General features: G+C 42.5%; 6 protein-coding genes across 7 annotated transcripts in view; 3 read left to right on the top strand and 3 right to left on the bottom strand.

The window, feature by feature from the left end:
• The window catches only part of rnf220b (ring finger protein 220b), a 29,731-nt gene extending 19,194 nt beyond the window's left edge, over window positions 1–10,537 (bottom strand). Inside the window, exons 1-2 of the mRNA XM_068707120.1 lie at window positions 10,244–10,537; window positions 8,397–9,008 (exon numbers count right to left, since the gene is read on the bottom strand). Coding sequence (XP_068563221.1) covers window positions 8,397–8,988 — 592 coding nt within the window. The 5' untranslated portion in view covers window positions 8,989–9,008; window positions 10,244–10,537. The remainder of the gene's footprint in view (window positions 1–8,396; window positions 9,009–10,243) is intronic.
• An 18,543-nt stretch (window positions 10,538–29,080) lies between these two features.
• Window positions 29,081–35,094, bottom strand: dmap1 (DNA methyltransferase 1 associated protein 1). 2 transcript variants are annotated; one of them, XM_068707376.1, is made up of 11 exons: window positions 34,691–35,094; window positions 34,395–34,486; window positions 33,868–34,063; window positions 33,551–33,709; window positions 33,274–33,441; window positions 32,849–33,034; window positions 32,387–32,458; window positions 31,664–31,736; window positions 30,609–30,961; window positions 29,756–29,862; window positions 29,081–29,203 (listed from the first exon to the last, which is right to left on the bottom strand). In XM_068707376.1, exons 1-10 carry the CDS (start codon window positions 34,784–34,786, stop codon window positions 29,803–29,805), a joined length of 1,455 nt encoding a protein of 484 aa, XP_068563477.1. In that variant the 5' UTR covers window positions 34,787–35,094; the 3' UTR covers window positions 29,081–29,203; window positions 29,756–29,802. The 2 variants fall into 2 exon arrangements, with proteins under 2 accessions (XP_068563477.1, XP_068563476.1); XM_068707375.1 differs by having other exon boundaries at window positions 29,081–29,862.
• A 1,821-nt stretch (window positions 35,095–36,915) lies between these two features.
• Window positions 36,916–44,734, top strand: hnrnpm (heterogeneous nuclear ribonucleoprotein M). Its single transcript, XM_068707374.1, has 16 exons — window positions 36,916–37,193; window positions 38,064–38,245; window positions 39,850–39,902; window positions 40,644–40,651; window positions 40,802–40,895; window positions 41,007–41,243; window positions 41,471–41,624; window positions 41,743–41,792; window positions 41,876–41,936; window positions 42,230–42,373; window positions 42,772–42,867; window positions 43,043–43,111; window positions 43,205–43,306; window positions 43,437–44,020; window positions 44,118–44,169; window positions 44,266–44,734. The coding sequence occupies exons 1-16, from the start codon at window positions 37,075–37,077 to the stop codon at window positions 44,427–44,429; spliced, it is 2,169 nt and encodes a 722-aa protein (XP_068563475.1). The 5' UTR covers window positions 36,916–37,074; the 3' UTR covers window positions 44,430–44,734.
• Window positions 44,735–45,001: 267 nt separating this feature from the next.
• timm44 (translocase of inner mitochondrial membrane 44 homolog (yeast)) lies at window positions 45,002–52,220 on the top strand. The gene is made up of 13 exons (XM_068707373.1): window positions 45,002–45,042; window positions 45,485–45,589; window positions 46,365–46,565; window positions 46,661–46,741; window positions 46,936–47,085; window positions 47,401–47,537; window positions 47,947–48,032; window positions 48,534–48,626; window positions 48,951–49,075; window positions 49,304–49,354; window positions 49,495–49,584; window positions 50,052–50,162; window positions 51,493–52,220. The coding sequence occupies exons 1-13, from the start codon at window positions 45,013–45,015 to the stop codon at window positions 51,610–51,612; spliced, it is 1,380 nt and encodes a 459-aa protein (XP_068563474.1). The 5' UTR covers window positions 45,002–45,012; the 3' UTR covers window positions 51,613–52,220.
• A 17,311-nt stretch (window positions 52,221–69,531) lies between these two features.
• On the top strand, window positions 69,532–83,448 carry LOC137870276 (cortexin-1). The gene is made up of 2 exons (XM_068707370.1): window positions 69,532–69,647; window positions 80,944–83,448. Exon 2 carries the CDS (start codon window positions 81,877–81,879, stop codon window positions 82,255–82,257), a length of 381 nt encoding a protein of 126 aa, XP_068563471.1. The 5' UTR covers window positions 69,532–69,647; window positions 80,944–81,876; the 3' UTR covers window positions 82,258–83,448.
• A 71-nt stretch (window positions 83,449–83,519) lies between these two features.
• On the bottom strand, window positions 83,520–143,379 carry fbn2b (fibrillin 2b). Its single transcript, XM_068707371.1, has 64 exons — window positions 143,194–143,379; window positions 135,848–135,930; window positions 135,568–135,669; window positions 129,844–129,939; window positions 129,198–129,293; window positions 119,892–120,089; window positions 116,572–116,697; window positions 112,639–112,764; window positions 107,363–107,515; window positions 106,062–106,286; window positions 105,811–105,954; window positions 105,476–105,595; window positions 105,196–105,321; window positions 104,988–105,110; window positions 103,979–104,254; window positions 103,812–103,865; window positions 103,592–103,717; window positions 103,232–103,357; window positions 102,909–103,028; window positions 101,684–101,821; window positions 101,213–101,263; window positions 100,897–101,022; window positions 100,527–100,754; window positions 100,176–100,301; window positions 99,942–100,070; window positions 99,609–99,734; window positions 99,195–99,320; window positions 98,972–99,094; window positions 98,651–98,776; window positions 98,333–98,458; window positions 97,861–97,983; window positions 97,567–97,689; window positions 97,329–97,454; window positions 97,104–97,226; window positions 96,602–96,724; window positions 96,347–96,508; window positions 96,123–96,191; window positions 95,826–95,951; window positions 95,594–95,719; window positions 95,303–95,452; window positions 95,122–95,193; window positions 94,909–95,034; window positions 94,099–94,224; window positions 93,326–93,451; window positions 93,108–93,224; window positions 92,664–92,792; window positions 92,431–92,550; window positions 92,121–92,246; window positions 91,821–91,973; window positions 91,646–91,711; window positions 91,413–91,538; window positions 90,948–91,067; window positions 90,744–90,866; window positions 90,460–90,591; window positions 90,242–90,367; window positions 89,901–90,107; window positions 89,530–89,655; window positions 89,291–89,413; window positions 88,425–88,541; window positions 88,177–88,305; window positions 87,876–87,995; window positions 87,028–87,259; window positions 86,654–86,807; window positions 83,520–86,496 (listed from the first exon to the last, which is right to left on the bottom strand). The coding sequence occupies exons 1-64, from the start codon at window positions 143,355–143,357 to the stop codon at window positions 86,119–86,121; spliced, it is 8,634 nt and encodes a 2,877-aa protein (XP_068563472.1). The 5' UTR covers window positions 143,358–143,379; the 3' UTR covers window positions 83,520–86,118.
• Between the last annotated feature and the right edge of the window lie 800 nt (window positions 143,380–144,179).

Genomic DNA, 144,179 nt, shown 5'->3' with positions numbered 1-144,179 from the left:
GTGTGTGTGTGTGTGTGTTGTGTGTGTGTGTGTGTGTAGATAGATTTGTCAAAGAGCAAGTGTGAAGTGAAACTAAGTGTGAACATGCACACATTGTATTGGTTTGTGTGTGTGTGAGAGAGAAATGTGTGCATGTGCTCATGTTTGTATCATTTACACACTTGGACTGTGCAGCCCCGGTGAGCGCAGCGCAGTGTGAGCCCCCGTCGATACGCCCCTCCGATCTCCCCTGTCAGCAAACACAGGAGAACAAAGAGGCCTGTGGCAGCGCCAGCGGGTATAGATCTTCTCTCCTGTGTTCTCGCTCAGCGGGGTCACACAGGAGCCGCTCACAGTTCAATCTCCTCTACTTGACTGATCAGGAGCTTTGAGACGCTGCTAATGAGACTGGACCCTCTCCAGTCTGCGGGACCCTGAACCAGCCCACCCAGAGCAAAACCACATAGAGTCCAGGAGTCCAGTCAGATACAAGCAGCTATTTCAAACTGTGATTCAGGTTGAAACTAATTAAAAGCAATAATTGGTTATACACAGTATGGGTTAAAGCCCCTTTTAGTCAAGATGTACTTAGTACAGAGATGCTGTTTCAGTGCGTGTGATATGGATTTTACACTAAAATATGTATCTCAAAGGAAAAAGAGCAGTACATTTAGACTACCCTAAAGTAAAATACCCTATCGTATTTATTTTCAATATTAAAACATATGTCGTTATATGAAAAATACTATGGATCACCACGATAGAATTAAAATACTGAACACAAACACGTTTTAAACAGGTTTGACTGAAATGTATTATTTTTTTATTTTTAAGAGCGTAATATGCGTATTTTCCAGGCGGGATTTAAGCTAATCATATTTTGGTTGGCTATCCGAAAGGAAAAAAAATTTGAAATTAAAAAAATATGGATTTGTAGAATGGACATGTTTCTGACAACAGTATATTTATACTTTACAAGACATTAAAGTTTCCTCTTAAACCCACATTATGCAAAAAAATCATAAAACATCATTATAATCAGTTCAGGTCAAAGGAAAATTATGGAAAAGATGCTACAAAAGGCAATTAGACACCTGTTTCCAATCCAAAACTTAAAAATTATATTGAAGTTTTAAAAACAGGTCACTGCACTGGGAACTTGTTAGATGATCCCACTGGTGACATTTCAGGTCGCTTACTGAAATGGATTATCATGGTGGATATGTTACAGTGTTGAAGCTGCTGTGTGACTTTTCTTTTGTGAAACTCTGCTACAGCAACATAGCAACTTGATGTGCTATAATGGTGTCATTTGCATTGAAACAATCCACAGCATGTATCCCATCATCATTCAGTGATTGATTTGTAATTGCACTAATAGGGTCACGACCGAGACAATAGGATGTGTGAGGCAGAGTCCCTGCTCTTACTCAGCTCAGCCTCACAGACTCGCAGCGGGCCTGCTGAGCGCTGCCTGTGTGGTCTGTGGGGACAATTAGCACAATCTCCATACTAATGGCAGCCTGTAATGGACACTGCTGAGTCTGCCAGCCACTGTGTGTGTGTGTGCGTGTGTGTGTGTGTGTGTGTGTGTGTGTTTGCATATTATGCATGTGTGTGTGAGGGAATGTTTGCATATGCGCATATCCTTCAGTGGGAGTGCCTTCCTGTGTGTAGTTGAGCGTCTGCCTGCCCTTTGGTGTGTGTGTACCTGTGTTAAGTGCACACCGAGTTCCTGTATTTATGTATTTATGTGTGTGTGTGTGTCTGCCTTACAAGTGAGTGTGTAAGTAGCCGGTAGCCTGAATTTTACTGAGGTGACCCCCCCCACCACCAGCACCCCCTTTGCTGGCGGCTCTAACCCTGATCCACGGCCACTCATTAGCACCATAATAAAGAGTTGAGACGACACGTAAAAGGTTATATACTGCTGGACTGCTGTTTTCCTATCAATTATCAGGCCTGTGATTTATGGCCCAGACTCAATGCTATTCTCTGAGGAGAATTGGGAGAGTGTTTACACCCCTGCACAGCGGGGTGAAGGGTCAATCCTGGAAAACTTTGACCTTTAAGGCAGCGGTGCACCGGCACTGATGGGAGTTTGTGAACAGCACTGGAAGTGACTAAATCGATAAGTGGATCTTTAAGGATGCATGTGTAAGTAATCTGTACTGTTTCCTGTGCTTTAACATGTTTGAACTGTCACATGCGCATACTATAAATAACTTTCTCTCTAAGAGTCTAAATGTGCTGCTATAAAGGAAACTATTGATTGTCAATTTTATAGGGAGAGGAGAAAATGAGTCCATACTCCAATATTTTCAGGCTTTCACCCAGAAACTCTGCAGTTCCATAAAGATGTCTTCCTTTTATTCAATTTCAAAAACTTTGCAAAAAAAAAAAAAATTGATAATCTACAATGGCTGCCAATCCTGCTTAAGAAGCAACTGAATAATGTCAGGACGTCATGTATTTGGGAAGTAAAGCTATCGCGCCTGGCATGCCTTTGACGTGCTTTTGTCAAGCTCCTCCACAGCTGGGAGACTTGCAGCAAGCACAAGTGACATGCTGTAATGAGGTCTGTGTGTGACACAAGGCACATATATATATATATATATATATATATACACATCTACATATATACATATATGTGTACGTAAGTGTACGATAGTTGTGGTCTTGCTGTCTGGGTGTGCTGCTCCTCAGCAGCATGTGTTTAACCCCAGCGTTTGGCCTCCCTGCCCTCTCTATCTGCCCGACTGATTTGTTAGACTCCGGGGACAGAACGGAGGCTGTGCGTGTTCGTGTGCGTGTACGTGTGCGTGTGCATGTGCGTGTGTCATTTCTGTGATTCACTCTACAGACATAACCCCTCTGCCATTACGCCAATCCTTTACTATACATATACACACACACACACACACACCCACACCCACACCCACACCAGGTCTTTGATGTGAGATCAGAGGCAGCTGTGATGCAAGTCGATCAGGTGCGTAGAGAGAAGTAGAAAGAGGGAAAACGGAACGAAGAGAAGAAGGAAAGATGGCCTCTGTTAAAACAAGGCTGTTGTTTTAACGACCCCTGGGCCCTGCACTCATTATGACCCTCTCTCTTTCTCTCTATCTGTCTGTCTGTCTGTCTTTGTCTTTCTCAGCACACTCAAGCCTCCCTCTCTCTCTCTTTACACACAGGCAGTGCTGTTCGATCACAGTAGGCGACGCAGCGACTACAAGATGTGCTGTGACTCATGTTTCGGCAGAACATTCTGTTGACCGTCAAACAGGTGCTGATGGTCACCACAAAAAAGACCCCCACTCACACACACCCACATACAGATTTCGCCACGCTACTGTAAAAGCCTACTGCCAGACTTGTAGAAATCCTGTCTGTCTCCGACAAGCCGTGTGGTCCACAGCCTGACACTCTGAAACATTTGAAGATCCTTTGGCCTGCATGGAGGCCATAACACGCACAGATACACACACTCCATCCGCAAATACACATGACGTATTAAGACAACACGTAAATCTAACAACATGGGGAAAAAAACGTACATGTTCCCTCTCTCCAGCACTTATAAGATGAAGGGAAGGAGGTAAAAAGCCAAGAAGAGTTTCCCCTCCCGCCAGGATGAAAGCCTCTTTTACTTGGTAGAACATTAGGAGAACAAACTACCATCACAACAGGAGGGGAAACAGTCAACCGCGGCGTACTCTCACATCAAACACAACCACCATTAATATTGTAATGTTTCCTCCCAGAGTGTTTGATATCAAGAACAAGACTACCAGTGTGGCCAGTACAATGTCACGTATTTGGGAAATTGTAGCTTTAAAAACAGAATGAACTCAGTATGCGATGACATCAGGTAACAATAAATGAGGAACCAAGAGTTTAGCATCTTGACTTTCACTGTTCTTTTATTGTCTTTTTTTAATGATCAAATGGTTTCTGGAAGGATTAATCAAAGCTGGTTTAAACTTGATTAAAGATGAAATACACTCAAATCAACTGTACTTTTTTATACAAAACAATATTGTAAGTTGTCATGATTTCATGAAATACTTTAGTATGAGTTCACTTTGGATGCTTGTTTGTTTCGTCTTTTTCCTTCTTTCTTTCTATCGGCCAACACCTTCTTATTACTACATTACTTCAGTTTTCTTTCTAAAGTTTGTTCGTGACAGATCACAACGACACAAAATCCCTAACAAAAGGAAAACAAAAAAACTAGGCATAAGCATATGGTGAGTGCGACTGTTGATGCATGGAGTGCACACGCAAGTCCGCCTGATAAGGAGTATACACCCTGGGAATAATAGCGGGCAGCGGATACTATATGTGTATTCATGAGCATCGAGTGGTTGCTATTGATCTCCTGTGGCCTGCCAGTGGGATGTAAACACTGTGTCTTTCAGCAGGAAGCTCCACTCAATACGAGCAGCCGTCAACGACTGCTACACAGAAAACACAGCGCACAGACGGCCTCCCTGTTATCAAATCAGCACACACAGCTAGAGTATATGGCCTGGTATGTGTGTGTCTGTGTGTGTGTATGTGAGGGAGAAACATGTCAATATACCGTACAAACCTATATGCACAAATAAGTGTATAAAAAGTATACAAACATGCACCGCTGGTGGGTGAAAACCGTGTAACAGCATAATTGTGATAATTTTACTGATTTAATGACAGAATGAAAACAAGCTCCTGACAGCAGTAATATACTAAGATCTAACTCACATCAATCTAAACGTGTGCCCGCATGCAAACACTGCGCACACAAAGCATGTAAGCTGTGTCTGGAACGAGCTCAAAGCCTTCAAACTTCACCACTGAGATAATCCATGTGCCAAATCTAAGATGAATCTATGTAATATTGATTCTGTTCGGGCGGCGCACTAGTCCGCTAACAACCCATGAATAACCGACCGCAGAGGACACTTACACTCTGAGCGCATCTGGTGGAGAATCCTCAATGTGTGTTACACTTACATGTTTCCCCCCTATTAACTTCCTGCAGGATTTCTTTACGCTCGGGTGAAGATTTGGCGAGTCTCTCAGCGCCTTCTCGTCCAAGCGTTAAATGTTAAATATCGGTAGTCACATTCATTACTGGTCTATTTAAGCTCTCATGTTTCGCTACTCCAAAGTGGACACACGCAGACTCACACAGCTGATACACACGTAAATGATACCACTCACATTAATTGTGCATGTACAGTATGCTTTACTGTTGATGAGAATGATGCTAAAAACAACAAGTCAGGAGACTGAATTTTAATTTGTGGCTGTGTGAATCTGTTTGTAATCTAGTTGTATGCTAGCTAATACAAATTGAGAACATGTCTGATCAAATGTTACAACTGACACTGTAAAGTTTTGCATTGGCGTGGTCAGCAGAGAGGCTTTTTCACCAAATTTGCAATAATAATTTCCTTTCTCGTTCATTTTGACATGTTTCACTAATCAAGAAAATCTGTATATTTGTGGCGACTCGTGCGTGAGCATGCAAGAGGCGTACAGGCTTTACTGCAATTTGCGGGCGACAAACATTTTTGAAACAGGATTTGCGATGTAAACAGTGTTCACAATTCCCTTCCACAAAACTGGCTCCTGCCCAGTCCAGTTATTTGTTACAGTAGAGAAAATATAAGTGAGAAGCCTGTACTAAATATGTGAATTCACTGATACAATAGGCAATACTGTCAGTTGGACAACAGTTGACTTTTTGTTTGGTAGTCTTTGCGGATCTCTTTGTCTACTTTGCAGGTGAAGGTTTTCACTTTTCTGACAGCCATAGGACTTTAGCATTTAACAAGTATCACAACACAGCAGCTCTCAAACATCTGGTTCCAGTTATCACAGTTCTAACTCAGCTTTGCCACCACTGTAAGATACAGACACACACACACACACACACACACACACACACACACACACACACACACACACACACACACACACACACACACACACACACACACACACACACACACCACTCCGTCAGCGTCTGGCCATGGTGTGTTTGCCACTGAACTCCTCTGGTTTCCCCAACTCCTGTTTATGGTAAAGGGCCATTTTAGTTCCAGCTCAGGCCTGCGGTGGAAAGCATCTCCCTGAGGAAAATAAGCATGATTCGCTCCAGTGAAGACATCTGCCCTTTGAAAGCGAGAGTAGCTGTTTGAACAGCTGTCAGAGCACACCGTGCGTCTCAGACATTCCCTGATAAAACAGAGGCAAGTCTGGGAGGGAAAATCGACAGAAGACAGACACTAAATGGACAGAAGGAGATGTCCACTGGCAGTGATGGGAGGAGGTGCCCTACCTGCATGTTGTGTTGAAAGGGAAACGTGAGAGCAACCACAGCACTTGGTCACCTGTGTTCAGTACTGGAGACTATGAGGCATGTCAGAGGGCAGCCGACATAAGCGTCAGCATTTCATTCCAGGGTCAAAAATACTGACACAAAGTGTAACTGACCAACTCCAGCTTTGAGGACAGTGCCTTGCTTAAAGGGCAGCGTCAGGCATATTCCTAACACCTGACATTGAGACTGAAGCACTTGGAGGAAGCCCATACAGACATGGGGAGAACACGTAACCCAACGCAGAAGGTCATTTCTATTATAAAGAAAACTTTAAAAGTATTAAAGTAGGTTTTTATGGTTTAGTTTGTACTTCAGTGAGTATTTCCATTGCCATCGCTGCAGCAGTATGCGAGCAGTAGACACACTCTCACTACCAGAGAAGATTTCAAGCTTAACAGTTAAGACTTTTGGTCCTGAAGTGACTGTCTGTTACCCAGTCAAGAGGAACAAGTGTATGTCAGACTTAGAAAAGTGCTGGGAGCTCAATTGCATTAAAGCTCTTAGTTTGCCTGAGCTCCAATCTAATTGGATAAAGCTGGAAAAGCAGCTTCCAATGTGCACGAATCCATTTTTTTTTCCAAACTCATTTTTTTGGAGGAGAGATGCTCCCCATGTTCTCTTCCTCCCCGTCTTTTGTCCTTGTCAACATTCCCCAAATGAGATTCCCAAAATCAGGAGGTGAGGGGAGCACGCATGCACGAGTGCACAGAGCAAACATTGTCAGACAGACACACCTCTCACGCCAGCATGCTGGCTGGCATCTCTTTCCTTTCCCGTCCTTATTAAAATTCCATATTGAGATTCCTTCCTGCCACTCCGCCTCCCTGGCCCTGTCACTCAGCCACCAACCAGCGACAAAATCAGCAAGTTTCAACAAAGACACACATATGCACACACGGCACACAATCCAAACTTTTCTTAAGACAACTCGTCCCTGCTCCCGCCCTTTATGTGTGGGATGAAAGTTTCCTTTAGGTGATATGTATGAAAGCGCGTATCAGCGTCGCCCCCTCCTGCCTTCGCCCCTCTCCATCTCTGCCCCCCCCCCCCCCCCTCACCCCCCACCCTTCTCATTGTCATTATTTTCAATGGTGTTCCCCTCTGATCTGCCGGGTGCTCTCTCTCCTCTCTCTGTCTTTCTCTGGTCCCTTTCATCTGTCAGGCGCTTCTCTTGGCGACCGCCACTGAGGGGGTTTGATTTCCCATCATGCCTAGCATTGCCTCCCTGACTCCGGCTCCCTCTCTCCCCACCCCCTCTCCCTCTGAGGCGAGTGTTGTGCCCCCGCGTCGTTGGGCAATTATCCCCGGGAGTAATGAGGAGCGGCTCTCCCTCCACGGCGCATTGACTGACACCTCTCCCACTCATTTGTCAACAAATCAGACGGCTGGTGTGGGCGGCCATATTGAGCTGAGGGTTGTCGTTGGGAAGCTGAGGCTGAGGCGCATCGCCGCATCTCTCTCTCTCTCTCTCTCTCTCTCTCTCTCTCTGTCTTTCTCTCCCTCTGTCTTTTTCTCTATCCTCCTCCATCCCTTCCCCTCTATCTCTGCCACCTCGTTATCTCTGACAGGGTGTCATTCGTTCCAACTCTCACTCCTCCTGTGTCAACCCTCCACACGCTCCGATGTATTTGTGTTTCTCAGCCGCCAAGAAAAGTCTGACTTCCAATAGGCCTAATGGTCATATGTGGCTAATGATCACTAAGCTGAATAAGTGACACTATTCAATTTATTTGTGTCAAAGTCAGTCACAGCCAGTCGCTGTAAACACTTTGTCCAACTACGATAAAGACTAGAGTGCAAAAGGGAAAATATTTTCAGATACGTCTTTACTCACAACGGCTCCTTTCAATTTGTCACCATTAGTCGATGCAGCTGTAGAGGGTATGTAAATCTCACCTGCCATGTCATGTCAGGGTGAGCAAGGTGTTTGATGTGCCAATTAAACTCGGTATGTTTCACTGCATTCTTTAAAGGTGTGAGATCAGTGACTGTGTGAGCTTTAGATGTGTACATAGATGTGTCTGTGAGTCGAGTGTGTACTCACAGTGCTCTTTGCGCTCCTCCGGGCTCGATGATGCCTCTCCATCAGACAGCAGGCCGGACATGGAGAACAGCTTCCTCCCCGAGTCCTCCCCAGCTTTGAGGGAGCCGCCCGGGGAGCCGAAGTCAAACTCCTTCCCCTCCACCTCCGGGAAGCAGCTTTTCAGCCTCTTGGCAGGGGTGAAAGCTGAATGGTAAAGCCCTGACTCCCGCTCCTCTTGCGGGCAGGAGAAGGGTCGGAAGGCGCCCACCCCGCTGTGGTTGAGCATGCTCAGGGTTGAGCAGTCCAGGTTTGGTGGTGTGAACTGTGGGTGCAGGTGGAGCAGGGAGGCTGGGAAGTCTCGGGAGGGAAAGGTGCCTGACATGGGGCCCTGGCGCTGATACATGGAGGTGAAGGTGTAAGAGGCCGAGGGGAAAGGGAGGTGGAGGTCCTTCTCCACGGAGGCTGGGACACCGAAGGGCCTGGGCGCCTGGCAGGGGACAGAGGCGTCTCGGCCGGCCTCGGCAGTGGAGGCGAGCACCATCAGGGCGGGGGAGGCCAGTGGAGCTGGCAGGTAAGAGGAGCTGTCCATCTTGAAGGGGCGGTGGAGGTCCATTCACCTCCCTGTTGGTGGTCCTGAGGAGAGGGAGAGGAGAGGACACAGAGTCAGAGAAGAGTGCTGAGGTGTAAAAAGCTGAGCTACAACACAAACACATACAAGAACACGAAAATAAATTATAAATCGTTAAATATTTAAATCCTTTTTTTCTTCCATACAAAAAGACATACAGAAAAAAATATTTTTTGTACCATTGCTGGATTGTAATAATTAATTTGACCTCTCTTGGAAGAAATCATTTTTACAAGTTCACAGGGAATTTCTTTATAATCCTCAATGCCAAAAAAACACACCCAGTTGCAACTCTAGAGGCATTTTTACAACTACAGTTTTGGACTAATTTCAACAGAAAAGTGTTGGAGGAGGCCTTCTGTGCCTGTAAATAATTACGATGGAATAAATTGACAATAAAACACACGTAACCAAAGCCTAAAAGCTCAATTTGATAGTAAGGTATAAGCAATTAAATTTGGGAAATCGTTCCAAAACGTAAAAAAACAAAACATTTTTTCTCTGTGTAATAAATGAATTGTCTTAGTAAATCAATACATTGTCTGTTTTTGTCCAATACAATAAATTGTGAGGTGGGACTTTTTAAGTAGAAAAAGCATCCCGGAATAGAAGTGTTTTAACATTTCTGTTCTAAAATGTGAACTGCACAATAACATCAAAGGATAAACAGAGTTGAATTAATTGCAGCCAATTCAAAATATTACGAAATAACAATATATTAAAGGCAGAAAAAAACAGCTTCATCAACTAATTAGCTCGTTCCCTGTTTCTTAAACTGGAATGTAATTAATATAATTACTTATTGGGAAAGGCCGAAATAAGAAAGTTAACTTAGAGCACTGATTCTCCTCAGTGAACTACTTTCTTTTTTAGTTAATGAATTGTTAAATTAACCAGAATGAGAATGAAAGTTTGCGCGCTTCAGTGACAGACTAAATCCACTCAAAACACTTTACCTGAACAATTTGAAAACAGTGACTTTTTACATAATCTAAAAGCGCAAAGGTCAAGTTTTGACCCTGTTTTATTCGAAGCATTCAAAAAGTCTTTACCTCGTTTCTAACCCGAGAACAGTTTTCCAGCCGAAGCGCACAAGTTCCCTCACTTCAAAAAAAATAAAAAACTACGACAAAGCTTCACAGCCGACAGAACACATGGCAATCAAAGAACCAATTAAACCAATTAAAGCAAACTAAGCTGTAATCACTTGCGTTATCGCGCAGCATCAGACGACACTTACCGCGTGGAGAGCGAGATTTATTTCGCCGTCAAGCAACTCTCCTTCTTTTCAACTTCTAAATTTCAAGAACGCTGCACTTTCTCTCCCGGTCGCGCAGAAAAGTGAGAAGAGAAGAGGGGAGAGGACAAAAAAAACGTGCAGCTGCGGGCAGCGTCGGCTTTTCCAGTCCTCCTCCAGATGTTGCGAGTGTTGAATAGTGAGTGGCCGCCGAGATGTGTGGAGTTTAGAGGGGTGTTAGTCGCTGCGTCTCTGGGCTGGATCAGAGCAATCAGTGAGTGGACTGGCTGCGGGTCTCTGTTGGTCTCTCCTTCATGCGCTCCGTGTGACAATCTCTCTCCCCCCTCTCCCTCTTCCCCTGCCCTCTTTCTCTGTAGTCCCCCGCCCCCCCTCACCGCTGCTCTCTCCCCCTCGATGGACACATTCAATTCCTTGCCCTCTTGTGTTAGAGTGAAATTGATTCAAAAGAAGAAAAAAAAAATACAGTATTCAGTTTGGCCAAAGAAAAGAGAAGACAACTTAGAGGTGCCAGAACATATACCTGCAAATATAGAAACAAATCTGGATTCTTCATACAAACATACATCCTTTCTTATAATGATCATTATCTTACTAGTTGACAATGATACTTGACTTTCATGGGAATTACACCTGAAAACACTTTCAAATCTGGGGATCACATACAACCAAACAAATCTATTAGAAAGGACATCAACTATCTGAAGACATTTCTCCATAAGACAAAGCTTAAAATCAGTGCATTAGGTATACAAGTTAACCCCCCCCCATGTCATCACTTTCCCTGTGTATGTGTGTGTGTGTGTGTGTGTGTGTGTGTGTGTGTGTGTGTGTGTGTGTGTGTGTGTGTGTGTGTGTGTGTGTGTGTGTGTGTGTGTGTGTGTCACTACTTTCTTGTGAATGGCATGTGATGGAGTTATCCTCTCCTCTGTGGCTCACTGAGCCTGTACAGTCTCCAGCATGTGTGATTGACACTCGGGAACATTCCCTTTTGATGAGACACAATGCAAACCAATGGTATTATTTGTCACAGATAATCTGCTTTCAACTACAACACATTAGACACAGCGTAATATCTGCATTATTCATATCTGATTTCCAGCACAATGTCAGAAAGCACAGCTCAGAGCGCCACAAATCAGCCCAAATCACTCTTAATTTGTTTTTATCGGTATTGGTATTGCTTAAAGACTTTTTGAAATAATGTAATTGAAATAATTCCTTATTCCCCGGAGCCAATCCAGAGGCTTTACACTGCTAATCTAATGTGACACGCAATTTCCGTCTCTCAGACGATTGCTTCCCCTCAGGTCCCTGTCTTTAATGAACAGCCATTTGGCTGTGAGCCTGTGTGCGTGCATATGTGTGTGTGTGTGTGTGTGTGTGTGTGTGTGTGTGTGTGTGTGTGTGTGTGTGTGTGTGTGTGTGTGCGCAATCAGAGAGCAAGAAAGAGTCCCGAGATAGGAAATGAGTGAATTGGGAATATCACAGCCAAGAAGAAGACACAAGGAGGAGGCTTGTAGCTGTAAATCAGTGGGGTTCAGCGCGCTAACTCAGCCTGAAAATAACTGGATAATTGGGATTTTAAAAAAACATAAAATATTGACTTTGTTGAAAGTCGTTGAGGAGAACCATGATATTGCACTTCATCTGCACCTTACATCCATATAGTGATCACTGAGATGAACTTCCCATGTGAGCTGCTTCCTCTCACACCTAAAGACAGCCGGTGGCGAGAAGGCGGAGGGCCAGACAGCAGATGCAGACCTTGGATATGGACACATAAACCAGAGTCCAGACGGTCTCTGTAACAGTCTTGCCCTCGGACCAATATGGGAGCACGTAACACATGTCTTCCTTGTGACAAGGCAAGGTCATTACTCCGCTTAGGGAGCCTCACACATTGTTTTGGGGTTAGACAACCACATGCCACCACACACACACTGTAAAACAGACAAACTCACAGTCCAGGGTTAGATGAGACTGAGACAACATGGGGGCTGAATTTCAAAATAAAGTCGGCTCAGGGCAAGGGTAACCTTTGTTTCCTTACAAATTAATAATCTGAGGTTTTCTAAGAAACTGGTATTGTAAAAATGCCAAAAATACCTTCATTTGCAAGTTGATCAGTAAACACACTCACCACAAGTGGCTCATTGACATTCTGATTATTATTTCCACCCTGTTCCCCCAATTTGGCCCATTGTGCTAGTGGCTGTGGGTGGTGTATAGTGGATGATGATGGGTGTGTGTCCTGCAGGCCCAGTGAAGTGTTAATGATGTCCCCGCTGCCTCAGCCAGGTTATGGCACAGGGGCCGTTAGCCGCCCAGGGTAAACTGCATGGCTCCCAGAATAAATTGCCACCCGGAGCCACGCAGGCTGGTCAGCCAGCCAATTACAGGCCTGCCCGCTCAGCTGAGGATGATGGGATACGATGTTAATTGTATGTCTTCATTTTCTGGCAGGAGGTGAGTCACTTGGCTTGTCTTCTTGACTGCCATACAGACACGCATGCACACACACAGAGCGTTACATCTTAATGTATGCTGTTTATGCTTCCATCTGGTCTCTTTAGGTGTCTTTGTTCTATTCATCAGCGTGGTCACATTCCTCTGTCCTGTCTCACAGATCTGAGTTTTGAATAATTTCCAAGCAATTTTAATATCATTTAAATTTTGCAGTTCAGTCTCTGTTGTCGTCATTGTAATCCCCAACAAGTAAGAGATGAGTTAAAGGCAAATTAAATCAACATGATGAGAGTTCTCCACTTCTTTTATTAAGATGCCAGGGGTCATCAGCAGAGTCTTTTAACTTTCACAATGCGTAATTGGAGTGGTGAACAGTAAATAATCATGTCTTCATTTTTTTTTTACTTTCCTCCTCTCATTCGCAGTTCTTGTTTTCGGGGCGTGGAGTAAACTAAGTTACTGCTGTAATCATTTCCACAGACCAATTAGTGATAATTACCTTTTGCTGTGAGACTCACAATCTTCAATTACAGCAGATTGCTTTCAAAATTCATACAATTTCCACTAATCAAAAGTAGAAGAGCATCAAAATGAAACAAAAAAAAAAAAGTGATTGTGCCTGCTGGAAAACCCGAAGAGAGATGTGGCAGACTTTAAAAAAAAAAAGTGTACAGGACAACAGAGTGCCCGAGCAGGAGCCTCGCAGTGGCAGCAGCAGTGGTAGAGATGAAGAGTGCTCAGTTGTCTGGAGTCGGTTGGGTAGTAGTTGTGCGGTGGAGTTCTGCACTCTCCTCAGTATATCAACATAGAGACTGTCTGGTAGCAGTGCTATGGAGAGAGAGGTTAGCTACTATATTAACATAGGGAGAGACAGCGCCAGAGCAGAGCAGTCTGCCAATGACTGAGCAGTGGAAGTGAGACAGAGAGAGAGGCCATCGACCAGACAGCTACAAGATGGAGTGGAAGGGAACGTGTGAGAGATGAGCTGTCGAACATGTGACAATGTGTGTGTGTATGAGGGAAAGTGGAAGTATGTGTGTGTGTGTGTGTGTGTGTGTGTGTGTGTGTGTGTGTGTGTGTGTGTGTGTGTGTGTGTGTGTGTGTGTGACAGCTCCCCAAAGCAGCCAGTGAGCGTGAATGTGAGGAGGAATACAGAGAGGTGCATTATGGTCTCAATCATTGATCGCTTCCTCCCAAGGGGGCTGGTGACTGCCCCTCACCAAACACACACACACACACACACACACACACACACACACACACACACACACACACACACACACACACACACACTAGTATCCTGTATGTTTACACATTCACAGCACACCCGTGTCGGCGGGCCGATATTGTTTGCATGTACTCAACTTAGTCTCTGTACCACTGAAGTTAAATTCCCTCAACTGAAGACAGTTTTATCAACACTGTGGAGTTAAGTCGTCATAAAAGAGGCAAAATATTCTACAGGGATGGAGAATAAGCACTGCATGCTGTGTCGCTTCAGAAAACATTCTGCTCAATTATATTGTGACTTAAAGGATACATTTTTGTCGCTGTCAACAAATCCCATGAAGAAACTACAACCACCAGTATGTTAGTCTTCCTGTCTGTAGCACTCAGCTATTTTTTCATACCGAAGATGTACATCTTTAAAGGCCGGTCATAAATGTAAAGTTAAAAAACTTTGACATTGCCTGAAAGACTCACTGAACACGGTCATTACAAATGTCCCTGTTGGTTTTCTGTGAGACGCAAGTGAATAATTTAGAAGGCATGTGGGCTTTCAGGTGACCCATGACTGACCAACGACATTAAAATAGAAGAGTCAGACAATTTGGACATTTAACAAAATGTTTAGTCTTCTTCTCCTGTGGATAAATGTCTGTGTAGGAGAAATTCGTTTTAGTAGTTCTTTGGATCCTTATGACCCTTGCCTCACAGATTACAGACTCAAACCAAAAAAATGTAGGTTGGTACAACATCACGTTATTTGTTGGAGAAAGTGAGTTCATTATTGGGTTCATTATTTACACCATGTTTGCTAGGCTAATCGCTTACTTGTGAGCATTGACATGCCCTCAGTGATGAGCAAAAAGTGACAGAGGCAATCTTCCACCGTGTCTTCACGTCACACAACCAGAAGAAAATAATACGTTTATCGGAGACTATATTCAGCTGTGGATTGAGACACATTTGATGTGCATGAGAATATTAACAGGCAATGAATGTGGAACTGATTGTATGAACGATTTGGGTGTTGTTCATGTTTTCCTCTCTCAACTTTAACTTTTTAATATATGTTAATTGTAACATTTTAGTTGCCTAAAAATGTTTTGTTCAGCGTTTGATTGGACTCAAGGCTTCAAAACATTAGTGCACAAACCAATGGGTGACATCCCGGTGACTACGTCTACTTCTTATATGCAGTCACACCATGTAGGTCTGTGACTGCAGGCTAAACAGACAATACTTGTCAGAGGGATACATGTATTGCCTTATACTTATACTTTAAGACAAATATTTTCAGGACAGAAACATGAGTGAAAAGTGGACACCAATTCCTTTTCTTCCACTCACCTTAATCTTTAGTCTCATGTAGCCACGAGGCGAAGAGTAAAGTGCAGTGACAGCCTGTGTCCTCAACCCACCACCACCACCACCACCACTACACACAAACACAACACTGCCCGCCACCAAACACCAAACATCACACCCTTTCCCCTCCCCTCCCTCTCCGCCTCACCCATCCAGCCAGTCGGGGCCCCCGTCCTCTCTCCTCTCTCACCGCCACGAGGCTGACACTAATGTGACACTCTGGAAAATAATTACCAACAAACGCACTGCTGACTGCAAACAGCTCGCTCCCCTCAGTGGACTGTCACTAGTCATTAGTCTGAACCCTGGGAGAGGACAGGACCACCGAGAGGGGGGTTAAGGGGTGTGGATGAGGAAGAGGAAGAGGGCCAAACCATGTGTTATGAGAAAATAAAGAGAAGGAAGGGAGATCTGACAGGTGAGATAGAAATAATCTGCTTTCCAGATGTAAAACATGTAAAACAATTTTGAGAGCTTACAAGTGTGGTGGAGCTGAGGTCGTATCTTCTGGCCTAGTCTTCATCATTGGCCCCCTCTGGTGGTTTACATTATATTAACTGTGACACGGTAGCAGAGAGCTGACACAGACTGTGTTAGCACTCTCAGTATATTGGTTCCTAGTGTGGGCAGTCTCTCTCTGATTTCCATCTGAAGCCGCTTGGTTTGAGGGATTTAAAAGGGGGGAAGCTGGAGTTAAAGAAAAAGTGAAATCCAACATTTGAGAGTGACAGAAAGCAGCAACAACCTATGGTTCAGGTAAGCAAAGACGTAAAATGAAAGAAAGGGCACTCAGCCTGAAAGCTGTTCAAGGTGGCAGCAATTCCAACACAATTATCCAAATGCCAAAGGGTACATCAATTCTTTGAACACCAACCCCCCTCCTAAAGACCATTATTTGAGTTGCCTTGGGGGGCAGCCGTGCCAGAGAGAGATTAAAATTTTTTAGAGCTCCCACAATGGCCAATATTAAAATGTCTCAATACATCTGCCTGGCTATTTTGATTGGTAACTTAACCCTTGACTCCTGAGCGAAAAAAGGCCCGTTCACCGCGCTATTGTCAGCCGGCTGGAGTCTAATTTTTGTATGATTCAGGCTAATGAGCCGGTAATAAGTCCTGTGTGTGTGTGTGTATGAGGGGGATATTACAGTGTAGCGGAGAGCGGAGGAGAAGGAGGAGGGCAGGGGTGGAAGACTCTCATTGTTCAATAATCGGAGGGTACAAGGTTTAATCTGTGAGAAAGAAACTGTTTCCTCTCTTTAAAATGCAGCAGGGGTTTTCATTGATAGTCAGTTTCCACACAAACAGACTTGATTGAAATAAGTGTTCACGCTTCTCATTCTGGAAGTCGAGACAGCAAGCGAGAGCGAGAGACAGGGTGTTGGAGAGAAAGTGAAATGTGTCTGTCTGTGTGTCATCCAGCCAATGGCTTTATCCAGCCTTATCCTGAACCATGAAACCATAGTGCATGACACCCCTCTATGCTCTGCACAGATATGGCTATTCACTGTTAGCACAGAGATTTGACAAGCCAGACTGCTCTCACTCAACAGCCTGGGTCAAATGGATGACTGTCACAATCTTTTTTTTATCTTTCTCCCTCTCTCTTTTCCTCTCTATTCCATGCTATGCACCCCCCTCCCGCCTCTTTGCTCCCCACTTGCCACCAATCTCCCAACTTTGCCTGTTCAAATTGACAAATTCAACCAGCTACAAAAGAATAAATGAAAGAGAGGGAAGATGCCTCTGAAGGGGATAATCTTTGCAGAGGGGAAGATCTGGTTGACTGGGAGACAGGAAGGTGAACGCATTGGTCTGTTATTCACAATGTAAACAGTCAGATGTAAAGGTTTCTCACTACTAAAATAGAGTTAAAGTCAAAGCATAGAGAAATTATTTAATACAATTTTTTTATTTAAAGATCTTGTTAAAAGTTTTACTGAAAAGTGTTGAGAATAACACATTATTTGATTAAGAACATTTGTCACCCAATACATGACCAAAGCTCGCAGCTGTGGTGATTACATCCAGCTTTTGGTTTCACACTGTTTCTCTCATCTACAGATGGTGGCAGTAACATGCAAAGAAGCATAGCGATGTGCCAACAAAGCCAGTGAAGAGGAAGAGTGCTAGCAAGCAAACACAAATACATCTAAAAAGAATCAGCTTTGCAAATGTTTTATGAGGAAGCAAATGCATTCAACATGTCAGCAGCAGTCAGATTAATTTATTTTCCTACCTTCCTGTGTTTTCCCGCAAGTTTTGCATGTCTGCCCCACGCTGATTAGTTTCACCTGTCCCTCGTTAGCCTTGCAGTCACCAGACCTCCTCACCTGTTCCCACTTCCTCATTAGTCTCCCTATTTATACCGGCCCAGTTCTTTTTTTCATTGTCGATTTGTTTTTGCTGCCTGTTACCTTTGATCCTGAACCTGTAAGATTTTCTTTCTGTATTAAAGTATCTTCATTGAATCTGCACTTTTCAGAGTCTGCATTCCTGTCTGGTTTTACAAACCATGACACATTTTACATAACTATACTGATGCATACAATGTGTACAAAACATTCTGCTGGTGAAGCTGGTCACTGTGAAGCTAATTTGAACTTTAACGATCCATTATCTTTCGTGAAGGCTTCATTTTGTCACATAAAATCTTCATCAGAAAAGTAAATAGTAACTATAACTCTGAAATGTGGAGTACTAAAATGTACTTGAATCCAGTACTTGAATAAATGTACTTTCCACCACTGGAAAATGTACGATTAATCATGTTTAACACATATGTCTGCCCTCTTTTTTTGCTGTGTGCATAATGTAGTGTCTTGAAAACCCACGTGGGTTTGTTTTATGACATTTGATTAAAATAATATAATTTTGCCACAGCATCATTCAAATCTCCACCTTGCAAACCCTTGTTTCTGCTGTTGTGTGTCACCTCTGTGTATGTCTATCTACCTCTAAGCCCCCGAGGCCCTTTCGTACAGCCTGTGGTTTTGTGTGTCAAAATCCTAATCGGCACACACTCACACACACACGGTCTATCGGTGTTCAGTCAGGTAAAGGTCTCTCAGTCGTGCTCTGTGAGTGGCCTCTGCTCAAACAGATCAATAGACGCTGGCACGTCCCTCCACCATCCAAGAGAAAACAATTAAAAGCCATCGATCCTGTGCCAGGCTTCGCCATGAATATGCATGTGTCCTTGACCTTCCCTTGGAGAGGAGAAGAGAGAGACAGACAGACAAATAGACTGACAGACAGGTGTAGGAGCGCTTTTCCGCCCCTCAGTTGTAATATTTGTGATCGTGTTTTGTGAAGCCCTGCTTTGCTCTTTTTTCTCTGAATCTGCACATTAAATTTCAAACATGCCTCGCGTGCTCACATGAGGCGAATCGTCGCATTAAAGCCTGTGAAACCAGTTGCTCTTTTGTAAGCTTGTTTTAGGCACAGACTGCTCTTTTCTGAGCCGTGTCGGGAACGGAGATCAAGTGGCTCCACGACAACTGTCCCCTCCAGCTCTCCCGTTGCCTGCCTCTTTTCTAATTACAGATGTGTGACATGCACATGGGGACGTCTCCATGTTAGCACATCACTGTTCCTGTCCTGACACATCCTGTGGTCACAACGGCAGGGGCTGCAGGGGACAGCACTGCCCTGTCCTCCGTCACTGGGGATTAGCATTAGCATGCTAACAGGACCCCCAGGGGAGTGCTGTGCTAAGGGTCACGCTGACAACTGTCAACAGCCTGCTTTAATTAGCTGAGCCCGGTCATCATGGAGCTATGCTAAGGCTTACTCTACATTCAAAGTCCTGTTTACACATTCTGCACAGTTAGAACAGTACCACATCGGCTTTAGATTGATGGTAACTGAAAGGATTCAAGCGTGACAGGTGTTGCAATTGTGTACAAAAATATGACTGTTACTCCTGTATCTCCTCTAATCCATCATTCGTCCTCAATCCCCATTCCCCCCGACCTGGCCTCCTTTTGCTTTAATATTGTACATCAGGAGTCAACAGTGTTGAGTGCTGACATGTCACAATGGCTGGCTCCTAACCTGACAGTATCAAGATGGCGTTGTCATAGGCCCGGAGACGAGGTGAGAAGCCGACTGTGTGAGAGGTAGAGTGTGTCGTCAGTCAGACAGTGCATTATCCAGCTGTTCTGTGGCTGTCTACCTTTTTCTGTGGTGGGGTAATGGGAGTGTCACACACTAGCAGACAGTTGGAGTCTCACTATTCAGCTGAGAGGCCACATCCATATACACTGCCTGCTAACTGACTGCCAACGCTGCCGAGGCTGTCCTGTCTGCCCCACAATGACTGTCAGTGGCAACCTGGGGGCTGGCTGGCGTGACTGTCAGCAACTGGTCACAAAGCATTTACCTGCTGACAGAATTGCAATTAGTCCAGGGAATGTTGTTACTGGGAGAAAGAAAAAGAGAGACAGAGGGAAGCCGGAGAGGGGGGGGGGCAAGAGGGACAGGTATAGGAAAGGAGGGAGGGGTAGGGGCGGATAGAGTGAAAGGGGATAGGAGAGTGAGAGGTGGGTAGATGGGGTGTTGGGGAAGAAATGTGGAGACAGCAGCAATGGAGAGTGAGGGGTGAGTAGATAGAGGAAGGTAAAAGAGGATTGTGAGGAGTGGACAGGTTTGATCTCTGGAGCAGCCTGTGTGTGTGTGTGTGTGTGTGTGTGTGTGTGTGTGTGTGTGTGTGTGTGTGTGTGTGTGTGTGTGAGGGCAGAAGATTGGTGCGTAGCAACATATCAGGGGAGTGTGTCTGTCTGTCAGTGGCCCAGGTCAACATACATTTACTTGGTGACACAATCCTAATGAATCTCCCCAGTCATATCACCACATCACACACAAAGAGACATCACCAGTGACCTCCTAGAATAACTGTGTCTGGATGAAAGGAAAGAAGGAAAGAAGGAAAGAAGCTTGTCTTTTAAAATGCAACCTCTTTTCAGCACCATGGACAGCTCTGTATGCGTTGTCTATCTGTCGATTGAACACATCCACATTTTCCCGGCACAAAGATTCTCACTGAATGAATCAACGTCGGCCAGTCCTCTGGTGTCACACGGCTACACAACACACTGCGACCTCGCACAAAGCCAGTGTGATTCTCCGCTTTGTCTCAAACTCTGGAACTCATCACCATCGACTAATGACCTCTCTCCCTTTCTCTGCAAGCTCCTAACACTCCTCTCCCGCCTTTCACTCCCCATCTCTCTCCATCCCACACACTCTTTGTGTGTGTGCTCTCTGCCTGATAAGAGAGTGGCAGGGGCTCCTCCTTGGCCCCTAAGGGAGAGACGGAGCGTGACCGAAACTGTAGTCCCAAACCAAACACAAGTGGAAATTGGTCTATGGGCCAGGATCAATAGTGAATTAGCCAGTACGCTGGTTCTATGGAGGGCTGATCAGCTCTGATCTGATGATCCATAGTAAAAAGGCCGTGAGTGGAGCCTTGAGACGAGCACAGACGCAAAGAGGACTTCAGGGCTGTAATGGTGGGATCCACTATCCAGTGGTGACCTACTCAAATTGAAGTGTCTCCTCAAGAAACTTTGTATGTAGAGCACTAAGACTGTCCTCCCAAGAGCATCGGCAGCAACAGTCATTCCAGCAAATCTAGACAAATGAGATATATTTACATTCAAGTGAAAGACCTCTAATGGGCACAGAAAGTATGACTATTGTCAATTGGAGGCATAGGGGGAAGTAATTTAGAGCCATGTAGGAAGAAGGTTGGGGTGGGTGGGTCAACAGTACGTTGAACTTTAGCACAGGAGAAAGCTCTTCATGTCCCATTTCTTACCAGACTACACCTAACAAAACCTTAACCAGAGCGTTGTCACATCAAAGAACAGAAGGCACTGACTGTCGATAGCAGCATCAGATCAGAAGAATCATGCTATTTCGGCATTTTATTTGGAGGATTTGTTGGAATCTGCTGGATGTAACAATTATGTTTAAGCAGTAAGAAAATAGCTTTTTTATGCAGCATGTAACCGTGGTTAAAGTCTGACAATGAATGTTTGATTTATCATCACACGTCCATAACATCGGGGCGATTGTGAGAGACATTAAACAAAGAACAATCAAAGCAGCAGAGGGTGAGATATTCTGACTTTTAGTCCCTGTTATAGGTCAAGCTCCAACAATGCTGGCTCCTACACTCCCCATAATGCAACAATTTCCTTAGAACATCCCTGCCTGCTCTTCCACACTCTATTCCCCGAGTTTGTATCGCAGGCTACTTCTTATGAGTTTTCCTTTCGAAAAAACATCGAAATAGAAGAAGAATAAAGCTTGATATTAAAACGGAAGAATCTAAGTAAAATCTACGAGGTGCAGCATTTTTTCTTGGCCTTCAGGAGGCCCTCTGAGGCCACATTCATTGTCCAGGGACGTGTCGTGTCGCCTAGGGCCGACATGCTCTTTGTGGTGCAGGTGTGAGTGCTCCACTAAACTAACTCTACTGTTCATCACTGCCTGCCTTGATCCCAACGGTGTGTGTGTGTGTGTGTGTGTGTGTGTGTGTGTGTGTCTGTGTGTGTGTGTGTGTGTGTGTGTGTGTGTGTGTGTCTCTCTGGTGATTAATGAGCGGCAGGGCCTGATGGATTGTCCTGATCACAGAAGGGACACCATGTTGAGGAGACACACACAAACTAAGTGGGGATATAGGCTGCTGTCCAACACACACACACACACACACACACACACACACACACACACACACACACACACACACACACTCACACATATGCAAATATATGCATGCACATGCAAGCATCCATTCACAGACATTTAAGCACATATACAGTGCATGCATCCACAGACATTTTCAACCTGGCTATACACATACACAGACGGTTAACCTCTATCAGTCCATTACATCAGGAAGAGTAATCTCAAGCACATCTTCCCATCTGCTGCCTCATGCACCTGCACACACACACACACACACACACACACACACACACACACACACACACACACACACACACACACACACACACACTCACACAACTCAACCTCCTGCACCTGGTCCATCTGACAGAGAGGAGTTTCCAGAGGTGAATATCTGACCCGAGTGGGCAGACACCATCATCATCTCATCTCTCTCTTGAAGCTTGTGATGTTGTGATGTGATCTAGAGATGAGAGGTATTTCTGCAGCTGTAGGAGAGATACACACACACACACACACACACACACACACACACACACACACATACACACACAGACACAAAATCAAGGTGGCTTCTTCCCTCAGGCCTCAGCAGGGAACACATGTAACAATGCGTCTCATGTTGCCCCGTTTTCATAGTTGTTTCTTTGCCTGGCAAAGTGGGTTATTGTGATCTGAATCCACTTTGCGATGCTTACCGTTTGACTGAGTTTTTAAGGTGATTTACATCGATAGAGTAGGGCTTTCTGCGGTCCAATGAATCGCATTTGGAATATCCCATTTTACAACACAAACACATGCAAAGGTATGGCCGCATACACACACATGCACATTCTCCCCCAAGCAGTCTGATAAGGTTGTCTTATCAGAAAAGAAAGGGGAGGGAGGTAGAGGGGGGTAGCTGTGTGATAATGGCTTTCACCAAATCCCTCCTCTGTCACAGATTAAAATGCCTGCTTGGAGAGCATTAGCAATCTTTCTTTTCATCTGTCTCCTCTTTTTTTCCCCTCTGTCGGCGAGTGCCATCGGATTTCTGGGCCAATCTATTGTCACAGGCCTGCCACACATACAAGGAGAAGTCAACCTCAATCTGATAGGCCATTGTCTTATTCTCCCCATCGCTGATTCCTGCTCATGGTATTGATCGCAACGCTGTCCCCCTCACATCTCATCACAGCGCTCTGTGTGAGCGAGTGTGTTTGTGCCTTTGTCAGTCCGTCTGATGGAAGATGTGGTCAGTGTCCCTGTGGAAGAATCTTGCGATCAGGGAGGAAAATGTCCAAATTACAACTATTTTCTGTAATGACACAGATCTATTGGTGGCTGGATCACACGCTGGACTTATGTAGCATTGAACCCAGTGGACTCCCACCTAATCCGGTCACTCCAGGTATCAAGAGATCACAGAAGTGGGGAGAAGAAGCCACTCGAAACTAACTGTGACACTGCTCAGCCACCTTCCCCCTCAACCTTCGCCTCCTCCTTCTCCTCACTCTCGCGCCTCCTCCACCATGCCTCACAGGCCCGTCTGTCACCCCTCTATAATTATGAGGAGTGAGAGTAATGTGTTGCAGTATGAATAGGATTGTCGGCCTGATTGTGATGTATAGGCTTTCATTACCATGTCCAGGCCTGTGCCCTTCGCCATGTAGGAAATCCTATTTAGGCCCTAATTTGGGAGGCTCCCCGACCGTCCCGCCTGATAGCAATCACACACAGTAATTGTGTGCTGGGGCAACTGACAAGAGTGGAGGTTCAGACATGGAGAGAGAGAGAAAGAAGGAAGGATTGGGGGAAGAGGAGGGAGGAGCTCCTGACAATGATATATCTGCATAGTTTGGTACATTATTCAAGTCATCCTCTGCAGAATATGTATGTTTTTGTGTATATCTACTTATTTTAAGGTGGTATGTTGGAAACATTTAGAGGCACTTACAGTAAGACCGGAGATATTCACATACAGGATTTGATGTGAATTTAAAATAAACAATTGGAGGGCTTCCCCTTCTCTCATTCTACATCAACAATGCTAGATAGCTAATTGGGAGGAGAGATCTTACTAACTCGATAATTATGATTTATGAGACAATCTCCAGTGGATATCTCCCCTGATTCGACGACAACATGTAACCACCCCTCTAGCAATCAATATTTGTACATTTTCCATGTCTAAGTTGTTACGTTTTTTTTTTATATTTCATTAGTTCCTTTTTAGAGGGGAGCAATTCTCTGCACCAGCATTAATGCCGATCTGACTCCACTTATAGGCTTGTAGATAATGAATGTCTAATTGATTCATTTAAATACTGTTTGCCTGCAGGAGGGCCTTTGCATTAAATGTTTGATTGCCCTCATATTAACTGTCATTAATCCCCTTTGCTCTTAATAAGGACTTTATGAGGCTTTCTTAAAACTTCTCGCCTACCTCACTATGCCCTTTGCATAATTAAGTAGAATATTCAAAAATATGGAAATGAAGGAGCTCTCAGGATTTGACTGATGGTCTTTGTGCCACAGAACTCTAATTACAGGCAAATCTTTGCATTTTCTGTTCTGCATTGGGCCATGGTTCATTAGCTGGGGTCAGTTTGGGTCGATACAGTTAACTCTTCTGTTTAATGTCCAACTCGAGCCACAATTTTTGGCGATTTTTTCACACCGCACACGGCATTTGATCAAACCGAAAGAAGTTCTTATACCTGTTGTGTTTGTCAACTGCGGTGTCCTTTAAAAGGAAGACGTACGACACGTAGGGAACTTTTGACAGCCATTACAAACTGTCACAGCGCCAGAGTGGGTGAGAGACACAAACTTGTCTGTGTTTATAGCTTAACTGATCCTCTTATTCCTGCTACTCCAGTCTCTCTGCTATGCCCTAATCTCTCCGGGGGTCTTACTGGCCCAGGATGACAAATGGGAAGGAGAGGCCAGCCAAGCGTGGGCTCTGTGGAGAGGCTCAGGCCGAGGGTCTCACTAAGCCCCCTCAGCTCCGCCCTGGATCATCTCTGACATGGCCTGCACTAACCCCAAGGATGGAGATGCCACACGCATCACACATAAACCCAGGTATGTACACAGGGACAGACAACCACAAATACATGTTTCCACACATGTAACCATACACACAGAGAAACACAAGAAGAGTTACTCTGATCAGTACACTGCACCTGATTGATTTGTCTCATTGACTCTTCTAGCTGCTACCTTATATCTCTCTCTCTCTCTCACAAACACACACACACACACACACACACACACACACACACACACACACACACACACACACACACACACACACATACACTACAACAACATCTCATACTTCTCAGTTGCACCAACAGTCCAACAATGTCAGCTATGAACGGGTGTCACCAGATAAAACCCAGCCAGCTCTATTTCAGTATACACAGTCCAGCTCAATAAGAGCATGTACTAAATGACTGCAATGTGATGAGTGGCTGTACTGTGACTCTGTGACAGCGCATGAGAATGTAATGTGTTGAAGCCTACTTCTCTTCCCCCCTTCGCTCTCTCTCTAGCTCCATGCTCCTCTGCGCCCCACTGCCTCTCAGCCACGGGATCAGCTGCAGGCGCTAATGAAACGTCAGTCAGGTAATTGAGGCTCTGGTGGTGGCGGGCCAGCCAGGCAAGCAGTCAGCCTGTGTGGGTGATGACACCGGGACGCTAGCAGCTACAGGATCTCAGCAACCCCCTATGAAGCATCACAGGAACTGCTCCAGGAACCAGCCGGCTGGAAAACATTGCATTTATGCTGACATTTCCCCCATGCCTTCCTGTTTGTGTTAGGGAGAAATATGAGCGACGAGTGGTAAGGTGTGTACCGGTAAGTTCAGTCGTCAACTCAACCAGAGATTGTTAACCAGCTCGGTGAAAGCTGCTGTTAGTTAGGATGATGTTCTGCCAGCAGCCCGAGTGAAAGAGTCAAGAGGTTAAAATCCTTTGTTATTGCACCCCAGAGTGATGTTACCATACCTGCCATCCGCTGACCTGCTCAGCACCCCCAGTGAGTTATGGGTAATGTTTAATTCCCCTGCCGTGACAGCTGCGGATCCACATGGTAAATTGGATTTTTTTTTTCTTTGTTAGAATTGTGCTTGTGCAGGTGAAGAGAGGGCCATTCGCTACACTGGTTTGCCGAGGTAACTCTGTCACATATTGTTCAGAGGCCTCTCTATCTCTCACCGACAAATCAAATCAAACTGGTTTGTTTCTGAGGGCTGAAGGTAGAACAGAGTGGAGCTGATCTGTCCAACCTGGTCTCGTTTATAGTCAGCATGCAATCACAGCTCTGACCTGAGCGGACCACACTCTGCTCACCCCTATGTGCCCCTCTTTCTTCATCAGGTTAGCTCAGATCAACAATGAAATAAAAGTCCAAATATATGGATACGCATACAAGCTGAGGACCAAAATATAACATGCAAACATGTGCTTAAAAATGCACAATTTTAAGGTTAATCTTTGTGTTCTCTGATTTAGAAATATTTCTTTATACATGTAAATGTGTGATAAACCCGGTTTGTCTTTTCCATACTTTTTTCTATTTCGCCACCATTCTACCCTGTTCCTTCTAGGAAGGACACCTTGAAAAACAACAACACCTGACCGGAGATGTTCTAAGAGAAGCACAGCACCGGGGAATAGGAAGTCTAGATTTAGTCCGCTCTACTCCACTCCACTCTCTTCTGCCTCCCCGGGGCTTTAATGTGGAGAGTGGACAGTGGGGTTAATGCCTCGCTGTAAGCACTGCTTAGTGCCAGTGATTGGGTTTGTGTTGCAGCAAGCCTCCCCCCCCCACCAGCAAAAAAAAATCCAGTGGAAATGACTTCCTCTGTCCAGCCCTGTGGGTGACTGTGATTCTCCAACCTGCGGTTTCAACTCCCCTCCCCTTTGTTGCAGCTCAGTGTCCCAGAAGGCACAGGTGAGTCTGATGTGGAACCATGATTAAAAGTTTTCTCCCTCAAGGTGACCTAAATAGGAGGAGGTGAAAGTCAAAGTGACAAACATGGAGATGAGAGAGGTGCATGGAGGCGAAAGTCTGTTTTGGACATTTGTTATGGCCCATATGGTAAGCGTTCAATCCTGAGTTTAGGAGGAGAATTATCAAGACCCTGTCCTTACACTCCTATTGCACCATTCCTGCCTCTTTCCCTTGTAGTAATCAGAGATTGTATGTGACATGATGGGTATAAAGCAGTGTGCCACGGCAAGGAGGCATCGACAATCTAATCATTGTCACATCAGGCGATTACCTCAAGGCGTGATGTATTTGAACAGCGTTCTATCACATCTGCTATTACCTGCCTCCTCCTGCCTTATGTCCCTCAGTACACATCTTTTCTCTTAACTGTGTGTTCAATCACCACCACCGGTGTCGCCCGCTGGTGCGGCCGAGCGACCCCTCGACAGTGACGTATGCCAGCGATTAGCCTGGATACAGTTCAATTATGATAAACAGCCAGTGCACCTCTTAGGCCGTGATTAAAGCCTCAGCCCGGCCTTGATAAAGAGATCCCATCTCAATGCCATCACAACCACATTATAAGACACTCCGCCGTGGTGTTCTGCCTCATGCTCTTCACATCAGTGTTGCAGAACGTACACTGTAGCCTGGATGGAGCTCATGGCAGATGGAGCAAGATGGGAGCTGCTGGGGGGGGGGGGGGGGGGTCTTTATCATTCACACATGGCTGGTGATGCATCCCTGCCCACCTATTTTCAATTTAGACTAGTATTTATTAATAACCTCCACTTTCTTGAAGCCTATCTTACAAGATACCTGCCATATAACTTAAGATGGGTTTAGATATTGAGAGATAGAGAGGGAGAGAGGAGCCCCAGTTTTGATAAATGGATGAGCAGTGATGAAAAGAAGATATCAGAGAAGCATGAAAGGAGAGCACGAAGAGAGCAGAGCATTAATCCAACACAAGGCTGGTAGAAAGAGGGAGCGAGAATGAGAGACAGAGAAAAAGGGGAGAGAGAGGGGAGGAGGAAGCAAAAGAAAGATAGCCTTTCGGCTGTGTTCTGTCAAGGGAGAAATTACACATTTACGGAGGTTTTTTCAAGCAACGACGGGTTCCATAGATCATACCCCTGGATTTATGAGCCAATTTTCAACATGAAATATAGACACAGAGAATCCATTTTACCCATGTTTACTTGCCTTCTCTCACTCTTTTCCTCTCTCTCACTCTCAATCAAACCTCCTCCAGTGTGTGGATGGGTTTACTCCTGTAACCTCAGAGAGCTTATTAAAGACACAAATGAAGAGGTTTTAATTGTGGTGGTGAAGGTGCAGCATTCAGTTGTTGTTGGAGTGTTTTCACCTGTGACAGTTAAGAAAGACGCTTTCTGAAGGGAACAAGAATGAATTATTACAAAGATAGGTTTTTAAAAGTGTATGCTATTTACCTTTGTCTTTTGAGTACTATTACTTCTTTTGCCAAATCAACAGAACTACACTTGTATTTTAAGTGAAGATAATCCCTTTAAACCTTCATTTGTAATCTTAAAACCATTGCGAGTGAACACTGAATGTCTTTTGGTTATAGAGATGCGGACCATGAAAAGACCCTGAAAAATGTCAGAGAGAAATTTGAAGTAAAGTTTGTATGCAGATTGCAGTACCTAAAATACTAGATTTTTTGCAAATTCTACATCTATATATACATATAAATACACACAGTAGGCCTAGATACTCCCCTCTTCTTGGCCAAATTTGCATAGAAATGAATGTCTAAGCAGGCTTAACGACATAATTGACACGCAATTAGTAATATTATGGGCAGAGAACCTAATGAAGTTTCAGTTGCTGTGCCAACCTAAGAATGATCACTGCTTAATTATCATATTAATGAAGTTATTACATGTCACTTAACTTAGATGACAGGTAAGGTAAGAATGTCATGATCCTACAATTTCCCCGGCAAATGTGTATTCAACACTAATTACCTCCACGTTAAAATATGATCTGAGAAGCAGCGACAGACACTTGAAATGTGAAAGGGACCAATGTGGCATAAACATGCATAATACGCAGAAGGAAAAAAACAATGAGGTTTATTGAATCATTGACTTAAGCATCTTCAAAGTCACCTGAGGACAAACAACACAAATCAGCCTCACTAGATCAACACAAACGACGGGCAGCAGATGGAACCAGCATCTATCAGAGAGAAAGAGATGCACTGTGGGTCAGGGGGAGCTACTAAAGGCTAACACAAAAACACATTTCCAGTAAACACTATGGCATGATTAGGCTACAAAAAAACCCCTCAAATGAGCTCTGAAACTTGAGGTCCTCCCACTCCCGAAGTCTCCTCTTCTTTCATTCCAATTCATTTCAATTACCCAGTCATTCCCACCTTCTTCCCCATGTCCCGATTAGCTCAGCCTGGCAATTTACAGTTGATCTTGCCTCATCTAAGGCTGAGCGATGGTGGAGGCCGGGAGACGAGCAGTAATGGAATGAAATGTCACTCAGTTGTTGCCTTTGTCACAAAGATGCTGGGCAGGCCAGATGGGGAGGGGGTTGGAGAGGTCTTGTTGGTGGGTGAAAAGTTGTGTGTGTGTGTGTGTGTGTGTGTGTGTGTGTGTGTGTGTGTGTGTAGTCAGTGGTGCTTCTACGTAAATGAACAGCGATGTGGTTTCCTGCTCCCCTGTGTCCCACTTGTCCAACCATAAAACGTGTGTCTTCACTGTGACCACAGTAACTTACACGGCCCCATGTCCTCCACCGTGTAACAGCTGGCGCTCTGGTCCTCATCAAGGCTTCTTCACCTTCTTCACTGAAGACGAGCTGGACGCCGACTCTCTCCGTTTGCGCTACAATGTGACACACAAAACAATCACTTAAGGATCTGGCAGGGTTTTTTCCTCTTTCACAGTTATGAGATTATTTTACCAGTTAACCAACGATGGCTATTTCTAAAACATGTTTGCCATAAATAGTGATGGCTGTGCATGACACTGCTGACTCCCATTGTTGGCCTAAGGGAATGTGAAAACACCAATACAACACAGATCGTTATTAAGGGGATGCAGTCGGAGCAGATTTTCGTATAAATGATCTCAATTGCTGAAAATATTGTTTTAAATGACTGAAAATGTACCTGAGTGCATTTAACTGCCTTTCAATTAGTCACAAGGCTGTTTGCCCCTCAATCTAAACTAATATTTGTAATACCAATTTAAGAGACTGATGCAAGCCATGCATTTGGGTAATTGGTTTTCTTGTACGCATTCAGCAGAGCTAGACAGTGCTCAACATTACACTGTAATAAATGTAACATATTAATATAACATAAAAATACAAATTAACATTGCCATACATTTTTATTGAAACTAATTCGTACAGAATAGTCATAAGTTATAAGTATTTGATGTGATTCTGGCAACTGTAATTTCCATAATACGCATTGATAGACAGGAAAAACTTGCTTTTTAACCTCTAAAGATTTTGAGATTTGACTTGGTCCAAAAGACTTAAGAACAGCTCTGGTTGAAAGATAACTTCAGCTCATTTTTGGTGACGGTTTGGAAAAGTTTGGGTCTATGTTGCGCAGCCTTACTGAGTTGGGGGTAAGTGGTGCTCCTACAACGTCAATGATTTGCTCCTTGGCTTCCACCTTGATGTCATCTGCACTGGGCCAGGATGGCGCTTCGCCCCCTGGGGTGGAAGCTGTGGTGCTGTTCGTGGCAATGAGTTCTCCACCCTGTGTTACAGCGGCTGGCCCGCCTCCTATAGGTCCACTCAACATGCCTCCGCTGCCAGCCTTCAGCAGGGCCTCGTAGCGATGACGCAGCATCTGTTGTTCGTATTCACAGTTGCTGTGGGCCTGCTTCAGCTCATACAGCAGCACCAGGTCGCTGCGCAGCTCATTGAACATCTGAACGATCTCCTCTGTGGGCATGGGGTTAAGATCTGGATCCACAGACAGACAAAAAGGCAAATATGAATGAAAATTGAGGAGCTTTTTTATCAAAACACCTCAAAACTTGTTTACAAAGGGTTAGGAGTTATTTGTGAGGCCATTATAGTAAGTAGAAGATGGTGGTGCTACTGATGAATGTATTGGAAATAGTGTAAGCTTACTGCTATTAAACCACTGTCCTGTTCTTCCATTTGTAACACATTTCACAGATGTCACAATATTCCTTTAAAACCCCTCAACAAACACAGTTTTTTTCAGCTATTCTGGCTAATTAGACCGTGGCTGAGGACTGTGGGGGCGTGTACGAACTAATTGAGTGACATCTTCTTGAGTCTCCTGTTAGCTTTGGGTGTTAGGGGTGGACAAATCACACCTTTATCATTCTTATTGGAAGATGAAGATTTGTGACATAATAAATTCCCATAAAATCTCCAGCCAGCCCACATTCAACCTGAGCAAAGGTCTAATCAGCCAGAATAACTGAAAACACAGATGTGGGTGTACAGAGGTTTTAGGTGGCTGTTATTCAAAATTAAAATTCTTAAATTGTTCCTGCCGTACTGAAAACACCAAACTAAGACCACTAAATAGCCAATTTAGGATTCATATATTTTACGGCTGTTGTAGAGGAGAGTTCAAAATGTAAAACTTTAAATGTCAAATGCAGATTGCTAGCGTTAATTCACACTTACCCACTCCTTGCTCCAGCAGAATCTGCTCAATGGCCTTGATCTTCTTCTGGCCTACCGAGCTCGGCAGTTTCATCTGAATCCCAAACAAACACACGGAGAGAAACACACACCACACACACACACACGGTTGTGATTTAAGGTGCTGGGAATATTAGGATGAACAGCTCCACCTCGGGGCTTTTAATTCGTATGAAATGCACTTCAGCGAGCCAGATCAAAATGTCTTTATCCACTGAACTCTGTCTGACTGATTAGCTGGAGGGATACTCCACTCCTTTAGCTGTGCTAATGCATTTCCCATAGAGAGGGGCAGCTCCTCATCAGTCTTGAAGATGAATAAGAGTCCCGTTTGCTAGGTCTTACAGATATTAGCAAGTCACTAACAGAATTAATCATCACAGTGCTAATGAGAGATAGCATGCTCAAGTCAGACATCCTGGTCTCTCGCATACATCAGCTGCAGGGTCCAGCTTTACTGAAATGGTTTTGATATTAATCGTGGTTTAAACAAAACTGAATTGATGAATAAATGTCAGCAGAAAAGAGAGAACTACAAGTTCTTAACACAGAGCTGTGGGATTATTTCTGACCGCTGTGGTTTTTGTTTCAGATTGCTCTTTTTACGTTCCTTCGTGGTATTTGAGAGCCACAGTGAAGTTGTATGTTGCAGATGCCCTTTGGAGTATTTTGTAATTTCAATACCTCAACATGAGCTGTACTCACCCTCTGACTGCGCAGTGTGACTCCAGCTGATTTGAAGTCTGGGAACTTAATGCCTGCTGTTTCTGGAACGGCCTAAAGAAAAATAAATAACTGATAAGAGACAAGATAATGGCAACCCTCTGAACTTTGGACAGACATGACATGTAAAAATATTCAATCAATTATTATGGGATAGATCAGGACTGAATTTCAGACTGCGACACAGCAGCCCCTTGAGTTTTTTGATGACACAGCTGTTCCATCCAAATAATATAAAATTATTAATACAAAATATTGGGACAGAGCTGAATCTTAATTCTTCAGTGATAAAGCACTATTATGGGGTTGACATCTCAATAATAAAAAACATTTAAGGTTGTTCCTTCTCTCTATTGATGCTTTAATAACTAGTAAATGTTTTTCCAGGTACAAATGGTTGGCTTGTGCGTTACTTCACTCATTCTGTACGAGTGCATATCGTACCGGTTTCTCCGTTTCTCTCTTTTGTGGGAGCTTCTTCTTGGAAACTCTCTTTTCCGCCCGTCTTAACTCTGTGGTTGTGTCAGCCGCTTTAATGAGTTTCTGCAGATCCTGGGCCTTCTTCTCACGCTCTCTCTTCCTAGTCTCAATCTTCCTTAGCTCCTGAATAAGATATTCCTCTTCTGCCACCTGCAGGAAAAACAAGAGAAGTGCAATGTAAATATTTAAAAAAGGCTGGAAATCATCTTACAAGGTTTGGCAATATTGTTGGATTTATTTCCCCACAAAAGACACAACTGCAGTAGAAACTGTAATTATAACTGGTTTGTCCTCTGCATGATGCTTCTTGCCTTGGCTGGGGCAATATCAAAGTTATGAAAGCCTAACAGCAAAAATAAGAATTCAAATCCAACTACAAAGTTACAAACTTGTTCAGGTGTGCGGTTAAAGAGCTTGTCCAGTTGCTCTTTACGGCGCCTTTCATGGCCGGCATCAAAGATGTAGATCTTGGGCTCTGTCCCTGAAGCTGCACGGACCTTGGTCAGCTTACCACAAATACTATAATACCGTTCTTTCAGGTCCTCTACAGAACGTTTCTGAAAAAGCAGAAATGGAAGAATGTCTCTACAAATATGGGCTTTAACTTAAAGCATTGAGATCTTTTGCAATATATCCTCAGTGAAAGGTGTGCGGCTGAGTGATTACTCTGTATTGCTGGTGGTCGTAGCGGTCGTGGACAACTACGAAGCGCAGGTCAAAGCGCTTGCACAGGTCAAACAGGTGGTCTGTCTCTGCTTTAGTCCAGCCATCGTCATGGAGATGCATCTGATATTCCTGCTCAGAGTACACTGGTACCTGCACCGTCTACAAAAGCAGACAGAAGAACAGAAAGGATACAGTGAAATGAATAAATGTACACATCTGAACAAGGAGGAGCTGACAGAAAATGGGTAGCAATAAAACTCATTGTGTTTGTACTGAATAAGTGGTGAGACTAACACGGACTCTTTAGTCATCCCTACCTTGTTGAAGCGGGCAAATGGGTAATCCTTGCCCTCCTCTGCCACGCGTCTCCAGTGGTGGAAAATAGCCCCATCCCTGCGAGCTGGATTGGTAAAGGGCATCCACTTCCAGGGACGCACCTTTTTACAGCCCAGCTTGGCTTTGACTGTCCTGTAGCCCTGAGTAGTATCACTAGGCAGCAAAGGGGGTGCATCTCTGGGGAGTATCAAGAAAAACAAGTCTTTGTTAAAGTAAGCCAAGAATAGTCAGCACATGCAGAGAAGGGACAAAAGAACATAATATACCAAACACCGTTGCAGTGTGTAACGTCAGAGAGACAAAAGGCGGGGATAAACAGTAAAGAGAAATGAATAATAATTTTCCACAGAAGTGAGAAAAACACAACCAATTTTATTTCTATACCTTCCTTGGACAACTTCATAGCTGGAACAATAAGTACAGTGGCTATAACACACGGGACTTGATTCATTAGCTGCAAGGTAATCCAGTACATTGACTTTAAGAAATACATAAATGGAGCCCATACTTTTTATCTGAATAGAGCAGAGCATAGACCTCCCGGTGCATTCCCTCGGGTCTCTTGAAGGTCAGCGTTTCCGTTGTTTTCTTGGATTTTTTCTGAGACAGATGATGGAAAAACGGTTATTTATCTCATGAAAACTGGTTATACTCAAGCACAGAATAACAACATAGTCTTCTTAAAATCCCTCTTTGTGGTTTTGAGTCTCATGCTCTGTATAACTCTGAATGTTAATTCAAATTGGGAGAAATTACATGGGGCAGGAATCGTTATGGATAACGCTATTTGTGATCATCTCTTACCTTGTCTGAGTTGATGAGATCTTTCTTGCTGATGGGACCGTCATTATCTCCTCCAGTCAACTCCAGAATATCCCTGACATCAGCACCAGTACCCATGACTTATGCTGTTGTTAATCAACACTTCTCACAACCAAACGTATATACTGTTTATTAATTCACTGGGGCTCACCCAGTTAAGCGGTACTGTTCAGCTCCTAGCTAAAGGCTAACGTTGGCATTTCCAAGCTACGTTTACTTCACACAGAGCCGCAAACAGCCAAGTAACTATTTTGTAAGATACGTTCTCGTAATATTACAGTGAACGTTTCTACTATGTATGAAAACTATAGATACAGTAAGAAAATATTCATAAGCTATTGTTAAGGCTAGGTGAGTAGCTAGCAACTAACGTTAAACCAACATTACTTCCGTCCCCGCTGATGTCGCTGTGACGATACTGGTCTACTCTATAATTGACTGTCGCCCTCGTGAGGTCTGGCGGCGCACTGCAGCGTCTTCTTTCTTTTTATTGAAAATAAACCTGAACCAACGTGACACTGAAAACACCTGCAGGGTTGATACAATAATACAATTCTAACAATAAGACAACAAACCTTTACAAGCTAAATCAAGTGTCGTTCCCAACCTCGTCTTCATTAGAGTATAATACAAGGAAGAGCGTACAGATAGATAGATAGATAGATAGATAGATAGATAGATAGATAGATAGATAGATAGATAGATAGATAGATAGATAGATAGATAGAAACTTTATTGATCCCGTGAGGGGAAATTATTTCGTTACAAGCAGCAATAGGTTCCAGAGCAGCAATAGGTTACAGGTATAAAAATCTTAATATTATATATAAAGAAAAAAGAAAAAGAAAAATACAAGAAAAATACACATGTCACAATACACAATATATACAATTATAATAGAGTAAAGATGTTATATAAAAAATGCACACTATATACACAGTGAATGGAATAACAACAACAGATAGATAGATAGATAGATAGATAGATAGATAGATAGATAGATAGATAGATAGATAGATAGATAGATAGATAGATAGATAGACAGATAGATAGATAGATACTTTATTTATCCCCAGGAGGAAATTTGTTTACAGATCTCATTCTTTAAAAAGAAAACAGTTTGAAAATGTATATCAATGAATGATGGAAACTAAATTGACAACATTTCTCAAATTATGCTTTAGCTGCAGAAACCAAGTAACACTTTTCATAAAACAATAGCAATATATAGCAATCATATAACAATTTAGCACAGTAGTATAGTATATGTCACACAATGAATGGTTTAATTATGTTAAAATGAAAAGAAAGAGACAAGGAGGGGTGAGGCATAGAGCACGTTTACAGAGGCTACGGTATGACATAGTCAACCACGTTCTTTCTTTATTTTTGTTTGTGATATTTTATTTGTTTTAGAGATTAAGAGACAAGCAGAATAATGTCAAGGTTTTTGTAGGACCTTTTCTACAGCCACCCACTATGATCATCACAGGTAAATAATCCTACCTTTTCTGAATCTTTACACTGACCGCTATAGCAGTGGCAGAGAGGGGACAGTAATCAGTAATTTAAAACACTGTACTCCAGAGAATGTAATTAGGCATTACATTGGTGCTAAACGTTTAGAATCAAAAGCCATTGTATGCTTTGATGACTTGGATTATGCATGGCCTACTTGTGGAAATAGATGTGTAAGCAATCTGATTCCTCACCAGATCAGCATCAACCTAAAAGGCACAGCATTAAAATGAAAACCTAACTTTTTTTTTGCCTAGACTTGTGAGCCATTAAGTCTGTATAATTCCTCAGGCCGAAGCCCATCTCTCCAGCACCACACATACTAAAGGTCACTGGGTCAAATTTGTCCCCACGTTGGATTTTTATTTTGGGCCATTTACCCAAACTTAAATATTGAGGTTTTGACTCAACAATTTCAAGTTTTACCCGAAAACTGTCACAAATTGGCGTAGACTCAAATTAATAAATTGTGAGTTACAACGGCGTGTTCTTAAAAAAACACACACTCAAACAAAATGCATTTCTATTTGACACAAGTTTGAATGTTTTTTGTCGGTTTATTTGTCTGCATTCCGGGCGCCGTTATTCTGAAAATCCCTATTGTGCGTTAATATGACCTTTACTTTGTAAAAAGTACACCGGATGTAGACTATTCTCTCCCTGGTTTAAAAATTCCCAGCATTCGTTGTTCCTGGTTAACTGCTCTCTCCGCCATTTTCGTTAGCTGGTGTCGCAGAGGTGGTTGGCGTAGTTATTTGTTGCATTACGTTCAGTTTAAAAAGGTGATTCGTGAATACCATCTTCGATAACACAGTTCAATTTAGCAAGACACTAAACTGCGCGATAAGATGTCGACCGAGCAGGATGAAAAGACTATCGTGACCGAACAAGTCGACGACGAGCAGCAGCAGCAACCGACGCCGCCGCCGCCGCCGCAGCAGCAGCAGCAGCAGCAGCAACAACCAGGGTAAGTCCATTCATCAAGGTTCCTTTGTTGGAGCTAGCTAGCTAGCCGTAATGATACAGATCCACGGAAATCTCGAGAAAGACTAGTCTTCAAAAAAAAAAAGTCCCCATAGTTGCATCCTTATGAGGCTATTATATAAGGCCTGCATTTTTTTTTAAAGTTTGATGTAATTAGTTTACCTGGTGTTAGGAGGGGTGTTGGGGACCCGTCTAATTACTAGTCAAATCCATTTTGCGTAACTTTAAGTAACGATAATATATTATCTGCTAATTACTTAGCTGGTTTACTTGTTAACGTAAATTATTTGGGCCCTTCCTCTTATTTTCGTTCGTTATTTGATCTAAGACGGTGAAATACTGAAGGGATAATTGAATAATCCGGTACAGGCCTACTAGCGTGATGTCTAAAGAGCGGCCTTGCCATGCGGCTGATGTGCATTTGTCTTCGGTTGCGGACTATTATTGCAGTTCAGACCATTGTAACGGTGTTTTTATTAATATTATCAAACGTACTTTAACCACTTAATCTATATATAATAAAATCTGCTTATGTTGAAGTGTGGTTTGCACGATCGGATTTAACAAATCCCTTTAGGTCCCCTTTTGGATTGAGTGAATTACGCTAATGGCCTCGTTTTGCAAAAGGTCAAAATGGTGCCGTGTTTGTTATGTTTTAATGTTTAGTTGTTAAGAATGTACCAGCTAATGTGTCTGCAGACAATTTATTTATCCTATGTGTCCCCACTAGCTGCCTTTTGGCTTTGAATTTACATTCCAGAATCTAAATCTGCTTAATTCTATACCTTTCTGGGCTCACTTGCACTTTTTTTTTTTTTTTTTAAACTCGCTATTTACTGATCTCTTTATACAGAGAAGTGAACGGGAAAGCCAAGCATGAGCTCAATTCAAGCAGGAAGGAGAGGCCCCAGAAGAGAGGTGGGGCCGGACGCTATGAACCCTATGGAAACGTCAACAAGAGATACCGCGTTTTTGTCAGCAACATCCCATACGATGTCAAATGGCAAGCCCTCAAAGACCTGATGAAAGAGAAAGGTAAGGTGTTTTGGATAAGGGATTGAGTCAGTCTGCTTTGGACGTGACTAAAAAAAAAGATGCATCCTCCCGGGTCATTTTGTTTGACCACTGCAGCTTTTGAAGGGCTCTTGGGGATTTGTGCTGAAACTTAAAGTTGTACAATGTTGCGTGAGATCTCCCGGGAGTTATCTGGAACAAAGGTTTTGGACGAGGTCCGTCAACTAAGGAGTCGCTGCAGACTTGTACAAGTGCAGTGAACCTGGGTGTTAGAATGAACATTTATTCTCCTTTAAACCGATTGTGGTTTTTGTGAAGTGGGATTTGTATACGTGTTAAGCCGGTACACTACTGTGAAAATCCAATGGCTTGGGATCATGAGCGGCATATTGAGATGCTTCTCCCCCAAGAAATCCATGAAAAACATTCATTACATTGCCATAACGTAATGATTTTTGCCTAGAAACGAGGGACAAAGTTGCTCAAAGTTGCAACATGAAATAAACATATAAAAGAGCTCTCATGATTTATAAATAAGTAAAACTTTTGGAGACCTATCAAACGAAATCATTTGAGATGCAGGGACTATCCTTAAATTCTCTTCAATGTACACTATGGATTTACATGTGCTCTTATGTAGTTATGGGGTATTGGAAAAGCTTAAGCTATATTATAAGTAATGCACTAAATTGGCATTTACTTGAAATTAAACCATGTGTTTAAGAGGTACAATCCTTTTTCAGAAGGAGTACCTGGTATTCGTTTAATGACTGACTGTGGAGTTAAATTGCATTTTCTCTTTTAGGTGTGACCTTGACGAGCAAATGTTTTCTCAGCAGATCTCCATGTTGTGCCAAACACGGCCATGCGTTGGAGTTTTCTTTGGGGTACAGGTCTACAAAATGAAGCAACTTCTTATGCACTGTCCTTGTCTCTAGAGGTTTGGTCACTGATGTCCATCCGTTGAACAGACGTGATCTGGTCGAATGCGAGGCTGTGGTCGCCACTGACTCAAAATTCTGATATTGTGCGTTTTTAAGGAACAGGTCCACTTTAAGAACATGTTTGCCAATAGAGAAGTTTCTATCCCCTAAGAGCTTGCCTTTTATTACGATTATGGTTAGTTTCAAGCTGTAGGTTTCTTCTCCGTTGATGGGCGAATGTATTGTTGCATTGGCCTGAGGTTATAAAATGGCGACATTTGACAAAGTATGCACAGGTTTGCAATGAAATGGAAAGAGGCATTGAACAGGTTTTGCCTACTTGAAATTATTGGGTCAATTATCGTCCGGTAGAAGGTGGTGTTCAAGGCATTATATCCAAATAGGCAGGCTGATGGCCATTTCAACAGTTGTTGTCCTCAGTCTATTGCTCTTGGTGCTTCGGGAGAATTCCAACAAGGACAGGCTAAGAGGTCTTGATTTTTTTTTTTTCCATAAAGACTCTAGCTTGCTTTTTGTAGACCTGTACCATATTGTGCTGCTGCTGAGGTGCTGGGGGAAGGCGCAGGACTGGCAGTCTGAGCTCACTGTCACCGGCCACCCTACTTGTGTCTGCTCTAAACCCCCATTGTTCTCTCGGCTTCTCTCCCTTGGTGTGTGTCGTCTCTGGAATCTGATTTGTAGTGGGTGAGGTAACGTACGTGGAACACTTAATGGACGCAGAAGGCAAATCGAGGGTAAGTGCAAATACATACAAATAAAACATGAATAATCCTAGACAAACCTGTGTTTGTCAGCTTTGGTGTCTTTATTTTCATTGTTGGACATTGTTCAGCTTCAGAAACCTGGTGGAGTGTGTGTGTGAGATGGTGACATGCTGGAGGCGTGTTTTATTCGGTGTCGTTTGTGGCACTGACTTGATGTCATCCTGAGGGTTGATGCTCTTATAAAAGGACTTCAGCTTTCTTTGTAGCCAATCCTGTGGGATTGCAGTCCGAGTGACAAAGTCCCTTCGGTTGCTGGATTCGCTCCTCATGAACTAAAGGGGTCTAGTTTGCAAGAGGTTGTTACAAGGCTGGTAGATGGTTGTTAAATATAACTCATTCCGTAGAACAGCTTTACTGGAAACGTTGCCTCCATTATCTTAGTCGTGGGGAATCCTATCTCACTGTGGATTTTCTGCCCTTTGGATGTTGGGACAAATACTCTTTAATATTCACCATTCTTGCCTGCATTGTGCTAGTGACTGGGAAAAGATCTTAGAATAGTAATGTTATGTGGAAGTACAGAGTTGTGGCCAAGGCTGTAGGCTTGTGTGATGAACTTGTGATTGTGCATGAAATTGTCTATTTTTGCTTACATTTTTTTTTTGTCAATTGAAACATCTATTTTAACAATCGCTTTTACTCATTTTAATTATTCTTTACTCCTTTTGGTGCGGCCTGTTCTGGTGTCTCCTTTTGTCTCCATCAATAAAGGGTTGTGCGTAAGTAGTTTATCCATTTATTAGCATTTGTTGTGTTGATGCCTTTCAGATTGACAAAATGGAAATGTTGCACCACACGTGTCTGTTATAAAACTCTTTTTGGAGAGGGTAGTGTTTCATCTCACAGGATGTACTGTATCTTCCTGTTAGTGTTGTTGAGTTTAGGACTGAAGAGCTAATGAAGAAAGCGGTGGAGAAGGTCAACAAGCACAACCTCAATGGACGACCCCTGAAAGTGAAAGAGGTAGGCCACAGCCCAAATAACCACGTAAAACAAAGTGCAGCAAATCGATCAAAATGTCGGTTGACTATTTCCCTCAGTCACATTTTCTTGCTTTTTTTTTGTTTTTGTTAGGACCCTGATGGTGTGATTGCTCAGAGAGAGATGAACAAGACTCAAGGCGGAGGACACCCAGGAGGCCATGGCGGAATGGGTGGAATGGATCGCATGAACATGGAGCGAATGGGCCCTGGACCAAATGGCTCCATGGTCAACATTCCTCCGAGCCTGATGAACAACCCCAACATCCCCAACGAGATCATACACGGGCTCCAGGCTGGCAGGATTGGCAGCACGGTCTTTGTGGCTAATGTAAGTCTTCAAGAGATGTCCTGAAAAAAAATTACATTTCAGCCAATAAATGATTAGTTATTGTATTTGATAAAATGATGTACAAATGGTTTCATCAATACATTTTAGTGCTGTTATTTTAATCTAAGATATGTTGATAAACCGTAGGTTAGTTTGACTTGTCTTTTTGGCCTTGCCTGTGTGAACAAGCAAGTGACCATCTCTAAAATTGTTCCTTGTGCCTGCAGCTGGACTACAAAGTGGGCTGGAAGAAGCTGAAGGAGGTGTTCAGCATGGCGGGCATGGTGGTGAGGGCTGACATTCTGGAGGACAAGGATGGGAAGAGCAGAGGCATGGGAACAGTAACATTCGATATGCCCATTGAAGCAGTCCAAGCTGTCTGTATCCTTTTTGAAAAAAATGTTGGATTTGGATCCCTTTTGTGTGCATAGAATGTTAATTCAATAGAATTGCATTGTTTCAGAATCTCTCTGGTACGCTTTCCTTAATGGTTTCACAGCTATGTTCAATGGGCAGCTGTTGTTCAACAGAGTCATGCACGTCAAACTGGTATGTTGCATGAACCTTGTGTACATCGGCTCACATTATACCTGAAGCACGTGGTCTGAATGCATTTACGTTTGCTTTCACAGGATGAGAAGTCTCTGCCCAAAGATTTTGGACCACCTGACAGAGCTGCTGCTGCTCTTCCCCGTAAGTATACATGTAGCTTTCTCCACTTTTATTAAAAACAACTTTAATTCATTATAACCACAGTATCCTTGCTAGTTCAATTTAGTTGTTTCAGTTTGGTTCAGAACTGCACTCGTGATACTTTTTAGAGTAAAAACAAGCAGGTAGCGTTAGTGACTCTATTAGCCACTTGAATATATCTCAAGATACACACTGGGTGGTCTGTGAAGCCTCTTTTTTTAGTCTAATCTATTTGTACAGACGCACAATTTTGTAGACCATGTCTTAATACTGAACCCATTTTCTCTTCCCAGGTGGCCTGAGTGGTATTGGTCTGGGCCTGGGACCTGGTGGCCAGCCCATTGATGCTACTCAGCTCAATAGAGGAGGTGGAGGAGGAGGAGGAGGTGGTGGCGGCGGCGGTGGTGGTGGAGGAATGGGCAACATGGGCCCCGGAGGTAACTAGCTCCAGTGTTTTTGTTAATCCCTTGAATAATCTCGGTTCATACAACGTTTCAAGTTTTACAAATTTGAATAAACTCCTTGAAAAATACTTGATTTTCAACATAGTATCTGGTTTGAGCTACACAATTACTTGCGTATACCAACAATCTTATTAGTATTTAAAATTGGTGATCTAATCATATTATATCATCATGATCAAAACAAATGATATACATTGATTGCTTTGGGTATAAAAGGATTCTCAAATGTATTCATTGCAATTTAATTTATAGTAACAATTAAAGTTGAGGTACCTTGAAAGAGACAGTCTTGTTTTTACTCTTACTGCTGTCAAATCCTTAATGAAATATAAGTAAAGTCAGGGGCTTATCATCACTCTTCTCACTTGCAGGAATGGATGGAATGGGCTTTGGTAACATGGGAGGTCGTATGGGAGGAGGTGGAGGAGGCGGCGGCAGCGGTGGAGGAGGAGGAGGAGGAGGAGGAGGTATGTACTGAAGATTTTCAAGTAGCTGGGCCTTAACTGTATTTACCTTCATGTTTCTAAGCACCTAGACTCTGCAAGAGTCTGTAACTATGACTTTATGATGTACCATACCAAGCCTGTCCACCGGTCTCTGGTTGTGTCCTCTGGTATAAGACTTTCTTCTCCTCTGTTCAAGGAATGGACAACTTTGGAGGAATGAACAACATGGAGCGTTTTGGTTCTTCAGGAATGGGCAGAATGAACGGTAAGGAGACGTGTTGAGCACCTCAAAGCAGGCGTGGAACACTTTTCACGTTTTGCTGGATGTGTCTAATGGTTTCATCTCTTGCGTTGTCAGAGATGGACCGTGGGATTGGTGGTGCTTTTGACAGGGAGTTTGGGCGAAATGAAATGGGCATGTCTCGCAATAATTTTGGTGACTCCTTTGAAAGAGGAATGGGTTAGTATTTTCAGGATTATGTTTAAATTTCCTCAGATAACTAATCTGATAAACCGGATCAGATTAAATTCTAACTTCAGCTTTGACAGTTGATGTGACCATTTTTTCTTTTGTTTACTCGCTCTTAAAGGAAACTCTCTGGGCATGGACCGCATGAGCTCTGGAATGGACCGCCTGGGAGCCAACATGGACCGCATGGCAGGGATGGATCGAATGGGCATGGACAGGATGGACCGCGGGTCTGACCTGGAAAGGCTGGGTTCTGGTTTTGACCGGATGGGCTCGGGGATGGAACGGCTGGGGCCCAGTATGGACAGGCTTGGACCCGGTCTGGACCGTATGAGCTCCAGCATGGACCGCCTCGGCCCAGCTGGTTTTGACCGCCTAGGCCCGTCTAGTTTGGATCGCATGGGATCTGGCCTAGACTTTGGCTCCCCGATGGGTATGGATCGCATGGGCAACACCGGGATCGACAGAATGGCCAGCGGATTCGACCGCATCGGCTCCACCGGAGGACTTGACCGCTTCCCCTCCGGTGGCATCGACCGCATGAGCTCTGGCATGGATCGGATGGGGTCCGGGGGTGTTGGTGGTCAGTTTGATCGCGCTGGTGAATTGGATCGTGGATTTGTCGGGAATTCCTTTGGAGGAGCCGGAGGGCCCGGAGCTGGAGGAAGCAATGTCAGGAAGGGATGCCAGATCTTTGTCAGAAATGTAAGTATTCATCTTAAAGGCAGTTAGGCTTTCTTTTTTAACTTCATTTGTTCTCTCGTATGATTTTAATTTATTTTAAACACTTTTTGTTTTCCAGCTGCCATTTGACTTCAACTGGAAGATGCTGAAGGATACCTTCAACACATGCGGTAAGAGAAGTCATAGTTTGCAAGTACTGGATAAAATCAATTACTGTCTGTTTTACATTAAGCTGAATAATTACATTGGTGTCCTTCCTTCTGCAGGCATGGTTCAGTATGCTGATATCAAGATGGAGAATGGCAAGTCCAAGGGCTGTGGTGTGGTTCGCTTCGACACCCCTGAAACTGCCGAGCGTGTCTGCCGAACCATGAATGGCTATCGGCTGAATGGAAGAGAAATCGATGTTAGGATTGATAGAAATGCATAAATTATTTGTCCATTACATCTGACATTTCATTTAGTTCCTAAAAGTCCAAGCGCTCTGTATCATCTAATTTGCCCATAGGATATTCATATTATATTCACTTGGTTTGTTAGATATTTGTAACAATGGAAATGTTATTTTAGTTGGTAATTTGTCACAGTGAATGTGTTTTTAGTTTTTGATTAAGTTTTACTTTTTCTTTTAGAGACCAAATTTTTAATTTTTTTTTTTTTGTTCTGTCCTGCTTCACCTGTCATTGCCTTTTTGTTCTGTAAGGTGTTTTGATAAATAAACCTCAGTATTTGAAATGTGTTGTCTTTAGTGTTTTTAATTGCATTACCCGCAAGTAATGGACTCTGGTGGTTGGGGTACTTATGCCAGACCACGTATTGATATTTGCTGAGAGTGGTACTTGTTTACGATAAGGACAATGCTAATGTGATGGTGCATGTAGTTAAATGATGCCAGTGTGAGCAACATATGGAGTTAAAGCGCGCGGGAGGATTTTACTCTGAACTCTCACGCGCCCCCCCTCGTGGATATAGTAGGTCATCGCCGGAAGAAGGTCACAGGCATTAAATTCAAGATGGCGAGCCCCTTGTGTCAGTGTTACCAGGTGAGTGCCTGGGACTTTGTGTCACATAAAATATCGACATTTAATTACCACCAAAAGTTAAAGAGACAACTCTAACTGTGTTTTTGAACTATCAGTTCTTCCAGTGGCTGGTAGCGTTGGACTGTTAGTTTGTTTTCCTGATGAGGCTGATAACGTAGCGTTAGCTAACTTGGCTAACTTAGCTCTTGGACTGTTCAGATGTCCAGCTGGTGTTTTAACTCAGAAGCGCGTGACATTCTTTTCCTAGTAAAATGTAAACGTGGGTACGTAGATGCATGTTCTGCCTTTCCACCGTGCCTTAAAATAAACAAAGTGTCTGTCAAACGAGATAACTTGTTTATTTTTGCGTTTTCGTCCAACACGTATAACGAGGCATTTGCTGCGTGGCTTTCGAGCAGTCTATTATTAAAGTTTGAGGGTGACGCCGTGTGTCTGTCTCCAGATATGTGTAAGAAGAGGCTCGGTGGCATTCCCTTCCTCTTACCTGCTACTTCACAACAGACCCAATGTCTACAGGATACGTGGGGTCCTCGCGTGTTCTCCACAGGTACGAACACGCTGACATGTTTCTGGGTATTCTGAAGCTGTGATGTCTTCCTCTGTAGAGATGTTTCCTGGTGTTTGGTTGGATTGTGCTCGAGGCCAACAAATCGCACTGCAATTAAGACTTATTGTTGCTTTTTTTGTTTTTGGATAGTATTGTTGTAACAGTACAAAATTAATACACGCTCAACTTCCAATATTGGGTACAACCTTTACGAAGTTCAGTCTCTGTTTTTGGAGAGGTGTCGATTTGACTTAACTAGTTTTGGGAGATGTGCTGTTGAGTTGACGCATTATGCGGAGAGGTGTTTCTATTACTAAGCTTACACTCGATATAAATGGGGTGAACACAATGATAGAAACACCTGCCAGCATAGTGCGCCAGTTAAACAGCACCCCAAGCGACTGCTTTCAAAATGACCATAAACCTTTAACTGAACATCATGACCTTCATAAATGCAGGACTGTCGTATGAGACTACATTCATTTGTAAAAAAAAGCAGGATCACTTAAAAATGACAGATATGCAAAAAAAATTAATGGAAGCACCCCTTTGCTAAAACATCTGCTCTTGGCATGAAGTCTACTACGGTGCATATCATATATCATAATGTGCTCCTGCTGTCTTTGTTAGTTATACTTGTTTCCTATCTAAAGTTTATCAAGACGTCTTGATCATTAGGCCACACCTGCAGGTCATGAATTTAAGTTTAATTGAATCGCACCATGACATGCTAGAAGTAATTCAATCCTACATGTGTCTTATTCATACCAACTAGGTGCCTCAGTCACGTCTTCTGCAGGTACGGTATTTGTCTGGCGAGAGGGGCGGCAGAAAAGGTTTCATCGGGGAATTGCTGGACAACATTAAGCAGGAGCTGAACAAGAACAAAGACATGAAAGACAACATCAAGAAGTTCCGGGAAGAGGCCAAAAAACTGGAGGAGTCGGATGCATTGAAACAAGCTCGAAGGAAATATGTTAGTATTTGGCCGCACACAGCATTATTCAATGTCTATTTTATTATGAAAAGCTAGTGTTAGGGTTTGCTAATGTCCCGCTGTCTGTTTCCCAGAAAACGATTGAGTCTGAAACCGTGAAGACCTCCGACGTTCTCAAGAAGAAGTTTGGAAACATCTCTGAGACAGTTAAAGAGGTAAATGTGATAAGTATCTCAATCTGCTTTTCTTTTGATTCTCATCTGATAGATACGATTTGCATCTATCCACCTTTACTGTGTGTGTGTGTGTGTGTGTGTGTGTGTGTGTGTGTGTGTGTGTGTGTGTGTGTGTGTGTGTGTGTGTGTGTGTGTGTGTGTGTGTGTGTGTGTGTGTGTGTGTGTGTGGACAGGGGCTAGAGGAGGTCGGTCGTACAGAAATTGGGAAGAAAATCAAGGATGGAATGGAGGAGGCAGCCAAGACAGCGAAGACCTCGGCAGAGTCCGTCTCTAAAGGTGGAGAGATGTTGGGGAAGAGCGGTGCGTTCAGAGCAATATCACAGGTATGGACTCACTGTGCACACTAGGATGCAGATATATTTCCTTGTTTACCAGAAGTTCAACAACATTTTTTGTTTCTCTTGAATAAACTAAAAATACTTCTCTCTCTGTTGCACTGTGAAGGAAATAATTTGTCAAATTCAGTTAATGGACACTGCTCATTGTTAAGGATAAAAGTAGGGAAATAACAATGTACTATTAAATTGTTAAATGATTGTGAAATGAATTAGGAATAAAGAGAACTTTGAGTCCTGTAAACGATATGCCTGGAACTTATGTGTTGTTCTCTCGTCTGCTCCCTGTTCATCCGTCTTCAGGGCATGGAGAGTGTGAAGCAGGAGATCGGTGATCTGGGTCACACCGGCCCTTATCGGCCGCCTGCCAGGCTCAGGAAGAGGAGTGAGTTCTCCTCCAAAGGGGCAGGAGACGACGGCAAGGTGTTCGAAGCCAACGAGTACGTGAGTGCCCTCTACTTTACCCCGATACTGGGAGGAAAACACCTCTCATGTTCAGAGATGGCTGATACCACTTAAATACCCTCATGCAGTTTAATCATTTAAAAAGAAAGGGAAATAAAACCAACTCAAGGCTGAAAAATAAGCAAATAAGAAAATCGTTGTTTTCCAGAAGAGACACTGGTGAGTATTCATTCTGTTTGGAATAAGAGTAACGGTTCTCAAAGCGGAACCTTGATAGTATTCCCAGTATTTCCTTCCGTTAATTGTTCTTGGTGTAACCAGTGCAGCGTTTTCCTTTCTGGGTTGATATGCTTAAGTGTGATTGTCAGCATGACCCAGCAAGTCAACAGCAACACCCGTTTCCCTCGGCCCGCCGCTTGAAGCATTACTTTGTGTGTACTTCAGGGAAGCGATGGGCGTGGTGCTCCACAAAGACTCCAAATGGTACCAGCAGTGGAAGGACTTCAAAGACAACAACATGGTCTTCAACCGTAAGGACTAACATTAAAAATGTTCATCACTGAGCTGATGTAGTTGTGCACATTATTTAGGGAAACGTTGATGATTGAATGGCCCGGGTTACAGTTGGGATATTGTGCAGAGTCAACAGATTTGCAGCTATATAGATTTTCATAGCTTCTGTTGCAGCATCAATGCCTTTTACCCTAAATACTGTGAAATACTGTGAACCAGTACATCACTTTTCAGTAAGAGGATACATCTACAGATGATTACAATCAGCAAAATTATTACCCCCCTGTAGCTCCGATGGAATTGGTAATATGGGAATTAATTCACTGTCCAACCACTTGATATTTTTGACAGGAACAACGATGTCTAGTTTCTGTAGATGAACTTACGATGACTACTGAAGGGTTTGTTGATCTGACAGAGAGCTTTATTTCCATCCTCTGTGTGTGTACACATGTGAAGGAGATAGAAGCCTCAGGTTTGATCTTAAGATCACGCTCTCATTCTTTCTTTCACTGCAGGGTTCTTTGAGATGAAGATGAAGTATGATGAGAGTGAGAACAGCCTCATCAGAGCATCTCGTGCCGTCACCGACCGGATGACTGACCTCATAGGTGAGAGACCTCTGGTTTGATGGTGTGCATTAATCACAGGCCGAGGTCAAATCACTCTTTAACAGAGAAGATACAAAGGATGTTACCCACAAGTACTTTTAGTCGTATATGTTATATTCTACTGCTTAGATATTTTTCATTTTTATTTAAAGGCAGATTTAGTTTACATCATAACTAGATTTAGAAGCAGGGTAAGGAAGCTAAAGTTAATATGAGCAACTTTTTTTTGTCACAGATGTTTGAACACATGTAACCACAGTCTGTTCTTCAGCTTCTTATGTGTTTGCTGAACGCCACGTGTTTCCTGTCCTCGTGTGTGTTTAGGTGGGCTGTTTTCTAAGACGGAGATGTCTGAAGTACTAACAGAGATTTTGAAGGCGGACCCATCCTTTGACAAAGATTCCTTCCTCAAACAGTGTGAACGAGATATCATCCCCAATATACTGGAGGTACTTTGGACCGCACACAACACGCCTACAGTACCAGTGTCTGTGTAATGGAATCATTTAATCCATTTGAGAATGTTTTGTGAATGAATATATCACGTTAGGACAAACGCCCGATGATGTTTACGACAAGGAATGTTTTATCTTTAAGCCACGTTGAATTACAGTACATATCTTTATTATGATTTTGTGAAGTTTTGTTAAGGTGACGTTTGCTCTGCCTCCATGCAGGCGATGATCCGAGGGGAGCTGGAAGTATTGAAGGACTGGTGTTATGAAGCGGTACGGCTTTTCTCACACTCAGATACCATAAGCTTCTTTTGTTACGGATATGTAAAGGATACAGTTAGACTGCCCTCAGAGAACATTGGTGTGCATATTGGCATAATGTTATCTTCTTTTTCTCCATATTGGGTGTGTAGACATACAGCCAGCTGGCACACCCAGTTCAGCAAGCCAAGGCCATGGGACTTCATTTCCACTCTAAGATCCTGGACATTGACAATGTTGATGTAAGTTTTTCCAGACTACATTACACAGGATTAATGCATTAATAATTAAGGTTTTACTGAATCAAACAGGTGAAGGTGCAACACTAACATACAGCCAATCAAGAGCCTTTTTAATGCACAACAAGGGTTTGTGCTTTGATTTGGAGAGCTCGTGGTTAGAGACTATATGGTGATCTGCAGGGACAAGGTTTGCAAATATGCATAATCAAAGTATACAAGTCAGACAAATGTCAGTTTTGTCTTGAAAAACGACAAGCAAGTTTTACGACGAGCAAGTTTTTTTCTTCTTTTCTGTATTTTGTGTTTGGATGGTGTTATCATCAGACTGGGTTTTAAGTCCTTGCAGAAGTTTTGTCTAACTGTTAAATATCTCTCGAGCCATGATAAACTTTGAATGAAATACTTGAATGCTGTCTAAAAATCATTTTTATTGGTTCAGTGAAATATGCATGTATCCTCTACTCCAGTTGGCCATGGGGAAGATGATGGACCAGGGTCCAGTGCTGATTATCACCTTCCAGGCTCAGTTAGTCATGGTGATCCGAAACACCAAAGGAGAGGTGGTGGAGGGAGACCCTGTAAGTTACACACAAACACACACTGTGATTTATTAAAGAGCATTTGAAACACAACAAATGTAAATTAAATGTAATTTGTGGCATGGAATGTCTTATAAATAATAGGACTTTTCACTTTTTATAGTAGCTCACTGGCACACATCGTTAATGTTATCAATGTCACCTGTGGTTTTCCTACAAGTCTAAACCTCTGCTGTGAAAAACTTCCAGACAAAGCTTTAGCTGGCATTTTGTCAAAATCAGAAATGTGTTAGAACTTCTTATATATGATGGACCAAGAACATTTTAGGAGTAACTTTGTTTTTGGGCGTGACATTTTTTTAGACCCACGACCCACACTAAAGCTTTATTGGTTATAAATCAGCCGTATTGTGCGCTCGGGGCTCCTCGGGGACACCTGTGATAAAGAGGTCAAGGTATCCACCATGCAGTTGGAATCCGCTCAGTGTTCAGATTTAAAGACTACCTCATGAGGATTAATGGTGGATGTACTTTTGTATCAGCTGGCTCCAAAAGTCTGGACATGAAATGAGGGATTCTGCCCTCATGGACTACAGAATTAAATGTCTCCAACACCCAACTTCTCACTGTTACTCAGAGACCCTTTAAATCTTTTTCCAATTCCAAAATGTCTTGGTATTGATGTTACACAGCTATCTGATAAATAAGCAATATAATGAGCAATTGCCTTTGGTAGCTGAGTCATCCTCACTAGGTCATTGTCTGTTATAGGTCTCAGACAGACAAATATATAAAACCCAACATGGCTAACTGGGAGTGTACACTCCCGAGCTATGTTTTCTATTTTGAGATGGGTATTTTTCTATTTTACTAGTTTTCCATATGATTTTTCTTTAGTATCCAATCCCATGTATTTTAAATGCTGGACTTGTTAACCTTAAATATATTGAAGCCTTGTTAGAATTGACCTAGTTATGCACACTGCTACCTGCTAAACTGCACCTGTATCAATAATCCAGCGCTACCCTGGTTGTAATTGCCTGACACCAACCTTAGCATATCTGTGAGCTGGCACTTAAGTTTACATTCTCTGTAGAAGACTGAAACATGTAGGTGCTAAACGTATTTATTATAGACTTTTATTGCAAAACAGTATGCATTGGTTTTTTTTGGTTTTGATTTATTGATCACAAAGCTAAGTACAAGTCTAGTGTTTGGTCTCATGGCTTATATAAGGCTAACATAACCACAAAATGTCTTTATATTTGATTTGTCTAAAATCACATTTGTCTGTCTTTGCTGCTCTACAATGTTGAAGAAGAATGGAACGGCTAAGAATAAGTGTACCCATCTGTTTTCCTCCCTCCAGGAAAAAGTGCTGAGGATGATGTACGTGTGGGCTCTGTGTCGAGACCAGGAGGAGCTCAACCCATATGCTGCCTGGAGACTACTTGACATCTCCGCCTCGAGCACCGAACAGATCCTCTAACTCTTTGATATGCGCAGATCACTCAGAGAGAGAACATACTGTACCTGAGCAGGCCCTGGAGCTGGCTGTGAAGGGGGGGGGGAGACATGGAGATGAGGGACAGACGAGTGGGACACGGGACAACAGGAATATTGTGGCGTAGTGTTGCTAAATGCTGCTCACACTAGGGGGCAGTAGACTACCAGCAACTCTCATTCGCCATATTTTTGTTCAACGCCTGCATGGCTGTCCAGTTATTGAAACTGTGTGGTGCAGTGCAGCCGTTAGCATTTAAGGGATGCATGAAGGTATTTAACTGGGGTTCAGCTCTTTTATTATGAATATGAGAAAAGAAAATGTGGTAATCAAGGAAGCCGATTTGTAACTGAGGCCCTGAACTTCAAGTTGATGTCAGAATGTCAAAAATCTCTCTCTCTCTCTCTCTCTCTCTCTCTCTCTCTCTCTCTCTCTCTCTCTCTCTCTCTCTCTCTCTCTCTCTCTCTCTCTCTCTCTCTCTCTCTCTAATCAGTGCTTTCCTAGATCTTTCTTTGTATAATAGTTGTCCACTGTAATTGTTTAAATGTGAGTATATTTATTATGAAAATAAAGATCCCTTTTTTTTCACACTAGCAGACATTTTTATACCTTCTGTCTTGCAAATGGTTAAGCTTCTCTCCCGATCTGGAGGATATCACATGATTCCTCCTAGGACAGTTGCTAATTATTTTTTTTAAAATGAAATCCTCAACTGGGATTTCAGTGTTAGCTATATTTCCTTTGGGAAACATGATGTATCTGGGTGTCTTTTTACAGAGCGGGGCTAGAGTACTCATTTACTTCATGTGAAGTTACATATGAAAATGAACATGGCCATTTTGACAGCTTCCTTGGTCTGAGGAGTATCACCGTCAGTCTTGACATTAACACCATGTGCCATCATACAGTTGTGTTCAGATGAAATGCTTTGACATTCTGTGTTGTGATGGGTTATAAATCGCTGCTACATGTGTTCAATGTGCCGTGTCGTTGCCCTACACACCAGAGTCATGTGACCTACAATCAACAACCCAAAACTTATCTTACAAAGGCTGAATGTCCCCCAAGTCTCACCAATAATTTCTCAGTTTTGTCAAATCATGGATCCATGATGGGGTCTTTGGAAATCCTCTGCTGGCTGTGTGGGCAAATACATTCCACTGAAACACCTTTTAGAGTTAAAAGCTCTATTGACGAGTAATTTGGATTCATGTCAATGACAATTACACCTCATTACAAGTCCTATCTAATGTAAAGATGTAATGGTGTCGATTTTGTGTTGGTAACCCGACCGTTTACTTCTGATTTGCTGCAGACAATAGTTTATATATGGCCAGATAATGTAAATTTCAAACAACGCTAAATAACATTGACACATTTTCAATTGTAAATCCAACAAGAAAGTCTGTAGTGGATTTTTCTTCTCTGCGTTTTGCCCGTTTCCACTTTGTAAGATGTCACCACCTCAATCAAAATGTCTGAACTTTTTTTATACACTTGTTTTGGTTGGTTTTATTACGCTATGATCTTAAAAAAGCAAATGCAATCTGGGCTGGATCCCCCTGGGGGGTCTCTGTGCTCCATTGGCGACATGTGTCTGAGATGCTTTTGGGTACAGGGTGCAGATGAGGGTGCGATATCTCTGCAGTAGCTGTTCATCGTCCGTGGCAGCAGTCAGACAGCTCAGTACTGATGGTGGGATGCAGAGCAGCATGCAGCTCACACGCGGCAGGATTGATTACAGCAGCCTTGGGTGAGAATGTAGCTCATAAACTTGCATGTTGTGTACGCCTGCATGTGTGCTATACTGTACGTCTGTCTGTACATGTAGCTCCACTGTTTCGGGGCTGTCCTGGAAGATTTATCCTCTAGGTTGCTGAGTTGCGCTGAGGTTGCAGCTCCCCAATGTAGCATTCATCGCTCAGGACGCACCCCCAGCAACACACACACACACACACACACACGCACACACACGCTGCTCTCAACACAGGTATTCAGAGGAGCCACCCTGGAGAATTAACTACTGGGCAATGTGGTCAGTCGGCTGGATCCTATCAGACAACCACTGACCAAGAGAAGATCTAACACACATTTGTGAGTTTGCACCATGGCCTTTTACAACGAGCTGACTTTAGATTGATATACATACTGTACTTGTGTGATAATCGGCTTGCACTAAATGTTTAGTTTTAAGTGTGTGTTTTATTCCCTGTTGGGTGCAATTTCCAACCGGAGCTGTTTTTCCATTTATTCAATGTTGCATTCAAACACTTACGTAAGAAGCTACGTGTTGCACTTTGAGATGCTGTCAGAAAATTTTACCTTGAAAACCCAAATGTAACTAAACCTGGACACTGTAAAATAATACGTTTAATATTAACTTACCTTAAAAAGCTTGCTGCTCAAGTAGATTGTGGTGAACCTGAGACAATCAAACGCCTCAACAAGAAAATGTATCAAGCTTACAACAATGTTGCCACATAAATATTATGTCATTAGACAAAAAAGTCCCGGTGCTAGGAATGTATCGATTCAAATCTTTACTGCAAATATATGGATTGGAAAAGTGTTGGTAATAATGTCAAGTATATCTTAATGAGATCAAATATGCAAACATGCTCCTATAAACTACCACCCTTCCAAATAATTCCCAGATTTGAGTTTGAAACTAATTCCAATGCCTAACCGTAATATCTGGTTGAAGCCCTAAAACTAACCCCAGAAATAAACTATGCTTACACAGATGACTTCTCTTTGAAAGTTTTATCTCATCTTACTGAATAACGTATGATGAGTGCATTCACTCACTCACACACATTTGTTCACACTATGCTTAAATGCTGACTGCACAAGTTGCAAGGAAACACATGGGTAGTTAACAGTTTTGTGAAGTGAACTCAACAGGGATATTTACTCTGACCCACACACATACAGACTGCAAACGTCATGACTGTCTGAAGAGTAAAGAAGGTAACAGCCATGCAGCTGGCCAACCAGGGGCTACTCTCACATGTATGTGTCTTTCCCCACCCACCCACACACACACACACACACACACACGTTACTAGGCCAAGTCCCAAAGAAGTAGGGCAGAAGTGTCGCATAGACTCTCACACTCAACGGGTGAGTGCTGACATCACGCCGTGGCCTGAGATACAGGTTGGCAGCTGCTGCCGGACTAACAAGCTGAGTGACAGAAAGGAAGACCAAAAAAATTCACAAGTCATAAAACATCATCAAAAACATGTAAGACACAACTTAAAAATGATTCCCAGGTGCCTTTTTTGACCAAACTGATCAAAGAACAGTAAAAGAAACGAAGCAACATGAGGCCAAATATCATCGACTGTTCAAGCTTTAAAAGCGATGCCATTGAAGTAACTGACTGTGGTGTTAGGTTCCCCAACACTTATGGTTCCTATTCAACTTCATGTCACAAATGGAAATTTTCCAACACATGTCAAGAGTCTCTCGCCTATCAGCCATCCAATATTTAATTTCCTTTCTTTCCTGTCGTCTGTCTGATGCCCCATTAACTATGCTGTCCTTGAGCTCCCCTGGCACCCATTCTCCTTCAGAGCGATTTAACCAGCATAGTCCTTTTCTCTGGTCCTCATTTCATCCAATTAAGTCTATACAGCTTAACTGCATCCTTTCTTATATCTGATTATAGCAAATAGCAGAAGCAATATGATGGCAGGCAACGGTAACTGTCTTACAAAGAAAAAACAACTTTATGCATCAGATGTTTTCAGGTGGGCTTAATGCAACATGACATTGTTCTTACATGATCTGAAGTTGAGCACTGGCTGTACGAACTCTCTGATGTGCCCGTGCACAGTCAGTCTTTTGGAAAGAGCATGTGCATGCATGTGTAAGGTGCTCGCTCCAGTGCAGTGGGGCACTGCGCCAACATGTCAATTTATGGGCACACAGTGAAGAGCATACACACTCACATTCATACATGCAGACCACAGAGGGTCAGAAAGGTCAGGAGGGTGTCCCGGTGAGAGAGGGATTATGTTTATAATAATATGTTTATGATTGTGGTTATATATATAAATAAACATAATCATAGACATATTATATTATTGCAAACAAAAACCCAGAAAACATTTTTTGTTATTGTTTTTGTTATTGTGTTTTGTTATTGTTTTTGTTTATATATATATATATATATATATATATATATATATATATATATATATATATATATATAAACATATAAACTATATATATATATAAACAATAACAATAACAAAAACAATCTGTTTTCTGGGGTTTTGTTTTTTTGTGTAATCCCAGACCAGGTACAACATCACAGTGTTCAAGCAATCTGCAGCTTTTTGGGGCTTTTTCCTTTACCTCCATTGCATTTGGGTGGAGCCCAAATCTCAAATAGACCAAAAAAAAAAAGAAAAAGTAATCTGCATGGCTACTTGTATTTTAGATGAACCAACCAAAATCGTCTTTGCGGTGAGTGTTTTTCATGTGTTCCTGAACAATGTATTGTTTTAGAGTAGCATCTGTACCTTTGGTTGAATACGGTTCAATAATAGATCTTTGAGGCTTTTGTTTGGGGATATTGCCTCACATAAAAATTCCATTTTTCTTTTAAAGTTTATCCTCTTCATCTTTTCATAAAGCTAAGCTTGTTATTGCAGCTCTAACAGTGGATCTAATATTGAGGAGCTTTTGTGTCTTCCTATAAAAGTCAGTGGTCAATATATCCTTATCTTATTTTCATATATCGCGCCGGTCCTATAAGATAAGACAGCGACACCAAATTTGGACATGTGTTATGAAAAAAATCAATTTACTTTTAATAAAAATGAGAGGGAAGGAGATAGAGAAGTGTTGTCAGCGAGAAAGAGAGAGAGTTAGAGGGACTGACAGGAAGACAGACAGTACTTGTTTAGCATTGGAAATCAGTAGCAAAGCAGGCAGCAAATTTATGGAGGGTCAGGTGTGCCTGTTTAGCAGTAATGGGCAGTGAGAGTGCTCTAACCAGTCCCCTGTCTCACCCAAGCATGCACATCCAGAGACCAGCAGGACGTGGCAGACGTGTTGGAACTCCCAGGCCCAACATTATCACAGCAACGTGGTCGCAGTACTGCTGTGTCAGACACAGCTCTCTGTGTGTCTGCATGCGTCAGTGCTGATAAATACTCACTGTGGCTGGATCACACTATGCGTAGTGGCACAGGCCGGTTACTCCAGGTCATGAAACGGACTCATCTTTCTCACATATTCACTACAGTTCCCTAATTGAACGATGCTTCTTCCTTTAAGCCGTTCTGTCTCTGCCTGTCTATCTGTCACTTTCAATTCCATCTTCAATTAAAGACGGACTGTGTGGATTTCACACACCAAAGTCTGTTTACAGGTCTCTGTGCCATCTTGTGAGTCGAAAAGGAGCTGCACAAAATCTGATAAATGTCCTCAAGTGACATCACTTGGCTTGTGGCTACATTAGCCGCTACTAGCATAGCACACCAGAATCTCCAACCAAACTTTCAGTAGTTGAGTTGCATTTAGTGTAATGTAGGCGCCAGGTTTTAACAAGGAAAAATGAATGCCTTGAACAAAAAAAAGACAGTGACTGAGTTCCAAATTGCATACTTTTTCTTTTTACTGTTAGTACTGCTGCTGCCCTTACAAAGTACATACTGTTGCATGCAGTATGGATTCAATTGGGATATTGTTACACATGAAGGTAGCCTACATAATGCTTGCACTCTTCACCACCAATGTCACTCATAGCTCACCTTGATAGAAAAGAACAGAAAAGGTATGCTGAGAAAATATTGGTAATTTGATGTGATCAGTATAGAATCTCTCAAACACAACTTTCAAACACAAAACAGCAAAGGTAAGATATAATTTAGTGTTATGACTGTGTTGAAATTCTTCGACGTCTGCCATGAGCTCTGGGAGGAGCCACAGGCTCACCTGTGCTGTCTTGAGTCAATTAGACACAAGTGAACTCGATCTGCCCTGGATCAGTGCTCTAGGAGGAGAAAACCTTGCCCTGTTTGCACTGCCACTAACCAGACCTGTGTTCCCTTATGCTTGTTAAGTGGGTCCAAAAATGAGTTATTCTTTTAAGGTTTATCAGTTTGATAATGTCATGTGTTTGTTTAGTTCCATTTATGATTAATTCCACTATTTAACTGATGTATTGTTTGTTCAGAGCCAATTAGCTTTTGAGTTTGATAGTTAAGATGGTTAAGATGGATAAATGCATGGAAATGATCTCTTATGTCATACATCTTTTTCTGCTTGAGTAATAATTCAGACCCACCACCCAAGACCTAAGTTAAAGGGAAAATGTATATCAAAATAAAATGTTTTTAATGGAATCTACGGCCTCGCTGTCTGGTGGTAAATGTCCGAAACTTGATGTCCCTAGAGTCCAGTCCTTGCCAATTGGGTTACAACTTAAAAAGGCCGAAGTACATTTTTTTCTCTTATACGGCTGCTGGTTCAGTGAGTATTAGTCATAGTGTGATAAGACAAGGGATCTGTGTTTTTGATGTGTGCTTATTTAATTGCTTGTTGCATTTGTTTGGTTTTGTTAAAAATGGTTATCATGAGCTTTTTAACAGAGTTTAGCATTTCTTTATCTGTTGTTTTACAGGTACCGGGGCAGTTGGGTCTGAGGCATTGTGAGTCATAGTGTTGTAGTGTTGAACTCAACATATGGGGTTCACTCTTTGGGGTTCAATGGGTTAACCCTCTGAATTGTGATATTTCATTATATATATTTTATGTATCATTTTAAATTTCGCCCTGAATAAAATTAAAATAAATTCAACTAGCGTTCTTTTTCTTTTTTATGATTTATGTTATACTGCACAAAAGACATTGTTGAGTTTTGGTTGTACTGTCTGCATAGCATGCAGGATGTATATATTGCGATGAAAGAAAAATGTGACGGGACCATCATCCAGCATACAGTTGTACAACTGTATGCCAAGAGAGGCACCACTACATACAGTACATATGCTGTACATGATACAATATAAATGCACAAATATCAACATTTACGTTTCCTCCTTTTAAGGTATGTTACATTCAAAGATTGCAGCTTCTTTCACAATATACATTTTCACACCCATTAATACCTGAATCTTTTCATATCGTATTTCATCCTTTCCCATTCTTTTGAATCTCATACATTAGCCACTTTCTAAGCGTTTCAATTCCATTATCACCTCTCTTCCTCCCCCTCCCCCCTTTTTTCTAAATCGAATCCCCTGTCCACCCAAGACACCATCAGCAAGCCCACCCTAATTGCAGGCAGCAGATTCTTTATGAGAATGGCGATTCTGCTGAGAGGAGGAAAAACAATGGAAGCAAATGCTGTTTCTATTGATCAGCCACTGCTCTCCCTCCAGCCGGCTGTGTTTACTGTTCCCATTCAGAGTTCTAATATGTCATACGATTTAGTGGCCTGGGTGCCCATATTAGCCTCTACAGGAAGATATTTCAGTGGACGAGCAGAGATAAAGGTGGCTGTAAATACATGCTGCTTTTCTAAACAGACGCACATGGCTTTGTAAGTTGTCGGGAGGAGCTTCAAACATGGCCGTTAACTTCTGGCCCACAGACAACCTCTGAGGGAAATAGCACAGTATATCATAGAGGAAATAATTAAAGTGTGTAGTGACAAAGGACAGACAAACAAGTGGAAGAGAAGAGGCATTTTGGCCAGAGTTCACAATAAACAATAAAATGGCTAATTTTCAGTGAGTATACCATGACTAATACATGTTTCCCTTTCGACCCATTCTTTTTCATGGGCCCTGTGGGATGACACTGTGTCAGATCACCTCACCTCCAGTGAAAGCTGATCAATAGGAGTAAATCAGACTGGGGCTGAGGCCAATGGACAGCTGGAGTGGGCTACAGGTATTGCCCTGCTGGTCTGCTCTGCTGCTCTCCACAGCCTTTCAGTAAGTCTAATGATGATGGAAGACCTGTTAGATTCACTTTCCACACTGTTGTCCTATCAGTCATGGAGGTCAGTGAGCTGCAGAAATGAATGTTAGCTTGTCAGAGGTTTGCATTTGCATAGTAGAAAGACTGCTAATCACTTAAAATAGAGGATATTCTGACTGTGCTCCAGGTAAAGCAGAGGTCCATCCAGCACACAGAGCCTTTGACCCAGCAGTGAAGGCAGATGTGATATACAGTATACTGTCTATATACAGTATATACTCCTTCTTTCACTCTCTGCCTCTGAGTGCGTGTCCGCACACTACGGTTGTTTTTCTCTCTCCCTCAGCATGACGGGTAGATGAGGTTGTGAATAAAGAGTTCCGTCGTCTCATCAATAGTTATCAAGGTCAGGGTCAGAGAGACAGACAGGTAGGTGATTTATTACTCGAGGCAGAAGGTGGAGCGTGAATGAGGGAAAGTGGGCAAAGGTGAGGGCATACAACAAGGAGAAATGAAAAATCTGAAGAGGAACAACGCAACTGATGCAAGGACAAAAACGCAGAGACACCTACTCATGACGCAGTGCACTGGGAAGTGTTCAGAGCAGTTTGAAGTCCCTCCATGCAATTCACTTCAGCTGTAAGTCAGATGGGTAGAGAGAGGTCACTTGTTGGTGATTTTGAGTCCATTAATCAAGTATGTTCAACATGTCCACCCTTATCAGCAATCCTTACCTGACGAGGTCCTCGTTGAGGATTAGTGATGTTAGATAATGTGAGGATTTGGGACTGCGATGACCTGCGATAAATCATGGTTCAGCACTGCTAATTAGCCCAACGGTCTGTGTCTGTTCTTTTTCTTAATGCTTTCTTTATTGTTTGACTGTGTTTCTGCTCAACTTTGATCACTAAAATGTATTGGTTGAAGACTTATTGTACGGAAACTTGCAACATAAGTCACATTGATATACTGTAACTTGTGTGTTCCTCAGCTCGCAGTGTTTCCTTGCAATCCCCTGTCAAATTACACAAGTGTCAGGGTGACATAGTTAATCCACCACACTGTTCTCAAGAGAGTCCTCCATGGGCTAATCGTGCTTCAAAGAATAATTGCAGTCATTTAAAAGCCATGCGTGAATGGTATTTGATAATATGAGTTCTTCTTCCCCACAGACTCCTATTTCCCTGTGATCCTCCACACCCTACTTCCTGCCAGTAACAAGGACTCTGCTGTAGAGTCTGCCGGTCTGATTATGAATTATGCTGCAATCCACTGTACTCAGAATTCGAGTCAGAGTTCCAAGTCGGAAACTCAGGCAAGATCCATCTAGCCTGAGGTCGCCGACATAAACAAACCGGGCGGCACAGCAACATGACGGTGAATCTCAAGCAGAACGAGCTTTTCCTCCATTTTTATTTTATGCATTGTTTGTGTTGTGAAATGTGCTATAGCGATGTTGAAGCTGCTGCCTTCTTAAAAACTCATATCATAATTTGAATTGCCTTCGATAGTGGCCCTGTGGTGATGTAGGTCCTCTGTAGATGCTTGTGAAGCTCAGAGATGTGCCATATACCATAATACCAACCAGAATTATGCTTGCAATGGATTTTAGCATTATAGTTACTAGTAAGAGATTAGGATCCTGTCATTTAGTTTCATTCTCACAACCTTCACGTAATAACAATACTAACATGCTGATTTTAGCAACTATGATGCTAACAATGTTCACCAAATTTAATTTGGTGTGTCAGCAGACTAAAATTTGCTTATTATGAATTTATTTATTTATTTGTTTTGCACATATTTGGTCATAAACCAAAGTATTGGACACATTTTGACTTGATGGGGATGCGAGATGAAAAGTTGGTTGATCAGTAAAGTTAGCCTATTACAATTTATCCTGAAGGGGGCATGGATGTTTGACCCAAATTTAATAACAATCCATACAGAAGTTGTTGAGACATTTCACTAAAAATTACAAATGGGCATCATGATTATTTTTACCAAATTGCAAGACAATCCACCAAATAGTTGTTGAGGTATTTCATTCTGGACCAATGTGGTGCATTGACTGTCATTGCCATAAGGCCATGCTGCTGTTAGCTGACTCCTGAATATTAAGGAATATACCGGTTTTATTTGTTGTATCTAGTTCCCTGTTCCTCAGTTTTTCTTCTCTATCTTGCATGTCTCCCACTCACTCTCTCACACCCATGCTTATTTTTTCTCTCTCTCTGCATCCATCTACCCATCCATCCATACTTACAAAGACCAGTCTGTTGACTGGAGAGATGTTTGCTAAGGAGCAGCATAAAAGGTGTGACACAGAGTCAGGGTAGTCGGGCCTGGAGTGACGGATTGTATCAGGCCTGCCTGGCGGAATAAATAGAGGCATTAGCAGCTCTACAGCTGGCCCGTGCTACTGCTGAGGCTTACTGGCCTATGAAACGTGCAGCTTGGCGGTGTCCTGGGCCTCACCACACTATGATGAATGCCTTATATTTCTCAGCAAAGCATATTAAAGTCATATTGCATGATGGATAGCAGGCAGAAGACAGCAGAAAAAGAGGATAGGAAGGTAGAAAGGGGCGGATTAAGGAAGTGGGGAGAGAGTTTTTGATAAAATATGTAAAGGGAGGAAATTAAATCCCAGACAAAAATATCAAAACTGCTCTCCCACCTACCTACCTTCCATTTCCAGTGACTGATGAAGAGAGCAGAGGCAATTTTGAATTTTTAATGAGTCCCCAGCACAATGTCTGGTCTTTCCCTTGCGTGCACTTGCTTCACTTCACAGTTCAGGTGTGCTTCCAAAAGCAAGTTCAGATTCTGCCCATGACCCATGAATCTCTGAATGACTCTCATTCAGTTTTCCTCAGGTATTCACCATTAGCGCCTAGAATTGTAGAATTAAAATATAAAAAACGTATTATTACCCACCAAAATTTTGCTGATTTTTTAAAACTACAATCTAAAAAAAATATATATATATATATATATATTTCTGTCTAAGAAAAGAGCAGGATTTTTTTATTTCCCTCAACTCAACTGAATATGGACCATGAACACGTCACACTGGAGCTAATGAGTATCTAGTGAGTATCCACCTGGTGCTCCTTCCTGAAACTTTTCTTAAGTTCCTGCATTTCAAAATGTGTATATCATCCACAAATAAACGCAAGACATTTTCCTTGGGTACATATTAGAAATTTAGAATTGTTCCCACACTTAATTGTGTGTACTGTGGTGGAAGAAAAATTATTCAATAGTACCGAGTGAGTCCAATAAACACTGAATACTGAAACAAGAAACATTGAGGAAAGAAGTTTGTCTTTAAAGTATTTATTCTCTGGCCAGAGAAGGCTTCACCGTCATACAGACTGCAGCACAGTCTGCAGAGGATGAGCAAAGAGTTCAGGTTGTCTCCTGCTTTTAAGCATCTCAGCTCCCTCAGGTATTTACATTAGATACAATTGATCAACAGTTTCAAGCTTCCCATTGAACCCTCCAGTCATCCCCTTCATCTTCTGAGCCTCGTCACACAAAGACATGTGTCTTTATTACCCTTGCCTATCTCTGAGAATCTTCACACCTCAACATTCTCTGGTTAAACTGCAACCCCCATTTGGTTGCTCCCTCTTATCAAAGCAAAAGGCAGAGATAACCCATATGGTCCTGTTACCACTCTCCTTACACAATCATATGTCACATATATAGTTTTGTGAGTGAGTAAGGCACATAAACTAAATCACTGTAGAAATGTACTAGCACACCAAAATTTTCTATCACAATGTAGGGGGGGGGGGATTCATGTTATACTTCTGTCCCCCTCTTGCTGTGAATAACTTGAAGGTGTCATGCTGGAGCTAAAAAACACTGGGTGCCAAACAACCACACCTTTTTACCCACAACAGGTATACAGATGAGTCAGACTACACACACGGAGGTGAACACAGTTCTTGGGAAGTTCTTTCGTCTGAAATACAGTAGAATAAATATATCTAATTTGTAAAGTAAGATTATCAATGTATCAATTATGAAAGAACCATGAATGAATGGAATTGGCAATTCCCTAATTACCATAGGACAAAAAATTATGAATTAATTATTTTGTCATTATTCATCTTATTCATTCCACTATTACTTCATTTTTGAAAACGATCATAATTACATGTAAAATTCCAATTTTCATTAGTTAGCTGCCATCACAGGCTCGGTCCAGTAATTGCTTTTTCACTGTGCTGATGGGATGTCAGCTGTATTGAGTGAGTGGACTTGCCTCATGCAGGCTGGATACAGAGCAGCAGTGGCGGTGATGCGATGCTGACCTGCAGATGTAATTTCCTGGCTGGTCGCTCTCTGTGTGGCTGTGGAAAACTGTACTCCAGTCCAGTGTCAGTGGGCATCCATCGATCCATTGACAGAAAGGCTCAATGGTTCAATCACTCAGCAGCTCAAAACCTGATATCTTCATATAGGAGCAACTCTGCGTGGCATTTTTCCTTCACAGTGTCACATGGATCAGAGGAGATTGATCCTTGCCCAGGTAACGGGATCATATTGACTTATTGGCTTTCAAGTAGGGTTAAACAGGCCACATCGACTGCTGAGCACTGAGTGAGAGAGAGAAAGTACAGTCAGTGTTGAAACGAGTTGTGTGTGTGCGTGTGTGTGTGTGTGTGTGTGTGTGTGTGTGTGTGTGTGTGTGTGTGTGTGTGTGTGTGTGTGGGTGTGTGTGTGTGTGTGTGTGTAATATGGTGGACCAGCATATCTTGTTTAAAAAAAAAATGCAAATGACAAATTTGAAAGTGATGCATTGCAGCAGGAGGGCTGGTTGCCTCTCTGGCAAGGCTTATCCCTCATTTGTTATTAATATATTTACTATTTGTTTCATTAATTTATAGGGATAATCAATCACTTCAAATGTAGCCAGAATTAATCCTCTGGCGATGCTAAGCGTGGGGAGAAAATTTGAAACGGTGCATCATCAGTCAACTGGCTCCATCAGACTCTGTTATCTGAACTAAGTGTCCTCTCATCTTAATTTAATTCAGTCTCCCCTCCTCACAATCCCTCCCTTTCTCTCACTTGCTCTCTCTCTCTCTCTCTTGTTCCCCGAGAAGGAAAATTACACCGTGAGTAGCAGTACAAAATGATTTTGGCAGCCTGATCCAACAAAGCCCTCCAATCACTGTCCACTTCGTCAGCGTGTTCGGACCTTTACAGCTTTACACTTAATTTCCAAAGCTGATATCAAATGGTCATCAGTCATTTCGCTTTAGGTTTTGGAGTAATAAATGTCCCCAGGCTCAGAATCACACCGAGCAGATAAAAAGTATTTCTCTCTCTACTCAAGGGTTGTTTACTACTGTTGGACATCCATTCATAATGAAAGCTGTTATGAATAACTAAGACCATGCATAACCACACCACACACCGTCTGGGGAGAGAAAATAAATCCTCAGAATGTTCTCACCAAGGTCAGGGGTTGAGCTAATGTCTCATTAAAAACTAAGCTGAGCTGATGGACAGCCTCAAGGTATTGATCTGCAACTGTTACACTTAAAGGGGAACTGCACCCATAACATACACAAAGCCTTTGTAGCACCACTGGGAACTGTGAAGAAACGGATAAATCGCCTCAAGGGGTGTTCCTTGGGACTGAAGACAAAAGTTTGAAAATGAAAACAATCTGGTGTGGAGTTTGAAAGGAATTATGGTTTACCTGACTTCTGTAGCCCGCCCCTCATCTCTGCTTTAGGATAGTGGCTCAAGGCAACAATAGCTGCAACTAGCATAAAGTTGGGCATTTTAACACGTGGGCCATTTGAGGATCTTCCACGATGGCTTCATTTCTCAACATTGGAGGTTGCCGTTTGAGCGATGTTAAATCTGTGGAGTACTCTTTTAAAAACAATGGAAAAAAAATGTCACTCCTTGTTCTATATGTGTATAACTAAAATGGACATCATCTTAAGATCTGTACACACACACACACAGCATGCTAAGACCTTGGATCTACCTGGCCAAATGTAGAGTAATTAAACAAAAATAGAATATGAAATGGACCGTTAAGCGTGGAACAGCAAAGAGGAGTTGTTTGGGGGCTGATAGGTGAAGGTGTGTGTCTGTTTTTCAGGGACTGGAAGGGTTTGTGAGCTTGGGACAACCAAGGGTGAAGCTATTGAATGATGAATGTTGCTCCATAGCAGGGACTGAGAGGGAACGATTAAACCCTTTTCACCGATTACCTCCCCTGCAGCTTGTAGGAAAACCACCCTGGAGATGTCGCTTCTGCTATCAGTAGAGGACACACAAAGACACACACGTATACACAAACATTCAAACTGTATATATATTTTTTTACAACTGCTGAAATGTGGATTTAAACTTTAAAGATCATTCTGTAAATTGGCATGAAGAAGTATTTGTAATTCTATGTTGATAGCTACGTGTAATTAGACATCTAATCCTTTGCTTGTTTAGATTATGTGTACATGCATGCTGCAGAAATGTGCTGATCCAGCACTGTGTTTCAGCCACAGAAGCATTTTTGCTGAATTTAATTTAGATTTTTGCATTTAGTTGATGTTCTCATTCAACAGCTCACGATGGATGAGAACAAAGCGGTTAATATTTAATGTTGCTCCAGTGCCACACATGGTCTGCTAATGCACCCACAGAGTTTCATAGGGGACTAATCTTGTGTCATTCTGGTTTCAGGAGACAGGACAGTCTCCCTACACTCAATTTAGCAAGGTCCCTTTATACCACTCAATCAGCCTAACCCCTACAGTGATGTTCACACACACACGCACACACACACACACACACACACACACACGCACACACGCACGTGTACTAACGCACCACAGGGTAAGTGACATGGCTCAGAAGGTCACTGGCTACAAAACCGCTCTGATTCCCAGAGGTATTAATGACTTTCAGACACCCTGTTGACTTTTCCACTTTCACTTTGAAAACAGCGGCCACTGATTTTCCAGCATATTAGTGTAATAATCCATGTGCTGGTGGTCGACATGGGAGGGATTAGGCTTCAGGAATGAGGAGAAAATCGTCATGCCTTGTATGAAAATTCTTCTCAAACATACTTTGTGATCAGAGCTGAACGGTTTGCTTAATTAATGTCTACAGATGATGTAATGCCTATTCAAGCTAAATACAAGCATTATTAAATTGTGTAAGGTTTATTTTGGTGAGATAGTGAGTCAGACAGCTTTAATTATTGTGGGATATTTTCAGAAACTAATTTCCACTGCTGACAATCATAAAATGCCGCATATTGCTTTGAGCTCGGTCTGTCAGCTTGACAGAAATCACTTTATTTGGTAACTTTAACAGATATTGAATTAGAGAGGACTTTACGCTCCAAATGGAGGAATAAGTAAATGATGCTGCTGAAATCTCATCACAGACTTCTTCAACTGTGACACTTTATGAGTGGAGGAAATTAAATCTTCAACCTTATGAAAAATGTTCGAACTGCTGCTAAACCACAACCAGACTTTTGAGAAATTACAAGTATTTGTCCTAAAGAGAGAAACATTTTTTATTTGCTTACAACAACTGAACATGTACTGGCGTCTGTTCGGCTTTGTTTTGCCTCAAAAGGTTAATGAGGTGCGTGTTTGTTCAGAGGAGAGAAGACAATGATGCTCTTTACGGAAGAGGAGGCGTTGAACGCCTGAAGGGCCACCATAATGACACCCCTCAGATCTCATTATCAGGCTTATTGATTGGTCATGGCCGTACGCATCCACCCAGCCAGACACGCACACAAAAGCAGAAAAGATGAATTTTTCACTTACAGAAGTATTACGCATGCACAGACACAATCACGCACATATGCCTTTCAGGTTATCAAGCCGGCAGATTTTAGTCAACATGTCAGTTGTGGGATCTGTAGCTCCACTCACAGCCTTCTACACACACACACACACATAGATTTGAAAAACACGCCTGGGAAAGTGACACACTCACTTTCATTGCATCCGTAATGTACTTGCCCACACCCACACAGTCACTCCACAGGGGATGAACACACATACACACACACACGCACACACACACACACACACACACACACACACACACACACACACACACACACACACACGCTTAAACACACTTACATACATACATATTTTCATCCCCTAATGTGAAGCTGCCATTTTGTTCCAAGAGAAAATGGCTTTGATTAGAATCAGCACAGTGATAATAGAAGTACGTCCAGCTGGGTTGACAAAGGTTTGAACAATCCGTTATGTTCGCCCACACACTCTCACCATTGTGAGATGAACCAGCGGGGAATATCTGACATTGTTCGGTAACATAACCTGCACTTTGTTGGCCTCCACACAGAGTTTTGGGAGATTACTGTAAACAGAGGAAATGTATATTGGAGGATACAAAAAGTCATCAGACCTCAGCTTGGGTTGGTTTGCTTCTTCGCATTGTTTCCAACTGGACACATTTTCAGATTCTACCATTCTATCAGTTGTTGGAAATCACATCAGAGTCATTCAGTGCGCAAGGGTTTAGTAGATGTTATTTCCACATGGAGCATCTTACTTCTTGGCAAAACAAAATGTTCCAGGAAGCAGTTTGGCATCATTCCTTTATCAATTACATTTCAACTGTGGAGGTGAGTCTGTGAGGACCAAAAGAATTACAGCAATAAATCTTATTAAGGCCTCTCTCCACGTACAACCCGTCTGCCACTGCTCTCTCTCTCTCCCGTTTACCACCTGCTCCAACACTCGAGGTCTGACCTGCTCTGCTCGGAACAAGGGTGAGGCGACTGGCAGCAGTAGCACCTGGCAGTGGGATGGAGGGATGGCAGCAGGTGGCAACAGATTGCACGGATGCCACTGGTTCCCCCACATGGACTGCAAGAGCAGGAAGAGGACGAAGCATTTCGGGTGGATTGGGCAGTGAAATGGAGGGAGGAAGGAATGAGTTGAGGAGAGAAACGAAGAGATTGTGTGGACCAATGGCTTATGAACCAATGAGACGAGAAGAAGTTTTTAAATATTGATTCAAGACAAGAAGTTCTATAGCAGAGTGGTTAAAAATGGTGTGAGTTTACTTGATAAGCTGCATACACAGCTACAGTTTTATGGTGAACCACGCAATCTGGGTTGGTCGCTCAATGAAGGGACTTCAGCAGAGGAGCATGTGATGTGTGGAACAAGCTGCTCAAGAACAAAAAGGTTGAGGACAAGAAGAAGTAAGTGGAAGGGTCATTTGTGAAGTCACATTAACTGTGAGATGCACGGCGTTGGGCTATTCCTGCATTACAAGCTTTGTATAACAGGATCATAAGGGTTTAATATTTATATTAATCTCACAGAGACACAGGTACAAGGCTAGGATTTTTTTTCCGATGTACACAAGCATATTATATATATATATATATATTATATTATATATTTAATTGTCAGTTAATGGTACCCCAGGAGTACAAGTTTATCTATGCAGGGCCATATTCACAGACAGGAATATTCCTCAGGGAGGTTTGATTCTTTGGTTCCTCATTTATCTATATAATAAAATAAAACAAAAAAATAAAAGATATACAATAACACAAGACAATGCACAGGTGGGTTGAAAAAAACTCAGATGGCTTGTAAAAAAGAAACCACCTAACATTGAAATTAAAGACAGCTTTATATGCTTGTGCCCAATTTACTAAATATATTTTATAAAGAAAGAAGAGAACACAGTTTCCAAACAACAAATACTAGTTAGTTAATTGTGCAGTGACAAATCCTGCAAAATGTACCAGAGGTACTTCCGTAGTTGTTTCCCCACCAGAATATGTATTTTGTGTATGATTTATTTATGCGTTATTGTGATTGGCTGTGCGCTCTGGGGGCGGTGGAGTAGGTGGGGAGCTTTAAGAGACTCGGGCTGCTTCCCGTCGCGTCTCCTCGCAAAGCAACGCTCAGCAGCAGCGAGGAGGAAGAGAAAGAGGAAGAGGAGGAGGAGAGACGAGCGCATCACAAAGTTTGAAGCTGCAGCTGTTCGGACAACGCAGTAACACGCCTGGTCAGGTTTGTGTAATATTTTAACCTCTATTTGCAATCGCAATGTTTATAACGCCTGTATCTAAAAAACAAAACAAAAAACAGCAGAGTTAAAGCAAGATCAATCACTATCGGACAGATAGAGATTGAGATGCGAAACACCGTTAAAAATGACTTGCACGTCTTTTGAATTTTAGATACCGCTGTGTCTTTTACGTCGATTCTGGTATTATTTGTGTCAAACTTTTAAAGTTCTTGCATTTCTGCAATTCTCTTGCAGAATACTTAAAAATTGATATTAGCTGACACAATGTACCTAAACGTTACATCATGGTGATATGTGTGCAGAAATAGACATCACTACCTGACAGCTACTGGGAATCATTGTACCAAACCTGCTGACTTTGATTTATTTGAAATCACCAGGTTGCCACATCGTGGACCAATGTGCCATGAAATTACTACAATGCTTGTGTGGCAAGACAGAATTCCTTCTCCCCCTTTTAGCTTCAAGCTGAGATAGGGTGTGTATCAACTCCTCGTAGGTCATTAGGAGAGCACAGATGCAAACATCCAACAGATAGCTAGCTGTACACACAGGAACTAAATTTAAAACTGTCACTCAGAGTAAAAATCTAATTTCCCCACATAATGTATTTTGAATTTCATTGGCTCTTTCAGGTTTGCTATTGATGCGGATATGAAAAAAAACCTTCTGTATGCACTTTATCTATGATCAACTCCATTTGGTTATTGTCTAATGTGATCCACCTAGCAATGGAGGTGTTGACTTTGGCCCATTTACACCTCGTCATTTACCCACCAGGACTCTGAAATCTGTGCTAGGCGTTGGATGCACCACGGCCTTCCTGGCTTCTTCCATCCACATCGTCTCGTGTAACAGTGACAACTGCTAAATAATTAAGCACGTCTTTTTAACAGTAATATGTAATCTGAGTTTTTGTTATCTAAAATCTGGTTTGAGGTCGTTGAGCAGCGGGCAGAGGTCTGGTGTTCTTAGACCAGTTTGAGTTTCAGATTAAAATGTAAGCAACACATTACCCCTGGTAGAAAGCTGGTCAACTCTCTCTGTTTAATCAATAAGTTATATGCTCAGCCATGTACAGTATGGTGCTGAAGGCTACATTTCAATAAGGTTAGGTAGCTGCACACTATATTCTCATTTTCTCGAGTTTTTATTAAAACAGCACTGCAAATAGACAGACTTCATTAGCCTTTATTTTGGCCTGATGAAAGCTGTTTGCTGAAATGTTGGTTGTCTTACTGTAAAAGCAGTGGCCCTCTGGCGGGCCACTCATTACAAAGACATGATCTGCATTGTAACATTGTTCAAACCCACAGAACCTGATTTTAAACTCCCAACATTTTTAATAATAGTTTAATAGTTTTAATAGTTTAATAGAGTTCAAAAAAACGAATCATGTCAAGACAAAATGACACATCTAGTATACAGTCAAGGCAATGATCTTGGGTTTCAATTTTTACTCAATGTAAACATCAAAAGCTTGAATGCAGAGTTGGAACAAGCTGATACAGAACATAATGTGAATGTGAAAACAAAAAGGGGTAAATTGTACGTTAAGGGGTTGATAAATGATCTTAAATATGAGAGCATGCAAGTGGAGTCTGTGGCTACTTTACTTTATTGACCACTCTCCGTTTACCACTTGTGATAAATGGACAACACGGTACGGTGACACTGATCGGCAGGAAGCTCATCATCAGTGTCATCATGTAATGGCCTGTAATGAGAGGAGAGATGGAGAGGAAAGAGAAAACCCTGGAGGGTTTACCCACAAAGCCCTCCTAACACCCCTGTCAGCATATACAGTATTACATGGAGCACATTAGTGAATCAGGTTCTCCACCACACAGCATATAACAGTCTCTCTCTCTGTTATTAGGTTCCATATCTTATATCACTTATTCTCTGTTGCTCACCATCGTGGTTGTCTTATCAAATTGTTCAGGCCTCATTTAAAAGCAGCTGAGAGACAAAGTAAATTCACTAAAGTGTCTTTGCTGTAATGTTCCAAGTGCCATAATTTAAACTCCAATGCGGTAGTACGGTTCAGTTGTTAAATTACTTTTTCACGCTGAAGCACAGAACAAGACATCACCTGCACATTTTGTGGCACTTCAATGTATTAACCCTGAAATAATAGCAATGTCACACTGAGCGTGATTCAATTTGGCTGTATGAAATGTGGCAACGTAGCACATGGGTTCATAAACCTCCTATTTGCTGTCCCGTGGAGAGACGCCTCCTGCTCATGTGAGCACTGAGGCAGCAGGAAGGTGGAGCATCTTCTGTGCAAAATGACTTGTGTCTCTGCACAGAGGAGACGCAGCGGAGTCATCATGGGCCCTTCAAGCTGGACAAGCAAGAGTGAGGCCTCCAAGATGTTGCAGTTTTGATTTCCTGGTGAAGATCGGCCATCAAATATTCATCAACCCCATAATTTATAGCCCTTTCATCATAAATGACAGGATTTGTTGTGTCAGCTCCAGATAGCCCCTTCGACCCCAGAACAGCGCCCAGCGTGAGTCTATTAACTCACCTGGAAATACTAGAAGAGGGCCAATTCACTTATTGGAATGAAATCTGCTGATGGACCATGAAGTAAAGTGTGCCGATAAGCTCTTTTTTCATCTGCCCCAGATGTGTTTGGCCTTCCCTTTTCTGGTCTGCGAGGCTTTAGGCTTTCTCTCTCCACCTCACTATAAGCTCGGTAATCAAATCAGCTGAAATGACTTCCTCCACTTCAGCAAGTTGATATATCTGTGTCTTTGTGATGACTTTTCTTCTGGTGTTTAATCCGCGGTTAGGAGTCCAACTGGTGGCTTCAATTGTCAGAGGGGATGAGAGCAGTCAGCAGCACCCTGCTGAGCAAAGTTATTTCAGCTTCACCGTTTGAATCAGCCCTTTGCCACTGTTGAGTATTTAAAGCTCCAATTCTTTTCAAAAGGTGGACAGGATTTACCGGGCATTACGCCCTGATATTGTATTTTCACATTCATGGGTGTGGTACAAGTGTTTTTTTCAACCCCGACTGAAAAGCATTGTTTTACATCCTGGCTTAAGTTCGCTCCGACGTCTCAGGTCATTTCCTTTTACCGTCTACAAAAAAGTTTTAGCCTTCCTTAATGCTGACTCTAAGCCCACTGCCACCTTGATTTTGAGCAAGTGTTGTGTGGGCAGGGCATGTAATATATATATGGCCTTCATTGTGGGCCGGTTGACTGGCTGGCACAGGCTCTGCTCAGTCCCACTGGACTTGACAGAATGGCTGCTTGATGGAAGGAAAGTGCTGTCTTCTGACTTTAAGAGTGCTGACATTTCTATATCCACCCTCCCCAAATCTCCCCCCCCTCTTCCTCTTACCTCCAGATGTATCTGATTGATGCCACTCTATTCCCTGTGCTCCCCAGTTAGCTGCAGACCTCTGCTCTGTCTGAATGCAGACGTGAATCATAGGGATTACCATTCTGCTCTCCACCTTTCCTCCGTGCTTTTATCCTTTCTCTCGCTCGGTCTCCGCTTCCCTTCTGCCCGTTCACTGTCCTATCTCACCTCATCTTTCATCTGTCATCCCTCTCACCTCACCGCCAGGTCTTTCCCGTTGGTGTGTTGTGCTGTTAGCCATTGTGACAGCAGCAGGGGGTCTTTCAAGGTGAATTATAGGGTTGGATGGGCCGTGTTAGCTGCTCTCATGCTCACTCACACCCTCCTTCTGTTCTCTCTATTGCCTTTTCCCCTTGAATTAATACAGAGTAATCCTGGACATAAAACTTTTCCTTCTCTTTTTAATACTTTCTGACTCATCAATCTCACATCCACACATTCAACCACACACTCCACCTGCCACCACTCCATCCTCATCATTGTATGTGAGTATTTCATGCCTGTGATTTGTGAGTTGAATGTAGTTGGATATGATTGGGGTGACATTTGTTCACCCTGACTGGTGGGACAGAGGGGATTCTAGATTAGGGGATTTTAGAAAGGAGGGTGGGGAGACTATTTCAAAACAGAGGAGTCAAGGGACGAGAGGGGGGCGAGTGTTGCAAGGGATTGATGGAAATGATGGTCAGATATGACAGAGTTGATTATGGTGGTGGTGGTGGAGGTGAAGGAGAGAAAGGTGGTTTATTTTGCTGCCTGTCAGCATGCCAGCATCAGTGAGTTAGATGGCTGGAAGCGACAAATGTGTTTCAGGACAGTCTTTCCCTCTGAATCAGCCCTCGAGGTGCTTCACAACAGGAAGAAATAAAAAAAATAATTTAGAGCTTAGAGAGTCATGACTTAGTGAAATAAAATTCACAAATAGGTTCGCTCTGTGAGTGTATGCATTTAGTCTTTTTTATTATATTTTTATTGCCGTTATTTTTCTTGACATGCCCGCTTTATTGCACAGGGCGCAGCAGACCCAGCGAATACTAGATGTGATATTCTTAGTTCTCAAATAAAGGTCTTTCGTTTCTTTGGTTTTTATGCCACTTTATGTGAGCCTGTGAATCATGGAAACATTCTGGGAAGGTGTGATTAGAATTAGTTATTTCAGCATTTAAGACAACACGAAATAAATTAAGGAATCAAAATATATATATTTTTAGTATCTCATTACAAATTTAAAGCAGGAAAATTACACTGTCAAGTCTAATATTTGTGCCTTTAGACTTCAACGTTATGCCTTATGCTTTGGTTTTTTATGCATATTTTGAACCATGTTTTTCATGAAAATGACAGGTTAAGGAATGCACGCAGCGCTCTATGTATCCCATAAATGCAGAACATACTGTATCTTATATCTGTCAGACACCTTAGAATGTAGTTTAAGACATTGGAATTTACTAAGCGTTCACATTTAAATTCTGTGTAACTATTTTGGTCCAGGTGTTATCCATTGTTGTCAAATAAAAAACTAAGCACAAAGTATATAGTGTACATGTATATACTGTACATAAATAACCTGCTGTATTTGTAAAGTAACTTACATTACAATATTGTAGTCGTTCTTGTCACATCCTTGCACTCTTTTTGTCCATTGCTGGTAAGGTTGATTCTTAAGCATAAATGGAAATGAAATAACAAAGTAAAATGTATATATTTTTGCACTGGCTCATTGGAGAGAAACACAACAAAGGTCAGTGTCATGAAGAGTGGAGAATGTGGACACAAATACAGGAGACTACAGGCAACAGGACTTCAGAGTAATGACTGTAATTCAAGGTTCAGTGCAGGCAAGACAGAACTGAACATAAAAAACAGGACTTAAACACAAATTGATGTGACAAGAGGATGGCGTGCAGGTGGAGAGATGGGTGGAGAAGCTCAGGTGAAGGGAATGAGGTTAATAGGCAAGAGAACGGGCAGGGAGCTGATTGGCAGGGGAAAAACACTAGGAACAAGAAAGGAGCTGATTGGCTGATGAACTAACGAGGCTGATTCAGAGCAGGTGTGTAGATAGGAGGAGAGAAGGATTAATGAGGGACAGGTGATACTAATCAGGGCAGGGCAGACAATCAAAACTGGTGGGAAAACACATAGGCAGGAAGTGAAGTGATTTGAAACTAGAGGAGAAGTGAGTAACCAAATTAAACAGGAAACACTAAACCTGACAGAATCAAACAAAAGAAAAACATAACTGAGGAGCAGGGCAGATTGTGAGTTGGAGTGAAAGACAAGATGCTGCGGATCAAATACTGTGAACACACCACAGTCAACGATGTGCTTCTTAGCCTATCAGGATGCAAATACAAATACACTTATGACTTTATGGACAGTCACAGGGTGAGAGCTGGGTTTGCATCTGCACATCTTTCTATGTACAGTTTGTCTCTGTGGGTGTTCTGCATACCAGCAAATTAGTTTTGTGTCCATATATTGCATCCCGCAGTATTCAGAACAATGCATTCGATAGTTTTGATCATCCTGATCGGCAGGAGGACGTCCAGCATCTAGTTCCTTCACAGAGATACAGAATTGAGTCCCTCAGAGCATTTCCCAGTGGCAGTCAGAGACGCTAGTGCTTCAGGCTGTCCAGTAGAGTGACACAAATAACCAGGAGACAGGACAGACCAGGTTGGAGACTAAATAGAGGGGAGGGCCCCCCCCCTTCTCCTCCTCCCTGCTGTCTGATTCCACTTGGTGTTTTTGGGAGAAACCTGCAGCAGGTGACCCCATCAGGGCAGACTTTCTGCTCAGCAGCTGTGCCTAATCATGCCTCGTTGTATTTAGGTAAATCAGAAAGCTCGTCCTGAACAAAATGAATACTATACTATCTTGAATACTTTGAATATTGATGCTGAAGTGACCTTGAAAACCCTAAATATGCTGATAGAGAAAATAGACTTCGTGTTCATCTGGGCTAGTGATAAAATGATAGATTGTAGGCAGCTTCGAAGATGGAATTGCTCAGCTGCGTTGAGAATCACAAAGGGCTTGTTTTTTCCCCATTGCTCCTTCATCTGTGCACAACTGCATTTGTCTGTCTCTCCATATCTCCGTCCCTTGTTCATTTCTCCTGGTTCACTAAGTTTCTCTGTGAGCTGATGTGAACAATTTCCTACAGTCATGGGCCACTTTTTCTCTTTAAAAAACACCCCGCAGTGAGATCCATACTTCAATCTGATGAGAAATGAGCAGTGAGAAAGTGCATGTGTTTATGACAATGGAAAGGTCCTTGAAGAATATATCAATAAGAAGTGTTGCTGTACCCTTTTTTTTTTTTTTTTTTTAAAAAGGTCAGCAGTCTTGAGTGTTTTCTACACCCACAGTTTTTCATTTGCATGTACTCAGTGAAGGAACAGGGCTCTCTCTCTCTGTCTTTCTCTCTCAATGTGTCTTTACATCCATCTCTCACACACAAATACACATACATAAGCAAGTGTGTACTCTGAGCCAAATGCCCGGCTGTGTCGAAACGGCAGAATATTTAATTGCCCAACTTTATCACCATTACTGTAGCTACTGAGCCTAATTATGACGGGGGCTATCTGAGGATCTGGCTGGCCCTGGGCTGAGCTGCTAAAGAGAAACGACTCCGCAGACACTTTGTCTCTCTCAGGTGCTACAAAAAAAAAAATACCTTTTAAGACGAGCATGTTTTGGTCTGTGAGTTTGTGTGTGCATATTTACAAATGTGTGTGTGTGTGTGTGTGTGTGTGTGTGTGTGTGTGTGTGTGCGCCTGAGAATCCCTTTTTTTTTTTTTTTAGAAGATGCATTAACAACCCTATAAGTTGGTATCTGGATGTTTGTTGTTGTTCGCAGCTCAAGGTGACCTGATCCCCATCGTCCGTTAGCCACAGACACACAGCCGTCGTCAGCTCCCTGAGGTGACGCATGAATCCAGACAAACACCCACAAATCACAGCAGGAATCAAACTTATCTATAAGGCTTAATGATGGATGGTATCAGTTCACTCTCACTGACTCCACCCGCCCCTTTTGACAATACGTCCAGTTTCTGTGTTTCTGTGTGTCTGTTTTGTGAACAGCATGGCTTTGACGTGAAGGGGGATACCACCTGAGCTTATCGATCTCAAGCAGCTCCCCTTTTGCCTTTTCTTCAGGCCCACTTTATCTTGCGTATAAGCAGCAAATTGGAAAGGGTTAATTCAATTCCCAGCAGACTGTGGCTGAGACTGGGAACATTTACCGTCTCTCTCACTTTTTCTTTTGCTCTTTCCCCTTGTTCTCTCTCTTCTCCCTTTGTCTTTGTTTCTGAGGTCTAATTACTTTTAGAGAGTGGCTTTACTCAGGCTATAAATAATGACAAATCAAGGCTGTCTCTGCACTGACCCCAGTGGTGGCTGGCTTGTTTTGGCTTTCTGTGTGCTTGAAGAGGAAGAACAGTGGTGGTCTGTGGTTTCCTCCCTGAAAAGAACATACTTGACTTTGTTTTAATGTGAAATTTGTGTGACTCTGGCTGAGTGTCTGTGTGGGCGCATTGGGGGGGGGGAGCCGACATCCAAAAAGAGCTAAACAGCTTTCAAAACAAGCAATGAGGCAAATACAATGTCTGTCTGATTTTTGTTGAAATGTCGCTGTTTTTTTTTCTTCTTGGCACTGCAACAGAAAACAATACTTCCACCCCACATACATTTTTTAATATGACCTCACATATTTGTCTTTTTTACCCAAATGCAGCTCAGATGTCAAATATGATCAGCACTCGAAAATATCTACTTCTATGAGCCTAAATGGATTAACTTCACTTCAATGTCTCCATTGAAATTAGAATTGTTGACAAATATTGTTCATTAGTAAATGCTTAAAATATTTCAATTGAACTTGATTGTAGATTAAGAGTGTAAAGCACTAAAACTGTGCACGTGGACGTACGTGAGTCAGTGGGAGGTGGATAGATGAGGGAAAAGGTGACACCTTGGTCACCTGAGAGGCAACAACATTATTTTCAGCTTCTCTTCATTTACCCTGATGAGTTCTGTCAACGTTAGTTGGATCAATGGCTCTGTGAGGAAGTGATGACAGTGGTGCCGCTGTGCGTGCGCATTGTGCGTTTAAGTGAATCTCTCTCCATCTCGGTCCTCAATGTCTGCAAGTTAGCTTAAGTGAGGCAACTTTTAAGTGTGTGATTTCATTCCATTGTGTGTTTTTGAATACAAATGAGTTCCCTCTGGTGTGTGTGTGTGTGAGTGTGTGTGTGAGAGTGAGAGTGAGAGAGAGAGATGTCCATTTAAGGGCTTTTTGATGAAGACTGACGAGTGTTTGCTTCGCTTCCCTTCAACTCAGGGGTCTCGACGGTGCTTTGAAGAAGTGTCCTGGAGGAGAAATGGAGTGGGCGAGAGCTAATGCGAATCGAGCAAGACGATGGCTGATGGACGACAGTGTGTGTGGTTTTGTGTGTGTGTGTGCGTGTGTGTGTGAGAGATACTGATGGAGGGTGATGGTGGAGACTGATGGAGGGTGATGGTGGAGACTGATGGAGGGTGATGGTGGGAGCAAGACTTAACGAGCAGGAAAATAAGCTGAGCAATCTCTGTCTGTCCTCCCTCTACTGCCCAATGACTTATTCACACACGCACCATGGTAGCCCATGACTGATTTCTGACCACTGACTCTACAAAGGCTTGTTGCCATTTTACATTTGCCATTTTAACTTCCTTTTTATAAAATCAACCATTTTCACACTTGTGACCACAGTTAATTGCTTAAATAAATCAATATAATATGTTGAAGTAATGGTATACCTATTATAGTATACAATGAGGCATTCCACCATTTCAAAGAGAACAAATGCTTTCTCTCTCATTAACTCTCTCCCCTCCCTTTCTTCAGTTCATTTATCATCTACTCTCTGTCAGTGATGAGTTAGTGAGAGATAATGGAAAATGCTGCCACTAAATAATTACAGGGTGGATAGGATCAGATGAGGAGGTTATGTGTGTACCTTTTTTAGCCGCTCCTCCCACATTCAAAATGGAAATGATTCATTTGTGGGGTTTCGTCAGAAATGTTCTTTTTTGCCCACTTATATTTCAAGAGTGTGTGTGTGTGTGTGTGTGAGTGTGTGAGTGAGTGAGTGAGAGAGAGAGAGAGAGAGAGTGGGTAGTTGATAGTCTCACGGCTGGATTAGACTGGTCTGTCTGCATCACTGCAGTGTTTACATGAGTTTTGCCTGTGCAGTGAGCATCCGTCCTGGGCAAGGTTTAGTATTTGGTCATGTGGTGGTTTAAGGTCTTTAATTGCTTTTTATATACACAAAGGCTGCTATTAGTAGCTACATGCTCTGAGAGGTGAAAGGAATAGAATACAAAAAAACCCTAAAAGAATGGTGTGAAGAGTGACTGCTGAACAACATTTTACCTAATAAGCTAAACATTTTGTATAAGTCATAAGTGTGGTTTCAAAACGATAAAACGATCTCACTGCAGACGATAACAGTTGGAGAGCCTTTCTGATCTGGAGCTGCAGATGTGTGACTGTGACAGCCGTAACAATGTCCTTCAAAACAGTTTCAAGGTTTCCTGACCTATTTTTGGGCTCTGCAACTCACCTCAGTCAGAGGCAGCGCCGAGCTGGAACACACGCACACGCACACGCGCACACACAGAGAGACACAGAAGTGCACACTCATTCACAGTGCAAGTGCCACCTCCCCGGTGTGTCATCCTACTGCCAGCTTGAGTCTGTTGCACCAACCACCCTGGAGACACTGGCTGATGAAGTAGCAGATATAAAACCTTAGAGAGAGAGAGAGAGAGAGTATGAAAAGGCATTTTACCATGGTTGTGCCAGCAAACCTCTTCTCTCTGTACTGCTGCCCATTCACCAAAGGAACTTCTGCTCTATTCATCCATCTTTACCTCCTCCTATCCATCTACATAATTAGCTTTTCATCTTCCTCTGTTTTGTTTCCATCCTACATTCCTATTTTTATCTCAATACATTGAGTCACTCCACTGGTTTTTTTTTAATCTCTCATTGTTCTATAATGCGCTCTCCATACAATAACTAACTCACTGTAAATGTGTTATAAATTCAAATCTAACCAAATCTCTGCACCTCAGTTCATTTCCTCTGAAGTCCCTTCTCTCTTCCTGTTTCCAACCATCTCTCTGCCTCCTCTCACCTTCGTTTTTCCTAAACATCTTACCCCACACACACTCAGTGCTCTGCATATCTATTGCTATCACGATTGTCAAAGCAAATAGCCCAGTCAACACTCCATTCAGAAGTTTGAGCAGGTAAAAAATGGTTTGCGTATTGCGTTTCCTCAATGATTTTGAAACGTTGTCCTCCAGGGGAGATGTGATTTTAGATTATTAATGAGGCTCCACAACACTTTGTCTTCCCCTCCCTCATGTGAGCGAATGAATGAAGGGGGTCAACATTTGAACAAAAGGCCCAGTGTAACAGTGCACTGACAAATGAGGGTGATGTAATGTGGTATCACTGTTTATTATCATGTATTCATTACTGCTAATGTGGCTGTAATGACACTATAATCAGCTCACTAATTGAGTGTCATTACAAAAGGATGCTGGTGCTGTGTTCTCCCTACAGATGGCTAATGTCACTGTTACTTATTGAGCAAAGGGTGAACATGATCACATCGTATGATGAAATGAGGAAGGAATTACTTAATCTTTTCCTTATCCTCCGCATTAGAAACAATCGGTCCCAAAGGAAAAGTTGTGCAATGCGTGCAGTGTTTTAAGGGATTTTACTGTGTACTGATGTTATATTGTGAAAATGAAATGTCCTCATCAGAGCTTAATTAGTGTCAATTAATCTAAATGTTTTTCTAACCAGATGTCTCTTATTCTTTTCAGCGGGTGGAGCTGCAGTCACTCACTGGTTGCTCGGCTTAATGAGGAACATCTGATGACACTACATCTGTTAACGATGCTCTGTCATGTCTGCCGAAGAGCCCCATAAACACAATCTGCATTCAGTAGACTGAAGATCAAACTGGATGAAGCCACTTTTCATTTATGACTGAAAATTTAACAAACTTCTCAGAACCTTCATTTTCTACCTCTTGTTGCTGCTCGACTTGTCAAGAGAGGCTGTTTCTGGTTCAGTGACTCAACGCCCAGACACACACTTACACCCAATTGGGTGTTAGAAGTCCATCTGAACACTATTAACTCCCATTGAGAACAGCGACCTTGACTGTGATCAGACACGTGTTGGTGTGTTTGCATTAGCAGGAGGCAGTGTCACGTCCTGCTGGCTCCGATTGAGAGTGACAATGAGAGCTGATGTGGCAGAGTGGCCCTGATAGACACTCTAAAAACATTACCGCCTTAAGGTCGGTCACTCAACAAAGAAAGGCATAGAGCTTCATTACACTGTTTAGTCAGTTCCTCAAAATGTGTGATACTAAAAAGTAATTAATACTAATTGTGTGTATGTGTGTGTGTGTGTGCGCCTGGCACACTGTCAGAGCACAGTAGGGCGGGGCCTTTCTGGGTCATGTCACTTTAAATCACCTTGATTTGACTCAATACACTGGCCAGCAGAGGAAGATGTGTGTGCAAGTCCTGCCGTGATCAGAATACACACATCTTAACACCTTCACTTTCTGACTTTGAAAAAAGCTTTGCAGTCTTCTTACTTGTAAACTACTACTACACTACTACTACTACTACTACAACATGCCCTTCACCCAACAAACAGGAAATACAATATAAAACTTGTTAAGTTATTAAGCATCAAACTCCCCAATCTCCAGTTTGGCCTTTCCTTCTGCACCACCCCTCATGAACAACTTCTCATCCTTCTCCGCACCTCCTCCCAATACACCAACCATCCAGTCAGTGTGTAAGCTCTGCCTGCGGGCCCCTTGGAGGATGAACAATGTGCCCACACTTGACTACGAGTTGCTGCTGTCCCCGGCCAGCTCCTCCCTCCCCGGCAGTCCTGGCGGTGGCAGCAGCAGCCCCCCTCTGTCCTTGGTTGGCGCAGACAATGAGCAGCGCACCGCCTTGGCCTTTGTAGGCCTCCTCATGCTCTTCCTGGTCTTCCTGCTGGTCAGGTGCTTCAGGATCCTGCTGGACCCCTATAGCCGCATGCCTGCATCATCCTGGACTGACCACAAGGAGGGACTGGAGAGGGGCCAGTTTGATTATGCACTGGTGTAGGTTGATGTGGAAAGGTGAATGTTTGATTGCACATAGACGGGATATTTAAAACCAATTTAGATGTGGAAATGGACTGTACCAATTCATAATATTGTGAATGCACTCTTTACAGGAGAGTGTGCCTAATGCTGGTGTATGCCTGGTTTTTATCACTGTATTGCAGCTTGTCTACTGATGTAAATATGAGGCTGCAGGAAACTATGTAAGCATAACAAGTCTGGTTCGGTAACAGGCACACAGACCACCGGAATCCCTGCAAGCCAAACACCCAAATGTTGAACCATGAAGGACAGAAATAATGAGCTGCACAGCTGCCTTAACCTGACCTACTGTACCCATTGAACATGTTACGTCACGCTACAACATCACCTTAGGGCTAGGTTTTCCAAACTCCAGAGCTTGCCAGTATTAAAACACAATATGATTTTGGGAAGATCACCTTTTGTTCACCACATAGTTTGATTTCTGATGAGAACACTCAACATACAGAACACAAGCAGAACTTAAATGAAGGAGTTTACACTAAAGCAGATGCCCCTTTAACAAACATAAATCCTTATTATTAAAGCAGTGTTAAGTGCTGATCAAGGAGCACAAATCCACACTTTTCTTTTCTTTTTTACTTTGGACATTGATCCTAGAGCAGTGCTTTTCAAGAAGCAGGTAGTTTGAGTCTCCATAAAACGTTATTCGTGTATGTTTTGTGTGTTACTGTGTCGTTAACTGAAAAGCCATATTGAAACTATAATCTCTTATTACAGGAAGTAGAGTTTGTGTTCACTGGTTGTGTTTTTTGCTTTAGTCAGCCTGCCAAGTGTGGTGATGAAGCTAACGGCAACCTTTAGGCAAAAGAAAGCTTTATTTTTCTATTCTTGACTCAAGTTTGGGAGTCTCCTTTTTGCTATCTTTCTGCCCTCTTCCTACTTACTGTATCAATCTTTAGACTGTGGATTTTTGAGGTAGTCATGCAGCCACAGCGTAGGGAGGCAAAGCAGGTAGCTTTGCTATTCTTGTGTTTTGTAATTAAATATTTTTCTGACTATCTGCTTTGTTTTTTTATACGCTGAGTTAAATCAGCGAAAATGAAAAAAAAAGGATTTTCTTCTTCCTAATTTCCACTGAGAGGTGGACTGTGTGGAAAGTCCACATTGTTCATGTTGTACATTAAATAAAATGATTACTAATGTGTCACCTTGTGTCACTTTTGTTAGCTGTCGACATTTACACACAAGCCCAGGAGAAAATAATTCAGGACACAAGACTTAAAAATATACCCCACAATACTTTATTGCCGTTAATGTCACTGGACAAAAGTTTACAATATTATGTGAATCACTCTAATTTTACAGACTGCCATTTGGTGTTATAAATCTTTGGTTTTTGACTTTGCACAAAAATGATGATCATTCAGCATATTAAAAGATGTTCCATGATGGCTGATTGATTTATTGATCGTCAGCTGGTAGATATGGTGTGACTGGATGATTGTCATTTCAGCTTTCAGCTGGACTCTGGTGTCAACAAGTGTCAGGCTTATGGTGGACATTTGAACTAAAACAGGCTCCTTATTTCTAAAGTATAAAGCACACATTTCAATGCAAGCAGATGACGACGACAGTATCGTTTCAAGTTTGACACTGACGCTGAGATACAGTAAGCACACGCAAAACACTGCCTTTTTTAAACATAGTGGCAAATAAAAGAAAAATTACAAACTGACAATAAAGATACAAAGTATACAAAGGTTCCCAGGTTGGAAAAATGGTTATGTATTATAAACATTGCCTAGGCTGTGGGGCAGTGCAGCAACCTTGACTGTTAAGAGAAAAGGATTATCGTTCAGCACCATAGATCCGAGCTGGAGATGGTCATTGATCCTTATGGCATTGTACAGACAGTGTAAGCTTGTATGAGATAATAGATGATGGGAATGGTAATTATCTTTATGTCTGACGTGTTCTGATTTAATTTGCTGACAACTGATTTGAATGGTGACAGTGGTTTCAAACAATACAAACAACTGCAATGTTGCATTTGCTTTGTGTTGGTTTTGCTTCTTTTTTTCTCAACAAAACAAAGTCAACAGCACATAAAGGCCTTCAATATTGGGTTTACTGTAAGCATTTGTTTCGGCAGCCTTGGCATTTAAAAAAAAAAAACATCTACATTTCACTTAAAAATATACAATTTAATTTTCGAGAAGCAAGTTTGATAATATTGTTTTTTTCAGCACTGAGACAAAACAAAAGACAGACATACACAATAACAATAAATCCTAGCAAAAAAGAAAGTAATTTTTGCAAATCCCGATTCAAGACTGCACTTTCTTTGTACAATGTAAGAGATGGTATTATCTAGCACCGTTTTTTTCTTTGAGAGAAAAAAAAAAAAATCACGAGAAATGAACGATGACCTGATGGACAATTGCTTTTTTGTGAGCTTTTTTGTGAGGTTTCGTGTTCACCTGTGCGTGCCTACACTGTAAAGCACTACCTTTAGTTACAGCTTAGGCTAACATGTCTTGTACCTTTGAGACTGTTACTCAATTCAGCTGTGTGTCTCTTTGTGTTGTAAACGAGGCTCAGACCTCAGACATCAAGCTCAAGTCAAAGAAGTCAGATAAAGTCAGCTTATAGTCAAGTTCAGCCTCCCAACTCGGGCTGTCAGCTACAGCTATGTTACCCTGAAGCATTTATGTCCAGGAGTTTGTTTGAAAAATGCAAAACCCAGGAGAAGCTACAAGCCTCTGACAGCCAACAAGCGGAAAAAACTTTGGACTTAAGGAAAAAGCTGGCTCTCAGGTCGAGAATCAGTGCACCTGAAGTCTTAATCCCTACAAGGATAAATACAACGTGACCTGATCTATCTTCTTTTACGTCTAAAAGCTACTAGCAGGTGTATTTCCCTGCTCATGATGCATGCTGAGCGACACTAGCCCCCTCTTTTGTTTTAAAGTCAGCATCACAGCATGGTGTCCACACTATTGAGGTAACCCAACATGACAGCACACACACGCAAACACGCTAATCCCTGCTTGCCGCTGCCCGCAGGCAGGACAAAAGTCAGTTACATCGGAGTGGAACCCAGCTTGCTGTTCTCTCGTCTGAAAATTGGTTATCATCCAGCTATAAAACAGAGCGCTATGGACCAAAGAACCTGAAATGCTGTGTAAATGTTGCAGTCCTTCGTGTTAACATTTTTCAAACAGCACAAATACATTAAATGACACACTACAATACTGAGAGGGGCAGACGTGAGAAACTTTGTCCCCTTTGTTGTGATTTTTTACCAAGATCACAGAGAGGTGAGAAAGTCCTTGGACCACCATGATGGTAACCCCGTCTTTATAACACTAAACAGAAAGACATCACTTAATATCCGGCATGTGATTTTAATACTACAACATAAGTTGCATTAAGACAGTTTTGGCCACTCTCAGCACTTCATTTCTGTTTCTGTGTATTTCCTTGTTTTGCATGTCTACAAAAGTGCTTCATGGATTTGTGAACCATCTGTCTGCCATTTTGTCTTTATTAGAGGACTATGGTCCAAGCACTAGGGCACCTCTCGGCCATCTCCTCCGCTGGCTCTCTCAATAGAGAATGAGTGCTGGGTCTGATACAAGTGGAGGGGGAGTGTAAGGGGGCAAAAAACCAACAAACCAAACATGAACATATAATAACATAAACAGTAACAAAGTGGTGGTAGAGTTGGGCTGATTGACTCAGTCTTTCATAGCCCTTGATTACCCCTGTTGGTAAGGATGGTCCTGCAGGGGAGGAGTTATTGGATAAAAGGGAAGGTTAAAACTCAAAGGCTTTAGGAATCAGTCCAGAACATGATTGTGAGCGTGCCCTGAGCTCAGTGCAGGTGGATGAGGAGCTTGATGCGCAGGGCGTCTCCCATTTCCCCTTGTAGGTAGTCACTGTCGTGCTGCTCCTCCAGCTGGTGTAGTCTCCGGGGCCCAAACAGCCGCAGGCTGGCAATCTCTAGCCGGTAGGATCCCGCTTGAGGCGGCCTCTTGCCAAGCCGGAGCACACTCTTTCCGTCGCGTCGCTCCAGCAGGCGGAAGTGTTCATTAGCGTTGCCGTGGGTGATGACATAACGTACATGGTGCTCCAGGGGCTGCAGGGCAGGCAGAAGCTCTAGCAGAGGCTCCTTGTTGTGCAGCGAGGACAGAGAAAGGTTCATGGGGATGGAGGCCTGGGTGTCTATGCTGGCCATGCTCACTGCTGGTTCCTATAGTGAGGAAAGGGACAGAGAGAATGAGATGAAACACGAGGTAGCAGAAGATACAGACCTCAACAACTGATTTTCTATAAATCCGAGCACACTTATTGTGAATTGTCAAACCCAATGCGACAAGGACTGAGAAGCAGTTTGTCAACACAGTTACCTGGTTGAGCTCATTTTCGTCAGCATTGCGTTTGTGTCGTCCGTTCTTTCCTCCTCCGTTGATCTTACACTCATAGCAGGCCTCAGGAGACAGACTATCATCTTCCTCGCCCTCCTCAAACTGGCCTGGGAAACCTGAGCCTGTCATACAGTGACTGGATGGAAACAACAAGAGAGTTTAGCATGTTGATTAAGAGGGATGGAAGTTCATTTGAAATTCATGAGCAAAACTCTCAGCACATGAAACATGGTAACATTTTTCTAATGGTCAGATGGTGACACCAGGAATTACTCAAAAAAATGTTTGGTGACACCAGTTTTTACTCAAGAAATACCAGTTGCTTGCAATGATCTGTTTAATTCCTGTTCCCTCACCCCTGTCCGGCTCTGTAGAAACCTCCAGGACAGCCACACAGGTAGCCTCCGTCAGTATTGGAGCAGCCGTAGATACAGGGGTTGGCGCTCTTGCTACATTCGTTCACATCTTGGCAGCCACCAGCGCCCTGCTCAAAGTCAAAGCCAGAGGGACACACACACTTGAAGCTGCCCAGTGTGTTGTAGCAGGAGGCAGAGCCACACACTGTTGATGCCTGACACTCGTTTTCATCTGTGGAGGAAAGACAAAAAAGTGAGAGAGAGAGCGTGTTAGGAGATGATACAGTACATATCTGGTGACATTTCTTTTGCGTGTTGATGATGATAATTCAGCATTACTGCCTATATCATCATGAGATGATTATCTTTAGAACATTCTTACATCAAAATGTTAACAGAAACATGCTGTCAAATTACTTCTGAAACAAATGCTTTAGTACCAGGAACGAGTATAGAAATACACATTCTATAAACAGTAGACATACTGTATATGGATAGTTTATTGTCAAAATGAAATCAGATCAATCAAGAAAGTATATGTATTATTCCTATGTATTTTTTTATACGTATGAAGAAAATATATGTATTATTATTCATAACTCAAAGGATAAACGTGATCACAAGGTTGTTGGAATTAATCCCTATCACATTTCTGCTTACATGAATCAAAGTTTTTTATATGAAATTATACTATACATATTTTAATCTATGGCATATTAAATTATACTATAAATGAACATATTGTTGCAGCCTTAAAATACTTCCAGGTCTTCTTTACTACTGTGTACTGGTGCCTTGTACTGTGTACTGTCAACATGACAAACTCGCAGACTGAGTCTATAACTCACCCACACACTGGTTCCACTGGTAGTGCTGCACGTAGCCCTGAGGACAGCCGCAGCGGAACCCTCCCATCATGTTCTGACAGCCGTGCTGACAGCGATGGTTACTGCCACACTCATCCACATCTGCGGAACATGACAATTACGAGTTTTAATTGCAAATTGGTTTCAAATTGGTGCAAGCACTATTTGCTGCCACCTTTGATCAGCAGAACTTCATCCATGTTCCCATGATTTTGGAATTGAAAAGGCCCCTGTGTGAGAGACCTTCTTCTCACTAAATGTAAAGGTTTCTGTGTCTGCTCACCCTCACACTCCACGCCTGTGTTGTCCAAGGAGAAACCTTTAGTGCATTCACAGTTGAAGCTCCCAGGCGTGTTGACACAAGAGGCCCGGGAACCACATGCACTGTTCTGACCGGAGCACTCATTGTTGTCTGCAAAGAGAGGAGAAATGGATTTGATTTGAATTAAAGATGCATTTTTTTGTTTTTCCTTTTTGTTTTGCCTTTTGTCTGTGCGGGGTAGCACTGATGTCCTCCTGTCTTGTACTCACCGATGCAGGCAGTCTGGTGCTGTGTGAAGCCGGGAGGACACTTGCAGGTGAAGCCTCCAATGGTGTTGACACAGAGGAACTGGCAGTTATGCTGCTTGGTCGAACATTCATCCAGATCTAAGAGGGAAAGATGAAAGCACTTAACGTCCACCAGATTACATAGATGGATGGACACTCAAAGACATAAAGCTTGTTAACATAGAATTATATGAGAACAATATTTCATTTGTAACACACAATAATAACTAGGACAGGCAATTTCTATAAAATATCAATAAATGTATGGTTTGAACGAGGTTTGTAGCTCAAACTATAAATAAGTTGAGAAAAGCCTGAAAATGTGTGTCAAACTGCACTTATTGGTTTGTCTCAATCAGCTGTGTCTCATCCGGCATGACAATTAAAGGTTGCCTTATTGATGGTAACTGCTAAGTGACTTGTCCTTCAAACAGTTAATCTCACAGACGAGATAGAAAGTTGAGGCGCACCTCTCACCTCTCATACTCATACTCCTATAACTTCTATTTGTGTGTGAAGTGTCAAACATGGGGAGAATGGGAGTTAGAAAATTCCAGAAATGTTTGGTCTCATTTAACATGGGGCTTTATGCAGCAGTTGGTTTGAGTTCCTGTCACAATCAGACTCTCGTGGCTAATGTAAAAATCTGCGATGGAGATTTTTCCAAAGCTCCAAAGAAAAGGCAAAAAAAAAAGGGTACGGAAGAATAATGAATTTTGGCATAGAAGAACATATGACAACAGTACTCAGACTGCCGCAGTGTTGAGGGTAACAATACAACTCATATGGCTAACTATCAAAAAGAGCTATGAAATAACCAGCGAACATAAATTTGAGAGTCCACCTACCTTTGCAAGTCTTTCCATCTGGCTGGAGGCTGTATCCTCTGGGGCAGGAGCAGAGGTAGCTGCCCTCTGTGTTTTTACACAGGAAGTTACACGGCTTCGGAGACAGAGCGCACTCATCCATATCTGGAGTAGAGAGGGAAAAACCACACAGCTGTTCAGTATAGATAAAACCGTATGCCTTTCAAACCAAACTGGCTGGTAACAAGAGAGAGTATTAGCAGGACAGAGATCAACCATACCAACACAGGAGGTTGCAGTGAAGTCGGTTTTGTAGCCCACATTACAGTGGCAGCGGAAGGATCCGATGGCGTTGATGCACTGACCGTTCCGACACAGATCTGGCATCACCTGGCACTCGTTGATGTCTGAAAGTAAGGAGGCATTTCAGAAAGTGATCTAGATTAGTCAGGTACTGTTGCTGCCAAACCAATAATTCAACAAAGCCAGCACAAGCCAGTCTCATTAAGTTTCTTTATGACAGTGTGAGCTGCATTGAACTTGATGTACCTCAACCTGCTTGGTTTCCTTCCCGATTTCAATGCTATTTTGTTTTTTTTACTTTAAATGATTGTGGTAAGTAAATTGAATCTAAATTCAGTGCGCTACTCACCTCTACCATCTGTGGTGTAGCCAGGTCCAAGTGGGCACATCTTCTTGTACTGTACGGTGCCAGGCAGCGGGCAGAGCTCACACTGTGACCCCCAGCCTCGGCCCGTGTTGCAGCAGCACTCAGACTTGGTCACACTGTTCCTGTTGGTGGATGACTGCTGGCACATAGTCTGCAGAACCTCTGAGTAACAGTAGCCCTTACGGTTGTCTGAAGGAAAGGAAAAAAAATATGTATTGGCTGCTAAACTTCAACTGAATTTAAGAGTATAATCACAATTGAGGTTATGGCACCTTCACCCTAACAGTGTTTGACAACATGTTGTTCAGCAGTTGTGATCTTACCAATGCATTCAGTTCCAGTGGAGCTCGACTCGAAGCCGTCGTTGCACTCGCAGCGGTAGCTTCCCACTGTGTTGACACAGCGTCCGTTCTGGCAGATGCCAGGCTTGGCGCGGCACTCGTTCAGGTCTGCCAGAGTACAGAGCAAAAAGACGGGAGGATGAGGAGAGCGAGGAGGACTGAGGCTAACCTCTCACATTGGCTGAAACATTTTTACTCACCCATACATCCCTCTCCATCCGGTCTGCGCTGCATGCCAGGAGGGCAGATACACATGAAGGTACCAATCAGGTTCTTACAGGTCATACCCTTGGAGTCACAGTCATCCAGACCCTCAGAGCACTCGTCCTGGTCTGGTGAGGGACAATTATAAGAAAAACAGTCATGAAAACTATATCCTGTTTCAGTGGTGTCAAAGAATTAAGGAGGGAAAAATCAGAGACGGGAGGAGTCCAGCAGCAAAAAGTGACACATTGCAGAAATTAAATATAAGGTTCTCTCTCACCTCTGCACATGCGTTGGTCATCTCGCAGCACGTAGCCAGCAGGACACATACACTCGTAGGAACCAAAGGTGTTAACACACCGGAACGCACACAGCAGGGGATTCTGGGAGCACTCGTTGATGTCTGGAGTCAAGAAGAGAGACAGCTTCTTTTAATTCACTATCATTTTACGTGTGCCACTGTGTTACTGAGTAAGTGACTGACCTTCACAGGTCATCATTGATCCGGGTTCGAAGCCCTCCTGGCATGAACACTCGAAACCTCCCACCACATTGGTGCAGGTTCCATTTCCACATGGGTTTCCTATTGAGCACTCGTCAGTGTCTGGGGAAGAGCGGGGTATAGATAGAGCAGGCAATTAAAACCAATGACACATTTTTTACTGTACCTGAGACTTTAAAAGCACTCATTAGCAGCTTAAATGTTAGTCCAAAAATAGAGCAGGCTCTGATGCAGGAAAAGGCTGCTATTGGTGATAAAAAAATAACACCACACTGATTTTAGACACGGGAATAAAGTTCCTAAAAAAAGTCCTGCAAGCGGCAGTCATTGATTTTTCTATGTCTACTCTATTGAGGCTGTTTCAGTATGAATTCTAAAAACACTCAGTTTGTCTTCTATAATTCCAATGTTGCAGATTGTCAACTTTAATATCAGAAACCATCTCACCAACACAGTTGACTCCGGTGTAATCCAGGTTGTATCCGAAGGGGCATTCACAGCGGAACGAACCATCTGTATTGATGCAGATACCATTCTGGCAGATTCCTGGGTTTTCCAGACATTCATTCATATCTAAAGAAAGCAGAAGAAAATGTGCATATGTTTTTAAATATATAAAAGATGTCCACAATTGGCCACTAAATTCGAGAGACGAACGAGATGTACGTTTCAGCCCTCACCTTCACGAGCATCTCCCGGTCCAGGCAGGGCTCCGAGGCCGAAGGGACACAGAGTGTCAAAAGCAGCTGGAAACGCACCAAAAAAAGGTCAGCTTCATTATTTCTTACAAATGTCTTTGTGTGCATCTGATATCTTCATTAAAGCTCTGTGTGCGTGTGTGTCTATGTTACACACCCTCGCTCTCTCGAGGGCACAGCTCACAGGGAAGTCCCCAGCCCTCTCCAGGCATCTTGCTGCAGCAGCACTTGGCCTTGGTGGTGTTCAAAGCTTTGGGGACGGAGCATTTTCCTGCTTCGAATTTGGTGAAACAGAAGCTCTCTCTGGTATCTGCCGTAGAAAAAATGATTGACAGCAATTGGTCTGGTATTCATGGAACACAAAAAGACAAAAACCTCCTCCACCACCTTAGTAAGGGAGATACAATATGTCACATCAGCATATTCATTCAAGATGTTAACTAACAGCTTTTCTCACCGTAGCAGCGTCGTTTGTTGTCAGAGAGTACGAAGCCCGCCTGGCAGGTGCACTGGAAGCTACCAGGGGTGTTGGTGCAGGTGCCAAACTGACAGATGTTAGGCTCCACCTCACACTCATTGATATCTGGAACGTAAAAGAAGTAAGGAAGGTGGGGAAATTGTGGTGGTGTATTTGTGAGAGTGTGTTAGAGCTGATGGCTCAGTGTATGTGTATTGAGTATGAGTAGAGAATTTAGTCTGGACTGAAGCTTGTCTATACCTGTATGTGTGTGTGTGTGTGTGTGTGTGTGTGTGTGTGTGTGTCTTACCTATACACTGGTCATTCTGCACCTCATAGCCAGGAGGGCAGATACATCTGAAAGATCCGTCCAGATTCTGACAAGTTCCCGGAGAGCAAGTGCCGGGCAGACTCACGCACTCATTGATATCTGGGGAAAATGGCACAATGTACAAATCAGAGAATGTGTGTTTATGTCTGTGTATGTCAGACAAACTGTAGCGTATGAAAGTCGATCAGTACCCCATGATGCCACCGACTTACCAACGCAGTTTTTCCCATCCGGAGTATTCTCATAACCCTCATGGCAGAGACACTGGAAGGAGCCGAGTCCATTGATACACTGTCCGTTCCTGCACACCTGGCCCTGGAGGGCACTGCACTCATCTATGTCTGTAGGAGGATAAGGACTCTCTAAACATACCTTGGATTTTTGATAGCCATTGACAAACACAACCAGAAACATCAAGAGCTTCTGAAATAAATGTCTTGTGTGAAATGTTCTTTGTTACACAGGAAAAATCTAAACTGATTTAAAGTCTACATTTTATGTCATGCCCGAATGTTATACTGCTACAGGAAAGGGCAACATGTTCTTAATGGAATTTAGAGGTGTAATCTTTAACAATATGACATCTAAACCTGCGTCAAGACTTTGACACTGACTGCTGTTGACCTTTGTAGAGCAGAACAGTAAATGATCCATACCCATGCAGTCGTTGTTGTGTGTGAGCTCGAAGCCGAGGAAGCAGAGGCAGTTGTAGGATCCCACTGTGTTTTTACAGGTACCGTTACCACATGGCTGTCTGTCACACTCATCGATGTCTAAAATACACACAGAAGGAACAACATTTAGACTTACTATGCAGGATTATATGCAACACACCGCTGTGTGTATTTGTGTATTTTTAGGTTGAGTGTCTCACCCATGCACATGGTCTGGTCAGCAGTAGCCTTGAAGCCGTTGTGGCAGAGACAGCGATAGCTTCCCTGTGTGTCAATACACTCTCCATGGCTACACACATTAGGGATTTCCTGGCACTCATTACGGTCTGAACAAGAAAAGAATTATTATAGATTGGTTTTAAATGTTGACATATTATAAATATCATAAAATGTTGAAAATGCTCATTATGATTTCTCAGAGCACAATGCGATGTATTGAAATAGCTTGTTTTATCAAAAATCAAAAGATATTAAATTCAACAACAAATTCTAACATTTGAAAAACTGGTTCCATCATCTTTTCTTTGATTGATTTGGTTATCATAACAACTGATACATTTTCTGTTAATTGACTATTTCTTGCAGCACCACTTTATTATTTACCTTTCGTGTGTGTTGTATGCTATTTATAATATGTTTTGTTCTATTCCATTTGTGTGAGCATTGAACTTCTTTTTTGTGTCCAGTTTTTTTGTTTTGTGAATATTCGGACACATGTTATGTGTAGGTTGTTTGTGACTACATAAAACCAAACCAGGCATAACATTATGTTGTGTGTAATCAAAAGCTGGTTTAAATTAACATTACTCAGCAGATTTTCCACTGCCCCGTAAATGCAAATCATAAGAATTTCCCCTTAACAAGGGGTGATCATGTTTTACATTTTCCTCACATCACCAACACTGTCGGCCCAACTCTCTGGCATCTTACGATAGGAAACCTCAGTAAGGCCTGTCAGACAGGCTGCACTCACCCAAACAGGCCCCACCGGGGGACGGTTTGAAGCCCGGCGAGCACTCGCAGCGGTAGCTGCCTGGAATGTTGATACAGTTGGCGTTTCGTTGGCACAGGTTGTCCCCGCTGTTACACTCATCAATATCTATGCAGGGGGAAGAAAAAGAGAAACAGCGAACATCAATCACAGGCTCCATAACTGTCTGTTCAAAGCAGGCAGTCAGCTTGTGGACAGCAGCAGAGAAAACACAACGGCTCCATTTTAGCTCTGGTACAGTTCGGACGCTGGTCAGACGCTGGTCTGGATGATTGAAGGTCCAGACAGGTGCTTTCTTTCAGAGCCACTATACTTGTCTTTACAAGGGCATAACTCTGTGGGAAAAGGCAGTATTAACTCCACTGAGTGGACTGCTTGTAAAAGTGCCTCTCGGCCAGTGATTGAGTGTAACCTGTATTTGTGTGTGTGTCGGGTGTGTTGGCATGATTTAGTGCTGAAATGGTGGTAAGTGTTTGTCCCAGAAGTAAGTATATACTCTATACTGTATAAGAAATACATAAGTATGCAATGATTCAGCAGCAGGGTCAATAGAGGAGATAAACTGTGGGGAGGTAAAATTGTGTGCACATGTGTGTGCTCACTTTTATGTGTGTAAAGAGTGAGAGACAAAAAAAAGAAACAAAATAAGCAAAAGAGCAGGAAATCTATGTAACACCACCACGTGCTCATCGTCTCATAATAGGTGGCCGTGGTTTTCCAATCCCAGATAGTTGCCGTTATCTTCTCTTGCAACAAACACAGTAAGAGGAACATAAAGGGAGAGTGTTTTACCTTCACAGATGAGCAGTATGTTGTTGTAGCTGAAGCCCATAGGACATTCACAGCGGAAGCTCCCGATCTGGTTGATACACACTCCACTGGCACAGATACCAGGGATCTCCCTACACTCATCAATATCTGTACAAAACAACACAACAGAATGTCATTATGCAAACTGTACCTTGTTACAGCACCACTTTTGCACTGTAGCCCTTTTGACCTTACCGATCGGCTTGCCAGTGTGGATGTCGATGATGAAGCCAGGAGCCTGGTTACCACACAGTAACTGGTACTCAGCTGAAACAGACGGGGCAGGAGATGCTCAGTGACAGTAATGAAAATGCACTCATACAGCAACGTTTTGGTTGTTTCAGAATATGCCTCTCTTGTGTTTCTTGAGACTCACTGGTAGCAGGAGTTGGACAGGCCTCACACGGCTTGTTCCAGGCTTTTCCCACGTTGTAGGCACAGCAGCACATCTTCTTGGTCATGTTGAAGGACAGCTCGTTCTCACATGTGTCATTGTAGCTACGGTAACACACACTCTTCCTCATGTCTGCATTACAAAGAGGAAGACAGGCCTTTAAATCCAAAAGCTGCGAGCCAGCATTTTGAAATGTTTTTCCTTTTCAAACGGTGAATGCTTTTTTAAATTTAAGACATGATGACTATTTTCTTGTAGGTCTTTCCCACTCACCCATACAGTTGTTTCCTCCATTGACCTGCATGTACTCAGGGGGACACACACAGGTGTAGTTGCCCAGAGTGTTGTAGCAGGTACCAGGTCCACAGATCCCAATGTGGGTTGTGCACTCATCGATATCTGTATGTAAAGATATGATAACAGATAATCAAATAAAATGTGAGGGGAGAGCAGGTTGTTCATTTTCAATAAACTAATTCAGTGTGATTTCTCTTCCAGCTCTTACCCTCACAGATGCGAGTCTCCTCATTGAGATAGTAGCCTGCTGGACACTCACACTGGAAACTACCAAAGGTGTTAATACAGTTTCCACCCTGGCAGAGACCTGGCAGCTCCTGGCACTCATCAATATCTAGAGAATAATTTAAAGTGTTAGTTGATTCTAAAAATATAAGCCAACATTTAGTGTTTTGCAATGGTGGTTGCCATTGTTCATTAAAAAAAAAAAAAAAAAAAGACAGAGAAAGAAAAGAAAAGAAAGCTTTCTCTGTTCTCAGAGAACAGAGAAAGCTGGATGATTTACCTTCCAGGATAACAGTGATGGGGTTGGGTCTGAATCCCTCTCCTCCTGGACAAAGAGTCTTGTATTCCGCTACAGACAAAACAGCAAGTTAGTGTGACTCTTTCAGAGTGGGTCAAAAAAAAGTCTGAATAAATAACTTTAGCTAAGACAAATGGGAGTAACTGTGGCATGTGAATTTGCAGTAAATAAAGGTGATTGATCAGTCGAGGTCCTGTGGTACATACTGGAGTTGGGGGCAGGGCACAGTTCGCAGGGGTTTCCCCAGGCTCCTCCCAGGGAGCAGCAACAGGAAGCCCGGGTCACGCCCACGCCGATCTCCGCACTGCAGGAGATTCCTCCATCACCACGATCAAGAGTGTCCAGGAAGCAGTTGCCCACACGGGTGTCTAAGAGAGACAAATATTTGCTTATCAATACACTTTCATGTGTCAGGAATGTAATAAAGAGTTAGGCTCAGGCCAGCTTTAAGTGTGACTCACCCACGCAGCCCACTCCTGTGGGGTTGAGCTCAAAGTCAGCTGGGCAGTTACACAGATAGCTCCCTGGAGTGTTCACACACAGCCCGTTGATGCAGTTCACGGGGTCCGCACACTCGTTGATGTCTGCAGCACACAGACAAGCTCAGCAACGCACACCAGATAACAGACACCTTTCTGAAATGTATTAACCTATAAGTTTATATGCTGCTGTAAGTAGAGTAAACAAATACTACTTTTAAAGATTTAAAATCTTGCTCATGTCACAAACTAACAGAGGGATGATTTAAAGGCGATCTGTACAAAGACTGAGAAATTAAGGGAATAAGCAGACTTTGGTCATATGTCGGATATCTTTCATCAAAGATTCTTGGTAATGGAAATGGTAATACGATGCATGAATGGAGGCTGTTATTGTCAATGAAACTCAACCAAGCTATTTGAGTCTGTTCTATGTCTGAACTAAGTGATTTAAGGGCTAAAGTTACAGAAGCGAAACACTAACCAGTGCAGTTTCCTCCGCTGCGGTCCAGTTCGTAACCATCATCACACACACAGCGGAACATCCCTGGAAGGTTCTGGCACGATCCAAACACACAGATGTTTTGGAAATTACACTCATCGATGTCTGTGGTAAAGGCAACACAGAGAGAAGAAATGTTAGTTACACTACATGAATAAAAAAAAAGAATGGCAAAGAGAATACAATGTGCCAGAATGAGTGCGGCACCTTGACAGGCCTTGCTGTCTTCAGTAGGAGTGAAGCCCATCTCGCACTCGCAGCGGTAGCCACCTGGAGCATTCAGACACTGTCCATTCTCACATAGGTTCACGTTGTCTGCACACTCATCCATGTCTGAAACAGAGCAGACAAGTGCATTTTAAACTTAGTGTGCATGGAGCTCACTTGCCACACACAGTGGCAAGTATTCAATTATGATTTATTGAGAACATTTCAGCAGACTTACCAGAGCAGGAAAATCCATCTCCATTGAAGCCCTCCTTGCATGTACACCTGTAGGATCCCGGTGTGTTGACACAGTCTGCATTGGGGTTGCAGTTGTGGTCCTCTAGAGAGCACTCGTCCTGATCTGCAGGAAGAGAGAGAAAAAAGTGTGAGAAAAGTAAACTTGATAGCAGAACTCAATCAAAGCAGTCAGAAATATCTAATATTCTTGGGTACAGAAGATTTTTTGTTCCTTTATTTTGCCTTAAAAACTTATTTTGTAATATGAAACTCTCTGGTCTGAATATGTACTCACCCACACACTTGATGCCATCTCCCACCCAGCCGTCTCGACAGCGACATTTGAAGCTTCCAGGCACGTTGATGCAGGCAGCATGCATGTCGCAGTTATGAGCCCCGATCTCACATTCATCAACATCTGGAGAGGAATATAGATCCATTAGCCAATACTTTTAGCAGGCAGTAACACACATTTCCCTTTAAACATTAACAAAATGACAAAAACTAATTTAGCAGATAGTTTTTAGTTCTATTTGTAGTGAGTCAATAATTAACTAACATTTAAAAAAATTGTAGACCTGGAACTAGTGTATGCATGGGTGAACTGTCTCAACACTCGTCTGAGATTTGGACATAGAGAGGCCCAAACCTCTCAGCCCCTGATGTTTGTGTGTATGAGTGATTGTGTCTGTGTGTGTGGTGTGTGTGTGTGTGTGTGTGTGTGTGTGTGTGTGTGTGTGTGTGTGTGTGTGTGTGTGTGTGTGTACCTGTGCAGCCAGTGGATCCCTTCTTGACAAAGTATCCCAGCTGACAGTGGCAGATGAAGGAGCCTTTGGTGTTCTCGCAGTCCCCGTGGAGACAGATGTTTGGGTTTAAGTCACATTCGTTCACATCTGGGCAGACAGGGATGGACAGATGCAGATAATATGTGAACGTTCTGGCCTTCAGAGATTAGAGTGACCGATAATGAGTCTGACAGAGGAAATCCCATAGATCAGCTCAGAGGAACTGAATGAATAAATGAATGTGACGGACAGAAAAGTTACAAGTTACATTCATATTCTAAGTATTGTTTTTTCTCTCACCGATACACGTCCTCATGTCCATAGAGGCCATGAAGCCATCGTAACACAGACAGCGGTATTCCCCAGGAATGTTGGTGCACTGGCCTCCGTCACAGATGTCTGGAGTTTCCTCACACTCATCAATATCTAATAGAAACAGTAGAAAATAAATGTAGAAGATCAAAGAGAAAGACATCAGTGTTTTTCTTTCATGGGATACTTATGGGATGTAATGGAAACTATCACATTATGACATTGGTGCATCTGTTCATAGTTTTAGTTTCTGATAAAAAAAAGTTAATTTAAATACAGGTATACCGAATATATCCTGTGTTTGATTACCTGCGCAGGTCCTTAGGTCAGGCATAAGAGCGTAGCCCTCACTACAGCTGCACTCATAGCTGCCCTCTGAGTTGGTACAGTGTGTTTCACAGCCTCCGTTCATAATGGTGCATTCATCAATATCTGCAAAGAAGGTGCCGGTTACGGTTTGCATCTGGGTCTCATTAGATAAGAAGGTAAAGTACACAAACAGAAAAGCCCCTCGTTAGTTCGTTCCACTCACCAACGCAGCCCTGTCGGTCTGGTGTGGCCTGGTAACCGGTGTCACAGGAGCACTGGTAGGTTCCCGGCATGTTGACACACTGGCCATGCTTGCACAAGTTGTCACTTAGCTGGCACTCGTTCACATCTGGCAGGACAAGCAAACAAGTTAGGCAGTATATACAATCTTGTGTATTGTACTTTAGGGTAATAATGAATAATAGATATAACATAAGTTTATAGAAATTAAAAGATGCAGAGGAGAAAGGTTTGACTCTGTGAAGCATAGCAGTTTGTGACTGACTTCAAGCTCTTAAAATAGATTTGGCATAAAGTTTGATAAATAACACCAAGTGAGCCTGTGTGTGTGTGTGTGTGTGTGTGTGTGTGTGTGTGTGTGTGTGTGTGTGTGCGCGCATTATGACGTATGATCTACCTTCGCAGGCAGATCCATCGCTGCTGAGCGAGTGTCCGGGGGGACATTCACACTCATAACTCCCTTCTGTGTTCAGGCAAGTTCCTCCACGACACAACAGGGGATTTCTCTCACACTCATCAATGTCTGTCAGCAGAGAGGAAGACAGGGAAGGTGGGATGAAGAGGGAAGAAGGAGAAAGATGAGATAAAGAGAGGAAAAGAACATGGAAGTAATAGAAAGATCAGGTGATCTGCCAAACTGGACAGTAATTTCAAACTATGGACATGAATTCAAACAGGGTGTATCATTTGAAATTGTGTAATTGTGAGTGTAAACTTGTTTTCAACTCACCCATGCAGTTCTTCATCATCATGAAGCCGCTCTCGTAACCCTCGAAACATTCACACTCAAAGCTTCCAGGTGTGTTGACACAAGTACCGTGACCACACAAGTCTGGGGAGATGCGGCACTCGTCAATGTCTGAAACACAAAGACATTAAAAACATTAGAAACACTCACTAACTGCTCACTAATCGTGACAAATGTTTCATTTAGTTTGAATAATTTTGACTCGTTTTCTCGTACCTGTGCAGTTCCTCTCTTCTGCGGTCAGCGCAAAGCCGTTGTTGCAGCGGCACTTGAAACTGCCGATGGTGTTCCGGCAAGTTCCATGAGTACACAGGCCCTGGAACACCTTACACTCATTTACATCTGAAGAGGAAGACATAAAGTTAAAATGGCCACGGCTGCAAAAAAAACCTAAATTATATGATTTACTGGATATAATATATATATACTGGATTATATAATATTTTATATAAGTATGAACATTACAGATTAGAGTTTTCTGACAAGTTTTCCACTTTGATTCTAGGGTTATATACACACTCATGGTGTCATAAAGCCCTTTGAGTGAGAGTTAAAAGTTCTTGGTACCTTTGTAGAATGGCCTGCCAGTCAGAATTTCGCCTCTGTTGGCGAAGCCGGGCCCTCTGGGACAGATGGCTCTGTACTCTGAGGAGGCTGGTTTGGGACACTCCTCACAGTCGATGCCCCAGGCAGAACCCACTGAACAGCAGCACATGTCCACGCGGTATCTCCCTGGCAGCGGCTCGCCACACTCATCCTCGTGCCACTTCATGTAGCACTGCTCACTACGTGTATCTGGAAAAGTTTGTGATAACAATCAAAAACAAAGTCACCTCTCTTTCTAAGTTTTGTCTGAATAGTTTAGTGACATGATAGTCTCTGGAAAGAACAGTTTCATTGGAAGTGATGTCTTTGTTGTGCTGTGCAGTCCTCTTACCCACACATGTGCGTCCAGTACTGTCCAAGGTGAGACCCTCAGCGCACTCACAGAGGAACGAGCCCTGGGTGTTCACACAGCGGCCATTTGTGCACACTCCGGGGAACACCTCACACTCATTAATGTCTAAAGGGAGCAGGACAATTTATGAACCGTAATTACAAGGTGAAACACAGACATTTTGTTTTAAAGCTATCTACAGGGAGAACATTAAGGCACATTACAAGGACAGAAAGATGATTTCATAGGTGCCGATGTTGGATGAAGGGAGCACTGCAGGTTTGTCACCATTCATCAAATTATCACATTTTCTTACCTTCACAGACGACGCCCTTCATACGAGCAAACCCTCGAGAGCAGGCAGTGTCTGAGGGGACATGACAACATGAAGAGATGTAATAATGACATTACATATATGAGAGCATGTAGAGTATGTATGCATACATTGGTTTGCCACAATATTAAGGAGGTATTGGCCTTTATTTCATATTTGGTACTTCCTTATTGACCAATGCAGCCAAAAAACATGTAAAACCTTCAATATCATTTAATTTGGTCCTTTATTCTTTTGATTATGTATTAATAATGTACTTATTATAATATGTGCAATTGTAACCACTCTTCAATGTGAATTTGAAACAGTGATCTAAATGCCATTTTAGAGTTTTATCAACAAATCGTATGCCTTAACTCTGGAGGACTGAAATCGTGTCAAGTTTTTCTTAAAATGGTCAGAACATCAAAAACTGTCAGGAAAAGTGAGCGGCATCCTTGTGTGAGAACTGACCGATCTCGCAGGGTTCACAGGGGCTGCCCCAGGCGGCTCCCAGTGTGGAGCAGCACTCAGACTTCAGTGTGGCTCCGTTGATGTTGACCTCGCAGCGGTTGTCTTGTATCGTCAGCCAGCATGTGCTCTTCATGCTGTCTGTGGAGTCGAAGTTACAACACAGAAGACTTGATTATAGGAACCTTGTGGGTTTTCCTTGTAAACACAGTTAACATTCAGCGTTAACCAGGTCAATTACCCTTCAGGCCGGGCAGTTCTGTCTTCACAAAACATTTGCAAAGTATTTTCCACATGCGTGTGCTAGTAGAGCACAAGATACAAACAAAACAGTTATGTGCTCATGAAAACATAACTCCACAGCAACACGAGTGGTCAAAATGTCAAGATCTCCACAGGGTACCTTTAACTATGGCAACAAAATAATCCACAAACACAATCAAAATGTCACCTTTAACTCCCCTCACTACCATTAAACGTCTTTGGCTACACGCTGAGCTGAGTAAAGTAAAGCCCATGCGTCATTACACTTAATCCTTTGCCTTTCCATTACTAATGAACTGAAAGAATGTACAGTCATAAGAGTGACACCTTTTTCCGAGACCACCCAAACACAAAACCACAATTTGCTCTCACTTTTCTCTCCTCGCTGAGTGATGGGCTCTAAAACAGAAACAGAAATTAACCAAACCAGAGGAATTTGTAGATCTTTGACTGAGCCAGCTCATGCAATATGAATGAGTGTATTTATTTAATGACTCATTCTCCCTTCCAAAAACATCTGTATTCTGTATTAGCATGTAGCTTTCTCAGAATGATTTCCCAAAAGTAACAAACTTCCAAACAAGTGGAATATTTAACCTCAGCAGAGCGTCTTACATAACACATGTCATTTTGAATCTGCGGCAGATCTCTGCGAAGTAAAGCAATCTCCATGTGAACCAAGGCCATGCATGCAAGTATTTTTCTAATAAATTACGTGTGTGCCATTTTGCTTAACATCTGAGGATGATAATGTATGTGGATGGCTCCTGGAAACCTGAACAGCCTCAGTGTTTTCTTTACAAATAGGGAGAGTAAACCTCGATTAGAAAGATTACAGAAAGACTCCAGCACCAATTATTTCCGGTTGACACTCTTAGTGTGTTATCATTATCTCAAGCAGTTTCTAGGACCCTGCCGGGTTGCTGTAATGTGCGTCGTGCACTTGGGAGGACGGATGTCTTACCCACGCAGATGGTGTTGGTGGAGTCCAGCTTGCTGCCGTGGGTGCACTCGCAGTTGAAGGACCCGGCCACGTTGCGACACGCTCCATTGATGCACGGGCTGGAATCGCATTCGTTGATGTCTGAAACATGTGCAAACACACACACTTGAGGTCGAGGCTGAGAGGCCGATTCAAATGGATCATTATCCTCATTTGGCAGGTACAAACAGTGTGTGTGACTTTTTTCCATGAGCCACATGTTTACTGGAAACTAAATGCAACACATCTGGTAATAATGTCACATGTTTGTGTGTCAGACAGAATGTGTGCATGTGAGAGCTCACCTTCGCAGGTCTCTGAGTCGGGTTTGAAGACATATCCTTTAGGACAGGAGCAGGTGTAGGAGCCGGGAGTGTTTCTGCAGAGGCCGTTGTCACACAGCAGACGGTTCACTAGGCACTCATTGATATCTGAAGGGAGGCAGGAGAAGGCAATGGTTTGAAAATAGAGGACAGTAATGTAAGGTTTAAGACATTTCTAATTGAAGGGCTATCATTCAAATGTACAGTATTGTCCTCTTCTTTCCTTGTGCTGCTGTGTCTTAACAGTAATTACCTGTATAACTTGTGGCCACAGTGGCCTCTATAAACAGAATGGTACATAGTTTTACTTCATAAAAAAAAATCTTCTCCACTCTGACTCACCAACGCAGTTTTTGCCACTGGTGTCAGACTCGTAACCGATATTACAGATGCAGCGGTAGCTTCCTCTCAGGTTCTCACATATGCCGTTCTGACAGATGTCTGGGTCCAGGGCACACTCATTGATGTCTAAGAGAGGACAGGCGTTATGTAGATTAATACTGATTAGAGTGTTTCTAAACAGCACTGTCGGAACATTCACATTCATGAACAATATACTCACCTCTACCATCAGCTGTAATGCCAATACCACTGCTGCAAACAGCCTGGAATTCAGCTGAAAGAAACATCAGATGAGCCGGATTGCATTTCTCTCTTTTTTGTTTTACAAAACGAACCAAATTTTTTAAGAATGGAAATGAACAGTTTGAAGCAAATGAAAGATTGTACCTGAGTTTCTTGAGGGGCATGGTTGGCAAGGCTCTCCAAAGCCATGTTCAGCATTGGCACAGCAGCACTCAGACTTGGTCACTGCACCAGGGAACGGCCGCGAACATGTGCCCATCTTTATGGCGCCATAGCAAGTGGTCCTCATGTGCGTGTCCACACACACTCTCCCATCTACATCGATAGCCAGGCCTGGAGGGCACTCACAGCGGAAGGAGCCCTCAGAGTTGATGCAGCGTCCATTCATACAAATGCCAGGAGTTTGACACTCATCGATGTCTGATGCAGAGAGAGCACATAATGTATCCATCACACGTCGGCTTCAGTTTACGAGCTAAGGTGTGAACAGAATGGGCTATTTCTATAAAAAAAAAACTGAAGGAGAATCACCACTAAATATGCAAAGGACATGAGTTTCCTTTAAAAATAAATCTAATGGTGATTTATTTTATTATTCTGGATACTTAACAAATAGTAACAAAAATAAATCAAATATTGTAAAAAAAACCAAAAATTTAAATTACATTTCAGCCATCTTGGATTATGAAAGTCAGTGTTTTTTAGGAAAACATTTTCACTGATCTCATAGCTAATTTGTGAGCAGCATGAAAGTATTTTTTTTTCACTTTTCAAGATAAATAAAATAGTCTAAAATACGGAAACATGCAACATGCGGTTATAAAAAACAAGCACAGAGAGCTTGATGAGGAATCAGATCATGGAGAGTTAGCAATAACTAGATTGATACGTGTTGTATTTGGGATACTGTGCTGTCGATGTTATGGTGTGACTTCAATAGACTGGTAGTCTTGATACTTTCTACTCAAAAGAGACTCATACCTTCATCCATATATCTATTTGTGGACTTTCTGGATTGAGTCAGACATAAAGTGTGCACGAATTGATTTAAAAAGGGATCTGAAGGATTTCAAAGAACACCAAATCAGTCTACACAGCAGGTTGTTTGGCCCAAGACTTGAGGTCTGTGTTTGTATTAACACATAAATCATACCGGTGCAGTAGCGTCCGTTAGGTGCTAAAGCAAAGCCGGGCTTGCAGATACACTTGAAGCTGCCGTCTTCATTGATACACATGCCATTGTGACACATGTTGGTGGTCGCACACTCGTCGTGATCTGGAGGGAAACAGGAAGACAAAGTCAGGTCAAGTGTGTAAAAGGTGAGAGTTTATGTGAAGGTCAACCTGTGTTGACTCCTTACCAATGCAGTTCTTTCCATCAGGAGTGACCTCGAAGCCAGCATTGCAAATACACTGAAAGCTTCCCTCTGTGTTGACACAGCGGCCGTTGCGACACATCACACCATTCACAATGCACTCATCGATATCTAAAGGGAGGGGAAGAGGGAGGAACGATGTGGCTTAGTGTATTATATCTTAACCGTCATTAACAGTCATAAACATAATACAGTGATACATATGTCCAAAATTTATTTTAAAGAGACATCTTGGGGAACACTAATATAGCACAGTGAGACAAACCATTGCAAGCTTGTTTGGTGGGGGTTCCGCTGTAGCCCTCATGGCACTTGCAGTGGTACCCTCCAGGTGTGTTGGCACAGTCTCCATTTCTACATGGATTACTGACGCACTCATCCACATCTGGGGAGAGAAAACATAAGTCACATTTTAGCAGATTTCACCTGCACCTACACTTGAATCGGCTGAAGATGGCAGTGCAGTGCATGGAATTGGTTTGGTCTTGCTCTCGTGTCACATATAGTCACTGTGTCTGCCTATAATGCTCTGGTAGGTTATTGAGAACTGACTGCATACATTACATTGTGCACTTATACAGCATAGAGCATGTATCTTACCGATACACTCCCCACGAACATCCTGTTTGTAGCCCATGTTGCACTCGCATCGGTAGCTCGTGGGTGTGGGAGTGCAGCGTCCATTGAGACACAGGTTGGTGAAATGTCTGCACACGTCAATGGTGTCGTTCACAGAAACCGTGCCTGAGAATACACGACAGACATATTAGCAAAACAAAAATGCATTCTCGTACTGAGAAATGAGCCCTTTAATCTAGTCCAGGCTCATGGAAATCCACAGAGTGACTTACCTATGTGTTGGTGTCCGTTACCTCCAAAGCTCCCACCGTTCCCATTAAAGCCTACTCCGCCGTTACCACCGATGCCTCCGTTACCATTACCGTTTGGTACACTGGGGAACTTGTATCCATAGTTGTACCCGTTACCGTTGGTGTTGGGGAAGTGTCCATTGGGGTAGACGTGAGGGAGTCCGTGTCCTTGGGGAACCCCCACAATGCACAGACGCCTGAACTCGTCTACAAGGGAGACCAAGATCACAGGGAACAAGTCGGTCTATGCATTCTACTGTAGGTTAAGTTTCATTTGTTTCCGGCCAGGTGAAGCTGAGGAGGAACATGTTCATAGGCTCTCAAGTTTTGCCAACCAAGAAAAGTTCTTTGGATCACTCAAAGTCTTACAGTATAACACATTTGAAATGTACTCAATGTTTCCTGGAGTTGCAGATTATACAAAGGCCATTGCATTTGCTGTACATTTTGATGTTCTTTTGCTGAAGATTTCTGAATAAGTTGACTTTCTAACTGTTCTCCTGGTTTCAAATATACTTTGACTGGAGCAAGGCCTGACCAAGTAATAAGAGAAAAATGTGCATTCTCAATGATCAACTCTACTCTGCTTGGTATGCTGTTAAAGTAGGTCTAGTGTATTGTTAAAGTGTATGTTTGTATTTATGAATACATGCATGTATGCACTGCAGGTACTTTATTTGTGTAGTCATATGTTTATATGTCTATGTGTGCGCAGTATACATGCACAGTATTGTATATTTTTATGTTTTTCAGTCTACAGTCACACTAAATCAAACACACACATATCAAATTTTGCCGGTGCCAGAGAAAGCAGCAGAACATTCTGTAACAGATCAGTTTTGGATCACACAATCTCACGCAGAGGAACAGTTTTTTTTTAAGCTTGACTGAGGAGATGATGGGTCATTATCTTCACACAAATCTTTCCCATCTTTTTTTGTTCAGTTTGTGCTCATGACATCATGCTCATCAGTTTGAGGAGATGATGTTCCCTTGCTGTCACACACACCCAAACTCAAAGTGCTCTCGGCGTCAGTGTTGTCTAGTTTAACATCACTGTGTTAAACTAATTTGACTTGTGAAATGTTTTCGCTGTCATGGCTTTATTTACCGCCTCATGCGAAGTCATGGACAATGTGTCGTGGAGACTGCCAGTTTGTCATCGGCAGTGGAAGAAGGTGATGGTTGGATTCAAAGCACATATCCATCACTTTGTTTGGGATCAGCTAGCATATGAAACGTGTATCCTCTGTTCTGTGTATCTTGTTTTCATGTGTACTCACCAGACCCCCTGACGGGGCACATCTCAGGGATCTGTCCCAAAGCCCAGCAACGTCCTGTGTCACAGCAACACTGCATCTTGGTGTACTGACCGTTCAGCTCCGCAGCACAGCGGCCGTTAGCCAGAGAGGAGAAACAGGTGCCCACACGCTGATCTGAAGGAAGAGGAGACGGATTAACAGAATTAGACAACTGAGCAGGCAGCAACATACGTTTAAGCTCGAGGTCATCAGAACTGAAGTCAAATAAAAAAGGCACATCATCATTTAAGATGTAAGCTTTCTACTGTATGGACATATGAAGAATCAAATTAATATGCAGACCTGGAAAAAAACTTAATATATTTTCTCAATGAGTTAACTATATTTTTGAGGTATTGATACTTAATTGAGTATTTTCATTTTCGAGATTAAGATGAAAACTGTTTTTAGGAAAAGGTACTATATATAACACAAAATATGTATCGAAACGTGTTTAAACTTACAAACAGCAGTGTCATATAGTCGTTAGATGAAATAAAATATCTAACAGGTAATGTGTAATAATTCAAAGTTTTAAAGAAGAAAAAAAAAATAAAAATGGAAAATTTAGCAAAATTTTTACTCGAATAAAATGAACCACCGCTTTTCAGCTGGCTGTAAATTACTCTTTAAATGCAGGGACTTCATGTAACAAATTAAGCCCCATTACCGACACTGACACAGCTTTTTATGTGGGAAAAGGTTGCAGGTAATCGCTGCTCTTAAATCAGCAATTGTGTTAGTCAGAGGGCTGGCCTGGCCTTTCCATGGTGGCTGGGGAGGAAGCTTCTTTATGGGCTGGCAGTGGGAAAGGTTGCATGGGGTCTTGAATAACTGCAAGCATCTGAAGGGCCTCCAAATGGGGGTCTTATTTGTTACAGTTTTCCAGGTCAGGGTCAATGGGGCAGGAAAGGGGGCTGGGGTTCAAAGATCGTGTGTAAGGAGTAAATGGAGAGGAGGAAGACCGGAGGTTTCTGGGTATTTAAGGAAAATACCAGGAAAGAGGAAAAGGCAGAGTGAGAGGGAGAGAATGCATGCATATTATTTTAGAAAGTGAGCAACATGTGTGAAAGAGAATTTAAAGTGTATCTACAGAAAAAAGGGGGAGAAAAGGGTAAATGCAGAATGAAGGGGGGGAGTGGAGGGAGAGGTACAAGTCGATTAACACACTAATGAGCCAGCAGTCTGGAATTAATCAGTTCCATGTGGAGCAATTCTTGCCAATTAGATAGAACATGAGGCACTGTGTCTGGGAGCACATATTGTACAGTACACACACATTTACACAATTACACACACACAGATATGTATTCCCATACAGATCCACGGTCACGTACACAAAACATGCAGAAATACGCACACATATGCTTGTACAAAATATGTACATACACACATTAATGTACACAAATACACACAAATGCAATCTGAAAAACATCCCATAGGAATGACGGAGCTGGAGGCCGGTTGGGTGGAGAGGAGAAGGGGTGGGGGGTTGCTCATGAGGATGATGATGACTTAAATTGGATCCAGACCTTGGTTTGCTCGCTAGTGTTGCTCCACTACACAAGCATATGCTTTCATTTGATGAGGTGTTTTTACAGACTGACTGACTGGACAGGTCCACTGTGTGACAGGGCATTGGGCTCCGATTACTGTCACAGCCCCCAACAGCTCCCACTGGCTTACTTTACCATGGTACAGTACATCCCACAAAACACAGGCAAATAGCCACATAGTATGGCCTCCAGGACCAGAGCTATATACATCCTGCTTCTAAAGCATGGGGGCGAGAGATCAGCCCTATAAAAACGATTTACTCTCTTTAATTCACTTTATGCTTTGACCACAAAAAAAGCAAAGAGATCAGACAGTAAGGGAAACTGCGTCAAAGTGTGTCAGTCATGTGAGAAGGAAACCAGCTGAGTTTCTAGGCCCAGGTTTGCTGTTTAAGTGTGATCAGTGGTTTGGCCCTGCCCTGGTCTAGTCTTGTTTTGTTTGGGTTTACTTATCTCTGCCTCTGTCTCCTACCAATCTAGTCTTGTCCATTTTGGATGCGGGACAGAGACGGAGGAAGGATATATTAAGGTTGTGTCTGGCACCTCTTTTATTTGCTCTCCCTTTTTTTCTCTCTCTCCCTTCTGCTGGCTGCAATAGAGCAACTGAAAACCACAACTGACGGAAACAAGGTGCAGGATCTAGATGTCAGAGGATGGACGGAAAAAAAGGTCCAGAGAAAACAGTTAGATAGATAAGGAGGATGAGAGCGCGAGAATGCTTCAGTTTTGGTGATTAGGAGTTAAAAAAAACAACAACAAAAAACATAACAGCCAGAGGAGACGGAACAAGAGACCCTTACAGAGATGGAGACATGCACAGTTGAAGAGTAAACATAGAGACTTTCTACTGTAAATCACTCAACTGTTAGATGAGAGAAAAAGATTTGGTGCGATCCACTGTGCACTCAGAAAGAATTAGAGAAATCTGTAGAGAGAGAGAGCAACATATCTCTTCAGGACAAAGGAGGAAAAAAGGGGATAACAGTGGAAAGAGAAAAAAAAAATCTGGTCACGCATAACGGATGACAGATGGAGAACTTTTGGGATTGGTTGATTGGAGCATCGCTTTCCCAGATACACACACATTGGCACAGGCACAGGCACACCAGGCTGCCAGCCATATTTGCAAAGATCCTCTCACACTCTTTCACTCCTCTCTCCAATGCTTCACCTGTTTGTTGAGGAAAAACACAACCCATCTTCCATCACCTATTCATCCTCTTTTTCTTCTTCCATATGTTGACTGTTATCTCTCCCATTACCAATTTGATTGTTTGTTTTTTTTGCTCTTTTTCATATACAGTTGTGGTCAAAAGTTTACATACACTTGTAAAGAACATAATGTCATGGCTCTCTTGAGTTTCCAGTTATTTCTACAACTCTGATTTTTCTCTGATAGAGTGATTGGAACAGATACTTCTTTGTTACAAAAAACATTCATGAAGTTTAGTTCTTTCATGACTTTATTATGGGTTAACAGAAAAAGTGATCAAATCTGCTGGGTCAAAAATATACATACAGCAACATGAATTAGCAATTTTGGTGACTTAGAAAGTTGTGTCAATGAAATGAGCTTCATAGCATGGCCTCTTAACTTCTTGTGAGTGATTATGAGTGACTACAACTGGTGACTTCTCTGAGGCCATTTAAATAGGGCTCATTGGATACAAACGCCCACAAACGCTACAATGGGAAAGTCAAAGGAGCTCAGCATGGATCTGAAAAAGCAAATCATTGACTTGAACAAGTCAGGAAAGTCACTTGGAGCCATTTCAAAGCAGCTGCAGGTCCCAAGAGCAACAGTACAAACAATTGTTTGTAAGTATAAAGTGCATGGCACTGTTTTGTCACTGCCACGATCAGGAAGAAAACGCAAGCTATCACCTGCTGCTGACAGAAAATTGGTCAGGAGGGTGAAGAGTCAACCGAGAACCACCAAAAAGCAGATCTGCCAAGAATTAGAAGCTGCTGGAACACAGGTGTCAGTGTCCACAGTCAAGCGTGTTTTGCATCTCCATGGACTGAGAGGCTGCCGTGCAAGAAGGAAGCCCTTGCTCCAAAAGCGGCACCTTAAGGCTCGACTGACGTTTGCTGCTGATCACATGGACAAAGATAAGACCTTCTGGAGGAAAGTTCTGTGGTCAGACGAAACAAAAATCGAGCTGTTTGGCCACAATGCCCAGCAATATGTTTGGAGGAGAAAAGGTGAGGCCTTTCACCCCAAGAACACCATGCCTACCGTCAAGCACGGTGGTGGTAGTATTAAGCTGTGGGGCTGTTTTGCTGCCAATGGAACTGGTGCTTTACAGAGAGGAAATGGGATAATGAAGAAGGAGGATTACCTTCAAATTCTTCAAGATAACCTAAAATCATCAGCCCGAAGGTTGGGTCTTGGGCGCAGTTGGGTGTTCCAACAGGACAATGACCCCAAACACATCAAAAGTGGTAATGGAATGGCTAAATCAGGCTAGAATTAGGGTTTTAGAATGGCCTTCCCAAAGTCCTGACTTAAATCCCATTGAGAACATGTGGACAATGCTGAAGAAACAAGTCCATGTCAGAAAGCCATCAAATTTAACTGAACTGCACCAATTCTGTCAAGAGGAATGGTCAAAAGATTCAACGAGAAGCTTGCCAGAAGCTTGTGGATGGCTACCAAAAGCGACTAATTGAAGTGAAAATGGCCAAGGGACATGTAACCAAATATTAGCACTGCTGTATGTATATTTTTGACCCAGCAGATTTGATCACTTTTTCTGTTAACCCATAATAAAGTCATGAAAGAACTAAACTTCATGAATGTTTTTTGTGACAAAGAAGTATCTGTTCCAATCACTCTATCAGAGAAAAATCAGAGTTGTAGAAATAACTGGAAACTCAAGAGAGCCATGACATTATGTTCTTTACAAGTGTATGTAAACTTTTGACCACAACTGTACATACACCCCTATACCTACACCCCTACATTGAAGGTAAACAATCACACAGTACCTGTGAGATCAGCCCCACCCTGTTTTTTGTTTATGTTCATGAGTGGGCATATGTGAGACTCTGGCCATTAGTCTTCTTGGTATTTTTGGGTCTGTTAAACAACAGAAAAGCTCCACAGGTGATGGAGGACAGATTGCAGGAAAACTAGAAAATAACTGGGAGGAAACAATCCAGAAGTTTTAGTTTGCTACGGGAGCTTTTATTGGAGAAGAGTTTAACTGAGCCTGTGGTGCAGATAGGGTGAAACGGACAGACCTTGAGCTGTCAGTTTTGGGGCTAAATCTTGAAATAATGTATTAACACCTGGTTGTGTTTCACTGTGGCTGCCATGATTGGTGAGGATTGCAGGAATACATTAACACCTGGTCATGTTTCATGGGACATGTCACTGCACTGTATGGGCATGAGTGTGTGAGTGAGTGAGTCAGAGGGGCACTAACATTAGAGTAGAGACTAATGCTGTCAAGGCCAAATAGTGCGTGCAAGTGCGTTTGTCTGCACATGGGGACCACAGGCCAGCTTGACTCATCAGGACTCCACACACAGGAAGCAGTGATGGAGGGAGGGAAGTTAGTAGCCAGATGTGTAGCTTTTAGCCAGCCGGGGAGTGAGGAAATGCTCAAATGAGTGTTGGAAATCTGTTCATGTGTATGTCTGTCTGTGTGTGTGTGTGTGTGTGTGTGTGTGTGTGTGTGTGTGTGTGAGACTCACCCACACATCTGGAGCCATCTGTGCTGGAGACGTAGCCTCGTGGACAGGTGCAGACGTAGCTACCGGCAGTGTTAGTGCATTCTCCTCCATCACACACACCAGAGATGGTGCTGCATTCATCAATGTCTGAAACATAGTTACATCAAAAATACACATCACATCAGGGGACACATCCGTCAAGTACGCCTCATGCCAGCTCAAAACTACATTTTTTTCAAAGTTCAAAATGTTTTTGTTTGGAAAGATACAGTAGCACGTTGCAGTAAAAGTTGTATTGCCCTGGAGCAACCATTTCTCCCTGAGGAATAATGAAGCAAATCAAATAAATCTGCATTCAACTAAAGTAGAATTGATATACTTCTGGTGTGTTCTGTTCAGGCTAAAACTCAAGCTTGTGAACCACAAACTGTATAGCTCAGGGAGAGAAGAACAGAAGCAATGAACGGCTCCTACGAAGGATGCTAAAATAGCTCTGACGTATTATGTATCAGGTTAACCTCTCTCACAATATGATAACCAATCAAATTATATGTAAACAAACGCAAGAGTCTAGTTCTACATAGTAGTTTCACCGATATGTGTATGTAGGAAAGAGAAAATTAGTGAAACCTGGCATTGAATGCCTTCATAGTCTTCTTTACTTCTTTGCTCTACCAATTTCGATATATTTGTGCCAATTTTAGACTGTGTTTTATTCAGACAAATGCTTTGGTCTGCTGCTTGTGACATTTGGGAAGTTTGGCTTCTTTTATTCCTCAAAGTAAATTATAAAAAAAAGGTATCATGAAATTGAAAGATACCCAGCTCTATCAAAGGGCATAAGAGAACAATTGATGAAGCTATAAAGACAATGATAAGTGATTGTTATACTGAAAACTACTTGTTGTACAGCATGATAAGACAATGAAGCAGTCTTAAGAAGACCCCAAATGTGGACAGAAACCAAATATATGGACAGGGATAGAAAGGAATCCTGCTATGCTATAAGGCAAAATATATGTACAATACCACTCAGCATTTGGCTTAATTACTTGTGCAATTGTGGTATCTACAATTGCTTAAAGTCTACAAATGTCCGTACTAAAAGCAACAAAGCTTCCAAGGTTACAGTGAATAAGTTGAATTTTTTGAAAAACATGCCATGGTTAGACTCATAAATGTGTATGATGGCTGAGAGTACCTGGGTCGGTGCTTGGCAGGCCCCACCTTTATGATGGCATTTAGCTGTATTATTCAGTGGGAGGGGCCCTCATTGCTCCATGATGGGGGGAACCCAAAGTGGAGTTCCAGAAGGTATTGGGTTTTTATGATGTGTCACGCTTATTTATATGCATACGTAATTACTGCACCACTGCGGGGCATCATTACAGCAATAGCGCAGACGTGGTGCATGAGGTAATGTGTGTGTGTGTGTGTGTGTGTGTGTGTGTGTGTGTGTGTGTGTGTGTGTGTGTGTGTGTGTGTGTGTGTCTGACCTGCGCATTTAGTCGGAAAAGTGAAGGGTGTGTTATTATTTGTCTTTCTAGGAGTGTGTAACTTACATCCATGTGTGTTGCCTGCAGTTCTTCCCCTGCTGACTCCTGTCTGACAGCAGTGGCAGAAGGCCTAGGTGAGGCTGTAAAAAGCCCCGCCAAATAAACCTTGTGTCAGCAGCAACAACAACACGCCAGACATTACGCTCCCCACAGACGTAGCACTCTGGGACCGAACAGAGGGAAATGTGTGTCACCTGGATAAACGTCTACAACTGAGTCATCAAATTGCCATGTTTAACTGTGTGTACGTACCTATAATATATTCCCAAAAAAACAAAGATAAAGTATTTGTTTAATTTAACCAGTTTCCATTGTTTCATCTAATCTAAACTGTGATGTGTCAAACTGTTTGTTTGTGTGTGTGTGTGTTTGTACAGCACAAGTGCGTGAGAATCCATGAGTGTCAGAGGGAGGTCCGCGTGTGGAATCAAAAAGTCTCCCAGATGTCGTAAGTATTTCTTTGTTCAGCACTAACAGCTGGTTTTAAGCCAAATGACCATATTTATGGAAGGAAAATGGAAGGAGAAGCAGAAAAAAAGCAGAAAGAGGAGGAGGGGGAAAAGGAGAGACTGTTGAGCACAGTCTGAACTAAAAGCAGACCGTTAAACTAGGTGCTTTGTGCCCGAAACGATCAGAAGCCCATGACATCTTAACTGCACTTTATCTTAACTGCTCCAAAACCTCAGTAATTTCACTGTGAAAGCTCTAAGCGAGGCTTGTTTGTGCATTAGCTAGAAGAACATTTCAATAAAACTCCCCCAAAAGACCGGGTCTGATTGTTTCCGAGATTTCACTAAACATGGGTTTCCTGCCGATCCATGACTTCAGATACACATCACAACTGTTCTTTTGTATTTACAAGCTTTACAAACACTGAACTCTTTCTCTTCTAGCATTTTTGTTGTTGTTGTATTCTTTGTTTATCAAGCAACATTAGAATGGGAAACTGCAAGGAACATATTTCACATTTTCTGACTTTTTTTTTTAGATTGCACACGTTCTAATAATCATTAGTTGCAGCTCTAGTCTTGTTCTGACCATGATCACCTTTGCTGAAGAAAATGAAGTTCACACTGTGCATAAAGTGGTGGAAACAAGAAACTTTGTCTCAGAGCGTCCTTGTAGTATAACTGCTCAGCCCTCTCTGTGCTGGAATGTGGCTCCAACATCCACACCCAGCATCTCATTTTCTCCTGACTGTAAGTCCTGATGGTGTTCCCTCAAAACCACAACTGAAACAGGGACTGAATTTAGTGAAGTCATCCTCCCCGTTTCCTCTAGTATTCACTGTGACATAAATCACTTTTTGGTCTGTCATGATAATTGCTTCCCATGAATCTGAACTGGAGACACTAGTTTTCTTTTTGTATCTCGTGCATCCCTCAGTCATGCTAGAAGTTAATAAAACTAGAATTTAGATAATAATTCATGGAATGACGCACTGGGATAGCCAGTTCAGCCTTCTTGTTCAGTAGAATAGATATCATCTGGCTGAAACTGTTTAAGAGCTTTCTGTAATCCTCCCTAAAGACTAAGAACACATCGGCTTCAGTCCAACAGACACAGCCCCTGCCTGGCTAACTATCAGACTGTTTAGCCTGGGCATTGTTTAAATTCCATCCAATCAACACATTGTAATGTGAATCCACTCTGTGTGTGTGTGTTTATGTGCACACATCCAGACTTCTTTAACGCTGAACATGTCGTCACTTTTTAAACGCCCGTAGAGATTACAAAACTGAACCCAGCAAACCCAAAGTTATCACAAAGTGCATCGTCCATTACTGTCTCACCAGCAAGTAAACAAAATCTAATTTAAGTTTCACTGGATTGTTTTGCATTAGTAGCAGTAAAGTTGATATATTTTGCAATGCTTTGTCAATCATTAAATGAAAAAAGAATCTTTTTAGTTATTAGTCGTTATCTTAGTTGATAATAATAAGCCAAAATGTAGTTAGGCCTATGGGACATGTGAGACAGCTGCACTCACTGCTACATATAGGATTATAACTTCTCACAGAGTGAACTTCTCCTTTTCATTCTCAATAAAGACGTTAACGTATCAGCTACAGTTCAGCAACAATGAAGCTATCAGGAAATCAATGTCTAGCTCAACGACACTCACTTCACGGCCTACTGCCTCTTTCTAGTGAAAACTGTGTTTTAGACCCAATTCACACTTCGTTGCTTTATCTACCTCAATAGTATTTCCCCTAACTCAATTTAGACAATAATGGCATTGCATCAAAGAGCGCTAGTCTTCATGGTTTCTTTATTAACCAGGTTGACGCTAATATGATCCATTTTCTAATACCTTTGTATTACCCTCGGTCCTCATTATGCAGGTTTGTTCTCTAATCATTCTCTAATCATCAGTCCTTGTGTTGAATCCACTCACCTTCACATTTGTGGCTTGTTTCACTCTGACGGTGGCCCGCGGGACATTTACACTCGTAGGATCCCACAGTGTTGATGCAGTTGCCTCCGGCACAAAGACCTGGCACCGCCTGGCACTCGTCCACATCTAAGAGAAGGACAGAAAGACATAATCATCTGTGAGAAGAGGCCGAAGCAGAAAAGGATAAAGGTTCTAATAATTACTGGCGTCTGCATATTATTGATTTGAGAAATTAAGCATCCTAGTGTTAGTTACACCCCAAAAACTACAAAAAAAAGAAGACTCAGACTAGCATCAAACTATTCTATAAAAATATACATATATATTAGTTATATGGCTCAAAGCACATTTTACAGCATGTTTCTGGAACACTTTCTATCGCTAAAACACTGTTCTTCATTTTTCTGTTCTACATCTTAAAAGCGAGACGTAACTTGGCGCCGACTGTGATGTCTAAGACCACTTCCAGAAAGACCCAGTCAAGCTCTTGTTTCAACAGGAAACGACTTTTTAAATGTGAGTTTTTCCCAGCATTCAATGTGAGTCACTTTCACCAGTATTGGGTATATGTCAGAGGGCGGGTTCCTGTAAGAAACTGTGGATACCTCTGATCCTGATCCACACTCACACATACACACACAGTGGGTTTATATTCACCACATTGCCAGTCACCAAGCATGACCCGGGCATTGTCAATGTGTGCCATGGCCTGGAGATATATATGAACATACACATACATTGGTACAGATATAGATATAGATATAGATATATATAACAGCCTGTTTCTATTAATTTGAATACATTCAATCTCTGCTTCTTTGTCTAAAAGGCTGAGAGAAAAATGAATAAATAATCTACCAGCCAACAACCTGATGTGGAGCCTGGAGTGCATGCAATCCTCATAGTTGGATTCATGGTCAGGTGTGCTTTGTACTTCTGCCAGAGAGACGTTGCTCTGGGCTCTCGAGTGATTAGTTGTCTATGGTGCATGTGTGTGAGAGAGAGAAAGACAGTGGGGCGTTAGAGAGAGAGGAGAAAAGATAGAAACAGAGATTCAGAGAGAAAAGAAAGAATAAACAGACGAAGAGTGAAAAAGAGACTAAGAGAGGAGATATGTTAGTCACAGAGAGATGAGTGAGTGTCTCACAGTGGCATACCTCTAACATATGAGCAGCCTGGCAGCCACGTCCAAAAGACAGGAAGTCGTGGAGCTAAATATCAACCAGTTACTGATTCCAGATGTGTTACCTTACTGAATTGCCCTCATAAATAATGTTTACACACTTAAATAGATAATAATTATTTGAATCTCTGGATGAATGGAAGATGTGGGCGGGGCTTCAGATGCCTGGAACCAGGCTTTTAACAAACACCCTGTCAACATATCTGCCAATGAAGTCTAACAAGTACTGGTATAAGTCTACCATGAGTAACTTTCAATCATAAACAACTCTTGAGTTTGCTATAATTCCCAACTTCCCAGCATAAATACATTAACTTAATGTCCTTAGCTCTGATACTGTTGAAGTGTGGCCAGGTGCTATGAGCTTCAGAACAAAAACACAGTCTCCCTCTGTGGCGGCTCCAGCAATACGTCAACCATCACAACTGCCCAGGGTGGTGTTGGGTGTGTCGATGTGAGAGAAGCTGGATTGAGGCAACAAAGAGCTTGGCTGGGCTCATTTAACAAGGGACACGACCTCCACATGTGTCATATATTGATGCAGTCTTATTGCTTAGTCTAGTCAGGGCCATAGGTTATGTGAGAGGCATGCAGAGAGAGTCTGGTCTGGTCTGAGGGGGTTCTGGGACACCAGCGATAGGAATGTTGATGGAAGAAGGTTAATTCCAGTTCATATTTCCCTCAGTTTCTCTTTTATAACCTCCATATCTCACTCTTGTGGACCCCTTTTAGTCAGAGCTGCTACGTTTGTACAATTAATGCTATAAGTATCTTTGATTTGCCTAATACATGCACATTAAAATTCTGCTATTATGCTGACATGATGCACTGTGTATGGAACATACTGGTTTAAGCAAGGCGAGGACAAGCTCTCATTTTGACTTAACGACAGAAAGACTGATGATACAGTATATTGAAAACAATTCAAGAAGCTTTCAATTCTGACATCTGCAATGATCCATGTTCAGGACTGGCTCACTAAATCATGTCTCTAATTTAATTATGTAAAAAAAACAACGATGTGGATGATGTCTACAAAATAGTAGACACCACCAGTAGAGGTGACATGTTCTTGAAAACCTTGTGGTCACATTGGACTCTGCCTTTACTTTTAAAAGTCATGTGAAAAGTTTTATCCACAGGTTTTATGCAAATCAGGCCAATTCTGACAGTTAATGATGCCAGGATGTTTTTACACTCAATGATTTTGAGTATTGATTTATTAACTGGTCACTTACAGATGCAACTGCACTTAAATCAATACAAATACTTTTAAAGAAAGCCCTTAAAGTGTTTAATAAACATAAAAAAAGCTTCATTCCATTATTTAATGTTTCTGAACAAATATAATTTATTGAGCCTTAAGAATTATAAAAATGTAAAATATACTTTTTTTTATGTGTAAGGTTTTGAATGGGCTTGCCCCACCTCCTTTAATTAATCAATTAAAGGGCTGACAGCAGCATTGGCACCAGGCCCACCACTAGATGGGACTGTGAGACGCACCACATTTGGACAAACTGTGCTAAAAGATGCAATAAGGGAGTGCCCTACATGTTCTACTTTTAAGATCCATCTCAAACAATGGCTCAAGGCAAAACAGAACTGTGGTCACTTTTAACATGACATGTTGCACAGTGTATTTATTTGTTTCTACTTGTGTATTGTATATTTGCATCTGTATATTGTCCCTTGTAATGTTTCTGTTTTTGTTACTACTAGGATGTAAATTAGCATTAGCCAGGTTTACATCTTGTATTTTTATGCTGATGTTTATTAATGTGCTCTGTCCCTATCAAATGAGCAAATAAACCAAAATAAGAGCTTATACACAGCTTCTGCTGATTAACACCATAACAGGACAATACAAGCTAGTATTCGTCCTACATGTACTTGCATACATGTAAACACCATCTGTGTTGTTAACACTACCAAGGGGATGTTGTGGGCAGGAATCGCAGTTGAGATGATGACGGATAAAGTAATGGTTACACTGACTATCATAGGTAATTCTGGCTGTGTACGTGAGTCTTAGTGTGTGTGTGTGTGTGTGTGTCTTCCTTCATCACTGGTTAAAAGAAGATCTGCCAGGTGTGTGTACAAGAAAGAGAGAGAGACGTATGTGCTCCGATCTGACCTTGGCAGGCTCCGGTGCGTATGTTGGGGATGAAGCCTCTCCTGCAGGGGTGTGGCTGGGCGGGGCACTGCTCACAGGGGTGGCCCCACGCTCGACCAATGGTAGCGCAGCAGAGGGTCTTGGTGCAGACGATCCCACTGAGCTGGCCCTGGCACATCTGGTTGTTCACCTGGGTGAAACATGGCCCAGTCCTGTAGTCTGTGGAGTGAAAGAGACAAAAGTCCTTTGTTTGTTAGTGGCTTATTTAACTTTTGATTGATTAAATAGATCAGCGAATCAGCGTTTCAGTTCCTCAAACACATCTGGCACACCATTAAATGAAACCAGATTAAGTACATAGTTGAGAATTTTCTTCTTTTTGTGGGAAGGCATATTTCCTGTAATATCGAAGTCAGTGATCTTTTCTTTCTTTGTTAATTTCACTCAAACAACAAATGGAGGAATGGATGTTGGAAAAAAAAGAAACTGGCACAGCATTAAAGGATGATTTTTAGAGAGATGACTCACCAGACCTTTAAACACATCCTCACAGTTTAATTGTGTTCAGTCTTTGAATCAACAATCAGCTCACAAGGAACAGCATTTACAAGTAGCAGGTTTTACTAGGACTTAAGAAGAACAATATGAGAGTTGGTAGCAGCATAACAGATCACGTCAGAGCACGTGATTTCACACATTTTCCTATTAAACCTGGTCAGAATAAACTGCAAAACACAGCCAGATTGTTTCTTTCCGCAGGAATTTAGAAATAGGATTTGAATGATTGCTATGCATTTAGTCTCTGTGATAATAAGTTAACCCATTGGATTGACTGAAGCACATTCCAGTACTTTAACTAGGAGTTGGTGGTGGGCTGAACAGTGGTGGTTTCTGTTTCCATCTATATGACAGTACAAGCAGCTAATGGCAATGTGGTCGTCGATAACAATCACCCCGTGACAATCATTTGCTCCAAAAATGATCATGACATTTTAACGCATCTGGATGTTATCTTCAGGACAATGCCCATTTGTGTGTCCAGAAACACATACGACGTCACACAACATATGTTGCCAATAACACAAATGTCTCATGGAAGTCGAGACAGATGTGTTGAAATTGAAGATCCTATCTTTTTAGAAAGGATGGTAACAACAGTGAAGATAAGTAAATACACACAGCAAACAGATGTTGCAAGTAAACACATTATGATAAAAAACTGTCCCTGTCTTCAGTGATCATCTCGCCTGTACTTGCTGCATTGCCGTTTTCCAGTAAACCATGGTATAACCTCAGTAAATGGATTTCACAAATCAGGCACAATGACCTCCTGCTGAAACCATTTCAGCAATACGATGCTCACATCACATATAGGCTAATGATGGCTTCCTTTGTGGGAGAAACCCTCTGCAGTGGCGCCAAACTTATTATAGCCTTCATTAAAAAAAGTAGATCGTTAGATCACGAGGGAGACAAGCTGCACGGTTGGCTAGCCAAGGCTGTGACAATGAGATGTGGAGAAAGACAGCGGCTCAGCTCTGACGGACTGAATGACATAGGAAGATCGGAATCAGTGGTGGTGTCTGGTGGGAGTCCTTCTTCAGACTTATTGGTTCCTTGTGCTACATAAAAGGGGATCATGGAGAACGGGGGAAAAAGAGTAGGAGAGGCAGAAAGAAAGAAAGAAAGAAAAAAAGAGAACGAGAGGAAAGTAAAGTAGGTCAAACTGAGCATGCAGAGTGCAGGTTGGGGGCTCACGCCAGTTCTCCCTCATCTGTCTTTTCTTCGCCTGCTTTAGGTCTTCCTGTCTGTCTGCCTTCTACTCTCTCCTTGCCGGCCAATCAGACGCTATTTGATCTTCTGTTGCCTAGTTGGCACAGGGGAGTGGTGATTCATACGCCACATGCATTCACTCATGTTCTGAGAAATAATACAAATAAATGATCTACATACAAACCTACACACACAGAAGCAAAATACAAATTTACATTAAATACTAGAGAAGAACAAAGAATAAGACTGCCGTTATTTTATATTTTTCTTATTCCTCAAATCCCATAAAAAGACCCAAACCAACAATTCTATCTCTAAGTATTTTTTACATCCCTCCACTACACTGTCTGTAAGGCTCAACAAGCCCATTGTTCCTACTGAAGACAGACATTTATAGCTTCAAGTCTTTTTTCCTCACACAGCTGGGTACTATATAGTTTTTGCAAACATTACTATAACAGAGGTAAACAGTGTTACAGTCGTTTCAATTCATGTTTTTTTATTTTTTTATTTAGGAACTGTCTCTTTCATTGCAGACTTTACTTCCTGCCTTGTGTGTTGTCCCGCCTGTCCTCATTAGCCCTGCTGTCACCTGTCCCTCGTTATCACCCTCCTTTACTTGTGTGTTTAATCTCTGTGCTCCTTTTTCCGTGTGCCAGTTCATCATTGTTCTTTGTTCCTTGTATTAAGCACTCCAGTAGGAATACTGGTTCCTAGTATTTATGTTCTTCCAGTGTTTAACGTTCCAGCATTTTTGGGGATTTATTTCTGTTTCCTGCCAGCTTTCGGACTCCTAGGCTGTAAGTCATTTATGTTAATAACTCTATTAATTACCTCTAATAACTCTAATAATAAGTCTTCCTGCTGCCTTGTCAGCAGTTTGTCTGGGTTTGGGTCCAAACCTGAGAATCTGGCAATGGCAGCAGGAAGGTGTATGTAAATGGTAAATGGATTGTACTTGTATAGCACCTCTCTCGTCTTCCGGGCACTCAAAGCTCAAACATTGATCCTCTTATTGAAAGACAATCTATCACTCAGCCACAGTAGCCCAATGTGCAACTGACTAAAAGAAACAAGCTACATGAAGCTTTGGTTACACACTTGTTGATCAGTTCATTTTTGATTTGGGTATTTTCTTTGGATTTGTTGACAAATCAAATATAAGTATTGCTAGCCTTATCCTTTAAAACCAAAGCTCTTAAATATTCCGACAGCAACTACTGTTACTGTTTCTTACACGTCTGCAATGAAGCAATTGACAATCTTGTTTTGGGACCAGTTAAAATAATCAAACTGAAAACAGATTCAAAGGACATTGAAGAAGAAAGAAAGAAGACAAATAAATAAGAAAAGCAAAGGACACATTGAATGGTGCTTCCAACCCTTCAGTTCTCCTTCTGATTTAAGAAAAGAGAGAACTGTTTCCGTTCTTAGAGGAGACCGGACTCTCCCACACAGTAACAGTAGACAGTAGCACACAGCAGCCAAGTTCAGCAGACTATGCATGTGCGCTAAATTAAATATATATGCACTGCCCCACTCTTCTCTCTCTTATACACATGTCTTTACCTGAAAGAACACACAGAATCTCCAAGCTGCAACGTGGAGCCAAACTAAAGACTGGAGCAGCAACACATCTTTCTTTAAAAGCACAAAATAACAAACAGTGAAGAAATGCTGCCTGTCTCCCAGTGTCCCAATCAACATGTGTGTTCCAAGTGTTCAGGCTTTTGTTTGGTTTACACGTCTGTATGTTATACATGTAACGTCAGCGGACACGTGCGAGCATTGGCTAGGGCAGGTTAGGACAAGCGAGCGATCCAACATCCTGACTCGGTCCTGCTGACAACATTCGGAAGTAATTTGGTCTAATTAGTGTTCAAATTGCTCAATAGATGAAAAACATTCACCAGTTCCTCTCTTCTATCCGCTGTCCACTCTTTACTCCTAAATCCACTGTTTGCAACCTCTGTCCCTCATCCAGATGTCTCCGGTTTGGTTCATAACCAGCACACATCACTATGAATTAAGTAATTTTCCTTCAATGAGAACTTGTCCACTTTGTGCTAGACTTACTGGAGTCTTCTCATTCTAACAAGTTTAAAATTCTTTTCAAGGAAAGTTTCAAGGAATTGCTGTAACTCAGCTCCGAGTTTGCTTAAAGCACTTGTAACCTTTCACCTAGATCAGTCCACATAAATCATATCAGAGGACGTTAATGGCGTCTGACCCTTCACATATGATGACGTTTTTGTGGTGGCGCCAACCCCATAATAATCTAATATTGTAAAAAATAAATGTGATCAGACATCAAAGCCCATTACGCTTTGCTCTAATGATAGTTGGATAAAAGGAAGATAAAATACTTTAAAGGCTGAGGTGAGAAAACATTTAATCCTGTCTGGAACGCAAACCCTTCTGGCAAAACACTTTCCCATCAACCCCATCCAGCTGTGGGATCGGGGAGATGGGATGGGGGCATTGACTTGAGCACCAGAAGGGAAGGAGAGGGAAATAGCAATGGCAAAAGAGAAGAGAAAAAAATCCCATTTCAGATCATTAATAACTGCTGAAGAATTTATAAAAACTCCCAGGAGAAGAGGTCTGGGAAGATAAGAAATTTGAAATATGAGTTGATCACATGAGAATGAAGCTATTATCATGTATAAGAGGTCAATAGGTCAAATGAATCAAGATAAGAAATATATGTACATATAGACACACTTGCCTGTGTGTGTGTGTGTGTGTGTGTGTGTGTGTGTGTGTGTGTGTGTGTGTGTGTGTATTTTCAAAACCGGCTGTCCTCTCTAGACTTTATACAGCTGGAAGACTTACTCTGAACCCTAAACGTCATACTGTTACTCACCTGTTTGAAAATACAGACATTTTCTAATTATCCTCTGTGCATGTGTGTGCGTGTGTGTGTTCATGTTTGGTTGGTGTGTATAGACTGAGAAAATGTCTGGCGGATCTTGTGGAATAACTGATTGCATCGCACTGTTTGTGTCCGTGTGTCCTCGACTGATGTGGACCTAAATAAATGATTCAAATGTGTGGGCTTGTTTGTTTGCATGTGTGCATGTGTTTGTGCGTGTGTGTGTATGTGTGTGTGTGTGTGTGTGTGTGTGTGTGTGTGTGTGTGTATGCCTGTGTGTTTGGGAGGTTTGGAGGTTTATCCTCATTGTAGCCGACCATAACAATCTCTGTGAGTCTTATCAGCGCCATTATCAACAAGCTTGAAATCACTCTTTTCCTTTATCCCTTATCATTCTTCGAGGAGTCTGCTTCTTTTCATTTCGTTCACACCAGTCGCTCAAACGTGACTAAAAGTTTAACACACACACACACACACACACACACACACACACACACACACGCACACACACACACACACACACACACACACACACAGGGTATAACAACTGTGGGAGAATGGAAATGGGGGAGATAAGCGCTCAGCAATCTACAGAGATCTCAAAGTCTGAAGCCTGTAGTTAACTGCTGTGTGTGACATGACGACATCTACACAAAATAGTTATTAAAACCAGTAATTAGCAGGCATTTTGTAACATACTATGAATGTGCGTATACTAAAAAAAAATAAAGAAATAGAATATAATTGTGTGACGTCTTATGTTGTGGCATCAAGTCGTTCCTCAGTCATTGTTTCTATATCTCACCCATTGTGCTGTAAATCTATCTTGACTTCTACAGCTCTTTTGGTGTGTTTTGGGAAACTTCCCATCACAATAATGTTGAGCAGTGGAACGATAATGCAGACTCTATTGAATGCAGACACCGCCAGGCAAAAACACAGTCGAGCAAGTGGGCTCCAGGCTCCATCAACAACTACCACTCATGGGACATGAGTTACTTATTCGGAGGGAGCAGTCTTTGTAGTGCTTTCTTAAGTGCAGCGAGAGTAAATCGGCCCATTTTTTATCAGGCCAGATCAAAGACGGCCTTCATCGCCATCCCGTGAGGCTACTCAAGTATTGATTGGAACAAACCAGAGCCTCAAAATTTGGCCTGGGCCAAATAATTTCCTCCACTTTTGTTTATGAGATGGATCATCAAAATTTAGTACCCTCATGAAAAGCAGACACTAAAAACAGCTTGTTAAATGTGACGTTCCTAATTACACTTAATGCATAACATGGTGATTAAATTCTGAGCACATAGTCACACATAGTATCTGGATGAAGCTCAGGGCTCATTATGTTTGCCCAGTGAGACACATTTCCATACATGGATTAAAACTAGAATTCTAACACTCTCAGCCAGTTCTTGAAATAGTATTTGCTCCTTTGTGTCTTGATAGGGTGTGTCTTGCAGCAGAAATTCCTATGATATTGAATATATGGAAAACACACAACATATGGGGTCTACATTAAGAGGTAACGTCATGCTGCATTAGTATATCATTTATAGACTTGCTGTAAATCAAATTTAGCACGGCTCCGAACTGGCTGACTGAAACTAAATTGTCATTGGGAATATTTTCCACAGAGTGACCTGTGCCTGCCCCTGAGTCCCACCCTTCCACCAGCACAGCCATCCTGTCCAGCTATGCTCTGTCCACTCTTATCCAGAATCCATAGTGCAGAAATAGCACAGCTTCCTACTCTCCCTGCACCTCAAAATGCCCCTCACGTCACCGCCTGCTGGGGGGCAAAATTGCTCCTTGAGCAAATATGGGTTTATTTGCTCTGGCTTTGGATTGGGACCGACCACAGAGACAGACTGGACTGAGCAGTGCTGGAACAGAGACCGATTAATGAGCCAAAGATCTGCAGACACACACCAGCATCGCTCTCCTTAGTGTACATGAATATAGGTGAAAAACACACATTAACACAAACACGTGCAATGGGGCTCATATTGGCGTGTGATGCACACACTTAATGTCGCATTGTAAAACAAGAGTCTATAGCCTGATATAGTGACTCTGTGAGATTGAAACTAAAACATAACAGTATGTATATGCACACATATAAAGACGCAAAACGGTGACACACATGTACTGTGTATAGCTGCTAAATAATGACAGAGGGCTGACGGTGGGAATTCTTTTTCTTTAAGGAGGAATGACTAAATCTAACTCTGTCTCTTGTAAACCAAAGTCAATGAACCTCAGGCAAATGCACACACACAGCTGCACGTGCACACACACCACAAACACGCGTACACAGAGGAGTTTCCCATGACTCCATCCCGCACATCCAGTTCGCCCATAATGGTTGACTTTCACTGCCTTCACAATCACAGTTCATCGGCAGTCCTCTCACTGAATCACACTATATCTACTGACTCATGGACTCAATTGCACAAACTTTCAAACCACAATACACAACAGAGCTGTAAGAACACTAAAGGTCACACCAGGGACACAGCATCCACTTCAGGCCAAACCCAATAATAAAAATAATACGCTGGTCGTTTATCAAAATTATTGAATATCTCAGAGGATGGTTTACTGAATTTGAGAATCAGTGCGCTGACAATTCTAAGCTCTTTTCTGGCAAACTGAAGGACAAATGTTTAAATGTCTTTAGTGAGCTATTTGCTAAAGACATAGTGACAACTTTCAATTTCCACATCCAACACACTCGTCGTTAGGCTCAATTATGCTGTTAATTTGACAAATTTAGCCCAACTCCACTGAAGCATACTTGGCACCAAAAACACACACACAAAGATTTATAAGTGTTCCCCTGTGACTATACCTGCAGGTCCAGCAGTCTCCCCATTCCTGCAACATGGAGAGTGTTTGTACTCCCTTCCAGCAGGCTTTGTGTACACAGCTGGGGAGTCCATTTTCATTTTCACCCTTTTCTTTCCCTCTTCCTCCCCTCATTCCTTCTCTCTCTCTCTCTCTCTCTCTCTCTCTCTCTCTCTCTCTCTCTCTCTCTCTGTGTCTCTGCTTCCCTCATACCTTGCTCCGCTCCTCATCAGGAAATGTCCACGATCACTCTACAAAGAAAGTCTATTCTGTCAGTCCTGTGGGGATGTCGGGGGGGAGGGGGTATTTATTGCCAGATGTCTTTCAGGCTCCTTCTTACAAACTCAATCCCCAAAATGTTGTATTTTCCCAGAAAACAAGCCCCAGAGTATGAAGAAATAATTTGAGGGATGGGGAGTAAGATGAAGGCTAAAAAAGTTATAGAATTGAATGTGGTAACCTCAGTTAAAAACATAATGAAGAAAACAAATCAACACTGCAAAAGAAGACTGGAGAAGGCAGAGTGGGGAGGATAGTATTAAAGAAAAACAGAAGGCTGTTTTTTTTACATACAGCAAGCTAGGAAAAGGAATGCAGAAGAAAGGCTAAAAGGCACGAGGTGAGTGAAATTACAGGACAAGAACTTTCCTCTAAGTGTTAATTAACAGCAGGAGGAAGATGATGGAATTGGAAGGTGAGTGTCACAGAAAGGTGAATGTGGTGGTGGAGAATATCTGAAGGTGGAAAGGTTTTCTCCTTCTCCGAAGAAAGGTGAACTGAGGTGAAAGCGCAGCCATCATCTCAAGTCTTTTTTCCTTCTGCAATCACGGGTCTGTGCCACCTACTCCCACACACTTCCATCACTTCCCACCACACACATACCTCAGGCTTCTGTTCAAAGCTCAGGAGACGAACACCCACTGTCTGTCTGAGCTAACTGTATGAAGTCATCCACGTTAAAAGAGCCTGAACGCTCACCGAGCTAACAGAGTATGTCTGTGCTGATAGGAGCAACACCCATGACTGCATGTCCACATCAAAGACTCCCTGGTTTGATATCTTCCTTAACCCTAGAGTCTGTGTGTGGTAGTGGGGAGTGTGATAAAAGCAGGGTCGCTGTCTCCCAAGCTTGATAAAGGCTATTTCAGTCAAGGTGCACGATGGAAAAAATTCAGCTCTTTTACAACCCTAGTTTTAATTTCATCGTGTAGTATTATTCATCAGTTATGATAAAGTTTTACACACCAAATTAATTGCTGACAATAACAGGACAAGGAAGGCAAGCAGTCACACAAGCTATACACAACCGTTCATATTTAGAGCTGAGCTCACTGAAAATGGCCGTTATAACCCCTCATTGTAGAGTTGTGTAGGTCCATCTATGTTAAGAATAGTAGGTCAAAGTTAGAAGTAAATTGATCTACGAAATCAAAACAATGGATGGTTAATTTGCAATTATATTTCTTTGTTTTTATCTCCATAAAAGGTGTATAAAATGTGGGCTCTTTTACAAAGCGGCTGATCGTCTGACCTGACATATCCCTTGCTCTTTTGGATGTCAACATTCTCAGATCTCAGCAATGAAGTTGGTGAGTACAACATTGTTATAACTAATATGAGATATTAATACAAAAAATACCCCCAAAAATTACGCAGGTTGAAAAAGAAATTAAATTTCCATGTACATTGTTTCATCACCCTTTGGTTTCCCCACTAAAATACCAAGCAAGGTCTACTACCAGCAGGCCTCTATCAAGTCTAAACAAACTGAGCTGAAAGGAAAAGTGGAAAATCACAACTGTATGAACACAGAAACGAGGATGAGCACTCACCTCTCTCGCACTGCGGGCCAGTGAAACCGTAGACACAGGCGCATCTGTTGGGCCCGATGCAGCGCCCACCATTCTGGCAGCCATTCTCACACACAGCTACAGGAGACAGAGAAAAACAGAAGGATTCACAAAGAATCACACACTTAAGCACATACTCACTCTCACAGAAATGCCAACACATTTATTTCATGAACCTTCAAATTACTTCACCTTTTAATCAATTGCATCACCAACAAATCAACACATACTGTATTGTATTTTTGACGTATATTTCGTCATCTCTTATGTATGTTGACGAATATGACGTCAACAACGACTCTCTTCTCTAAGTGCACTGGGTTTCTGATTGGTCATGCAGCAAGTAAAGGCCGGACCAATAGTCTTAAAAAGTTTTAAACCAAAAGCATTGTACAGCAACAGCATATTTATGAGATCCAAATATAAAGATATAAATAAGTATAGTCTGCATGCATAGTAAGTCTTTCAAAGTTAGAACAATTTGATGAATTTCAATCATCTTTTCATCCTTTAGACATTTGGTCCCCCCCCCCCCCCCCCCCCCCCCCCCCCCCCCCCCCCCCCACACACACACACACACACACACACACGCACATTCACACCCAGGTGTGCAGAAGGTTACACTCACGCTGTCCACAGTGGCTGCCTGTGAAGCCCTTCGTGCAGGAGCACGAGTCCTCTGCACAGCTGCCTCCATTCATACACCTGACGTTACAGGACTGAACTGTAGGAGAGAGGCAGAGAGAGAAAGTTGGGGGTGAAGACAAGTGTAAACAAGATGCAATTAAAAATGATTAGGCATTCACATCCCCTGTCCTATCGAATAACACTAGCTGCAAATTTATCACAAAATAGACAAGTACAGTACATGCGCTTTGAGTCAGTGACAGCATTATTTGATAGGTTTTATTAAACAGGTATTATCAACCAAATCTCAACTAAATGGGAGAATTAATCGATTGAGTGATCAGATTGCTTCATTATTTTATTACCCAATTGAAAAACGCATTAAGAGTTGTTTCCAAACTCTAGTGACACTTTAACACATTAAGAGGCTTTTTCCACTTTAGTCGGGTTTGCAGAAGTCCGGTTTCTTTGGCAGCTTTAGATGAACAGACAAGACTCAAAGACCCCCCAGGCCACAAAACCAAATTTAATCAAGCAGACTTGGGGTAGGCAATAAGTCGAGCCAGCTGTATGCTACAGTCAGTCAGTCAGTCAGGAATTATGCTGAGAGGAGATGGAAACTGGGTGAGGGGCGAGAAAAAAAAAATCCAAACAGGAGGCACAGGGGAACAAATTTAATAGAAAGAAAAGGAGTAATTTGGAATAGTGGGTAAACAAACCGGGAGTGCTGTGCTGAGGTGGCACAGGTAGTATGATGTGGAATAGCAGACTGCCACACAGACTGTGAGAGGACCAATAAGACTCAAACACGTAGCAGCAGCTTTCACAAGGGAAACTAATTGATCTTTCTGGCAGACAGCCTTTTAGTGAACACAAGAGGGGAGAAGACATCTACAGTTCTGGATGCTAAAAAACTGTATTCACTTAATGTGTCCTTGCATCCTTTTTTCTTTCATCCTGACTCAAGAGGATCTTTTATTGTACTTTAGTCTCCCTGTGCCTTCCTTTTTGTTCTTTCCTCCACTATTCCCTCAGCGCCTTTCATGCTCTTTTGTCTATATCTTAAGCGCAAGTTCAACATTAATTTCCTCTCTTTCTCTCTCTCTCCATCTGTCTGTTTATGTATCCTTCGCTCTTTAAAATTTCTGGCATGCGGTGCTGTGCAGCAGAAGGGAAATGACTGAGCTTCCTCATAGCTGAAGTTGTCTAATGAGACTTTCTGAGTTTGCACATTTGCCAAACAGGAGGTACTTCAGGCACTATAATGCAGCCACTTATTCTGACTGTACCCAAACACACTAAATATGACTTGTGTGAGTCAGGATGAGTGTATCTACTCTTTGGTTCTTCTTTGTGATCACTCATGCCTGCCTTACTGGCAGATTACACATTTCAGACTTCAGTTACATGAGTCAAAGCACAATAGCACGAATCTTGGAAGTGGACCCTCTGTAGTTTCAGTAAATGTGAGGTGTAATTCACAGAAATGCATCTCAAGTCTGGAAGGAATTCCAGTTAACTTTCTCATGTGCAACACTTGGCAGACTCTACATACAGATTTGGCAGAAACAACTTTTTGTCTGGATTGTGTCTCATGGTAACATATGGTGATAAATTAAAGCTAATTCTTTGGGACCCTGGGGCAGGCTGGGTTTATCTGTCAGTGTACTAGTGTGCTGTCTCTCTCTTTCTCACCCTTAATCTCAGTCACTTTCACAGGAGATGTGTCAGGTCTTCCTCCTGAGACCAAGACATGAGGTTAACGCTCCACACTCTAATGACTATTTTTCTTCATTTAAGGCCAACAATAGGAGCAGTGATGTGGAACCTGAATGATGATTGCAGTGAGTGATTTCAGCTTTCCTCTCCTTTGAACAAACTGTAGAGAAAACCTCCAAAGCTTGGATTAACTCTTCCAATTTTCAAACAAGCCCCCCCCCCCCACACACACACACACACACACACACACACACACACACACACACACACACACAAACAGTGTTTCTAAATTAGTCAAGAAACTCTCTGCCCTCAGAAACAGAGGCTAACGGGACAGGTGCTGGAAAGGTACCATGTCTGCAACGGGAACTAGACGAGAGAAGGAGGAGGAGGAGAAGGAAGCAAACAAGCACATTTGGAGACAGAAGGAGATGATCTCACTGGTTAACCTCGCCTCTTGCTCCCCCTCCTCATTGCACTTCATCCCCCGCAGGTGGAGAGAGATGGTTTGCTCCAATGACCCGTGCCTGGAAAGCTGCACGTGTAAAGCAAAAGGGTAGGGGGATGTGCATATGTGTGTGTGTGTGTGTGTGTGTGTGTGTGTGTGTGTGTGTGTGTGTGTCTTCCAGACGTTGAGCAAAAGGAGTTGGGTGCTGCTTTGTGGCACCACAATGCACCTCTGTACTCTGGTAGTGTCGCGAGTGAGCTGCTCACATCTGGGTGTTTTTTACAAGAGGCTGCGAAACACAGGAAGTCCAGGCTTGTGTGTCAAGCGTGTGTGTGTGCGGGTACATTTGTGTGTGTCTGATGGAAAACTGAGGAGCTTTATAGTTGTGTTTTGTCCTGGTTTAAACACACCCCAGGGATAAGTGACAAGTCAGCCTTGGGCATGGATGGGAAATGAAGTGAAACAGAGGGCTGCATGAGATGCTGTCAAAGCTAGTTGAGAGTCACATACAAAGATTTCTTTCCATTCTAGGAAACTCACAGCCCTCCAACTTAGTTAACACTGTACCTCACACACATCATCAATTTTCTGGGTATATTAGACACATTTACTTGCTTACAGACCTCAGGATGAAGCATTACTTTGCGGTCAAGTTGGACTATGTTGAAGTAGTGGCATGGCTTCTAATTAAAAAGGCCTCTCTCTGCATTCCCAGGACTCACTCTGCTCCTAGTCAATAGCCAATGGAAGCCTGTCAGTATATAGACAGCTGTTTCTCAGCATAAGGGCAAGAACATCTGTGGTAATGATTTCCTAATTATGGGTATGGGAGGACAAGGTTATTAAGATGACCCTATGCGATCTTCAGCACAGCTGCTCTGCCCTAAACTGTCAGTGTGTTTATTACAAGGGTGACTTGCAGCGTGAACTTTCGTTGTCTGGGAACTGACATGTAACTCCAGGTTATCAGTGCAGTTAGAAAGCCACTTTGGCTGTGCTTTTTTACTTTTCTATTTCAGGAAATTAAATTCATTTTTTGAAAGGTCTGCCAGGCTATCCACAGAGACACAAGCTAATATTGTTCATTGGCAAAAAGCAAAGATTCCAGAAAGAGTCAAACACCATGTGTGTGGACAAAACAATAGTCCCAGACAATTGGATTAAATGTAGAAGAGCACAAATGTGTTGCTGATTTATTTTAACCTCTGCATTCCGCAGGCAAGATGTGAGACATAAAGATTCTATCTATAACTTAGCGAACCAGGGTGCTAGAATCAGGCTGTATAATTAAGGCAGAGGAAATTGGCATTTCCAAACGGATCTCGATAGAACTGCAATTTGCTTCCAACTGCACTGAATTATCCTGTTAAATGGTGGACTCTGTCCAAAAGCTGAATTTGGGAGTCTGCACGTATAGGCGGACAAGAGCTACGATGAGGAGGGTTTGCCTTCTCCTGGTCTGAAGCATCCGACACAGATAACGTTGTGAAAACAGTTTTTAACTCAATAATTCATTAATGCCTGAAAAAAGTATTGCTCTGTGAGAATTAAAATCAAAACAAAGCTTTATGACTTAATACAAGCCAATTGCAGATACCTCACCCAAATATAACATAGATTTAGACACAGTAGAGTTTGGAGTAGTTACATGCAGAACAGTGAGGAAATTAGCAACAGCTAATTTTTACAAAATAAGGTGACCTCCTCGGTTACTTGGGGTCACTCCACAGCATTCAGTGTTCACTGATGGTTGTATGTTTATCTCAGGCCATAAAGCTGTTTGACCTCTGACCTTCATGAAAGGTACCATAGGGACCACAGTAAGATTGTTTCGCAGTGACACACTCTTAACGGTGCACTAAAACACATTCCCCATATACTAATCATAGAACAATAAAGCTGTCTCTGATTATTTAGATCATACAGTATCTCAGTGGCCTCCTTCCCTGCCTCTCCACTGCCTGTAAACCTGTTGAAAAGCTCCCATAAATCCCTGCTGGGGACAGCTGAGAACCACAGAGTAGGACGATCAGTTCGGTCCAGCTCTGCTAAGCTCTCACTCTAATGTATCACTTTACTTTCTAGCCCCACTCCTGCCCTGAAGGAACATGACTTCATAGCTTTTGCCAAAGCCCTGACTCTGCAGGAGATCTGTGCGTATCCTGCCATTCAGGTCAGAGGCTGATTTTCCTCCACCCCACCCTCAATGCCCTTCCTCTAAGGGTCGTCCTTACTTACGGCTGGACCAGATCCTGTTTTACACATCTGGTTCACAGCCATCTGATGCTCACTGTTAGTTTGCGTGTGCCAGTTTTTTTTTTGTCTGTCTCATTAGTATAAAAGTATGAGTGTCTGTGTATCTGTCTGTGTGTGCAGCTGCGTGACTGAAAATGTGCGTTAGCGGACTTCGTGGAATGTGAGCATGTGTAAAGGGTCTGGCAGGGGCCAGGCGTGACTGACGAGCCGAATAAAGCAGAGAAGCCGAACACATTGCACGCTACTTGATACACACATCGACACGTACTTTGCATGCTCCCAAAGTGGTGCTTAACGACGATGTTTTCTGCATGTCCGCTACATATTAACTTCATATCTAAACCCTGCACACACTGCACTAATCTCGCTAAGACAAACGGGATTTCACACAGTCGGCATGTGCAGTAAAACACCTCGCTTCGCTCCAAACACACACACACACACACATCCTGAGTGGTCTGTAACTAAGCCCAGCAGACTGAGCTGGGGCAGCCAGACTCTACTCTAATCCTGACAAACCCTGTGACCTGCAGGCTGAAGAGCAGGCCTGGGACTCTATACACTAATATTACGCTGGCTACGGTACTATTCTGGCTCCTGTGAGAGAGGGTTGGAATCACTACTTTTGGAAAAGCTGAGTAATTGGATGAGTAGGAACTGAAACTGCTCAGTGTAGCGTCCAATATCGTTTCATCAGTTGTTTGGGCCACTCAGCAGGATCACACAGTAAAGTCAGGCGTAAGGTAATTTAGAATAAGACTATAGGCCTACTATTTCAGTTGTCTACACTCCTTACTTAAGACTTAGTTAAGACTAATATTCAATGGACAGATATGAGAGTGTTATTGATCTTCTAATCTAAGGCTTCACCAGAAAGTCAATAAGCGTATTTCCCAAGCATTCCTAATATCATCAAGTGTCTTGTTTTTTCCAACAAACACTCCAAAACAGACACAGAAAAGCAGCAGCAGATACAGTAAGCAAGCACGTTTGCTTGCTTACTTGAACAATGAATCGAGTCTCTAAATGCAGCTGCAGTCGATCAACTAATTGTATAATCGACTAATTGTTTTAGCTCTTGGAGAGTTGGCGGTTGGTTCCCCAGAAATCAAAATGTCCTCAAGCAAGACACTGAACCCAAAATTGTATCTGATGAGTATGTGGGGGAAGAGATGTAAGCGGCTTTTGCTTAAACTGTCAGATGAATGTAATGTAATATTTGTCTCTTACCCACCAATGATGGGGTTTGTTTGATGAAGTTTCAGTTACTGTATGTGTGTGATGAGTGGCACTGTTACTGACCTCCTCCTCCTGCTCCACAGCTGGGAGAGAGTTGGCCATTCGAACAGGTACACATGTTTGGTCTAGAACAGAAGCCATCACCACACGAATTCCTGCAAATTGCTGGAGAGAGGAAGAGGAAGAGGAGAAAGAGGAGATGACAGGAGAGGAGAGTGAATTCAATTGATTCATTCATATGACATGTCTTCTGCTTATACACAATCACACAAACAGAACAGTCCCACGTCTACTGTATTTGTCATCTTCTCCACTAAGAGGATTTAAGGATGGACGAACTTACGAACAATACACTGGTTCCCTCCTGGCAGAGTCTTCCAGCCCGGACAGCAGTATGAATGGAAGCGAGAGCCACACACATTGGGCCTGACAGAGACAAAAAAAGAAAAAACAAACAAACTCACTACTCATCCAGACCTCCCAAACTTTAGTAAAACCCCTCAAGAAATACACACATGCATTATTTTCTGAGCGACCCAAGACCTGCATGGCCGAGGCTTTTAGAGTAAACAAAACACACTTCGATAAAAAGCCTCCTCGAGTGATGGATGGAGGTATTTTCAGGGAGGGTAGGAGGGGAAGGAAATGTGAGGGGCCCAAAACATGAGGGGCAGCATTTTGTTTTCATTCAAGGCTGAATTTAAACTTGGAAGGACAGGATGTATAAAGTCCTCCTTTCTCCCAATTTCCAGGCCTGGATGTCCCATTCTTTGGCAAATATCCAGTGCTGCTTCACATCGCTGCCCGCCCCTCTCACTCAGCTGGGATTCTTACTGGTGGAGAGCCTGCAGGGAACTTTGACCCTGTCTGACAGATGCAAGAGTCATCACAGCTTATAGAGCACTTGATCAGCCTGACAGGTTAGCCACAAAGATTTTCTCTGAGGAGATGGCTTAACCACATCTAGAGATGACTGGCTTCTGCTAACACACGCACAAACACACACATAAACATGCAGCGGGACTGAGGTCTGCCAGCTGCCTGACAAACTAATGTGAAGAACACTCCAGTTTTTTATCTTCCGTGAATAATTACACACCCACTTTTAACTCGGTTTATTTAGAAACGGAGTAAAATTCCCAACATGCATCAATCCCAAAACCAAAATCCTATAAGAAAGTGCGTGTGAGTCAGTGTGTGCACTCAACTGAAATACCCAGAGATGCTGCATAAAGCTGTTTAACAAGCTGAAGGGATGATTCCAGCTATGTGGTGGTACTAATGATATCCTTAGTGACCTTTCAAAGCGTATAATGACGGGTATATCTGCGGCCATCTGTGTTGGTGGTTAGTTGTTTGCATTTGCCAATGGCATGACCAAGTACTGAGGGACCACAACTTGGTAAATTGGGATAAAGCCTGATCTAGAAGCTCATGGTAAAGTAATTTGCCACGGGCATCACATCGCTTTCTGCCTGCAGGACATCATTTATGACTGTTTAAAGTAGATTACCCATTGTGTTTTTAAGATGACCAAGGATTAGGTAAAACAACTTATTAAAGGACACACCAGGAATTCTGTGCTGCACTTCCATAAAGCAGTGACAGATATTCTTCAAGAGATATTCAGACTTTTAGTCCTGAGTGTGACATTTCCCATGATGCAACTCAATGGCCTCCTTCATTAGGGTTGAGTGATACGCCTCATCATAACGAGTAAACTGAACTTTATGCATAAATGTATGCATATCAAGAAATATGCAGCTTTCTCTTGGATATGCAGTCCAAACCAGTAGATTAGAGGACCAAAGCTAAAGTGTTAGCCCTGATGAACTTCTCAAGTTCCCCCTGCGTGGAACAGATGACCTCCCTCTCCTCCTCACAAGACAGTATCCGTAGTAACCCCGGGGCTGTCGCCAGGGAGATGACAGCTGGAGTTTGAATCTCTGATGGTTGGAGAGCAGAGAACACCTCCAACCACATTACCAGATGGCATGGGGAGACAGAGGGACAGACAAACAGGTGGGCAAGCAGAAGAGAGATATTCATGTAGGAAGAAATAGTGGTCAGACAAAGACGCAAGATAAAAATAAAACAGTAAGCGGAGAAAAGACAGGGATTCACAGAAACCGAAACGGTTACATGTGGGGAGAAAGTGGGAGCAAGTGTGAAGAGAGTGAGAGGAATGGTGGAGGCCCAGGACGGTGGGAAAGGAACGGGATCAGTGGGAGGGAAAGCAAAACAAGTTTATGTTGAGAAGAGGAGGAAGCAGGAGGAGGAGTGGGGAGCGGAAAACAGAGATATGGAAACGAAGGCGAGAGCAGCATAAGCATGAAGAGGCCAGACCCTCGCCGGGGGTCGAATTTCTGGGGCAGACACACAAACCAAACTGAGCTCCGAAAAAGAAAACTTCAGAAATGCATTGAGCGAGACATCAGCATTCCAACACTTAATGAGCAGAGAAGCCAACGTCTTGCCTGATCTATTTCTCCACAAAGCGCTGAAGATTTTCCACTGTTACAGACCACGGGGATGTCAATATATGAAGGATTATAGAGGTTTGACCCTGAGGTGCTCTAGTTTGTTATTCTTCCTCCCTCTCGCTCTCTCTCTCTCTCTCTCTCTCTCTCTCTCTCTCTCTCTCTCTCTCTCTCTCTCGCTCTTTTCTCCAGGTCAATGCCTGGTCTCCTATCACAGAGAGGAGGCTTTTAGAGGATGAACTGAAGTAAAACAGAATGAAAGACCATAAAAAAGGAGTTTAATCCCCAGGGGTTTTCTCAATATTGAAATGTCCTGCTGTTCTCAGGGCTCAATCTAAAGGAGATTAACTCTTCTGTGGCCAAGTCGCTGCCTTTGAAGTTGCCTCCCGGCCCGTGGATCGCTCATTAACTGCCATTAATAGCAATAAAAGGAAAATGGCTGCCACCTCATACAAGGAGAAATATGAACAATGAAAGTTATTGCCAGCCTTGGTTGGCCAAATGTACGCTATCACAATGTGCATTTATTCTAACTTCAAGATATGAGATAGATTAGATAGTTGAAACAACGAGTGGATTAATCCACCTATAGAAAATGAATCTTAAAAAAACTATTTTGATGATTAATAGTTTCATTCATATTTTAAATAATTATGGCAATTAATCTCTGATTTAAGCTTTTAAACTGCAAGACTTGCTGCTTTTCTTTGTCATATATAACATAGTAAACTAAATATCTTTGGGTTTTGGTCCATTCGTGAGATAAAACCAGCAATATTAATAAGTCATGTTGGCCTCTGGGAAATTCTAATAGTGGCTTTCGTTCAGTTGATAGAAAAAACAATTGATCCACTAACGTGAAAATGAAAATAAATGTTAATCTGAATTCCAATTAATCTTCTTCTTCTTCTTCTAACGTTTTGAGTGTATTTTGTTGTTTCTTTGAGGGGTTTTTTCAACGAGTTATAAAATTAGAAACAGCAAAATCAACATGTTATGCAGCTGTAGCCTGGGGGTACTCTTGCCAAGCAGGAATCCAGCAGGTCAAAAGTCAAAGCAGTTCACAGCACTGACCTACAAGGAAGGGCAGCACCGGGCAGGCGTGGAAAATGACTACTGACGGTCTGTTTCCATAAAGACCGAGAACAGAAGTTACTTGCTAGGGCTCCAAGTCAGGTGTCTGTGTCCGTGTATATGTGTGTCAGTGTACTGGCCATTGGTTAAGGGTCATCTGCCTGGTATCTGACCCTCTTCAGGAACACTCTTACGTATTGCTGCCTCTAGCAACACCTGGCAATGTTGCTCGTATATCAGATTTAGGAGTAGGGATGTTAGGGGAATGCAGTGTATAGAAAAGTACCCAACAACAGATGGTGATGAGGCAAATGGATATCAATCAGTGGTGGGAGATTTACTCAAAACAAAATGTACAAAAGACTACAGAGTAACTGTACACCCATAAGATAAATATATATATTTGAGTATAATATTTCAATATTGTGAAGTAAAAGTGAATGAAGTAAAACGTCAGTAGATCAAAAATCAGTATAGTACTCCAAAAAAAGAGTTTTAAAAAGTACTTTTCCCCTCTGCTAGGAGGACAGAGGGAGAGCGACAAGAGAAACAGACAGATATACTGACTAATCTTGACAATAATTATAATAATAATAAAGAATTGAATTGAGAAACAAAGATAAAGAGGGAATGAGTGAGACATTGTTGGCTAACGGAGACAGACACTTAACAAAACCAGTGAATCACTAAATACTATATCGGTGTTGTGAGGGCCCTTCTGGCTGACAGACAACAGGAGATACAGATACAACAACTTAAACTGTGGTCAACCACACAAACCGCAGAGGATGTCGGTTTATTGTTCTGTTTCTTATAATCACGTGTCGTTTAGAAGGAGAAGCTGTATATCAATTGCTCTGCACATAAACGTTTTTTTATTTTTTTATTTGTGTGTATGTCAAATGTGGTAAGTAAACTGATGGCTGAATCTTTTCAAACAGTCTGACATTCTGGAGAAGCCACATGCCAATCAGCTGTCTCAGATAATCCCTTCTTTATAGCTCAGTCTTAGCCTGCACATACAGTAAGCATAAAATGCAGACACATAAAAACCTAAAAGGGAATGTAATGCACATAAAACAGAAAGGGAAACTGGCAATTGTTCACTCATCCCACATAAAAAAATGTTCTCAAGTATTTTTGTGGGTCTCTTTTTTCCTTCTTCTGTCCTCTAAACACTCAGATACTGTAGGTCTGAGGTAAAGTTTGTCCTGTGACATCCATTCTCTTTTAAATTAGGCATACGCCAAGGCAGACTGCATACAGAGGACCCCATCCAGGCCATCGGCGTGTTATTGACATTAACCTGGAATGGACTTGAGGGGCTGAAACTAATTCTCTGCTTTTGGGGCTGTCTGTCTGCCAAGTTAGCTAGCATCCAAGGCGTCTATCCTCAGCAGAACTGGGTAAAGCTGGGTCAAACGGGGCTAAGTTAATAAGATGTGTGGCTGCAAAAAAAAAAAAAGAACTTGGCTGGATTCTTCAACACTAACATACAAGAGATCTTATTAAAGTATAAAAAATTTGAAATTTGAAAGTGAGAAAGAGAAATCAAAAGCAAAAACGTTCTGCCTCTTCCTAAAGCTTTCCTTCTCTCGTTCTACCAACCAGACGGTCAATCACCCATCGAGGAACGCAGGCCAGCCAGCCAGCCAACTCTGATCAGATACCGCCCTTAAGTGGACTGATGCCAGGCTGCAGTGTGCGGTGGGAGCCAATAAATCAGAGTCAGTCGGCATCAGACCCAGCACTACCAGAGACAGACCAGGGGATATGGAGTTCTAGCCAGTAAATAAACACTGCACCCGAGCACAAGGCCAACGTAATGACCATCATTAACCTAACCTCCCTCTTTCTCCCACACAGAGAATCTGTGAAACCCATACTGCGTTACTGACAGTCCACTGTGATTGCTGCAGCTCTCACATGAAAGCAGTAATACACACGCCTGAGTTATAGTTTGCTGGGGTGAATGAGTTAAAGTAAAATTCAACAACTCCTGTGTAGGAAACATTTGTCCGTCACTACACAAAGCATTCGCCCCATTACGGCTTCTGTCCAGAGGTTAGATGAAACACGCACATGTGTAGATGACTAATTCTACCCGATTACAGATAAACTAGGATCATTTCCAGCCAACGACACTTAAACAGAAACTGACAATAAATTCAACACATAACATCTATTTGCTTTGGCCGGGCCTGCCACAGTGCATGGGAGGTGCTTAAAAGTTTCTGAATGGTTCGCGTGACATTTACCAGGCAACGCCTAGAAAAACAATAAAAATAATCACAAAGATGTCAACATTTTTTCAAATAACTGTGGAACCTTTAATGGCCCTGATCCCAGCATGCAAACTGTTCTTTTTAGCCTTAACAGATTTTTAAGTTTCAGAGATGTTGTGTAATCTCATCACCTATTTACTTCAATGAACAAAACGACCACTACATGAGCATTTCATTCCTAACACAGCAGTGTTTCCAGAACTTAACAATGTAATGGAAAAAGTCTGCAGGCTTCTGTTACATGTTCTCATGAAATCAAACACAACTCGATGGAAATCATTTGCTATTGTGCAAGGTCTCCTGGTTTCCTCACTCTCTACCCTGGCCGCTCACTGTCTCTAAGACAAACTGTGAATGTGAATTATTGTTCAGTCAGATCATATATTTAATGTTTTGGGTTCAATGCCAATGACCTCATTTGTGGCTCAAGGAACACTGGGTCTGACAGAATAACTCTGTACTGGTGACTGTAAACAGTAAAATGGACTAGAAATGTCAAAGGACCACCGCGGTCGCTTTGGTATAAAACGTCTCCTTTAAAATAAATGCAGAGGGGACAATTTTCTTCATTTAACATGGACAAATTCCTTCCATATTAACCAAAATGAGTGACAAGGCAGGCAAATCTATTTCTATGAAGTAGTTGGGCTGTCACAGAATACGTGAGCTTTAACCTGCACTATTAATAAGCCACAACTGAATAGAATTCACAAGTTATTCCTTTCTATCTCTTTCACAATCGCTGCCAATTTCTTCCTCATCTCATCCCTCATTTCCTCACGCGTTCTCTTTCTTTCATACTTTTTCTGCTCTCTGTTACTCTCTCTGCTGCTTTGTCACCTACAGCAGTGAAACAAATGCCCCTTTTCATACCCCCCTCGGGTGATACGAAAACCTCATTTCCTGTGGCTTGGCACCGGGGGAACCATAAGCTGGGACAGATGGGAGTCTGATTGGAATAACTGATGCAGACACTGAACACGAGCCCCAACAACACATCCTTTGTTTTTCGAGAAAGTGGCAAAATTTACAGTGAAAACTCTTTTGCTGCACAGACATACATCCCACACCCAGATTCATGGTGTTTAGGTAACAAAGTGAAAGCGCTGGTCTGCAGGAGAGAGACGGGACAGAGGGAGGAGGAGGAGGGTGGGGGGTGCAGCTGGTGAGAGGTGATCCCTGTAGCTCATTTCACTGGATACTCCCCACTTACAGACAATCAAATGAACGACACCTTAAAAAGCACGTATATGTACCCACCCACACACACGTGATTTTCCGACCTCACCCTAAAACACCGGGGCCAGCAATCTCCTCGCTGCAGTGCTGAACTACTTTCTCTAGCTTAACTAATACACTCAGTGGAATTTGGGTCATGCATTTCACTCATCATCCCCTCATGAGATGTATAGAAAGCGGCTTTTTCCTCCCTTTCCCATGAAAATGTCAATTTGCTGTAAGTACGCTGGGAGATTTCAGTAAGGCAAGCAGCCTGTTAAGGTCGAACATGTGCTGTTTTTGAGAAAACAATGTGGTAGTATTCAGCAGCATAATTTGGTATAAGGCGAGCTTGGCCTCAGCCCAGAAAGCACAGCAGTTGAAAGAAAGCTGCCAGGAAAGTGAGAGGGGAAAGCCATTTATGTTTAAACTTTCTCCAGATACAGCTACGAATGCTCCAACTTGTGTATGCAAAATCAAACTTCATGCATTCTTCTTCTTTTCACCACTCTTCATATAAATGCTTGTACAGCATAATATGAATGAAATCAATACCAAACTGAATTAAGCTGCTCATTTGGGATTTGTCAAAGTCGTGACACGCACAAACACATATAGATTGTCATTCCTACCCTCTCAATGTCTCCTGGCCACGGCGTCGGACCCGCTGCACCTCTCTCTGGTCCACAGTGCCGGTGAAGCGGCTGGCTTGGTGCGGTGCATTCCCGGTTTCACCACAAGCCACATGGAATGCCGCCCATCCCAGCAGCACCTGGGCCAGCTTCCCTGATCCCATTTGACGATCTGGCTATCCCTCCAAACGTAGTATCTCCGGGTCACCTCTCACTCTTACTGACTCACTGTATGGACCCAGGCTGAGCAGAGGGATCTAGACCTGGATCCAGATCAAAAGTCCTGGTGTGCACTCCAGAGCAGGGGCTACACAGGGGAAGGAAGAAGATGAAAGCTAAGAAACACTTTGAAATACAGAGGTACTCATCAGACTTACACTGAGGGTGAAATTGGTTCAGCTCATGGTTCCCAAACATCTTTGTCAGATGAGCTCATGTGCTCCTTTATCAGCACCATCACTCATATTTCAATAACAAAGCTTATCATTTGGATAAACCATAAGGTAGTAACTGTTATTTAATGATATTTAATAATAATACATTTTATTTATAGAGCGCTTTAGAAGGCACTCAAAGACACTTTACATGGTAAAAACAGAAACAATAAAGGCATTTATAATAACAACAAACTAGATGACATCATAGTACAGTGGATATTCTTCCAACATTTTTTACAATTAAGTAATCTGTATTTAAGATGTTTTGGTCTGCATTACTTGGAGTGGCTTGGAGAGGCTGGACAATTCAACAATGAATCCATTGATTTTAGCCAAGGCTGGCTAATCATTTCACATGTTAAGACATTACTCTTGGCGTATTAATTCAACTTTAGCTAGCTAACTATTCCAACTTCTCTTCTTACTTGGTAACTAGTTTTTATGTACTCTCAATTTGCAACACGTGTTTCTAATGTGTTACCACAGACTCAGGATGACTCAGAACAGCTTACTGGTGTAATGAAGATTATTAGTTGAGCTTTCCACATC

This window comes from Cebidichthys violaceus, unplaced genomic scaffold (assembly GCF_023349555.1).
Source record: "Cebidichthys violaceus isolate CVI_PGR_0920_01 unplaced genomic scaffold, fCebVio1.0.p SCAF_13, whole genome shotgun sequence".
Classification (NCBI taxonomy): domain Eukaryota; kingdom Metazoa; phylum Chordata; class Actinopteri; order Perciformes; family Stichaeidae; genus Cebidichthys; species Cebidichthys violaceus.
This window is presented reverse-complemented; position numbering and strand designations above follow the sequence as displayed.

Bases quoted from the DNA above. Each gene is read 5' to 3' on its own strand.
- dmap1 (XM_068707375.1), bottom strand. From the start codon at position 34,786: ATGGGTACTGGTGCTGATGTCAGGGATATTCTGGAGTTGACTGGAGGA. The intron at 34,487-34,690 runs GTAAGAGATGAT...CATCTGTCTCAG, and splicing joins ATCTCATCAACTCAGACAAG to AAAAAATCCAAGAAAACAAC. The intron at 29,863-30,608 runs GTAAGGCTGCGC...GTCACATTGTAG, and splicing joins CACCACTTACCCCCAACTCA to CGCAAACGGAGAGAGTCGGC.
- hnrnpm (XM_068707374.1), top strand. From the start codon at position 37,075: ATGTCGACCGAGCAGGATGAAAAGACTATCGTGACCGAACAAGTCGAC. The intron at 42,374-42,771 runs GTAACTAGCTCC...TCTCACTTGCAG, and splicing joins GGGCAACATGGGCCCCGGAG to GAATGGATGGAATGGGCTTT. The intron at 44,170-44,265 runs GTAAGAGAAGTC...TTCCTTCTGCAG, and splicing joins GGATACCTTCAACACATGCG to GCATGGTTCAGTATGCTGAT.
- timm44 (XM_068707373.1), top strand. From the start codon at position 45,013: ATGGCGAGCCCCTTGTGTCAGTGTTACCAG. The intron at 47,086-47,400 runs GTATGGACTCAC...ATCCGTCTTCAG, and splicing joins CGTTCAGAGCAATATCACAG to GGCATGGAGAGTGTGAAGCA. The intron at 49,355-49,494 runs GTACGGCTTTTC...TTGGGTGTGTAG, and splicing joins AGGACTGGTGTTATGAAGCG to ACATACAGCCAGCTGGCACA.
- LOC137870276 (XM_068707370.1), top strand. From the start codon at position 81,877: ATGAACAACTTCTCATCCTTCTCCGCACCTCCTCCCAATACACCAACC.
- fbn2b (XM_068707371.1), bottom strand. From the start codon at position 143,357: ATGGGATCAGGGAAGCTGGCCCAGGTGCTGCTGGGATGGGCGGCATTC. The intron at 104,255-104,987 runs GTATGATTTATG...TCTCTGCATCAG, and splicing joins TAACGGACGCTACTGCACCG to ACATCGATGAGTGTCAAACT. The intron at 97,984-98,332 runs GTACACACACAC...ATTCCTCTCCAG, and splicing joins GGGATCCACTGGCTGCACAG to ATGTTGATGAATGTGAGATC.